We start from the raw sequence: 144179 nt of genomic DNA, 5'->3' as shown, positions 1-144179 counted from the left end.
TAAATTAAACTTAAGATAAAATTACCTGGTTAGTTGTTCTTGTCTTTGAGGAGGAGACGTCTACAGATAATTCAGCCTACATTATAAACCCTGTGAAGTCTGAACACTGAAGAAATCCTATCCTAGCATTTTAACATTTGTGATTCATTTTTTAAGGCAGTGTATTTATTTAAAAAAAGTAATTTCTTATGGCAAGTCTTTTTTTCAACTGAAACTCTTCTTCCACTCACTTAGGTGATAACTGGTAGAGTTGAGTCTGTCTCAGTTCATGTTTGGGTCTTATATAGGTGGTTATGATACCTGAAGACTGTGAGACAGCTTTACCAAGAGGGGCAGCCTACACTTTAGAGGAGTACCTATAGGGTACCATACAGTCTAAGACCAGTTATTCAAAGAGATCTACATGGGAAATCTTTATTTTATGTGTGTATGTGTGTATCTGTTTGTACTGACATGTGATGTTTCTGTTCTTGTTTTTCCCTCTTCCTGTGTTTTCCCATTTCCTCCATTTCTCTCCCTGCCTCCTCTCTCACTCTCACAGTCTTCCTCTGCTGCTATCTCTCCACAGCTCACCAAGCTTCACCAGCTGGCTATGCAGCAGAGCCCCTTCCCCATCGCACCCAGCAACCAGGGATTCACCGGTATGAAATGAAATGGGGGAGAAAAAAAAAGACCAAATTGTCAGAAAGTCTGAAATTGATGGTCACCATAAAGTTGTTTAAGAATTTTCTTCAAACAGGTTTAAAGGCCCAAAAAAGGAAAACCGGAGCATGGTGTTGTTTTTATAAAGGAAAAGAAAATATTAATGACTGAGCACCTTTTTAGATCTTCTTAATGAATCACAGATTGTTTACCAAAGCAGTAGAAGTCTATTTTACTTAAGACAACATCTACAGCAAAATTACAATTCTCTAAACTTCTACTTGATACAGTCTCTGAGATGCTGTGGATTAACAAGGCAATAACTTGTACTGTTGTCTGGGACTGCTTTGTGTTGACAGTTATTCCTAATTATATGAACACATCCTTCACATGCAATACATCATAATAATATGAAGTTGAAGTACCTTCATCCAAAGTTCTGTCACAGTGCCGGCCTTTGCTGAAATATAACTCTCAGGAGTTTAACAACTTGTTGAAATGTGGGTCTGTTTTCAAACCTTTGAGTAGTTTCTGTATTGGTTACTAAAAACACTTTATCCTTTATTGGTTATCATGTCTCAATTGTTTTTCAGGAATAGATGCTTCTGCTCAAACCAGTTCCCATGAAATGACCATTCCAAATGATGTAAGTGATTAAAAAGTCATATGTCCCTCTGTTTAAATTTAGGCATGCTTTCTAATTAACAATAAATGTACCTAAGAAAGTTGAGATTGGGATTAAAACCAAACAAACAAAAGTATTAACAGAATTTTAACCAACCACATATATGTATTCCTATTTTCTAACTTTGCTGCCTTTTGTCACACTACAGCTCATTGGTTGCATCATTGGCCGCCAGGGAGCCAAGATCAACGAGATCAGGCAAATGTCAGGCGCCCAGATCAAGATTGCAAATCCAGTGGATGGATCTACTGACCGCCAGGTCACCATCACAGGGTCGCCTGCCAGCATCAGTCTGGCAGAGTACCTCATCAACGCCAGGTGAGATCATCACTTATACCCTACCTTAGCCTTTGACAGTCCCAGGCTTAAAAAAAGAGCTTATCCCATTAGCTATGATGTGTTTGATCTCACTTTGTGTCTGTTCAATTTCATTTCATTGTTATCATTAGAAAAGGGAAAAACATGCGTTACTTGGGTCCACCTGCTCAGATTTCTCTGGATGTAACCACACTTTATTAAAGGAATAAATAGATTACAGATATAAAGCAAATACATAACCAGACAACTTGCTGCTCTGATTTGTGTTTAAGTTCCACTGATTGGGTAAATAGTATTTTTGTGGCTACTGCTAATCATCACTGTGGTGTTGCTAGTTCTCTGTCAGTCTGCATGTGTGTTCTTTCCCTTAAACTTAACATTGGTCTCTCACTCGAGATGTTTTTCCCTCTATCCTTTTTATTATGGTTTGACAAGTTATTTTCTAATAAAGCTTTTTGTCTTTGTGTATAATCACACCCCTGAGTGATTCCTCCTCACCCCTCCTCCTCCTCCTCCTCTCCCGTACCCCTCCCCCACCCATTGCTCACCAGCCTGCCCTGTGACCCATCCCGACTGTGTTGTCCCTCTCTCCTTGTCTCTCTTTCTACAGTGTAGAGTCCTCTAAACCTCCTCCCTCCTCCTCCTCCTTGAACCCTGAACAGACCAGCCTGTGCCCTCCCTCCACCTCTACTACTACTACTACTACTACCACAAATACTGCTACTACTACTACCACCACCTCCTCTGCCGCTACCTCCTCCTTCTCCTCTTCCTCATCCTCCTCTTCCTCCTCCTCCTGTGTGGTGCCCCCCTCAGCCTCCATCCCTCTGTCCTTGTTGGCTCCAGGGCCGTCTCCTCCCTCCTCCTCTTCCTCCTCCTCCTCCTCTTGCTCCACCACTGACTCCCTGCTCCCCAGCTCTCCTGCCTGTGTGTCGAGTCTCCTCAGTCTCAAGCCCCTCCCTCTCCTGGCCCTCCATGTTGTCAGCGGGGCCAGTAATCCCGCCCACCCAATGCCCACTGAGCCCAAAATCGCCCCTGAGTTGAGCTCCAAGTCTAAAAGGCGGAGGCTCTCCCCTTACTAACCAAGGAAACATAAGTCATCTCCTTCTAAAGTGCAGACAATTTTGTTGTCTGTACCTGCACTCGCTTTTGTATTTGGCTGAGCCATGCCACGCTTAACTTATTACACAAAACAAACGCACACAAACAAGTGTTACTCAGCCAGACACATGGTTGCTGCCATATTTATAAAGTAGATCTGTAGCTTGATTTGGCCTGTCTCTTTAAGAAATAACCTGTCGAGTGCATTATATTTTTAATGACTTTGAACTTAGCATGGACACTGAAGCATTTCTCTTTGTGTGTAAGCTCTGCTCAGGTAGCGGCTCTCTTTAAGATGTCACATTGTATTTATGGGGATAGTTCTCTTGTAGTAAATTTTAAGTGACTATTGTTAGTGCTCATACTGTAAACTATATGTCTAATTGTTATTTTATTTATCTGCATTTTGCCTGTGTAAGAAGCAATCAAATGTCACTAAAAAGTAAATCTGTCCTCAGGTATCAAAGGCCACCAAACCACCCTTTATTAAGAATTGTGTTGATAGAAGGAATTAAAATAAACAGTTGATTATCCAGGATAAGAAATATTCTGACAATTTGGAAGGCATTTTCACTTTCTCTTTGCAAGTTGAATGAAGAAATTGCAGTTTAGCACAATCTGGATGTGCAGTAAATATTTAGCAAGACCCTTCAGGTGGTTTGTTTGTTGTTGGAAACGCTCTTTTAATGTTAGTTACATTTCCTCGCCGTTCTTCCTCTACGTTGTTAGGTAATGACACTGCAGGAGCAGAATTATTCTACAGAGCAGTCAATCATGACGTCACAACGGCTCATTTTTCAGATTAAATAAATTGAAACTTAACTTCTCCAAAAAAAGAGAACACTTGGACATGAATCAACACGATAAGAACTATATTTGGTTGTTCCATCCGTAAAAAAGGAGTAGTCGGGGCCTATACTGCAGCCAGTCAGCAGGGAGAGGACTAAATCTTTTGGCCTCACTTCTCTCCCGCTCTTGTGCTGTCCATTCATTATACTATCTATGGGCTCTATTCTTTGTGCTAAGCTAACAAGGTGCAATGAGCAATCACCTGTTAAATCTTTGTTAAAGAAGTGTTTCCCAAAATGTCAAATTAATCATTTTTTAAAATATTAGAGCAAGCATTTAGTGTTGAATGAATCCAGATTGTCTCTTTTATCTAGCATTTTATTATGACAATGTAATGTGCATTAAATGACATTTATCCTGTCTGTCTGATTGCATGCCTCATTCTCTTTCTCCCTGGTCTACGGGTGTCTGTCTCTGTCTCTCCAGGCTTTCCTCTGAGGCCACAGGACTGGCAGCCAACTGATAGGACACTGCATCTGCACTAAATCTCACTTTTATGTCACCGGCTACCATAAAACGGTCAATGCAACTATCCAACTCAAGAGTTTATAAATTATACTGCCTCTTCCTCATTTGAAATCATGTTAATCCGCCTCTGATTTGATCATTATTTATTTCATTTGTTTTGGTTTTAGTCAAAAGAAGCAAAAAATAAGGTTTTAAATTCCCGTTTTGAGATGAGTTGGAGGTTTTAATGATTTGTTATTAGACTTTTTTTCTTTTCTTTCTTTTTGGACGGATTCCTCACTCCCTTCCCTTTGTTTTTTCATTTTCGCCATTTTTCCTCCTCACAGAGAAGAGTTTGAACACTCTGAATAGGCATATAGATTTAGTTCTGTACAGTCAGTTTTTTTTTCTTTAAAAAGGAAACTACAAAAAAGGAAAAAAAAAAAAGAGTCAAAAATAAGACTAGAGTGACTGTTTTATTCTGTGTTTATATACATGCCCACCCCACCCCCACCCTTTAACTCACCCAGTTCCACACGTCGGTCTGTCCATTTTATGTCCATACTCACGATTTAAATATTCACAGTATGCGCCCCCTTTTGTCACCCTTTTCAATTGAAGTGCTTGTAACATGGATTGCACTCGTGGCACTGCAGAGAACACGTAGCTGTACATGCACTGTCACTTGTTATATTTGGTTATGACAACGACAAAATATTCTAACACTCACAATTGAATTAGCCAGATAATTTTGAAATGTGTTTTACAACACGTGTCACTTTTCCACCCTCTACATGTCATTCCTGGTTTTCCCCCTCTCCTGATCCTGAAATCATGTGTTGATATTTTGCTGGGATTGGGAGGTTTTATGGGGGGGTCGGACTTGGCTCTAGGGATTGAAGCAGAGGATTCTCCTCGCTTTTTTTTGTAAAGATTGATATATACTAAAAAAAATGTTGGAATATTTGTTGAAAATGGAGGAAATATTTTTTTTTAATACCAAAGGGGGATGAACTCCTGGACACTGACTGATCTATCTCTTAAATGTGATGAGGCTGAAATTATGGAAGCTCTGGAAATATACAAAGAAAGGGTTGTGATTTAACACTAGTTTCCTGCTCTTTGCTTTGCTCGAGACAGAATTTATTTTATTATTTGTTTGCAGGAAAGAGAGAACTTTTGTGCACGTTTTTGAGACTGTAGACCTGGGTGCCACAACATTGTTTAAAAAAATACAGGAATAAAAGATGTGAAATGCTCAAACCACAACTTGTTTGGTGGAAATTTGTCATCGTGTCAAGTATTTTGTCTGTGCAAGGTGATATTTCACAGGTTGTATTTTATTTAAACTGTTTCTTAAATATATTTACTGTACAGTTACAATAATGCAGTATAAAAAGCAAACGTGAGTCTATACAGGGTTTTTCAATCGGCATCATCATCAGGGGGAAACACATGTACCTCAATGTAGACACTAGAGGGCAGTAGTTTTGCTTTTTGGCAACATCTCATCCTTCGGGAGGATGTTTCAGCTTTACATCTTGGGGCCACAATCAGTTTGAAATGATTTACATATTCAACGTTTAACACCAGATAAAAAAAATAGAAGCTGCCATTTTTAGCTTATTGAGTAGGACCTGATTGGTCAAGGAGTAGAACACAAACTAATTAGCTGCAGTACAGTCAAGAAACCTTGGAACATGTGCATAATAGAAGTCTTATAAAGTGACACAAGAACATTAAAACAGCTTTGTAAGAGCCCTTACACACTGCTGGAAAATGACCGTCAGTTTTGCTGTAGTTCCAGCTGGTAACATCATGACAGACTGACCTTACTGTGAAGTGATCACACAGGCTTTGTGTGTAGGTGTACACAGATTTTAGGAGTTGGTAATAATTGAATAATCAAATTCAAATTGGGGGTCCCAAATGTTAGTCATTTAAACCCACACTGATTAAAAGTAATTTCTGTCCTCTTGAAGGACCTCATCCACAGAAACGCTTGTTTGCTTAGTGTTTTACTTAGTAAGAGATACTTAAAACAGAGGATATGTGCCACACTTTTAAAGTTTCCCAAAATGTCCTAAACATTTCTAAGTTGTGGTTTAGCACATGGCAAACATCATATGGCCACCAGTTTGACTCAGTGGACTTAGTGAGAGCAGAAAACCATTTACGTTTTCTTATCCTAATGTTTATGCTGCTGTTTTGTGTCTCCGTCGTTCACTTTTCTAAACCAGAATCTTAAAATATCTAGCAGAACTGTAAAGTGTTTCTGCTTCTTTTTATTCTATGGATGATTCTATAGTTGATTTTGATGAGTCTAATACTCTGATGAGCTGTAAACCCCCATATCTTCAGAAAGGGGCTTTCAAACTGATAAACACTGCAATACTGTTTTGTTGTTTTTACAAGCCTGTCTGTCCCAACAGAACCCAGCTGTTGTTCTCTTGCTTTGTTTACAGGACACCACATTCTCTACCAGAGCAGACGTATTGCTTTTTTTTTTTTTTTTTTTCTTTGTTCGTCTTTTATCTGTGTTTCGATGCTTGGACATGAACAGCAGCTAGAGTACATTCTATCATCAATAAGCTATTTGAGGTTTAAAACAGAGTAGCGCCACCTAATTAGAAACGTCAGCACCTTTAAATTATACAATCTCACATTTTAAAAATTTGTTCATTTTACAACATCACATATTTACATTTGAACACAAGAGTAGAAAGTGGGAACATAATCCATGTTACAAATATAAATAAAAAATGTAAACATCACAAATTAAGAATGTAAACAATATCATTGATTTCACTGTAAAAAAAAACCAACTAGATTAATCAGTGCATAATCTTTTAAAAGTAAATTTAGTATGACAATGATCAGGAGAAAATCAGTACGTTTCATAAATTAAGTGCAAGCAGCAACATCACAGGCTATGTCAGTAATGTCGACAAAACAACAAGAATAAATAAATGCCCTGAAAAGATTTTAGAATCACATCTGATGCATTGCTGAGAATGAAAATGACACATTTTGATAACGGAGATAAAAACACAAACGGACACAGAAGACGGTTAGAGACGGCCTCTGTCACTGAGGAGTCATTTGAAGAGTTCTTGCAAAATGATCTCAGGCCAGTTGCTATCAAGATCCATCAACTGAGCTTGTTCCCCAATTCAGTTTGCCATTATCGTGATGCAACTATCCTAAAGGGAATAGGATATTCTTTTGTTGCTTTTTTTTATTTATTTCTGAGGATATCATGAATTTGACAAGATGTATTTTTGTTCTTCCCTGTGGTGAAGGAAGCAGGCTTTCATTTCCTGCCTCTGTGCAATGTCCTTGATCATGACTCCATGGATTATACGGTCCAAAAAAGAAAGCAAAAGAGGCATTCACAGGCTGGATCTGCCCTCGTTTGAAGGGGCTGAGGTGCCTGGTTTTCACCAGTTGGTTGGAGGTTGGCTTGGTTCTGCGCTGCCTGAATGGTCCAGCTCTGCACTGTCACAGTCTGAGTCGTCATAGAGGCCCTGGTATGAAGGAACCACAAGAAGGATCTAGATTAAAGCAGAATCTTTAATTTTAAGTACAAAAACATATTCAGGCCTTTTCTCTGCATCTAATTATCCATTACGTATATTCTAGCACGTGTTAGCTGAACATGACATGCCTCTTTTAAAAAAGTCTATATCAAGTTCAATCTTTTTATTCACGCCCTGCAGCCTACCTCGTAATTATGGTCGTTAATAGCGAGCTGGGTTTTGACTTGACGCAGAATGGCCTCCTTCTCAGACATCCCGTCAGATCCCAGCTGGGTCGGGTCAGACGGGTCGGCGGGAATCTCGGAGCCCTGAGACAATAGGTCATCGCTTTTGTCGTCCAGTCGCTCGTCGGTGTTGGTGCTGACTACGTCTGGTGTGCCGCTGTGGGAGTGGTCTGTGGTGTTTCCCTCCTCGCCATCAGACACGGACAAGTTCTCTGAGCTGAAGGTGGACAGGGACTGACATTTGGACATGCTCACAGGACGTCTGAGTGAGAAAACAAGAGGATACGATGACATTAAGTAGTGTGGGTTAAAAGATTACACTGACCCACATGTAAACCAAACACACAGCAGTACTGTGGGACGACCTTCAGGACGACAGTAGAGCTGAACAGAAAGATAATACTTGCAAAATTGTTAAATGCACATTTTTACTGACAAAGTCTAGGTTAAATAGAACACCTCTGTGTGTGTGTGTGTGTGTGTGTGTGTATATACACCATGGGTTCTAGGATTATCTTTTGTTTGGCGTGAGATACATTTATAAGTAATACATTTATGCATAGCAACATACAAACAGTAGATCTAATAATAACTTTGTTTTTCTTACCGTCTCCTTGGCAATTCAACTTCACTGTCCACCTCTCCTTCTTCCTCCTCTGAGGACAGTCCACGTCTCTGTGGGTAAAATAAACAGTTTTCATTAAAACCTCAGAGTTTGCTTGTTTTAGTAAACATGAATGATCCCAACCCCTATTTCTGATGAGATCCCTGAATCATCTCATAAGAAATTCCCATGATGAAATCATTAGTATAAACTTGGTACCACAAGGTGATTTTGAAAACAATGAATCATCAATGTCTTTTCCTAAATATACAAATTGATGACTTATATCAAACTCCTGTAACACATTTATACCCCAAACTGACACTGACAGTTGAAGCCAAACTACTGATATGATTAAGCAACTGTACATAAGTGGCAGAAATGGAATTGAAAATTTGGAAAACCAAAAGTTCTCAGTTTGAAGATCTTTCCCTTTTTTTATTCCATAAGTACATGTTTTGTCCTGCAGCTGTATGCATTTTGCCTGGATGTGCGCACACTGTACACCATAATGTACAAGACATTTTTTTTTATTGTTCTTATTTGTTTTTTGTTTCACTGCCTGTTTTGGCCAAGACACTCAACAAAATGTTTTATTTTAATGTAAATGGGGCTCTAGTGCTGGTTAATAAAAGGTTAAAAAAAAAAAGATGTTGCTTAACCAGGCCGAAGTTTGAGTCTCACCTGACTGCGTGTGACTGCTGCCCTGTAGAGCAGCGCTGCAGGAGTGAGGCGTTGACTTCTGGGTGAACGTGTGATCACTGTCCCCTCCTCCTTCTCTTCCCCATCGTGGGACACACGGGGGTTCCCGTGCGTGGGTGCCCTCCCCGCAGCTGCCCCCCTGCCGCATGGAGAATCAGGGCTGCTGGAGAACGGGATAGAAGCCGCATCTTCGCTGGGCGTGTCACTGCGTGGAGGTGTATCTGCGAGGTCATCAGTCCCTGCACCCACATCCGGCCCTTCCTCTGCACCTTCAGTCCTACTTTCCCCCAACCCGGCTGAGGCGCTCTGACTGCCCGCTCTGTCCAGCCCCGGCCTGAGCTGCCCCTTCCTCCGGCCTTCAGCCTCCAAAGTGGTTGAAATGAGATCCGGGCTCGAGGAGTACATCTTTTTGAGCAACAGGTCATGCTGCAGGCCTCTGAGAGCTGCACTGGGGTCTAAGTGCTGTTTGCTGCTGGGAACGGAGGTGGTGGCGTTGACCATTGCCAATGAAGAAGAGAGAGTGGCCTTCAGCTGAGCCAAGTCCCCGCTGCTGCCTTTTCCAGCCTTCCTGTAGCGGGGTTTTCCTCTGCGTGACCGGCCAGGGGAGGTAGAGCCTTTGTTAGGAATTGTGACCTGGGTCATGGAAGAGTCCAGTTTGGGGAGGATGACCTCAGACTTTAATAGGTCTGGCCTGGAATAGACAGTGAAAATATACAACAATACTTTTTAATACTTTAATACTACTTCTTTAATACTTTTTATGACTACGTACCTTAATGTAAGCTATACATTCATAAATATATGCATTTAGTAAAATGTGTCATTATAAAGAAGAAACATTGTAGTTTAAGGCTAGCTTGAATTTAGCTTCACTGTTTCATCAGCTGGAAAGTTGAATTTGGCTTAACTGTTTTTGTGTATTTAAGCTATCTATCAAAACTATATCAAAACTGTTGTAATACCATATTATAAGATATCAAGCTAAACTTCAGCAAAATTATAATTCTGTTAAAGTATAAGCTAGATGACTGAAGATTTTGATAAACTGTTGTAATGTTGTATAAATTAGCAAGCTAGTTTAGTGTAAAGCTTAACAGAGACAGCAAACAACTCAAACAGAAGTAAATCCAGTATTTATAGAGACTTAACGATGTGGAGTTTGTGATATTATTTTTGTGTGCGCATTTACAGCAGAACACTGGTGTTTATAGGATGGATTCATAATAAATTACAAGGCTCATATTCACAATAGGAGGAACATGCAACCAAGTTCAGGGATGTATCTTTTATAACTAACACACTTAAAGATAAAACTGGAGGTCCATACTGTTTTAGACAATGTGATACTTAGACGTATTGATTGATAGTTTTGGTCTTTTCATTGGATTTAAAAAAAAAAAAAAAAAGTATGTTTAACATACTCTTCAGGCTTAAACAATATTGAGCTGTCTCACCTCTTGCTGTGTGAGGGCAGTTTCTGAGGTACGTTGCGTTTCTTCATGAGTTTCTCCATGGAGTTAGTGGAGGCGGACTGTCTGGAGCTGGGGTGCTTGAAGCAGCCCGGGTACTTCTTGTCCAGTGAATGCTCCCTCCTGATGATTAAACACAGAGCCAATACTGGATTAATGGATGTCAAGGAGTACTCAGCATGGCATAAGAGAGCTCTTTTACACTGCAATGGCCCCGTGTGGCTGGACGTAATGACCATCCACTGCTGATGAGCGGCATTGATGATGAACGTTTCCCCCGCTCTTCATTACAAAAGCACTACTTAACCAGTGTTGATGGGTAAAGCTGTTAGAACAAAACATTTAAGCAACTACAACTCTATTGTAACAGTGTGACAAAAAAACAAAAACGTACTAACTGTGCCTTCTTGATAGAACATTGCTGTATCATGTTACTCTGATTGGGCTTTAGAAAGGCCTTTTCACTCCCAGCCCCCATACAATCTGACAGCAGTTCAGCATTTTAAAAGAATAAATGTTCAGATATGAGAAAAAGACTTTGCATTTTTATTTTGAGTCAATCAAGATCACTTTATGGAGAACGGTTTTCAGATGAAAAGGTATTTTTAGTTCCTCAGCCACATTGAATTCCCTTTGATTACATGATCAAACAACAAAACAGAGAATATTTTTTGAACTGGGCAAAAAATTGTAAGCGTTCATACTTGAGCAGTTCTTTCTCTTTGTTCTCAAGCTGCAGCATGATGGCGTTGAGCTCCATGTAGAGGTTGTTGGCTCTCTCCAGTTTCCTCTCGTAGTGCTCCCGGATGTCGAGTGCATGTCTGTGTGGAGAAGGAAATGATATTTAAATACAAACACTTAAACTACTCTACTTCTACTCTAATGAGAATAAAGTGTTTCTGAACTGTACGCCTATCCTCATCTCTTAGTTAGCTGTGTAGCTATTTTCTAACTCTTCTAACTAAGTGTTTAAAAGGTGTTCATCTCCTTTTTGTGTTTTTTGTGTTCCAGTTTCTTTGCCAACCTTAGTTCTTCTCGGCGTCGTTTGATCAGCTCCTCATCCAGCCTGTGAATACACGTCCCCTCAGACTTGATTTGCTCAAAGTGATGCCTCACCTCATCTCTCCACTCCACCTGAGAAAAATATATAAAAAAAAAAAAACATCAGAGCAGGTTCTAATGACTTACTGATTACAGTCTGTAGTAAAATGGGCTCAGATTGTTTTAAATTACAAAATTTCCTGCCATTACTGTGTATGGAGTATGACTGTACTTAATTTGAGGCGTAATATAAAAACAAATCACATTAATAGCTAGAATAAACTTCACTGCCCCTTCAGGGTGACTGAGTTTCGGGTGTATCATTGGGACCAAAACCCATTAAGCTGTCAGATGATAATCAATACACAAGCAGAGAAACTGAACATGAACCGGCTTGACATGAACACACACAAAAAAAGGCAGCGCGAGCATTTTCTTGTACACAGTGGAGCATGACAGCTGTTATCTGATACCCGTCATATTAAAGGACAAAGGAAGTCCAGATTTACGAGAGCGTGCATGCACATACGTGTGCATAGACTGCATGTGTGTGTATTTCAGCCTTCGCATGAGTGATGCTCTTCTTATTAAGCTAATGGACTCTGTGCGTACTCTCCTACATCTCCCATCCCCTCTTTTCTCCTCTCTCTCTCTCTCTCTCTCTCTCTCTCTCTCTTTCTCTGCTCTCTGCGCCCTGCCATTAAAGCAATCAATACACTCCAGCAGCAAATACTTCTTTCTAACGTCACAAGAAAAATCCATTATGGGGCAGACAGGGGGAGGAAAGGAGAAAAAGGGAGAAATAAAGGATCAATGATAAGTGGACAGAGTGAAAGAGGTTTGTATTTTGCATTATAAGAAATAAAGGGAGGAGACAGAGAGGAAGTGAATTTCATGTTAGTGTTTGTGTGCACTTGTGTGTCCTGATTATACATGCTTGAGTTATAAATGGATCGGTGGTTGTGCATGGATGAGTAAACACATCTCTTCCACACAATTATACTTCTTCTTTAAGTCTACCGCCCTTCATCTGTTTGGGTTTGCAGTTATCCAAGACATTTTTCATTTTTCCTTCCCATCCCCCCACATTGTCACAGGCAGACACACACACCATCCTCCTCCTCCTTCTTCTCCTCCTCCATCACACTGACCTTCTCAATTAGGCTGTGATATGATGGAGGTTGCAAAAGGCCCTCACATGTGTGACAGGGAACAAAGACCGAGGAAGCACAAGTAATACGTTGTGATTGAAAGCACAGGTATTATTAGTGGGCCCCGGAGAGGCCAGGGGCCCCAGTGCAGCTGCACTGCCTGTAATATCTGCAGCAGACTGGAAACCAATGGTGGTGGTCTGACAGAAAATGCCTGCTGTTAACAGAAGATAATTTAAGACGCACACAGAGCTCTTGAGCGCCTGATGCTTGTTGATGTATTTATTAGCTGAGAAGTTGTAGCTTCAATTTTTTCCGACCATTCATCAAACAGTGAGTGAACAGCAATGTCAGCTGTTTTTCTGTCCACCTTCTCTTCGGTCTAAACAAGCTTTGAGAAGCAACATATAATGTTAATCTGAATTAAAGAGATGCCCACATGGTTTAATGGATAGTTCAAGTCAAACTTTAAACAACAAAGATATCTCATTAAGTTTTGGCAAACATGTACATTATAACTATTTCACTGCCATTGTATGCTGACAAACATTGTGGTTAAAATAACACAACTCTGACATGAGTAAATGAAACTGAAAAGGCAAGTAGTCACTGTAGTTTTTTATCCTCTTAATCTCTCTAACTCAGTCTAAATAAATAGCTTAAAAACTCTTATCTAATTGAACCCATCCTGTACATGTCAATGAGCTGTTGTGTTTGTGCTGTGGACAGAGATAAATGCAGCTTACCTGAGACTGGAAGTACGTTTCTTGTGGCGTGCACAGGATATCTGCTGAGGCGATGTCCAGGTGCAGGAGAATCTGTCGGAAGGAAGGCCTGTTTCTTGGCTTGCAGTTCCTGTGAACAAATTAAACCAATTTTTTATCAGTCACGAAGAAACACGGACCTGAACGACCTTTCCTCTCATATAATCCTTCTCTTGTCCTTCTCTGGACAACTTTTCCTCTCTCTCAGCTTAATTAAAGCTTTCAACTTCATTACATTCTCTTTGTGCTGATGCTTCAACTTTCTTTTTTCCGTATCCCAACTCAACCCTCTCTGCCCCCCCCCCCCCCTCCCGCCTGCTCACCAGCATTGCCTGAGAAGCAGTTTGAAGCTGTCTGGACAGCTGTCAGGTACAGGCAGCTGCAGACTGTTGTTGCCCACTCCCCAGATGATAGCCGAGGAGTCCACATCCTTATAGGGCACCTCTCCTGTCAGCATCTCCCACAGGACGACACCGAACGACCTGCGGAAGAGATTTAGCATCCTTACTTTTCTGACAGTGGGATGAAGATGTAACATGACAGTATAAGAGGAAACATGACTAAAATATCACATTTTTGACTGTGCAGAAATTATTCTTTATATTTAGATTACCACTGTTTTCTAAGAACTGTAAAAAGCCTTTGATGCTTATACCTTATATGCAGCTGAAGTTTTATCAAGACTTAATATGTTACATAAATTGGGAACATGTGACTCTGATTTGATTCTTCATGTCTCTACAGCTCTCTGTTTCATTGATGACTTTCATCTCTTCCTCTGTTTGTTTGGGGTTCGACAGTGTTGGCCCCAAGGGGAAGGTAACTAAGGAAAGTCTGTTGATGGTGACTCCTGTGTTGCCATGGGGACCATGAACCGTAACCAAGGTACCAATAGCATCCATGCAGGGTCGAGTGGGGGAAGAGGGATGTTGTGTTTTGATGAGTATTTTTAGATTCCTTCCATGTCCTTGTTTATGATTCATGATATTAACGCACAAGCAGAGAAGACTGTGATGTTATGAATCAAATATACGCTTCGAATACCATGATGGATAACAGCAATGTGACTTGAATATTTTAATATACTGTAGTTAGTAAGTTCAGAAAGGTAAAGAACGATTCATGTGTCATTCCTGCGTGACTAACTGCAGTTCAACTTCAAGTATTTGCCAAAGGAACTGGACTGGTTGACGTTTCACCTTCAAGATTGAAGGTGAAACGATTTTCAACCAGTCCAGTTACTTTGGATCAAGCTTCGAATTTACCATGACCTGGATGACTAAAAACCCACACAGACAACTTCAAGTATTATCATTTTCACCCTAGGACAGAAAAATGTGTTTATGTTCGTTGTGACATAATTTGAGATTGATAATTTTTTCCACAGAACTGGAGGCTGTATAACCAAATAAAGCCACTTCTTGCTCTGCTCCATGATGACATGAAGCATTACAATGGAGTTAGTCATGTAGGTGCTGTTCTGTTAACAAATGCCCTGATGTAATAATAGCATTCATGTGTTGTTATGTTGTGCACCTTTTGATTTAGATATCGATATGTATGTTTTTAATTCTAATTCTGCGTTAAGGATTAAGCTCATAGCCTTTCATTTTTTTTGGTCTAGTAATTGAGGGTATCGTTTCTTTTGTCGCCTTTTTTTCTTGTATAAAAATATGATATAATGAATAAACTGCAAGAATATATATTGTTGAATTGTATTTAATTCTGTTAAAGTTAAGTTCTACCCCTTCAATTTTAGTATTAATCCTTGTATACAAGATAATACTTGACAACAGCTTCTCCTCCTCTGAGTCATTCTTTGTTGTGTGGACTAGTACAGCATTTACATAAGTTTAAAGAAAACTCTGAAGTATACAGCCATGTTTTTTTTTTCCTTTTCTTTCTGCATCAAAAGCTTTTTAATCCTGTTTTCACTTCTCTGCTAATGCACTGCTGGCTCTGGGCCAAACCCTCCGCAGGCTTGGAAGGTTATTCCAGCCTCTCCTGAGCACTGCAGCATCTGGCAAATCAATTATTAAATTAGCCTGCGTTCCTTTCAGGACGGAGAGGAAGAGTGATGGAGGGATGCAGGGAGGGAGAGACAGGAGGAGGATGTATTGAGGAGGGGGAGGTCGGGGCTTAACACAGGGCAACCCATCAGATATGGCAGAGGCCCTATAGAGTTTCATGTAATGAGATATTGGACATATTACTGAATAGATTTTCTGGAAATAAGATCCTGAGCTCCATACTGTAGTAGACTGTAACTAATGAGATGTTATGACGGATAAGACAGACCATAATAATAACTGTAGTGGTCTCACAGTGCAGAGTGGACAGGACAAAGGGGTTACAACACCTACCATATATCCACCTTCTCTGAGACAGGTTCGTTGCGTATGACCTCAGGAGCCATCCAGGCCACCGTACCGGCAAAGGACATTTTTGTGCTCTTGTCACTGAGCTCTTTGGACGTGCCGAAATCAGAAATCTTCACTGAGTCGTCATACGTGATTAGCATGCTGAAATGAAAAATTGAACATAAGGTTTAGCAATATGTCTTGTAACAAATGGATCAGAAGTGTGCAGTATATTTCAGAGTTGACATTTGAAACTTAATTAAAGCATCTAAATATCGGCCCATTTCATTATATCTATGTAACGCTAGGGTTCCCAACCTCTGGGTGGGGATTATGGAAATGATTAAATGAATAATAAGAAAGAAAAAAATATGCATCTGCTACACAAAATTATGTTAGTTTTTTTATGGACTCCATGTCTTAAACTGGATAATTTGATCACTTTCTGGTGGTATAAGTGCCCAAATGAATGGATGGACAAAAAGATTCAATCTATAAAGTGGGTTTGGGAACATAAATGGTCAGACATTGAGGTTTCATGCTTGACAAATAAAGAAGAAAGAGCACAATAAGGCCTGTTATTTCTGAACGTGAGACTTCTCACTGCTTAAAATTTAAATCTCCTGCAAAATGTTGACGCTATTGACTTTGACGAGTCAAATGGTATATGTTTTGAACTACACCAAGCAGCTTCATTAGCTATTAAGCAACCTGTTTGCGTGAACATTATGATTTACACTTGAATGACACAGCTGTATATAAAACTCACTTTGGTGACTTGAGGTCTCTGTGGATGATCTTGTGGAGGTGAAGGTAGTTCATCCCCCCTGCGATGCCCATGGCCCAGTCCATGAGCAGGGACGGGTGGATCTTCCTGCCCGCTCTCAGCACCTCATACAGCTGACCCTGAGCACAGTACTCCATGAGGATGCAGTAACATGGAGCCTGGGTGCAAATACCCCTGAGAGTGTACAGAAGTAATCACAGTGTGTAATGAATGGACAGTGTCACATATACATCTTTGGGTATATAATTCACTTCACAATATAGAAAGACATTAGATAAAAAAAAAACTCTTAAGACATTTTTTTTACTGTAAAATATAAAATCATTGAAAGATCATTTCCACTAACTTGAAGGTGATGATGTTTGGGTGTTTGAGCTTGCGCAGGTGTTTGATATCCGTCTCTTTGATGTTTCGTACTTTCTTTACGGCCACTTCCTGTCCGTGCAGTTTGCCCAGAAAGACGGCACCCTGAGCTCCACTACCCACCCACTGAAGGTCAGATATCTCCTCAAAGGGGACCTCCCACGCCTCTGAGATTGGGAAAAGAGAAAGGGGGAAAGTAGATAAGTATTTTAATAAATACAACAACCTCAGCTGCAAACTCATATGTTTAGCTCGATATGTTAACTAAACACCAGACCATGTTTAAGAACATAATAACAATAATAACATATATTCTTTATGTTGTTAATATCATAGTATATAATTTATCTCAGTAAACTTACACTATTTATTGTTATGGTTAGTTTTGCTATATCCTTGCCTAGTAACTTTATGGAGTATGTAGTGGACTTTTACGCCACTCTTTTTATACTTCAAAGGAATACATTATTTTGAAAAATTAATTTTCTGCTTTTTTTTTTTAGTAGAGTTTGAGATAAAAACATTGATAACACTCGTGTGTCAATTTACTATTCAGCTATAGCTAGCATCTTGTTAGCCTAGCTCGGCATGAAGACTGGAGACAGAGGGAAACAGAATATTTGCCATAAAGACATGAAAGTGATATAAACCTTTTCATATATCTCCCAAAATGAAATTGATTGAAGATTTGTCCTAAAATTAAAGACTGAAATTATATTCATGGTTCAATCTGGATGTGAAACTTAAGCTAGAGGCAGCTCCACAGCAGGCTTAGCTTTTTGGCAAAAGTTAGCTGTACCCTGGCTCTAACAGTCATCACAGAGTCCAGGTTGATATCTTGTTCTGTAGTTGAACCTCACCTTAACCTAAGACTCAGGCTGTGCAGGGAGACAGACAGGGAGCTCTAATCTCCAGTGAGTAATTCTCCCTCAGCCTCCTAAATCCTGCTTAGTGCCATTGTGGGGCTGATGCGAAACAGGGGTCCAACACTCAGGAGAGGGCTGGAAGAGGGAAGGGATTTGGGAGCCTAATGTGAATGTACGCTGAATAGGGAGGTGGAGGGCTACTAGTGACGTTAGTTGTGGTTGAAGCTGTGTGTAAAGAAAAACAAAAAGGAAGGGGGATTCCCAGTGGGTCAGCAGGGGTCCATGTGGCCAAAGACAGACTATTAATACAGAGAAAATGTACAGCCTGCTCTGCTGCTGTTCCTCACAATGGCAGATTTAGACCCATTTATCATATTAATAAGGATGAAATGAAATATTTATGTTCTCCAATAACAGATTGAAGACCCAATCTCTAATGAGCCCCTTAAATGTCCCCCAGTACAGACATAAGGACACATCTTACACACCAGAATAATGCCAGGTCTGCTTTGTTTGATCTTGTAAAATAAAATGAAGAAATTGAGAGCATCGCCAGGCCCCCCGCTGTCCTTGAAAATCAATACAGGATTGACATTTTTTCTTGCTTTCTATTGTGCTGCATTGTGCCTTCAAATCAAAGCTTAAGAATAGAACATTTTGATATGGCAGACAGCTTTTCAGTGGCAATACCCCTATTTATTTCACTTTTATAATATCTGTTTTGCTCTTGTCATGCTGCACAGAGGAGGATAGCAGCAAGGTGCAGATGGATGGGAGTGATAAGGGCACCGGATGAAAAGGAAAGGAAAGGAGACAATGAGAGATGGAAAGAAGGAGGAGGAGGAGGGGAGCGGAGAGAGGAGATGTGGAAGTCAAATTGGTGATAAAAAATCAGAAGGCTATAAAGACAAGAGACGTATAAATCTGCCACCTTCAAGTCTGATTCATGGTACGGTATTTATTTTATCCAGTTTATTTTTGGCATCTTATCTGACTTTATATGTTTTTTTTGTCAGAGCAAAAAGATATTAACTGCTCCTATTTGTTGGTGTGTTTATGTGTGCATCCTTGTACACATACGTGTGTGTGTGTGCGTGTGTCAGGTTTGCGTTAATAGAGATGAGAGGAGCAGGGTCAGAGCGTGGCCATACATAATTCATGAGGCAGATTTGGCAGAGGAGTCCCAGGGGAGATCTGCGCTATTGTAGTGGCTGCAGACATAAACAACACAGCGTCACAGGGAGCTAGTTTCATTAAGGGGGTAGGTGGGAGTGGGAGGAAGGTGGGAGTGTGAGGAAGGTGGGGGAAAAAAAAAAAAATCAGGGTACAATAAGCCCCTTACAGCTTTGATAGAGTCTCTCTATGGCTGCAGCTCCTTCACGTCAAGGGAAGTGTTTGTTTACAAGATGGCCTTTGTGGGAGTCAATCTTTACAAGCCGTTTAATATAATTAAACTGGGTAATATAATACAATTCATTATTTTTTAATCTTAAACCATTCACACTGTCCTCTTATCCCTTAGATTCTTCGTTCATTGTTGTACCCCATAGTCTACTGATTTAAATTCCTGTCTTTAATACTCTATCTTGGCCCATTCTTGCTTCACTTTTTCTTCATTTGGATTTATCTACTTTTATTCATTTCTAAGGAAACTAAGGTACACACTCAAACACGCTCACACATACACACACTAGTCTCGAATTCACTGTAATCATCTTTTGTTTGTTTGTTTGCTGGCTGGCTATTAGTCTGATGAATTATGTACTAATAATGTGTTCTTTGTCTGTTATTTATTCACATCCGACATGTTGCTCGTGATTAAGTATAGTATGCTATCAGTTTTTTTCCCCCTTGCTATCTGCTCACTGTATGTTTCTACATCTGTCCCATTTTATGGACTTAGCAATAAAAAAGGGATTCCTTCATTAAGTTTATCAAAACATTCCTGACTAAGATCAAATGGAAGCGAAATGGTTCCTGTTATAGGAAAACTAAAAGAAAACATTCATTGTGATGAGAGTGTTTTTTTTGCCTTTAAGTTGAGATGTATTTGACTAATACACTTACCATCCAGGTTGTGCTTGTGCTCTGTGGAGTAAGCTTTCCCAATCATAGTCCAGACAGGCCGCAGACACCCAAACAGCCCTTCCAGAAACCCTCCTCCCCCTCCTGACTGGCACTGTAACCTGGCGTCATCCGCATGGCTCCGTACTACACTGCCGTCCACATCCTGTCCCTGTCCCTCCGTCATCCCAGGACTCCCATCGTGCTCATGAAGCTTCAGTACGCTGTTGGCAAAGTGCTCCTGTTGTTCCTCGCCTGGCGTCTGGTTGTGTCCGGGAGTCTGACCCTCTCCTCCACCTCCTCCTCCTCCACCCCCAGACTCGACGGCCCCTCCAGTGTCTATCGATAGGACATTGCGAAGAACGCACTGGGTCGGGGTCAAGTCCATTTCAGGGGTGCAGGGTGTCACGGCATCGAGGGCGCGGAAGGATGGGGGATCAGAGAGAGGTGAGTTGAAGCCGGAAAGAGACGGAGAGGGGGCACGAGGTTCGTGAATAAGCGCCATGGGGGCTTGTGGGCATCAGCTGAATGAGAGAACTGGGAATCTTGATGGAGAAAGATAAACAGAAATGAGGAAGAAACTATTATAAATCAAATCAAGCACTCAATCAAATCATTCTTATTTATAAAGCAACAAATCACAACAAATGGTATCCCTTGAAAATGTACATGGAGCAGGTCTTGGCGATACTGGCCAAAAATGCTAGTTTGGCTCAATATGGGCTTTGTAGGAGAGTATCACTTTGTGAAGATGATTCTTTAGGCCTCCTTTAGGTTGAAGTTTTGGCTGAACCGAGCTATAATAAAAGGCAGAGGAACATGCATCAATCGACGACTAACAAATCGAGGTAGGCAACAAGGTCCTCGAGGTGTGATCAATAAATACACTTTCATGCTCCTCGCTATGCTCCTCTGGATCCAATCCAATTTTTGTTGTCTAGTGTCAATTAAAATGAGATTTGTAGCTTTCAATAAAAATGTACATGAAGGATTGGGTATGGGGTGTGTTGTGAAGGACACATTTCTAGGAGTCAATTAAAACATCATCAGCATAGAAGCGAAAAAATCACATGCAAATTTCCCTCAGTTTCAAACAACTCTGAAATAAAAATGTACTGCTTTCTGGTTATTTTTGTCAAATGAAATACAGATAAAGATATGAGTAAAGTGGTTTTAACCGTACATGTGGCTAGTGATCAGGATGAGTCATCGGTTATGATCACTGAAGATATCAAATCAATACTACAAAGTGAAACATGAGACAGGATGTGTGGATGAAGGATAACAGGGTAGCCTGTGTGTACCATAAATTATTGAAAGCCTCAGATAGGCACCAGCTTTGATAAAGTGAGCAAACCCCCTTTCCTGTTTAAACTTGACAACCATATGTAGGTGCCGCAGCATCTCAATGATGAGGAAAACCAATGTTGTGTAGGGAGAATGGTGCCACAGCTGGTTATTTACGTCCTCCACTAGAAGCATCACTGGTATGTTAAAATGGCTGAGATCAGATGATCGAGAGAAATCTGCAAGGCCTCTTCAAAGCTTATCATTTCTCCAAGGACGCCAGCATACATGCTCGGCTGAGAGTGAAAATGCATTATCTCTTGTCAGAGCCTTTTCAAGTGATCCACTCTCCCTTAGCTTTCTCTGACAGAAACAAGTAATGGGCTTTACCTGCTGTGCAAAAATAATGATACAACTCAAAACCCTGACCAGTACTATGATGTTCTCTTGTATGGCATCTGAGACAAAACAAACACGTTTTCTTTCCTGGTGTTCATTTAGTCGTTGTGCGTGGTAATTCAGGTGTCTTACATTTAATTGAAGGTCATTTAAAAAAAATAAAAAAATAAATGTACTTATTGAGATTATTATAATGATACTGTGCCTATTACTCTCACTTTCATAAATGTGCACGCATCTGGTATGATCAGCTGACTGCATCTTGATACCACTACCTAGAGCAGTATAGCCTATAACATCAAGCCTGTAATTCATAACATGGGAAGAGGAAAATCACATGGATGCTCCGCAACAAGACAAACACAGCCTAGAGGATTCATTAACCGAACCCACCCCCTTGCAAGGCTCAAAGTGTGGAAAAAACATTCTCATTATAATTTTCAGCGCAGAGACAAAACTAACCACTGAGACACATCTGGTGTCTGAAACCTGGAATAATCACAAATCATTCACATCCCACTGCCTCCTGTCTGTTAATAGCCCTGCACTGGCTCTTCTTTCTGGGTATCAGCTGCGGAAGAAGCAGCAGCATGAGCAGGAGGAGGCTACGGTCTGATGCAGGCCGGTGCATTGTGGATGTGTCGGAGGGGTTTCATGTGCGCATCATCGCTTCTCCTCGCACCTCCTGCGGTTAAGATGCACCTTGAAGCATCACTGACACACAAGTCACAGCTAGGCTATACTTTTGAAATCTACAGTCCAATAACCAATACGTTCAAGGAGATTAGATTAGCTGCCATTTCTCGCTGCTGATGACGCGAAAACGGTGCCAATATAAAAAATAAATCCTACCTTAGTGCTGACAGCTGACCTCCATCGTTCGTGACTGCAAAATCGTATTCCACGGTGTATTTCTAGTAAGATTTAAATTCTAATGAGCGTAACCTTAAAACTGTCCTTGTCTGCGTTTTAACGTGAAATCAGCATCCACGCTCTTTCCTCGTCGTTCTCCTCTCTGCATCCAGTGAGCTTCCTCCACCCTGAAGATTTGCGTTTCTCCACCTGCGCGCAGTAAACACGGACACAGCTCGGTTCGCTTGTTTTTCCTACACCTCCTCCACCTTCTTTACCACTCTCCTCTTGAGGATGCGATGTGCGCACACTCAGGAATCCATATACGGGCTATCTCACCTATAGTAAACACGACTGAAGCAGTGAGAGAGAGAGAGGATAGAGGTGTGGGAGGGATGGAGGATGGGAGGGTGGGGGCAGTGTTGTGGTCCTCCTATCAGAGCAGAAATGCGCCGTGACGAGCTCAGCCCGGTGAGACACGGGACAACAACCGCAGGTAAACGGGCTTCTGTGAGCGTGAGGCTACTCTCGAGAAGGGGGGGGGGGGGGGGGGGGGGGTCGACCGGTCGGCCTGTGAGGTGATCAAAATGATGTCATTCCAAAAGCATGCAGCATTTGAGTGGACAGCACCGTGTTAATACTTTCAAACCCTGTTAATGCCCTCTGTGTCGAGTGTAATTGGTGCATAATCTGTGAGCACGGTCTGCCACAGAGGGGACGCGAAGGAAGGGCGGTTTTTTTTTTTCTCCTGTTTTATAATCGTCTCCAATCTCTGCTGACCCATTTCTCTCTGAGAGGACGAGTGGGACAGCTCAGGACCTAAATGGGACTTTCCCCAGGCGTGATTTCTCTCCCTTGGTGACTTCAATTAACCTGAATGAAATAAAATATCACTCTTAATATGAAAAGCTTTCAACACAATCTTATTTTATGCGTAAATATATATTCATTCATTCATTCAGAAAATGTATACCATTGTGTCAAGTATAAAAATCATGCAAAAAAAAAATTGGCACCATGAAGACAAACATTCAGAATGCTGCATTTTCAAGCAATACAAGTGGTTTTCCCATGTCATTACCAGTAGGCCTACCTTATAGCTTCTGATAAAATGCGGTATTGGGCATATGCCAGCCATTGCACCTATTCAATATCATAGTTTGTTCGCACCTTGAAACCTTTTATTGTTTCAATTACAGTGGCCCAGAACTACTACCACTGTTTTTGTTTCAGAGCTTCAAAAGAACAGCTAACAAAGTGCCTAATGCCAGTTTTAGATAACTAGCCTGCAAAGAATTTTCCTATGAAAAATCTACATTTAATGGCCATCTTTTGAATTCAAGTTTACAAAGGTTAAAACTCAAAATAAAGAAGTTTCATGTAAAAAAAAACAGCCGACAGTATCTGCTGCTTCTGTTTATATCCACTACGCTGCTTGTTTCTAGTCACCCAGGATTCCACAGTAAAGCATAAAGCAATCATGAAATCCATACAGGGTTACTAATATAGTTAATATAGATAATGTCTATCAGCTAATACTCATCAGATCGGTATCAAAAAGAACAACATATTCCAAGACTACACAGCCTGATTCAGACATTTACAAGCTTACCAAGCACAATCAGGTTCATATCCTCAACAAAATGCAAAACATCACATACATTTTTTTTCATAATAACAAGGTTTGAACAAGGTATCGAACATAAAATAAGTTAAATCATCCTATAGCACAGCATTACAAAATAAATTGTGACTTACTTCTTCCAAATTGTACATCTGAAAGATTAATGTCAAGGAAAACCTGCTTGATTAATGGATGTAGGTCAGTGTAACTCTGCAGGCCAACCAACAAGAGTCAAACTATTTATCTTTTTGAAGATGTGTGTTTGTGTAACAGCTGGGCATCCCATGTCTGAGCTGCATACTTACTGACAGTCTCACTGCTTGTAGCTATGTGACCCTTTTTGAGAGCTAAATCCAAATCCAGCACTTATCTCCCAGATTAAGCTCGTGTTGGGTTTAAACCCCAACGATGACCTCATCGTGCTGTTTGCAGACAGCGGGGAAACCCCAACTAATGCTCAAACAGAACATGTGAGACTGAAAAATCCTGAACACTAACTATGAACTCAAAGCATCCTTTTCTTCTTATCCTTGAAGGGCTTTATTAAAAAGTATGAAAAATTGACAGTGTTTTTGCCCAGGTGTGTTAGCTCCAGTGAAATAACAGCAAATACGGATGGTTTCTGTTTTCATTTATTTATCTTGTGAGTCATTGCCTGCCTTCTGCTGCTTCCACATGAAGGCTGTCCTAATGAAAAGAGTATTTTCAGAATCAGAATCAGAATCAGAATCAGAATCAGGTTTCATTGCCAAATACATTTACACATACAAGGAATTTGACTTGGTGTATTGGTGCTAAACAATTAACAAGGAAGATCGCAGAACTAGCAACAACTTAAATAATACAGTATAGGAATCTATTACAACATATAAAACAGAATTTAAAAATGTAAAATATAAAAAATAAAAAATAAAAAAAACAAAATGTACAAAAGGTGCAATGTAGGAGCTGTGTAGTGGACTATGAGTAAAAAATAATCTTACAGTGTATGTAACCTACTCACAGAGTGCATCTAAAGAAAATACATTTAAAGTCCAGTGGGCGTTAATGTAACGCATAAAGCACAGTTTCAGCATTCACATTACTTTCCTTTCTGTCTATAGTAGAGTTATGAGAAGCATTGTAAAAAGCAGAATTTTGTAAGTTATTCCCTTTCCGCCTACCTGAAAGAAAATAGAGAGCAACAAAAGCAAGTAATTAAATGTTTAACTCATTTTCAGCAGCTTACTCTAACAATGTAACAGTGGGACGCCATTAGAGTCACTGCATTCATGAAAATGATTTTTTTTGTCAACAACTGACTTAATGATTTTGTTTCAATTTTACAATTTAATGGACCATTATCTTGGAGCTCTTTAATAAATATTCAAGGAGCTCTAGCCAAAAATTGGATTATGAATGTTTAATGCTGGTTTTAATATCACATGAAATAGAGACAGTGTGCAGAAATCAGCAGCTTTAATCATTCTTGCTGTTTTATGCCATCCACATCTATGAGTCCCTTCCCTACACTGACTTGAGGCAGTCCAAATGGAGCTGAGCTTCGTCTGTTCTATTTCAAACTTTGTTCATGATTTATTTATTGGTGCTTGTAGATGGAGGAAGGCTCATCGTCAGGGATGTTCAGTCCTCTGAGGGTCCATGCTGCTGCCTCTTGATGTCCAAAAACACAGCTTCTGCATCTGTTGTGGTTACTACAGCAGAAGGAACGCCGCTGGGTATCACTCTTTAACAGTTAAAAAACTTCAACTATAAAGCAACTGTCTTCTAAGAATACGTTTATTAGGAATTACAGTAATTTAGAAAGAAAGACTGAACTGGATGACTTTGGATTCAAGATGGTTACATGCATTTAACATTAAAAAAAGAAAAGAGAGATGGAACTAAGATTTATTATCACTGGTTCATCTGCTTATTTCTTTCAGTTAATAAGAGAAATGGGAGTTAATCTTTTAGACTAAAAAAAAAAAAAAAAAAAGGTAATACAATCTCATTACAATGTCCAAGAGCCTCAAATTCCTCTTACTCCGCTCTTACTTTTTACATTGAAAAGTAATGGAAACGATAACTGGTAATTAATTATCCAAATAACTGCTGATAAATTAGACTTTTGAGTGATACATTATTTGTTGCGTCTCTAAGGGACTCCTTTAAATTCGAGTTGATAACATTAGTGGAATTAGCCTCCATCACTGCTCTAAATGCAGCAACAGGTACCTGCAAGTTAGCTAGTCAAGGCACTGATCCAATACCATGACAATTTGGCCCTAAAAAACATCACTGGATTAAAGTGACTTGCTAGCAGGGAGTGAAATGTTAGAGCTAGAAAAATAATCAGGATTTTCCGGCCATATTATGTGTCATGTTTACTTGTATGCAAGGGTACTTGTTATGGGATGGTGGCTGATGTAAAATGCTGCATTGTTTGGCATTATGCCTCATAATCTGTAGGAGGGAATTAACAGAATCCTGTGCAAGATGTCGAGAGGAATGCAGTGTGTGTGTGTGCATGTGTGTATACATGCATGCTGTATGAGTGTACGGCACGTTGTGAAAGGCGCAGTGCCAAGTGGACACAGATTGTCCGGTTTAGGGAGAAGGGGGTAGAGTAGAGGTGTGTGTTTGTGTGTATGTGTGTGTTGGTATAGGGAATGAGGGGGAGGGTAGCTTCTGGCTTTTTGGAGAGTCTATTTATGGATCCTCGTCAAGAGCCCTTATGTTAGTCATTGTCACTTTCACTTGCACATTGCTGAATAGACGGCCAATCATCAAATCCACTCAACTCTCTTCCTAAAGGGAACATGCACAAAAGAAGCAAATATAATTGGCTCTCTGCTTCAACATTATATTGACTGCAGACCAACAGCAAAACATTTGAGGCATCATTTTAGATTATGCAAGAAGATGGGTAATCAGTGAATTTATTTTTGTTTGCTGTTCGATGGAGAAAACCCCTTACCGTCTGTTTTGGGAAGCTGACATTCAAAATCAATCAAGCTGCCACTCCTTTGCATTTGATCTACATCGTCCACTGATGGGATTCATTAAAATTGGCGCCAACCATTATTGGAGGAAGCATAAGAGGGTTGAAGGGTAGAGGATTCTCCATTTCAGCAAGATGATCTCACCTCCTGTCTGCAGCTCAGGAAGAAGACTTTTCATTCATAAATTTATCAATTCACACACACATACATATAACCACACACTCACACTGCCAACATACCCCCCCCCCCCCCCCCCCCCCCCCCCCGGGATGCCTAGAAGACAGTTGGGCCAATGAGGCAATATTCAAGTGAGATCACTACCCAACACTAAGTTTCCTCTTTCCGCTTTTATAAAAAGGATGTTTGCTTGATGCACATTATCACTCAACCTTCCTGAATAACAGCACCCATAAACTCAGGAGTATAAAGATGACATCATGTTAGAAAACTGTCCAAATACTTTTTGGATTAAACAAAAACAAATTAATGTACAATTCATCAACAAACAAGTCATTTTCTTGGCACTTGGAGGCCATGTAAACAAGTTGCTAACAAAACACTGTCATCGAGTTTAAAATTGACTGCCATTATAAACATTGATTTCTTTAAAGCAGTAATCTGGCCAAATGAGAAATCAGAATCAGACTCTTGGAATGCATTGGATAACATCTGCCATGGAGTGATGGGGAATATTTGGAGACTCCAGCAGTTAGTTATAAAGAACTTCCAGCCAAGACTTCGTTTTTAGAGCGTTGAAATTCGGGAAAGTCGGGCTTCAAACTTGAAAAAGGAGAATAGAATTGGAGCTGAGAGGGGATGTTTTAGAGCAGATTATTGACTGATCATGCATGCAATATCTTTTTTTTAGTGTATAGTGATTTTTACAAGTTTTTTACAACTTTTTAATAGTGGGTGGCACCACCATCCACTATTAAGAAAAGTTGTAAAAATAAAGATGGTGCCACCCATTATTGAGGCTGGTGGCAGTGCTCTGCTTCAACCCAGACTCAAGTTATTGATTCTACTGTAGAGGCAGCTGAATATGAGCAGCACTTGAGTCCAGGACAAATGTCCCGGTGACAAGAGTCCAGGGGACAAAAAAGAAGTGTATCGCATCGTATGATATCCTAACCTAAAAAGAAGCCGACCACGAAAAGAAGGGCAGAGTTAATGTTAGCGACGGCTTGGCTTGCAGCCCCTCCTAACGTTCTGTGTCCAATGGAGAGAGTTGGAGAAACTCAGATTTTAAAAATGAAGATGCTTTGTTTGGTGTTTTCAACAGTTTTAATGATCTTTACTTTTAATTAGAAAAATTCTACTTTGGAATGTGCGATAACAAAACACTGATTTCTGACATTTTGCTTTAGCTAATGCTAACAGGCAAAACACATGGGGGACTGATAAATCATTAGATCTGTTTTGTGCATTGATAGCTAACTCACTTAAACATGATAAATGATTAGAGTCTATATTAAAACATTTTCAATACTGGTGTTGGTGGACGTGCGCGATTAGTTGACTTAAGAATTTAAAATCTTCACCCTCGCTAGTATGCACCAAAATTATTATCTCTGTCTAATTATCAATAATCTTATCAATGTAGGCCCATAATTCTGGTAAAATGTTGTGTCTACGTTGTAACACAGCCACGGTTAATGAGTCTGCTGTCCAAGCTCTACTGCCTGGATGTGAACAAACAAGATGGACGGATCTCATAGGGGCAGCCGTGTCAAATAATACTGGCATATAAGTGCTTGACTGGAGCAATATAACCACATTCAGCACAAGCATGTGGATGTTAACCTGGAAGAATGACTGAAGGCTGTTAGTGCAATTAGAATTTTTTCAACTGCAGGGTAATAAATGTTGCCACACATTTCAATGTCAATGACATAACTGTAGAATCTTATGAACTGTTTTAAATAGCAATTATCAGGGACAAAGATAGAAAGATAGCAGTGTGCAAAACCCTCCAACATACAAGTAGTCCATGTGATCCATTATTAATATAAAAATATTGACTAGGCCTTCTTTCTAGGCCCCTGTCTTGTTGAAAGCTAAAAAAGTCTCCCAGACAAGTGAAGTAACATATTGACTCATTTTGGCGTGCTATAAAATATGCTAATCCAACATTTAGATCAAGTATGTCTTTGATCTTCCCAGGCGATTAGCGATGCGTCTGATTTCCCTTTGAAACCTCGGAGGGGCGAAAAGGCAGCCTGGCAGCCTGGCAGCCTGCTGTGAAAAGCCCCTGGCAGGGCTCTGGCCAGGAGAGGGTTAATAACAAGAAAGGGGAGGTTGGAGAAGCCTTCCTGAAAGTCACGTGGTCTGTGTCCGGGAAGGGGGGGGGGGGGGTAGCCGAGAGGAGGGGAGGGATGGGAGGAGTCTGGAGCGTGTTGCCATAGAAACAGAATCCTCAGTCGGCTGTGTGAAGTCAGAGGCGTAATATTAGGCGGTGACTGCAGTTAGATGATGCTGGTGGTGGTGTGAGGTGGGTGGATGGGAGGGGAAGGTGGGAGGAGTGGGGGGTGGGTGAGTCACAGTGGAGGACGCACTGTGCATTCTAATGAATGGACACACATGTAGACACACACATACACATACACACACACACACAGTACTCTCTACACGTTTATTGGCTACATACAGTCCCTTCCTTATTCTACAATCTCCTATTTCTCTCCACTTTAACTACAACTGTACAATGTCATCATGCACCACTCTGCTTCAGAACATATCATTAATTCATTAAGCCAATAGAAGATCCATTAGCGTCCTGGTGCCTTCACATGCATTCTATGAGAAAGGGCATCTATTAGAGGAAACCAACTGCTTAGACAGGCAAGTAAACTATAGCCGTGTAATTGGTGACAGCATAATAGTACAGCACACGTAGCAATTAAAGCGATAATATGTGTAAACTATGCTCAGGATTATCATTGGATTAACTACACTTCCCAAATGCCCCAGAGTGTAGGGGGCTCACCAGCTGTTACATGGGAAGTGTTTATAATTATGCGGATGATTTTTAGGGGCTGTTGTTGTGAGGGGTCTTTTCTTTTGACTGCAGGGGGATCGGTTTGTATCTCATTAGATCAACTATGGGGGGAACAGTTCATGTTAATGAACATTTTCTGTAAGGCTGCGGGGACAAGAAAACACAAGCAGCAAAACATTAAACAGATATTTTGAAATGGGAATCCTAACAATTAAATAATTATGAGATTCAAGATGCCTTTAGGGTCCAAGAAGGTCACTACAACTGCCAAAACACTTGGAGGTGGAAGGACTCAACCTAATTGAGTAAAACCACTAATGATGTCTATGGATGAATGCATATATATCTTACTATAAACCCATAATACTTCAATGTTACATTTCCAAAATGACAGTAAATCAAACATATAACTAAGACTGGAATAATGTGTCTTATTTTATTGTAGTGAATTATTAATGAAAAAATGTAAAGGTCATATGGGTTAGGGTAAGTAAATTTAAATTATTCAATGTTTTACTCCAAGTGAGACTTGTTATGACAACTGATTCTACTTTTTTTTTTTTTTTTATGACTTTCAATTTTTATTTTACAAAAAACCTAATCAGCGATAACACACACATCTGTTTGTTACAAATACCCTCTACCCCACCCCCACCCACACACAAAACTGTAACACAAAACCAATGCTAATTTTCACACTTGATCTTCATTCTGGCCTGTTAATCACAGCAAGATACACGCCCCACTTCAGAAGATATTTTTCTGTTCTGTCCTGCATCCTATATGACATTCTTTCGTATGCAGCTACTGTGCCCAGTTCAGTCAACCAGTTCGGAACAGGAGGTTCTCCTGATGTCTTCCAATTCCTGAGGATAATCTGTCGTCCAGTCATAATAGCAGTTTGTATCCATTGGATCAGTGGTTTTGTAAAAGCAGATAACGCCGTACAATCTCCTAAAATGTAGAGCTTAGGACACAGCACAAATTGCCTTTTTACAACATTGATAATGTAAGAATGAATCTTCCTCCAATACTGATGAATCATGGGGCATGACCAAAGTGCCAGTGTACCTTCATCTACACCACACTTCCAGCAAGCAGTCGAATCCTTTAAGCCAAGTCTGAAGAGCCTACTTGGGGTCCAATAAAATCGGTGCAGAATTTTAAATTGAATAAGCCTCACCCTCAGATCCCTTGACATTGTTTGAAAGTTACCAACAATCTTGACCCCCTCCTGCTCATCATATGATACCCCCAAATCTCTTTCCCAGGAAACTCTAAGGGCTGTGACAATGCTACCTCCTCCATATTCCATGAGCATCCCTATAATATTTAGCGGCTTCATGACCTTCCCCCAATACCTGTATAATTTTATTTAACTTATCCGCTGACTTTGGAGATTGCATACTTGACCCAAAGAGCTTTTGCAACAAATGGCGTAGTTGAAGATATCTCCAGAATTGGGTTTGGGGTAAATCATATTGTTGTTTTAGGTCATTATATGATTTAAGTGTATCAGCACTATATATATTTTCTAATATGAGGATGCCCCTTTCTACCCACTTCTTCCAAATAAATGCCTTCTTATCAATATTTAGCTTGGGATTGAGCCAATTGCTAGAGGCCTTATTTAGGTAAGGGTCAAACCCTATCAGCCCTGAGACCTTCCTCCATATGTGTTGAAGGTGAGATATAATTGGGTGAATCTTAGTTTGTTTATTTGATTTGGTGGACAAGCAGTGAAGCAGAGGGAGAGGAGCTGATACAGATTACGCAGATGCCTCAGACTAAATGCATAGTAATAATATAACAAATTAGGGAACCCTAAACCACCACCGTCAACTGGCCTTTGTAATTTCCTCATATTCATTCTTGGTCGCTTCCCAGTCCAGATAAATGCTTTAAATACACTATCAAACATCTCTTAAAATAACTGTCTGGGATTTCTAGTGGGAGAGATTGAAGTAAGTAATTAATCCTCGGGACGCAATTCATTTTGACAACGTTAACTTTACCCCATAAAGACATATACAGAGACGACCAACGTTTTAAGTCAATATCTAGTAATACCAACATTTTTAAAGATTTCATAAATATCATATAATCTTTGTATATTTCTTGAATATATATACTTGGCCTTTTATCATTGTTTTTCCTCACAAAACCATAGGCAACTATTATTGACATCAACAGCAACAACAGACTATACTCTCTGCTGGTGAAAGCACCCACCGCAGTGTTGTAGCACAGGGGAACATGACGTACACTCGCCCTATAGCAAATAATTGACTTTTAGATTGAGCGCTGCTCCGCTCTTCCTTTTAAGGAGAGCTGGGGCAGGATCATTTCCCATCATTGCAGTGTGTAAAACTGGAAGCAGCAGGAAACATCACAGTCAGGCATTGTGACGTTTTCTTGGTCACCACCCACAACTGTATCTTGCGCTTTGGGACGAGCCAATGGACAGAGGGAGAGGCTGTCTGATAAAGTGTTAGCTGGTCAGCGATGTAGGAGGTTCGCTGATGAATAGTACCTTCAGGCTTGTTTATTTCTGTCTGTCTGTGACCATGACTCATTTGATTTTTGGGGAAAATGAGGCAGCTACAGTATCCCATGGAGACAAAATCAAATACTAGTTGTTTTGTTTTGTTTTGGACTTAATTCAGTTCCAGCCAGTTGATCTTTGGCTATTTATACTAATTATACTTAAGACTTATTGAACATATAAAGCTGTTAATATTTGATTGTGACCCATAAACCTTTGTTTACTTAAGTTTGAACATAAATTATGAGCAGTTAAACAAAGAGAAACATTTTTCCCTCCAAGATTTCCGATATGTTTACGTGTTCAGAAGCAAAAGGAGAACTATACTTCACAAACTAAAACGAACAACATAAAGATAAAAGAAGAATAGAGAAAAGATGGAAACATCAGACTAATTCTTTCAATGGAACAAACATGTACTCCCCAAGTGTTCCAGGTACAGTCACATTTTTGTAATACATTAAAACCAGGGGGGCAAAGATGTTAGCTACATTTTACCTCATGTAAACATATCAGGCTACTGTCACTGTAATTAAGGTTCTAATAAAGACAAATTAAATAAATGTTAATTTTTTACAACACCCTATCACTTTTTTTTTTTTTTTTTTACATGTGGGTCATGGGGGGCTCAACTTTTAGACTTTCTTAGATACAAGTAGGCAAGGCGCCAAGGAAAAAGTTTGGGAACCACTGTTGTAATTTATGTTGTGATGTATTCCTGTTAAATAGCATTTCTGTTATGATTGAATTGTATATTGTTGTGGTACTCCATAATCCACAATCATGAGCTTGAGTCTGTGTTTTTTGTTCCTAGTTTCCTTTTATTTATCTTGCTTGTTAAATCTGTCCCACTTTTCTTCTCCTGTCTTTGTACCTGTCTGTTCTTAGTCCGTTCTTAGGCAGCTGTGGATGTCCAGAAATATTCTGTCAGCTAGATAACCATTGAGAGATGACATGATTTTCCCTTTAACACATTCAGAATAATGAGAAGAAGAGGCATTGTTTCCCAAATTTGTATTCAGAAGGAATACCGGTCACCAATTATACAGAGTTATGCAAATTACCCACTTGACTGGATCACATATTACCTCTATTAAGGGCCAATAGTTCAGCTGTAAAGAAGCCAATTATCATTGAGGCTGTTACAAAGCTGTGATGGAAGTAATTGAAGACTTGATTGCGGGGATATTAATGACATTCGGGGAAAAAATACTAGTGTTACTTCAAGAAGAAGCAACATAGTAGAACTATTGTAGCTTCACTGTGTGAGTTCAGCCTGACGTCACTTGTGCAGTAGCTGTCCATGGTGCTGATCAGGGGCTATGAGGCTCTTATGATAACAGCGTGTCAACGATGCTATGTGTATGTGATCAAGAAGGTGCAGGATGTGGTGGAATAAATGGTTTTACTTTAGATAGATTCATTATTTTAAACTTAACTCACAATCTGACTTTTATCAGTCATTGAACATAAACTGTATTTTCTTTAAACAAAACATTTGGAACACACTACACAACACTACTACAATCAAGAGCCAGCATCTCGAAAAACTTTTATTAATATATAACAAAAGTATTCAATTCTGGTTTTGAGGGTTTTTTTTTTAAGCAACTTACTGTTTTGATCAAGTAAGAAATGAAGCTCAGTACTGGACTTACAGTAAATGTTTGGCCTCTTCTGTTTTAGCCTCCACAGTGGCTCTAGATGAAAGTTCCTCCAATAGGCTAACAACAAAAAGAGGAGGATTATCCCTAACCACATTGCCTATCTGAGAGACAAGTTATTGCAAGATGGAGGGTGGAGCTTATTTGTCAAGTGTAACCCTACACCGGACCATCTTTTTTTTTTTAAAAAAAGGGAAAAAAAGAAAAGGAAGTCCCCCTTAAATCAATGTTTATCGATTTCATTAGGCTAAAATAAAGAGCTGTCAAAGTGCCCGGAGAGCTGGTGATATGCGACCAGGACCGAGCAGCTCAGCGGAGTGATCGACCTACATCGCCACCTGGTGGTTACAAATAAAACATGCATCTCAGCAAATGTAGGCTACTCGAAATTAAAATCAGGGTTTTTAATTGCTAGTACGATACGAGCTCACAGAATCAGGCTAATGCATTCACAGTGGACAGTCTAGCATCAGAATGAATCATGCTCTGTAAGAAAACAGATTCTGCATCCACAATAATAAAAGGAACAAACCTACCTGTGGCAGTAGCCCTAACACGAAGGAGTTTCCACCGCAGGGCAGGGTCGGTGTTTTAAGAAAGCACAGTTATAATCCGAGAGAAGCTTGAAAGAATGTGTTGCCTCTGCTCAGCCTGAATACTACAGAGGTCCCATCTGGCTCATCAGCTTGTCAATAAGCGGTGACTATAATATCGCGAGAACGAGAGTTTTTTTTTCCCGGAGGGGGGGGGGGGGGGGGGGGGGGGGTCTTACTCTGACCCAATTCATTACTCCTACTCCAATTCTTACTTTGCACCTCATATTTTAGAAAATCATTTTACTGATGAGGCTCTATCAAGAGAGGAGAACATAACGTTAGCTATGAGTATATACAGAATGTTCTAGGTTACAATAATTAGGCCTACTTAATAATATTATTATTATTATTATTATTATTATTATTATTATTATTAATAATAATAATAATAATAATAATACTTGATCTATGAATAAGGCAACTTTTTACAAACTCTAAACAGTCTCATACATGAACTCAATCACTGTCCAGGCACAATCTGGTCAATTCAGGTAAACCTTAAACCAGAAGACACGCCTCTAAAATAGGGTTCAAGGACCATGCTTGATATATTTACTAACTGTTTGCTCTGTCTTGGGTGTATTTAGGTTGACAGATCAAAGACCATACCCATACCTGTCACTGTATGTACTGCCTGATTGACCTGCCAGTGGTCCAGCTGTTCACAAGTGGAAGCTTTGTATTACTTTGCAGAGGATCATATAACCTAACCAATTAGTTTTATCCTGTCTCCCTGTTCCGCCCATTGTTTGATGTTTGTGGAAATCTGATTTGACATAAATCTACTTGTAAATGGTAAATGGACTTGAGCTTATATAGCGCTTTTCTAGTCTTCCGACTACTCAAGGCGCTTTTACACTGCAGGTCACACCTACCCATTCACACACTGATGGTAGTGATCGCTAGGTAGTATCATCCATCAGAAGTAACTAATTAACTAACCATTCATACACCACCACTGAAGCAGCGGGAGCAATTCAGGGATAAGTGTCTTGCCCAAGGACACATCAGACATGTTGCCCAGCTGGGGACCCTCAACCTTCCGGTTGAGAGGCGACGACTCTACCAACTGAGCCGCAGCCGCCCGTATACCTGTACCGTATAAGCACAATAAACTCAATAAGCCAAGAATGCTTGACCTTCCTTATAGTGCCTTTATTATTACAGTTTATATTCTAGTAGAGCAAAGTTTCAAACAGAACTGCTTTTATGAAATTAAATAAACATTAGGTTGCCTGAATGTCTTTGTCCTTGGTCAGTTTCCAAGTGTGTCCAGTTTGTTGGAGATTTTCTTAAAGATGGTTTCAATGATTGAATGATGACTAGTAGGCACTATTCTGCCTAAATATATGACATAACGAGACTAAACATTACTTTTAAAAAAAAATTGCGAAAAGGATCACAAAAATAGAGAAAAATAAGTATTGTAGAGGAACCACCATTTTTCATCTAAGAGTTGGAGTCCAGTTTCAAAGCCCACAGCGCCCTCTGCTGTCAACAACTTAAAACATATCAATGCATGATCTCTAAATTATCTTTCACAGAAAATATTTCTAGCTTAGTTTTGTTTCAACTGTATAAGAGCAAGTCAAGGAAATATTTTTAAGATGCAAAACAAATAAAGAGCAGTACAAAAAGAAACAAACAAACTCAGCAGGCGCTCCATTTCCGGTCCGTCTATCAAATCTTTCCGCCAGCAGCGCGTCTCGTGTGCAGTCTTTGAATGTGGCGGGTCGCACTTAATATAACAATAAATACCACACAAGTATATTCAAGCAAACCAGCGAGTGTTTTCCCACTGTTCAATCCAAGAGGTAGCTGCTGCTGCTGTTTGCTCGTCCTCACTCGCACAGACCTACGTTACATGTCAAGTCAAGCTAAGAGACCCTGCACTGGAAACATGACCGTAAAAAAGATCGGAACCCACAATGGATCCTTCCACTGTGATGAGGTTCTGGCCTGCTTCTTCCTCCGCCAGCTACCGGAGTACAAGGTAGGTCCAGCAGTCTGCCATTATAAGAGATTAATTAAGGTTACTTGTATTGTTTCCTATAAGCATGTGTTGCTGCTTCTTGAAAATAAAACCTTGCTCACTACCTCGCACTTTAGGGACTTTTATTTAGTGTGTATTGATTGGTTGTTGATGCCTTTGTACTGTTTTGTTAATTGTTTGACACGTTTTCATTTTATATCTTCATCGTTGAGCCAATGTAATATTATGACACTCCACACGGGGGTGCTGCTGTACAAAAAAATGATGTTGCCAGAAGTACTATATGATACAGCATCTCCATCTCTAGTTTACTAAATGGATTTTGGCTACTAGACTGAACATCTTGTTTTTTTTTTTAACTGTAATAATTTAGTCTAAAGCAGTGAATTTAAATATAGCGTCAGACAGGTGTTCATGTTCATTTAAGAAAAGATTTCAAGCTTATTTTTGTGTGTGAGTTTTTGCACTACATTTGTGAATTTACTTGCAAGATTGTGCCTACTAGAGCTCGAACCATGCTTGATGATTGATTGACAAAATCCGTTCTTTGCACAGGATGCTGAGATCATCCGGACCAGGGACCCGACAAAGCTGTCAGAGTGTGACGTTGTCGTGGACGTGGGAGGAGAGTTTGACCCAAAGAGGCATCGATATGACCATCATCAGAGGTACGCCTGTGGGAAAAGGCTGCTGCTAAGAGATGCCTTTTAAACTTTAAAACAGCACAAGAGGCCTCGTTCATGAGGGACACGGTGACATGCCACAGCTGCATGTCGTAGGTGTGATGAATATTACTCCCAAATGGCTCAATCGTTTAGATGTGCTGTTAAGCCATGTAATTGAGCCAGCCACCATAATTAATCTAGTAAATTACACTTAGGCGTTTCCTGCTGTCACATTGTATGGTGCCTGCTGTGAGAAAGACCAGTGTATTATTGGCAGATATAAGTGTGGTTCAGATTTAATAGGCATCGGCTGGAACTGACACATTCTTAAATCGATTAGCGGATCCCCACAAAATTAATTGGTTAGTATTTTGATAGTTGATTCATGATTTGAAACACTTGGTAGAGGAGCAAAATAAGACATATGCTACAATTGTAGACCTGAAGTGATTCAGTAGTTGTCAGTAGATTTATTAAAGTTACAAGAAATTCAAGTATTTTTCAAGCCAAAAATGCAAAGAAGCCACTTGTACCAGCCCAGCCGCCTTAGTGTAAACTGACTCACTTTAGGTTTTGGACTACTTATTAGACAAAAAAAACAAAGACATTGAAGAAGTCTTCTCAGACATTAAGAAACTGGATGTTTTCACCAATTTCAAACATATAATAGATCAAACATTTAATCACAAATCCTTTTCCTGAATAATTTCCACGTTAAGACTATTTTGTGTAAACAGCCAACAACATATTTGAAGACCAAAACAATTAGCAGATCAATTGAGAAAATAATGATGAAGTGATTATTAATTTCCTAATTTGTCGTGGCCTTGTTATCCACGCATGTGAAAGAGATTTTGTACAGAATATTAATCAATTCTCTATCTGCGAAGGAGAAAATGTTTGTTGTGAGGCCTGTGTTTGCTCTAAGTCAAATCACTTCATATTGGATATTCACATTATCTCGGGTCTAAACGGGACAACGTTCATGTGTCTGTACTGACATCGTTGAAGTGCATAATGAACCAGGAAGGAAAGGGCTCCTTTTTTTTTTCTCTCACGCTCCACTTCCTGCCAAAGTCCCTTCCACATGATTACGTTCCCTTCAAGTCTCATCACATTGAGTAATCATCCTTTTGCAGATGTCTTGTCTGCTCAGTGTCCTGATGATAATCAGAGATAGCTTTTATGACCACGGTGATAAAGATACGCCAGGGCTCTCTTCCTGGCAGGTGGTTAGTGATAATTAGCGCTCCTTCAATTGAGCATGCTCCCCCCCCTGCTGCTGGTTCACGAGGCACTAAGGCTGCCATGGCACTGTCAGGGGCCGCAGGAGAGTGTGGCTGTCACTCACAGGCTGATGGGGGCACGATGGATGTGATGGCAGGGACAGATGTACAAGGGCCGGGTGCTGCAGGATCTAAGAGAGAAGCTGACAGGAATAATTAGTCCTCATTTCAATAGCACTTCTTCAAACTGTGACAGTATACAGATGAGGCTGACAACAACACAAAAACATCACAGTGAGTGTTGTAAATTAAGAGCTTGAAATGAAGACATTAAAGGAGTAGTTCAACACTTTGGGAGATACTCTGATGAGTGTTTTGATTCAGAGTTGGAGGAGAAGAGTTACATCAAGCTCTGCTCTGTTTAATGTAAAGCCAGCCGCTCAGGGTTTCCCCCCCCCCCGTGTTTAAAGTCCAGTGCCTCACCAGACCTAAGCTGCCCTGCATCTGGCCTGCCGCTTGAGCTTTTTTTAATGTTTGGAAAGGTCACCAGCCAAACAGTCACTAATACAGATAAGATAAAAGCCGTACGCAGGTTTTTCAGATGATCAAGTACTGGCGCTAAATTTTACAAAGACAAAAAAAATCACGGCTCCACTGAGTCAGCAAAGACAGCCACACCTCATGTTCTTTTATTAGAACATCTTTGCAAATTTTTTTATCTGGACTTTCTATTTGACGATAAAAGTCTTAAGCATTGAAGAAAATGGCAGAGGACATCAAGTGGCTAAGTAGATTTTAGAAATACTCTCTGAACTCTGAATAACGGTTTATTCATTGATTTATTTAAGGAGGGACATCGTACATAAATCAACATTCAGACAGATACTAATATACCCGAGTCCTTTGCCAGATGTTCTTTGGCGTCACAAAGTTAAATAAAATCCATTTGCATAGATTCAACAGTTTATAAAAATACAGATACAATACAATCTGGGTAATGAGAACAAATAATATCCAAGATAGGACTCGATACAATTAAAGTTACCATGGTGACAGCATCAGTGTTGACGTTGTTGGTTCTCAATCAACCTTTTTTTAACCTAATATTTAAATGAATGATAGGATGTTGACTCTCTAAGTGTTTGTGGTATTAAATTCCACTGATGTGATGCTCTGAAGGAAAAAAAAACACCCTGGCTTATTAATGTGGTTTTGAGTGGGATTGTGCAGTCCCCCCCCTACTGTAGCTGCACCTCTAGTGGCCCTGTTTGTTTATTAAGTTAATAAAGCCAGACAGTAGAGCGGGAGCTAAACCATGAAGAATCCTATAAACTAGGCAGTAATAAAAGCACAACAGCCAGCACGGACCCAGAGACTATAATGAGTTTAGTCTCATACAGTCCAGAAGGTCACATTGAGATCTTTATGGATTAAAAAAAAAAACATCCCTCCTATTTGACTTTTAAAGGACAGCATGATTACCTTGAGTGATCTCAGTGCAGTTTGAATTTGATTTCCAATGTTAGATTTTTAATTTGACCGAAGTACAGAGAATACAGAAAGCCAAAGACTAAAATGAATAATAAATGTAGTACATGTGCTAAAAGGTTCGAACTGAAAGAATTAATTACCAACCAGGGTCAGGATGACAGGAGGAGTTAGAGAGCTGTATGCCGCTATTTTTGCCTCATTCTTCAGATAATGTGGAGTATTATTAATTCTTCTTCATGAAGTGTAGGGGGTTTCTGCTAAATCATTAAGTTCACTGTAAAGATTCATCAAGCATCATTTCACATGTACATACTGTAGTATCGAGCCGCTCAGGATGTAGAGAGATCAGCAGACGTTAGTGGTGGTTTCTTGGGGAGGGGGGGCTTATATGCTACATATGTTAAGAAATGTGCTACATTATAATACTATTACAGCCAAAATATGGCCAACTTTTGTTTTAGATTCTACTTCCCTTTACGTAGTTGTGTACAGTTAATGAGCTGTTACCCATCGTTGGTTTCACACAAACACTTTGATGACTTTTTCCTTTTGTAAGCGTATCTTTTCCACGCATTCTCTGTCATGTCCCTCCCCCCCGCTCTTTCACTCCAACCTCCTGATAATCAGCATAGAAATGCCTCAGCTTGGCCAATTAGCCCTCTAATGGCTGTGATCATCACCCCTCCTGCCTCCCTTTGCATGTCACTCATTCATGTGACGGTCGGTTTTCCGCTGTGCTGCAGCCCAAGCATCCTAATTAAGCCTGTATTAAATGACCAGCGGTGGCCTGGGTGCTGGAGCCCACCCATCTCAGCACGTGGCTGAGGAGAGAGACCTCCGGTGGCTTTTAGTCATGTGCCAGCACGCTCACAAACACAGCAGAGCATGATTTCTCCCTCCAGCACATGCCAACTCTCTCTCTCTCGCTCTCTCTGTATCTGAGGGCGAGATTGATGGAGTAAAGTGTGTTTTATTGGTTTCTGGTACAGTGTATGTGCGGTGTACAGCTGACATTTTATTGAAAGGTCCAGTTATTGGAAAATGTGTGAATTGTCTGTTTATGAGCAGCACAGTCAGGTTTTAGCTCACAAGTCCTGACCCGAGTATCGAGTGCTGGATGCCGCAGTGTTTCTCAGCTTTGGTGTGAGATGATATAATTTTATTTTAGATGTAACATGACTCTTGGAGCAGAACTAGACGACTGAAATATTGCTATCAGACCGACAAGCTGACCTGACACATCAGCTCATCATCTGATTTCATTAGATCATTTTATTATAGCAGTAATTTATATCGACTGCTCAGTTTGTTATGAAGCTGGATATTAGAGGTTTAATGAGTATCTAAATGAAACAGTGCAACATTTAAGTAATGAACGATTCAATAAAATCAATACGAATGGGAACATCAACTATCATCGTAATCTTTAAGATACATCTTTCTAAGGACATTTACACGGCCCCCGGTCCGTCTGTCCCTTTTTAGACCAATAATTAACAGTTAACCGGTTATTTCTCTGTTTATGGACTCGTTTGCCTAATCCTTGCAGTCCTACATTTTAATATGCATTGTTCTGCTGTAGATGTTGGATGTTTAAATGAAGATGATAATAATGATGTCCGCTAAAGGTTTGAGGATGATCAGCTAATTAGTAACCAGCAACACATTCAAATATTTTCTTAGTATAGAGTGGACACTTGAAGTTATCTGATTTATAATATTGAATAAAAATCAGCTGGCATCATTTCATAAACCTGAATTCATCGATTGAGCAAAACCTCTTCATTAAAGTCACTCTTTAAGGCTTACACAGTTGAGCGATTTAAATAATAAAGTGAAACTAAGTAGTCTTTAAATCTGCTTCTGCAGTGAGCAGTTTCTTACATTCTGGGTCCAGGGTTAGAGGTTAGGGTTAGGGTTAGAGGTTAGAGGTTAGAGGTTAGAGGTTAGAGGTTAGGGTTAGGATGAATGACATTGAAGTTATCTCACACAACAATGTACATACAAGAAATAAAAAGATTTGACATGATAACCCTTTTCACTCCCTGTATATATAGAATACTGGCTGGGTGTTGAAAGGTATTTTTTTTCCTGTTTCTTCATCGCTCCGCTGACAGAAAGTCTTCCTCTCGTTTCAGGACCTTTTCAGAGACCTTCAACAGCTTGTGTCCAGAGAAGCCATGGGTGACCAAGCTCAGCTCAGCAGGCCTGGTCTACCTCCACTTCGGTCGTCAGCTGCTGGCCCAGCTGACGAAGCTGAAGGAGGACGACAGGCAGCTGGAGGTGCTCTTTGACAAGGTGAGAGGGGGAGGAGGACGACGAAGACAACATATTTATTGCAGGCAGGGAATCAGCAACCATTGTGTCCTTTTCACAACACCAACACTTCAGATGATTTCCCCTTGCTGAAATGTATCAAAACCGTAGGAGCTGAACCTTGCGTCATATTCATCATGACGTTGGACAACAGAAAGTTCTACAAGGATTCAAAGGGGAAAGCTTATATATCCGTAAGATGAATAATGATGGAATTCAAAGATCCTTATCTTTTTGCACTTGGTCCATGATGGTTTGCAGTATCCATGCAGTCACTGTCTATAGATAATCCTCAACACTTTTGCTGAAGTCTAGTTCATTGAGTTCGAGAATAAATAAAGGTTTGAAATGAAATTGCATGTTCCCTTTTATCAGACAGTTGGCAGTAAAATGTGATAAGAAATAAAATAATAAAGACACAGATGTCGCAAAGTTTCCCTGCTATGTCTAAACCGAGGACGCTACAGTTATATCTAAAGTGTTTCAGACAGCCGGACCAGCGGGAGACGTCAGCACACGCACAACATTCTCATGTCCAGGCACATAAGCCCTCTAAATCTTATGTCACTTTTAATATAAGCACTATTAGCTGATGCTATCCTTGGCTTTTTTTGGTGTGTCGGTTTGTTTAAAGCCTCAAGTAATCCCTTTACTCGCGGCCGAGGATTTATTAATTTGTTGGATGTCTCGTGCCCTCCTGGAGTTCAGACATGCTGATCCTCTTTTTCATAGCCCCAAAAACTTAGTTCCACTTGTAAGCCACTTGTTAAAATGTCAACTCTTTGGTGATTGACCTTCAGCTCTTCTTAGGAGTTTTCGGCACCAGAAAGGGCTCTACTTCTCCGCTCCTCTACTTCTTCTTTTTAGAGTTTTTCCTTGTGAACTGTAGAAGTAGAGGCCGTTTGTCTTGTCTGTTTTTCGTTCGTCTGAATTAGCCGTGCACTTAAGCCTGTGACCAATCAGCATATCAATCAGCATAATGTAATTAAAGTAAAGTATTTTTAACTTCCCTGGCTTGAGAGATGTAGGCTTTACTGCCTATTTGTCCTTTTCGAAAATGAGCATAAAGCGGCTGTGTCTCGTGTCGTTACAGGTTCTTAACCTCTCCCGTCACATGTTTCTGTCTCTTCCTTGCAGCTGTATGACAACTTTGTGGAGGAGGTGGATGCTGTAGACAACGGCATCTCGCAATACGACGGGGAGGCCCGCTACTCCGTCTCCACCACGGTGAGCGCACGTGTCGGCCACCTGAACCCACGCTGGAACAGCAAGAGTCAGGACACCGAGGTGAGGGGTGTGTGAGTGTGCATGAATGCCCTCACTTAGCACGCAGGCTGGTCTGCTGCAGCACGCTTCTTTTACAAGTGGGAGATGAAAGCAGAATGTTCGGGCTTTAGCTTAAATGTCTGATTACGCATAATGTGTAAATGTACAGAGGGACTGAAACTTGAGAGCAATGGTTGAAATAATTTCCAGGGTTGATTTCTGACAAAAGGATTGAAGAGTAAGGGATAAAATAGATTTAGATTGAAGAATTATTGTGTTTGAAAAAAAATGATGATTGACATTGTTCACCATTTTCTGACAGATTATGGACCAACAACAAATCAATTAATGAAGAACATTTTTGACACATTTATTGACAGTAAAGCAGCAATATGTAAGATATTTACTGTGTTAAATCATAAAATGGCCTTACTATTTCATCTGACATTAAGAAAACATGCTATGTTGAAGTGCTGCCGTCTCTGTTAACAGTGCAGCAGCCAGTATGTCCTCCTTCTGAGTTTAGATTCCAGTCCAGAATGGTCTGTATTTGTTTTGACCAGAGCAGTAGGAGGTTTTAAGGCACCCCCACACGGCCATTTTTACCCTTCGCAGGTGTTGCAGTAATGGAAGCAGGAAAGCTAACGGGTTCTGGTTCAGATATAACTGATTCTACCCGACCTAAAAAGCCTCTGCATTTGTCTAATAAGCTCCTCGGCCGATGCAGAGCTGGCTAAACACTGAAGCTTCAGTGTCTGTGACATGGCAACCTGCGTGCACATCACCTCTAGGGGTGAGAGTTACATATTGCTCCTTTAAAACTAATCCTAACCACAAGGACACATCAGGTTTTTCTGCAGTAAAGGATGAGTCTAAAAAGGCAGGATTAGAGCACAGTAAATAATGAACCTGTTTGTCTAATGATAGGTTGTACGTTAGTGTTTCATGAAGCTCTGTGGATACAGTAAATACAGTTGCAAGAAAAAGTATGTGAACCCTTTGGAATTTCTTAGTTTTCTGATGAAATTGGTCATAAAATGTGTTCTGATCTTCATCTAAGTCTCAACAATAGACAAACACAGTCTGCTTAAACTAATACCACACAAACAATTATATGTTTCCATGTTTTTGTTGAACACAACATGTAAACATTCACAGTGCAGGGTGGAAAAAGCATGTGAACCCCTCGGCTAATGACTTCTCCAAGAGCTAATTGGAGTCAGGAGTCAGCCAACCTGGAGTCCCAATCAATGAGACGAGATTGGAGGTTTTGGTTAATGCTGCCCTGCTCTATAAAAAAACACACTCCAGTTTTGAGTTTGCTACTCTCAAGAAGCATTGCCTGATGTGAACCATGCCTCGCACAAAAGAGCTCTCAGAAGACCTACGATTAAGAATTGTTGACTTGCATAAAGCTGGAAAGGGTTACAAAAGAATCTCTAAAAGCCTCGATGTTCATCAGTCCACGGTAAGACAAATTGTCTATAAATGGAGAAAGTTCAGCACTGTTGCTACTCTCCCTAGAAGTGGCCGTTCTGTAAAGATGACTGCAAGAGCACAGCGCAGAATGCTCAATGAGGTGAAGAAGAATCCTAGAGTGTCAGCTAAAGACTTAGACAAATCTCTGGCACATTCTAACATCTACGATACGTAAAACACTAAACCAGAATGGAGTTCATGGTGAGGACACCACGGAGAAAGCCACTGCTGTCCAAAAAAAACATTGCTGCACGTTTGAAGTTTGCAAAAGAGCACCTGGATGTTCCACAGCACTACTGGCAAAACGTCCTGTGGACAGATGAAACCAAAGGTGAGTTGTTTGGAAGGAACACACAAACAATATGTGGAGAAAAAAATGCACAGCACACCAACGTCAAAACCTCATCCCAACTGTGAAGTATGGTGGAGGGGGCATCATGGTTTGGGGCTGCTTTGCTGCATCAGGGCCTGGACAGATTGCTATCATCGACGGAGAAATGAATTCCCAAGTTTATCAAGACCTTTTGCAGGAAAACTTAAGGCCATCTGTCCACCAATTGAAGCTCAACAGAAGATGGGTGATGCAACAGGACAACGACCCAAAGCACAGAAGTAAATCAACAACAGAACGGCTTCAACAGAAGAAAATACGCCTTCTGGAGTGGCCCAGTCAGAGTCCTGACCTCAACCCGATAGAGATGCTGTGGCATGACCTCAAGAGAGCAATTCACACCAGACATCCCAAGAATATTGCTGAGCTGAAAAAGTTTTGTAAAGAGGAATGGTCCAAAATTCCTCCTGACCGTTACTACAGGAAACGTTTGGTCGAGGTTATTGCTGCCAAAGGAGGGTCAACCAGTTATTAAATCCAAGGGTTCACATACTTTTTCCACCCTGCACTGTGAATGTTTACATGTTGTGTTCAACAACAACATGGAAACATATAATTGTTTGTGTGGTATTAGTTTAAGCAGACTGTGTCTGTCTATTGTTGTGACTTAGATGAAGATCAGAACACATTTTATGACCAATTCATGCAGAAAACTAGGAAATTCCAAAGGGTTCACATACTTTTTCTTGCAACTGTATGTGTGTAATCACTGCTTGCATTTCTACAGTGTAATTCAAAAGCACTCTCGGTTTTACTGCCTTTACATGATTATGTCTGTAGAAGGGAAAGAAAAACTACAATTCAGCCCCATTCAGCCGAGTTTCAAAACACTGATGTTAATATTTGTATCCTCTTCTTCTCTCGTAGCTCTGTATCAAAGCTGTAGCTGAGGCGAGCTACAGATTTGCCTCAGAGCTACAAGGTGCATGTAATCCATCTTTCTGAAGATGCAACAGAACAGCCATCCTCAATGTTGTTGAATGAAATGTTTGGACAATGAAGTGTCTGACGACGAATAACGCTCACAACATTTCCTGAAGGCCAAACTGACGTCTTCAAATTGTTTTCAAATGTCGATTTATCCGTCCTTCCAACAGTCAAAACACGCAAACATACTGTCCTGACAAGTGCTCACAACCAGAGAGGCTGGTTCTGCTTATGTGATGCTTGAAAAATGGACATAGTTGCTGATTAATTCTCTCATTAAGGGATTTTCTCAGCCAATCTTAAATCCAACATGGTCCAAACACCAAGAAGGCTACAAACCAAATTATCCACAGCACAAGCTTATTCACATAAATATCATTATAGAAACGCTCTAAGACAACAAACGAAACAATGACTGAATGATGACTCACTTAACCTTTTGGTTGATGACTCAGTGAGCTGATGCCCTTGTGTCCCTTTTTATTTTTAAAACCTTGATATTTAACAATAGATCCTTCCACAGTATGGAGCCAAATTTAAATAAAGGGCTTTTTTTTAACACACCCATATTAAAAAAAAAAAAACATTCAGAAAAATCCTGCAGTGAAACACCTCCAGTTTTCTGCAAACTCTATTGAGATACCTGAAGCCCATATTTGATTTTCCTTTGCTGAGTTTCTCCTTGATGTGTACGTAGGCTGTTTGTTTTCTCACATTTCACTTCACATGATTATGATTCTTGTCCCAGAACTTTCCTCCAATTTCCCCACCATCTCACTCTGCACAGTGAGAAGGCTTTGAGAGATCGGAGAGACATTTATTGGAAACGGTTTGGCAGAGAACTTGATGGTAGAGTGACCTGGAGATCTCTCAGCAGGGTCTGTTTGTGATCCAAGTAGATTTTTCATCTCCTCCATCCACCAGTGAGAAAATCAGAGGCACTGCACCTGCCTCGATCAGATGCTGAGGATCAGACTTGTGCCTGACAAACTTTGAGTCTGTGTGTGTGCAGGTGATCATGAGAGATTGTGTTTACGACCCTCAGACTTTCTCACGCGCATTTCCATTTCCATTAACTAGACTGTGATAGAAAGGTCAGTTTAGGGTCTTTAGGAAGCTGATGAAGCAGCGCTGCATGGATTAGTGTGGAGATGGTTGGCCAGACTCTATCACCTTCATAAAATCCAGGACTCAGTCTCACTTCATGTTTTTGACATTAAACTGAATTTGAGTTCACAGATGGTGTTGAAGTGAGAAAAGAGTTTTTTCCCCATCACATCTAAAGTCTTGTCAGCTGTAAAAAGTGGGCGTGTCAAAGCTTATGAATGGAGAGGCCCAACTGGGGCACTGACTTATGTAGGGGTGGTCGTAAGTGTGACGTCCACACGCGCATACACAAGAATCTCATCCATTACCCTTTCTAACGCCACTAATTTAATCTCCTTTTATGTAACCCAGGAGTGGCAGCATAATTTATATCTTCTTGGCCTACTTTTTAAGGAATCTAAAACAAAGATGTGAGTTCAAAGTCACACTATAAACTAATGAAAAACTGCATTTAAAACTCCTGCATACTGATTGGCATGTTTCATTACTGAACAAATTGCTTCATTACAATCCAGTGGTATGCACCTGGCTTATAAAATTGATGTGCAGGGTATATTTACAATTTAAAGAACATCAAATAAAATTTTACATTAACGCATAAAGAAACTACTTGAATCATGTTGCAAAAAAAAAGTCAGAATTAATTGACAAGGCAAATAGCCAATCTTAGTTTAGGAATTTAGGGGTGCTCCCTGCGGTGGCAAATCAGATTTCAAGGGGGTCAATGCCACCCCCTGGCAAAGCCCCCTGACCACGCCCCCTGGCTGTAAAAAAGCGGCACCTCTATACCTTACCCTATAATATGATGTTGTTTGTGTTGTGTTGGTTATTTTGAGATTGAGATTGTTTTCTCTTGTTTGACATGTGTTATATACATTTTTATTATTTTATTATTGACATTACATTCTGACACTGTATTTAATAACTGCATGCCTGTGTGCCTTGTTTTTACCAGGAGGGTTTCAGACAGGCCATGAAGATGGTCGGAGAGGAGTTCCTGGACCGTCTGGAGTTCTATCAGTCTTCCTGGTTGCCGGCTCGTGAGGTGGTGGAGAAAGCCATCAAAGAGCGACATCAGGTAATATCTCACCTGGACATTTTCATTTCAACTTAGCAATGTTACACCGACTTCAGTCATCAAAAGGAAAATTCTAAATCAGTCAGAAGCAATCATTCATCAGTGACTGTTCAAGTTATAAGTTATGAATATTCAGTATTAGAATTAATCAATCGCGAATCAGCACTCTGTGATCTATGCAGAAATAATAATAGTCTGTATGAGGAGCCAAAAGCAGGTGGTATGAAATCTGTTGTGGTCACATCCGGCCTCCCATCTGCTGTTTTCTGACGCCTTTAAAATAAAAAAAAACTCCATTCTAGATTAAAAAAATCAACTAGAGCGGAACATCTGCTTCAGACTGTGTCACAAAAACAATCAGCTTCAGGTTTCATCACTTCTGAAATGCATCAAAGTGGTAGATACCACCTCCATTCATTGCTTGCATTTGAATTTTTTTTACAAATCTTTATCATGATGCTGTTAATCCATTTTTTTCTTTCTCTTGGTACTGGTAAGCAGGAGTGCTAGAGGTTCCAAGTTTGCCAAGTAATTTAATTTACATACTTTATTGATCCCTGAGGGAAATTCTGATTCACTGTTATTTTAGAGACATGCTTCTCACACACATGGACAAACAGGACCTGTGGACATGCATTAGTAGATAGATCAGAGTGGGGCTGCTACACACTGCTACCCAGGGAGTTTACCAGAGTTGTTGGGGGTTCGGTGCCTTGCTCAAGTACCTCTGCAGTACTCAGTCAGTGCCCTTGCACCTCTACAGCTACCAGACCAATGTCCATATTATGGTCTGCATCGGGACTTGAACCGGCGACCCCCCCTGTTCTCAACCCAAGTCCCTACAGACTGGAGAGGTACCAGTTGCCAAGGTACCCTTGAGCAAGGCACAGAAACCCCAACTGCTCGGGCACTCTTTCATGCAGCCCCTCACTCTGACATCTTTCCTTTAATCCATGTCCATAGGATGTGTATGTACCATGTCTCAACAACAGAGTGTAAAATAGAATTTACCCACGAGGGCTCAATAAAGGATATCTTTTCTTTCATAGCTTAAAGATTCATCAATTAATTATTCTCTTCTGTTTGTCCCCATTTTCTACAGAAAACTGCAACCGCTCTATTCTCATTGAAGTTGTGGGCCTACACTCATTGTTTCTAACCTTTCATCTTGCCAATTAGTAACTCACATTTGTTTCTTCCTGTTTCCAGGTGGATCCCAGTGGGGAGGTGGTGTTGTTCTCCCAGGGTGGATGTCCTTGGAAGGAGCATCTTTTCTCTCTGGAGAAGGAGCTCCAGGTGGAGACAACAATCAAGTTTGTCCTTTACGCCGACCAGAACGGACAGTGGAGGGTCCAGTGTGTCCCCGCTGGACTCAACACTTTCCAGAACAGGTAGAGCTTCATTCAGTCTGTTTTCAGTTAATTCAGTGATACTTAAAAATAAGATGTACCTCATGAAAAATAAGTCCATTTTAAGGGTAGAGGGAGCACTTTGCACTAGTTACTCTTCAAACATGCAGAACTCACAGAGATGTTGTGACACTTACTCACACACAAGAGGTTCTCCCAGACTGGATTTTATTTAAAGTTTGGTAAAAAAAAACAAACAAAAAAAAAAACACAGCAGCAGTCTCCCAGACGTGTTGTATTGAGTTTAGCTCTGGTGACGGAGAAGAACTGTGGTGTATGATTTAACTTTCATGCTTATCGGACCGTTTGACAACTACTCACGGAGGGCTGACGTTTCATCCAGTGAGAGAGTAACTCCTGCATGGGCTGACGACTTGTTTTGATGATTTTGTTAAAGCAGTGGTTTTGTCTCAAACCGACCTATAGGGAGTTGAGAGAATGTAAACAGACCCAACTCTTTAAAGGCACCTGAGGCCTTTATCCGTGCTCACACCTCTCACTCTGATGTTTCTTTTGTGTCCTTTATGTAAATACAGCTCTCGGCAGAGACACTGTTCAGGCTGTCTTTGTCATTTTAAGCTTCTTACAATCAGGATTTGTATGAACGTGAAAGTCATGCCCCATGGAAAATCTCTAATTGAAAGCCTGTTTTATGATTATGATGTTTTCCAGTCAGAAGTTAGAAATTTGTTTACTGGTTTTACAGTCCCAATTAATCTTTTATATATAATCACAAAAACATCAATGGTTTTTAGGTGCTTAGGGTACAAAATTAAGGCAGGCTCCCAAAGCCAACTAAACCCCATTAAATCCAATATAAAAATAGCCATTTTGACAGCAGGACAAACATCCATCCATCCATTTTCTTCCGCTTATCCGAGGTCGGGTCGCAGTGGCAGCAAGCACATTAAGTCAACCCAGACTTCCCTCGCCCCAGCAATGTTTTCCAGCTCCTCCTGGGGGATTCCGAGGTGTTCCCAGGCCAAACGGGATACATAATCCCTCCAGCAAACACTGGGTCTATCTCTGGGTTTCCTCCCAGTAGGGCGTGCCAGGAGTCGAACATGTTTACAGCCTGGTACAAAAACAGGTATAGTCTCTTTATCTAATTTATTCAACTCTGAGTTTAAAAAAACAAATTCTTGTTTGATTACATAAAGGCTAAAAGTAATGCATAATTAAGCATATTGAGGGGCGTGGCGGATTTGACTGACAGGTGGGCATGTTGTCGCTGTTTGCCAGGAGGCTTAAGGACCATCTCAGGTCCACCTCTTTGCCTGTTTCTTGACTGTTTAAAATTTTGGTTGAGATAGCATTTCCAATAATGCGACCACCATCATTGGGTTTCTTAAGGCCTCTTCAAAAACAAATGGGTGACGTCATCGACACTACGTTCATGTTTTATACAATCAATGAGTAAGACAAAACCAATTAGCCAAACCAAGACAGTTAGAAACTCCATAAATGTAAGAAGCCATCAGTCTTGCTGCTCTGTAAGACTGTATTATGTGCTTAATGCTAGAACCAGCTTGCTAAAATGTACACAAAGACAATGGAAACAGGCTCATGTTTGGCAGATATATTCACTGCTTTAATCAAGCATCTAAGCTAAGCTAAAGCTGGAACAGTAACTAAAAACAGAACGCACAGCTGATTCTGATTGGATTGGCATGAGTTTTGCAGGTATGTGGTCATAAATCAAATTATTTGACAGAACTTAAAAATCACCAAATATATTTCAATCAATCCAGAGGGAAGCATAAATGTGGATACCATATTTAAACAGAAAGCCGTTTTACTTCAAGCACCAAATTCAACATCATGGAGGGGCTTACGGAGAAGTCCTGGCATTACCAAAGTCTGAAGGATAAATCGCCATCCATGAACCATGACTTCACTAAGTTTCATAGCCATCCATCAATCATTTGTTGAGATATTTAACTCTGGACAGTTTGAAGGTTTATCCTCGGGACTTCTGCACTGTATTTAACATCTGCTGCTCATTAATTCAGAAGCTGCTACTTCTGTGTCACACTTGCCTACAAAAAGTCTCAGTAAATTTGTTATGAATGCTCTCATATGAAAAACCTCCAGAGTATCTGAGTTCTGCTGAAGCTCCTATGCTTCTAAATGAATGCAACAAACCTTTGTGTTGGCTGATACTTTTATGAAGATTCAAGGTTTTTTTTTCTCCAACTTTTATGCTATCATATTATCTTTGACCCTTTTTATCTGCCATTGATATACTTATTTAGTTTCTACTTCTCATGGCTTTAATACTGAATCACTTTGAATTGTCTCCCTTTACCCTTTCGTGTGCACAGCTCCCTGTTGTTGTTGTTTTGAAGCCTTTCTGCATCTTTTAGCATAATAAGGTCCCTCAAACTCACGAGCCCAGCACTTACGCCAAAGTTACCTCATCGGTGCTCTAGTTTTTTCACTCTGTAATGATGAGAAGAAGGCGCTCTTTGTGAATTTGTCACTTGATTAACTTCTTTAAAGTCTGTGTTCGAGTCGTTACCTCTGGAAGGGAATTGTTTACCTGAGGAGCCTCTCAAGCTGGGACTCACAACGCGTCTCTAAATACGTCATCAGCATCCTCTCTGGAGCTGGTTTGTTGCTTGACTGCGACATGAATTCCCAACTTGCAGCACATGTGGTTGTTGTATGGCCAGGTTATCTTCAGTAGAGGGCTTTGTCTTTCTAGTTGATTGGGTTTTTGGGGGGTTGTTGTTGGTTAAAACCATTTTATGGCTTAATAATGTACCAGATACTGACTGGTCATTAGCTGCTGGCTAGGATTCTTTATCTGTATGTTTGATTACATGTGCTATTAATACTGACCACCTTTCTGCAAAGTGGTAGCAGTGAGTCTTAAGTACAAGTGATTAGGAGTAATTAGTGCTTTCAGGCTGAAAACACGAACAGCTTGGCTTAGGGATTGGTTCCAATAGCTGGTTCCATTTTGAATCCAGTTTCTTTGTTTGAAAATAACACATTCATAAAGCTCCTACTCTTATTAGACTCTCATCAACCGTGTCCTCTCTATCCTTTATCAGCAGAGCAATGTTCAGCATATCTATATTGTTATAATCGTTTCTCTAATTTTATGAAATACAAATCAAAATTCAAAAACTCACGGTGACAAAATGCTGTACGACCAAGGCAGGAAGTAAGATTCAAATAAAACCACAACGAAGGACAAAGATACACAACACAATACATACACAAATACTGACCGTAATGAAATGTAAGAATGAAAACAAACAAACAACAGAAAATTAAAAACACCAAACAGAATCATAATAAACACATTTCTATAATTTAATTATAGAACAATAGGAAGAGTCAAGCTCAGCTTGGATTGAACGCCACTGAGAAGACGATCATTTGACTGAAACTTTAATGCTGCCGTCTTGGCCAGGACTCTCTTTAAAAAGAGATCTTGTATCTGAGTGAGAATATTTTCCTGGTTAAAATAAAGGTTAAAGAAGAAAGGAAAAAAAGAAAGAGATGGGTCTCAGTTAAGACGAGAAAATGTCAAGACACTGAGCAGTTCTTATATTACTGAAGAGGATTAGGGCCACTAGAAAAAATGTTTTTGGGGTTCTGACTTTTCTCTCAGAATTCTAAAGACTAAAGTAAGAATAAAAAAGTCAGAAACCACATTTTTATTTCCAGTGGCCCTAATCCTCTTCAGTATAGATATTTAGACTGTTCAATATCTCAGGAGTTGCCTCCTCAAAGGCTCGATCCCCTCTATTTCTAAGTCTCAATATCTAAACAGCTGAGATGAAGCGGTCGGTCAACCTTCGTGCTCTAACTGGAGTATGATACTCTAAGAGGTCGAGATAAGAGGGTGGCATTCCGTTTAAATCAATAAAATCTTAAAACCAATCTTGAAACAAAAACAGGTTTTGATCCCGGTATTGTTACTCTGATTCTCCCCTTGGTTTCTCTTCTTCTACTGCTACTTCTGCTCGTTTTGTGCTTCTGGTACAGACAAAACATTTCTCTGTAACTCCAACGCTGCTCTTTCGGGGTTTCTGCCTTTTTTTTAGACCAAGCATGAGACATCACAATCACAGCAGATGGTCTCTTTGCCACTAACCTCCCTGACCACCGTGTTCTTTCAAACGTCTTGTTACCTCTGACTCAATGTGGCGTCACGCTGTTACCCTGCATTTTACGTGGCTCATTATTGACACAGAAGGATGTTGAAATATCTTTTTGATCCAGTCCTGATCTGACCAGCAGCTTCTCTTTTTCCACCTCTCTCTTTGAGATCTGCTTGCTCTCTTAGTGTTTCTTCTCTCTCTCTCTCTCTCTCTCTCTTTCTTTCGTGTCCGTTCTATCATCACCCTCCCCCGTTTCATCACCTTTTTCCAATCTGTCCTGCTCTCTTCCCATTAATCCTCTTTCTCCCTCCTTATCCTCCGTCTGACCATATCTCGCCTTCTCACCTTTCACACCCTCCCTCCCTCTCCTCATCCCTCTGCCCTCTGTTAGATTTGTCTTTTTTCCACTCCACTGCAGGATCTCATCAGGCGGAAGCACTTTCAACTAAAAAAGGCCGGCACCGGTTTGGTGTGGCTGCTCACTTCAAAGATTTAATGTAATGCAAACATGGCGGTTGGTGAGGAGCTACATGAGAACAATGTGGTGTAAAAAAAAAAAAAAAAAAAAACATTGCTCCAGATGGCTCTTTCTCTGGACGGCCTGCTTCCTCTCAGTGGGCATGTGCCGACTCTGGGAAAGGGGTGTTGTTATCACCTGTGTCCCTGCTAGTGCACCTGAGGAGGGGGAGGGGCGGTGTGGAGGTCTATTTTTATCTGCATCACATTGCTAAGGAAAATGTGAGTGGGGAAAGAGGAAGTAAGAGAAACAACAGTCATTCCTCAGGGTGAGCTGTGTAGAATAAACTGTAGAATGACAGCAATATGTGCTGAAACAGGAAATGTCTCTATTTCTGAAAAAGCACATGAGCTGATTTCACAGGGAGCTGCTGGGCCTGAAGGTTAGGATCAATAATAAGGATTCAATCTTTTTCTGGGTTTACTTATCATTTGGCCAAATAAATGTCAGAAAATCGCAAAACCAGAATTTAGACTTGAACTGAAGAATTCAAATTGCCCTCAAAAAGTAAAAGTGCAGTGTTAATGTATTTATTCACTTCAATCTGGTGTCAGTTTCACCTCTGATCACGCTTTATCTCTTAACTGCTTTTCTACCTCTATCTGAAATGATCTCTTTGTCTTCTTCTTTTTTCCTGCTGTCAACTTCTTCTTCTGCCAATGACTTCTGTTCACGGTACCCTCATTCATGTCAGAGGTGCCAACGTGATGAGTCATGAAGTAGTGACGCGACGATTCAGATCGGCAGGGAAATCTGTTTAGAGAGCCGTGTTGTTTTAAAATCAAGATATTGTGCTTTGGCACCAGTGATCCAATAATTGCGTTACACTAGTCAAGAAGACGATACATTGTCATCATGAGTGAAAGAAAACAGCACACCTTCACATAGAACAAAGATGTTTGACCTTAAAAACATTTAATATTGCTGGTTATTTGTTGTAAATTGATACATTTGTAAAAACTAAAGAATTAAAGGCAATACTGGTTACTTGATATTTTCTATTTTTAATAATAACACACCAACAAGTCCAGCTTCCATCTATAAGGATTCACATCAATTCCTCTCATACGGTATCTAAACCTGTCCTCGTAATAATAATAATAATAATAAAAATATATTTCATTTAAAGGTGACTCTGAAAACACTCAAGGTCACCCTATAAAGCAGAGATAAAAATGAACAAAGAGACAACAAATTGATCAAATTAAAAAGACACATTTACAGTATCAATCATTGTGAAGAGGATTCATGAGGCAGGATGGATGATGGTCAGTTTAAAAAGATGTGTTTTGGGATTTAAAAATGGAGAGAGTCAATATTAGGGATGTCTGGTGGGAGGGAGTTCCAGAAGCGGGGGGCTGAGTGGCAGAAGGCTCTGGACCCCATGGTGGGCAGGCGGGCGGGTGGTGTAGTGAGTTAAATGGAAGAAGACCTGAGAGTGCGGCTGGGTGTGTTGATGTGCAGGAGTTCAGAGAGGTGCAGAGGAGTAAGGTTATGAATGACCACATATCCAAACCTGTTCTCACATAACATAAGCCACAAATAGCTTACTTATTATTTTTAATAATCCTAATAATTTATATATTTTTTCTCTATTTTATTTGTAGATATTTAATCTCAACCCTTATTCACATTGAGTTTGTGCTGTACAAATAAAATTGAACTGAATTATTCCAGACTCTTCTAAATCATAACAATCATTACTTTTACTTGCCTGTGTGTCCGTCCATGTGTCAGCTTTTTTGTCTTAATATGCCATTTTCTGTGCCTCATTATCTCATCATTGGGGATAAAAAGCCAGTTATGAGGAGCGGAACATTTTAATTGCAGTAGGGAAGTGATGAATCCAAAAGGACTCCAAGTCATTTCCCTCTGAAAGGAGAAAATTACATTTTTTTTTTCTTTCCCCCCTTCTTGGCAATTCAGTGATTTTTTTTTTTTGGGGCCAAATCTCCAGTTTGGGCAAAAAAAAAAAAAAATGTCTGAAGGGTGTAAAATCTCTGTGCCGCCCAAGAATTATGAGCTCCAGGAGGATTCAAAATGTTTGCATGTTTACAAGCGTCTCTTATTGTCCTCTCAAAGAAGACAATTCTACAAAAGCTCCATATGATCCGTCTGAACACATGCAACACATTTAATGACCTTTTATCAGCAGTAAATCTCATCATGACTATTTTTTTTTCCGTCTAATTATGTAGTCATACCCAGTGTGTGCCTTGTTATGGTATAGAAAAGGTCTTGTGGAGTTAATTTTCTAATTGTGGGCTTATTTTTAGAGCGGTCATCTTGAGAACCGGAGCTTCCTGGCGCTGTCATAACAGCAGTCACCCCTCTCCCACTCTCTCCCTCATTACCAGCCCTGTTGACCTTTCCTCTTGAGCTCGTTTTCCAGCCATACTGTGGAGCAATCGATAGGTTGATTCATTTAACAGGGATTAGGGGTTCGGCCTGCTGTTCCTCCCCAGGTTCTTAGGGGGGGGGGGGGGGGGGGGGGGGTGAATGTACACGTTTCAGCGCACATGTCCCATCATTCGACATTCTGGTTCACTTTTGCACTTGTGACTTTCCTCACTTTCAGATTTACTACAGCTTCAGAGGATGATACGGGATGATGTTATCAAAGATTGAAGGGGAAGCAGAGCATCAGGGAAATAAACCCTTCAAAATATGAAACAGGAGAAAACACTTTACTCAGATGTTCAACAGACATGTCACTTTCTGTCTGACAAGCCAGGCTGCGCAGTTCCATATTTCATCCAGCATGTGACGCAGAGAGGAGCCGTCCAACCCAGGAAGACTATAGCCTCAATATATGGGGCGCAACCTAACCATTAGGCCAACCCGCTCCCTTTTTATCTAGTTTGAAGGCGTTAAAAACCCTTTCAGCAGTAGTGGAGGTGCTGAGGGTGAGCAATGAAGTGAAAAATCTGAATTAGATCAAATTATCATAAACTTAAAAGTGTCAATACTCTGAGAAGAAAAATTGTCGGAGAGAATGGAGATAACACCCTAAAGCGATGAGGTAATGTGTTTTAAACGATGTGCCAGGCTGTAGGCAGAGGTGCACCTTGAATGCAGCAGGTGGTAAATGAGCTACTCTACATTCATATGAATTTTTCAGCCCCCGGACGCCTCGTCCGACTCGACTCTCTGTCTCTAGGGCAGCTCGTAAACCCTCATAGACGCAATCTCTTTCCCACTTTGTACGATTGTCTGTTGACTCCATCGTATGGCGGTCCAACTGCCGTGACAATCTGTGATTTTCCACATGACTGGAGAAGAAGAAAGCCGGAGGCAGTTATTGGTCTATTTGCGGGGGCTTATTATGGTGCTTCTTCGCCTGTGAGGGTTCCTGCAGTTTACCTTTGAGGCCAGGAGTGTGCCTAGGACCCTTTTTAAGTCAGGTAGAGCAAGAGTAATTCAGGTCTTTGTGCAAGGCCATGAAAGGGAATCATGTTTTTTTTTAAATAATTTACTGTAGAATACAATAGAATAGAATGCCTCTATTTCTTTGTTGATGCACACATACAATATAAAAACAGCATCAGCAAGCAGACAGAAATAAAGACAAATAAAACAGGTAGGTCAGGTCTGCAGGTCAGTGAATAAATGTCAGTTTGTATTCATATGAAAAGATATTGCACAGTCTCAGTCTCAGTGTTAGTTATTGCCCATTCTTCATTCCTTTGTTTTTTTTTGGGGGGTATTTTTCTTAAAGCCCATTGCAGTAGTGCTGCAGGTAAGACTTTCCCATCAAAGATTACTTCTCTGTTTACTCTACAATAATTAGTGTCAGAAAAAAAATCACAAATTACCAAATTTGAACACTCTTTGAAAGCCTGATTTTGTCCGACTTACAGTCCAAAAACACAAACGATTTTTACGATGAGCAAGCAAACTGTTGGTACTCTTTGTTCAAAAATGACTGACGATGGAGTGATGACCAAACGTTGTCTACCTGCCTCTTGGATTTCTGTCCTATGTTAACCTGATATTGTTCTTTTCTTGATTTTTAGTTGACATTCTTCATCGGTCTTCAACTGGTTTAGTAGTTTGAATGTTCTGGTTGTGCAGACATGCAGAGCAGATTGTGTTTCAGAAAAGGCGTTGTGTCAGCATAAAGCGAGCCGATGACCACGTAGCCTCCATCTGTAACCCTTCTGTCTTCCTGTCCAAGGCTGTCCCTGCTCGAGGAGTGGCGCGGCGTTCGTGACGAGGCGCTATCGGAGCTCAGTGGGATTAAATCCTGCATCTTCGTCCACGCCTCGGGCTTTATTGGCGGGAACAAGACGCAGGAAGGAGCCCTGGAGATGGCCCGCAGGACCCTGCAGGCCGCCGCCCAGTCCCCTGCTAACGGGAGCAGCTGAATACACAGAGAGTAAAGGGGAGAGGCCGGCCAACGGCACATTTTATTCTCTGGCTGATCTTAAGAGAAGGGAGCTAGGATTATTGTGTTAGTTTTTTCTAGCTTGCAGCTTGTTGATCCCAGCCAGGGCTAATGTTGTTTTGTTCGTCTGTGCCAGGTTTGGGATGCTAATGGCAGCCAAATAACCTTGGACCGGTTCCCTAAATACCCATATTCCAACACACGCTCTCTCTGAATCCTAATGTCGACTCTCTTATCATGTCTGCTTGTTCATGTTAACGTGTTTTTGTTTTGGTCCTTTTGCAATAAAAGACTATTTAGAATACATGTTTGTCCTTTGTAAACATTGAAGTTTTAGTTTAAGTCTGTTGTAGAACCTTTATATCTCCTCTTTCACTCTCAGGCGAATGTGATGCAGACAGTATTACCTCCTTTACCTTTCAAGGGGTCGACTCATACAGACACCTTCATTTCCAGCATGCTGACATTAACTGTTGCACTCAAAAGAGACACACGCGCTACTTCCTCTGGCTCTGACATCAAAGCACCAATAATAAGGCCTGATTAATTCGGAGGAATTAAATTTCCACAAAGAGCTGCTCCTTTTGGCAGCCGCAGTCATGACGAGGTTACCAGCAGTGTGACGAGACTTGCACTCTATTTCCCCATTACAAAAGACTTGGGGGGTGGAGTGGGGTGGGGTGGGGGGGTGTTCGCCTTGAATTTTCTCATGAATATTCCAGATTTTCTTCTCTACGTGTTACTCCTCCCTCATTGCATTCTCCACACAAGGCTAACCTTTCTGCTAACCAGTGTAGCACATTGCTCTCTAATCTCACTGCCGTGTATTTGATTTCCATCAAGTGTTACTGTGCAAACGCCACAGCAGCAAGCAAATACTTCATGTGTTGTTACTTACAGTTAATGTTGCTCAACCTACTTTCTTCTGTCTTAATTTGTCATGACTTTAGTTTGGTTGTGGGCACTGTTAATTGTTTCATGACAAGATCATTTCACCTCCTTCCTCTCCGCTCGTTCTGTCTTTTGTTTCACTTTTAATTGAATTGGAGAAGCATTTTGTTCTCTAAATGGCTTCTTTCCAGAAATACGGGTCATTGAATTCCTTTTGAGTCGAGGAATTTAACATGCATAATACATGTCTGTTAGAAAAAAAGGCTCAAAATCTATTCAATAATCTGTGTTGGAAGCTCAAGATTTCAGCTGCTGAGTCATTGCTTCCCTTTCAGCTGAGTGTACACCAGCTATTTTTAATGGCTACTGAATGATCCTCTTCTTGCATCTTATTTTCCAACACTTTCTTAGTCACTCACACACACTCACACACAGGCACAAACACACACATTTTGTAGTGTTATTAGCCTGCTCTCTCTTGTGCTGGAGCTGAGCCAAGGTCTCAATCCAATCCATACACATTTGTGACAGCCTTTTACAGTCACATGTTCCAGCGTCTAATCACTGCCAAACACTGCTGGGTTGTTTTGTGAGCTGCAGAAGATTTTCCAACATTACACCTCGCTGACAGAAGCGGGAGAAAGCATAGGTGTTGTAGCACAGCGCCGTAATTGCACACACTTTTAGAGCAACTTCAAAGAAGCGGAAAGAAAAGTGACTTGTAGCCTAATATGTATTGATTTGAGTTTTACAGCCTCCACTTTACTCTTGCATGCGCAATCTCAGGCTTATTCGCCATCAAGTGCACTTGGCTGATTGCTGAGAACAGGAAATGACAAGATGTTCTGAGTGTGTTTAAAAATTCAGTGTCCTCAGAAGACTTTTCCTTCTCTTTTTTTTGTTTATTTTTTATTTATTTTAGCCCCTTTTTATGCTGTGGTTTTCACCCCCTCACAGAACCAGACAAACCTTCCAGCGCTGACTCCTTTCCTGTCACATAAATTACCCACAAAGCAACATTTCTTAAATACTTTTGTTTTGTCAGCAGGGATGGTTTCCTAACAACACAGCAACAAACCCAAACCGTTGTGCTGGTCCTCAGTCGTAAGCATTTTTCTTTTTTTTTTTGAGCGCTGGCAGGTCCCTGTTGGCTTTGCTTTTGAAAAAAAAAAAAAAAGGCTACTGAGAGCCTCAGCAGAACACCTGCCCCCATCCTGACCTGTTGTTAGCAGATTCAATCCCAAGAGAACAACAGGCTGGTTACAAGAAATGCGCTGCTGGTTTTATATCACCCTCTCTGTCCCACTCCGTCAGACAAACTCGACATGCAGTCAGAACGTGTAATTTGTGTTTTCTGTCCTTCTCCTTTCTCGTCACGGCACAGAAAATAGACCAAATCATTTCTTTGTGCACTCAGTGTCGTCCAGGAGTAGATTTCTGCCACTGGCTGTCAGGTGTTTTCTACTGCCTCTATCAGTTTACAAATCTGTGCACGGTTCATTCAGTTTTCCCCACTCGGTATACAGCATCCAAACCAAAACTGCCCGAACTGCAGGTTTTCCACAAGAGTTCACATTGTCAACATCTTCAACCTGCTAACAGGCCTGTGCATGTTTTAGAAATGCTTCCTCTGAGAACATCCCAAATAGACTTTATATAACTTTCTCTCTCTCTCGCTCTTTCTTCCCCCTGCATCATATTTATCCTGCTGAAATTGAACTTCCCATCTGTCATCAATCGCTCACTCCTGGCTCAGGGACCTGAAAAACCAATGTGACAGACATTTCTTTTAAAATATTTTTCATTCTCATTATGCAGCTCTTTTGTTCCTTGTTTTGCATGTGAGGAAAAAACCGCAAACTCAGCTTATCTACAGTTCTATCTTCTGCAACAATAGAGACAATCAATCGTCAAGGGCAAAACATTTACAAAAATTCTGCTGTAAAACTGGAAAGCTACATCCTACTTGGAGGACTTTGTATTTCATGTGTCGGACGTGTAGATGTCATTGTCATATGGCGGGTTGATAGAAGCAGGACAGGCTGGGGAGGCAGAGGGAGGGAGACAATGTGCCATCCCAGCTGTCAGATCGTCCCCCCCTAGGGCTCCTCTGAAGATCGACACATACAGTATCCTCGGTGCTTATAGAGAAGAGCAAAGACACAGCAGGACACTTTTCCTGAGAGTGAACTTCTGTAAATAATATTTATCTACATTCAGAGATATTTGTTTGAGTTTTTACTATTCATCTTTTGAAAAATGTGACCTCAGATATCTGAAGGTTGCCTTATGTCAATGAAGTGCTGTTTGTAAATGAATGTTGAGGCTCAAATCCGTCTAAGTTTATATCTCAACATAAAGTGTAGTTGTGTAGATAAAGGACTTTATACAGATATAGATGATGTCTCTTTCAAAATTTTAAGCTTGAAAAAAAAAGACACAACCGACTAAAGGAGGTGTACGGAAGCCCTGAGTGGACATGAACCAATAAGTTTTGTTTACCAATTTTTTCCCATGACAACGAGTAATTCAGGTTGTTTTCTCATGATCTTGACTTGTTTATCTGTTGCCCCAGGAGTAGCAAAAGCACACACAAAAAACACAGATATAGGCTTAACTTACCTGGTTAGTGTTGGCAATGACAGCATGGCATGTTGTACTCAGGCCTCTCTCTCACAATGGGAGCCTATTGTTTTGTTTTCTAGATTTTCTTCTCTTTTGCTTATTGTGTCATCCTTACATGAAAAGTGTTATTTTTCTAAACAATCTGACATGCATATAAAGTACATGTCTTTGAAGGAGACCTTTTTTTTTACAGGTATAAAATCTGTTAGTTTGTTTTCAGGCTACAGTGTGTCCCTTTTCTCTTTACCTGCCTGCATCATACTATTTTGCAGGAAGAGATGGCCGTAAGAATCACATTACACATACAGGTAATTCACTTATTATCTCATGTGGGTAACCAATGGGTGCACATAAATCTGATACTGATGCGATTTAAGGTGGGTATGAACAAAAAAAAAAGATGTGCAGACACACCTCCTCCCATGTTACACACGAGAGAGAGAGAGAGAGAGAGAGGGAGAGAGAGAGAGAGGGAGGGAGAGAGAGAGAGGGATAGTTTGCCCCACATCTTTGTTGCTATAACTACCCTCTGCTACGACAGTCAGAGATGAAGCTGTCTGCCGGCGACAGACCAACCACAGGTCCACTACTGATGCTCCTCACACAGAAGGGTCTCTCAAATGTTTTTACATCGAAGAAGATGAAGATAATCCGTCTGCCGTGGTGAAACAAAAAAAGAAGAACTTAAAACGCAATTTGAAAAATATTTCCCACTTTCTGGATCTAAAACTTAACAAGATTTAACTGGTAAGTTGATTTATTTTTTTTTAGCAAATAGTTTAGGCTACTTTTAAACAAGTGTAAAAAAAAAAAATAACTAGGCTATTACCATGATGCGTGTTTAATAGGCTGTCGAGTCTGAGAGACTTTCAAATGTTGTAGGCTATTCGGTTATTCGTCGATTTTCTTTTCTTTTAACTCGCAATCATTTTTAACTTTTAGATAGTTGTCTTTCCTTTTCTTTTTTTATTGAATTTCTAAGTGTTAAAAGTCGGGGGGGAAAAAAGGACGCATTGAACTGCCATGCTCGTTTGTACTTTCTCTTACCTGGAGATTTGAAATCTGTCATTCCGGGTTCGTTTCCTTACCACAGTCCAGTTGAACCTGCTTCACCAAGAATAACGCAATTTAAGGTCTAAATCAATTTTCTTCGGACATGTTTTGTCTTCAGTGCAAGTTAATCTCATAAAATGAAGATACGATACTTCAGGTGACCTCAGCCGCAGGGAGCAAGCAACTCTTTGTCTTTATTTAGCCTATCATAATTTATTTACTTTTAGTAGACTAATGTGTGGAAAATATTAGAAATTCATATTTGGAAACGGCAACCATAAGCTGAAAGAACAGAGCCATCTATGTGTTTGTCTTTCCCATTCATAAATATACAGCAGCTGATCATTTTTTGTTAATTGGGGATTTGCATGCATCTCCATTTTTACTAACAGGAGGTTTAGTAAATCCCTATCTAAGCTTTTTGACAGACACCTCAGGGCTGTCACTCACACACCTTTTAAACGTATTAATCAAATCCAGGCCACTGTGAGACTGTACTGTCTGTGCAGGAGAATATAGAGGTGCATGGCAGCTTTGATTGTATTATAAAGATGAGGAGAATGTGGTTCAATACTGAAGAGGATTTCATCAAATTCAAGCATTGTGTCAGAGTTACTTTACCAGAACAAAAACGCAATACAGCACTGGCTGGAAAAACCCCTGAGAGATTGTCATGAAAAGTGAAAATACACAATTTGGAGACTCAAATAGATTAAAAAAAAAATTAAGACAGGTGAGACTTAGGAGATCTAAAATATCTTAAAAATGTGATGTGTCCCTTTTTTATATTTTATAAAATATCCGCTATTTCCTCCTTGAGCACACAACCAGACAAAGGTTGTCTTCTCCAGCTCTGTCACTTATTGACACGCTGGAACACGGGCAGGATTGATGCTCTGGCTCTTAATAGTGTAGCAGGCAATACTGGGACCATCGATCCCACCCCTCTTTCTACCCCCCTCCCCCCACCGTGGATTATGATTAAGGGGCTACGGCATCATGGGAAAATAAATAGAGGGATGAATGAGATGAACATGTATCGATGAGTGTAATGTGATGTTTTTGTTCTGCTCTGGTAGAAGACACAGCAGGGAAAGGAAATGGGAGGACTTCAGATAATCATGTGTAAGGATTTAGGGCCTTTTAATTCGGAAACTAATGATTTTCTATATGAAATTACACAACTTGAACTATAATTACTGCTTTCAAAATAAGGGGGTCTTTCTTGCACTGCAATTTTTTGTCTTATAAATATTTATTTTTTTACATCAGACAAGCCAGCTTAAGCTAATTTCATTGTCTATCTCTTTTACCCACTGACCTTTTTCTCTTCCTCTCCACCACCTCTCATTTCTGCATTCATTTTGATTGCATGTGTTTGAAGAAGAAACAGACTCATCTTTTCCACACTGACCCTTCATTCTGTCCGTCAGGTTCTCCTGGAGTGCCCGTGTGTGAGTCTGGTTGGGACCCTGTGTGTGCTGGGGGGCTATGGTGAGGCCATGTTCACAGGCTGGTGTGAGGAGAGATGTTCCAGCAGCAGTGGAGGTAAAAGAGTGGATCTTCCTTCATGGCTGTGCATCTCACTCTTCTTCTCTGCCCTGTGGGGCCAAGCGTACACTCAGTGCCCGGACAGCTGCCACTGTGCCTGGGACACGGCCACGGTGGTGTGTTCGGACGCAGGGCTGCGAGAGATCCCAGAGGGGATCCCACCGGACACCGTCTCCCTCTACCTGGAACGTAATTACATACGGAGTATCCCTGAGAGTGCCTTCAGCGACCTGGTCCACTTGCGGGATCTGTACCTGTCCAACAACCGCATCGACTCGCTGGCCTCAGGGGCCCTGCGGCATCTTGGGTCCGAGCTGCGCCTGCTTGATCTCTCTCACAATCAGCTGAGACAGGCCAGCAGGGAGGAGTTCGGCTCCACCCGTGCAAAGACTCGCCTGTACCACAACCCCTGGCACTGTGACTGTGCCCTCCAGGAGCTGATGGAGACTCTGAACCTGGAGCCAGAGACAGTGAATGGGATCATTTGTGAGAGCTCGGTGCGGGGGGTGGGTGAGGGGAGCAGGTGGGAGGACCCAGGGTCTCAGGGGGAGCACGCAGGTCAACCTCTGGTCAAACTGTTGGATTCTGGGGTGAATTTCTGCAGCCTGCAGAGGAAGACCACTGACATAGCCATGCTGGTTACAATGTTTGTGTGGTTCTTTATGGTCATTGTGTACGTGGTGTACTACGTGAGGCAGAACCAAGCTGAGGCCCGCAGGCATTTGGAGTACCTGAAGAGTTTACCCAGCCCACGCAAGACCCCCACAGAGACAGACACTCTGAGCACTGGTTTCTGAACACCTGCCCAGATTCAATTTAAAATTATTTAGAATCCAACAAGGTTTTAATGTAGAACGACTACTTAACTTCAGAAATACCATGTGGATTTACTGTAAGCCGTCTGTGGAAGATCCTGATAAAAAGAAGACTTTTTACAGCTGTGTTTTAGTGATTACAACCTTTCTTTACATGTTTTACTACTGAGGCCCCTCTGTGTCTTTCTTGATATTTCTTTACCCATGTGTTTCTTGAAATAATTGAACATAAAAAGGTGAGAATTGGTTGATGGATTTTGCCATGTTCACAGAGAGGAGTAAAAACTGAAAAGTGCAGCAGAAGATAAGGATGAAATAAGAAAAAGAAAACTCTTTGAACTCTACAGCCTTGTTATTCCCTCTGTAGCCCGTCTTTATTCTTCTTTTCTTCTCCCGTCAGTCCTTCTGCGGTGGTCTGTTTTATCTTTTATTAAGCTCTAATTAGAAGTCTTGGACCAACTGACCCTTAATGAACACTTAAAAGGCTCCAATCAGCTGGAGTGTGTTTATCGGGTTTAAAAGGAGAGCATGCACAATCAGTACGTGTCCCCGTCTAATTGCTAATTGTTTTGTACATGTGTGTGCATTTGCTGTTTTTGTGAATTGTTAGTCATTTTTACATTGAATACATCAATTTGATGTGGATTCTTTGCAGTCTTTCCCTAATTCATGCTCATTAATCCAGCTTTTGTAAGTGCCAATAAGGAACCACAGATCTAAATTTACTCTCAGGAAGCCAAACTAGAGGTGGTCCTTTTTATTGAGTGTCCAAGCTGTAGCAATCATGAACATATTCAGACAGCTTAGTGTACAAAAAGCAGCGACTAACTGGTAAAGAGAAATTCAGCTAGATTTAGAACTCAAATCACTGTTCCAATTTCAATTAATACAAATATTTATCCTGACAAAGCTGTTATTTTAGATTTAATTAATCTATTGAGTCGTTCTGTCTCCTATTTTCCACATCACACACACCACATTTTGCATCATAATTGTTTTTTTTAAGCCTATTTGAGAATAAGCCAAACACTTAGTAGATACATTTAATAATTTGTTTCCCATGGTTAGCACTTTATTGTAATGCAATAAAGTGCTAACCATGTAATGCAAAGATTAATTTCACTTTTGATGTGATGTGTGAACTATAGGTTACTGAATATCAAGCCCAGTGTTCCACATAATCTGAAACAAGATTAACAGCCCATTTTTAGTTTACCTGAAATCATGATTGTCATATTTACTATGGCAGTAGCTGATATTGCTATTTGAAAAAAGCCCAATATTATTCTTCAATGTAAAAAAAATATGAACAGTAAAAACCCTCTTGTAAACAAATTACTTTTATCCACAGCCTAACTGAATGGGGACTAACCAGGGTTTTAAAACCACAACAACAGGGGTCAAAATGTTACAGAATATTAAAGCAGCGCACACTTCATAGATTTGGGCACTTAAAGCTTTTTAACCCCTCAATTTCACAATAAATGTTTGGTCTGTCTACTGTGTTCAGACGGGGATATCAGGCTTTTTAGTTTTTTTAGGGCAGGCTACAGTTAGCTACATTATGATAGCCAGCTACCAATTGATAAAAGCTAACGTTTGCATTAGAGGCATAAATTCCCAGCATTGTGTAACAATCAAATGCCAGTGCTTGCTAGGAAGTGGCTGAAAGACTACAAACATGAGCTATTACACAACATAATAACAAAGTCATAAATTCATAGCAAACGGTAATGCTAGCTAGGACATTTTTGCCATGAATGTACACATGGTAAAACTTAACAACAGAAGCATTAGGCCTATCCAATATGCTGTAATACTTTGAAACAGGAATTTCCCTCAGGATTATACCACCCACTGTGTTTTTAGTTAGGGACCAGTCTTAAAGCTGCATTTATAATTAATTGTCAGATTCCCTACGTTTGTATGACTAGCAAACCAGAACACAGTACAAAACGACATCAAGCAAATTGAAAAAGCTTTGGCTAACCCTTCATTTTTCAGATTGCTCATCTGATCAAATTTTCCGTTTCTTTAATACTCTGCGTTTTGTCTTAATATCTACAAAAATATCAAAAGTCACATTAGTACCAGTTATTAGTTGGGAATGTTAATCAACAAATAAAAGCATGCTAGTACTCTAAACTCAGATGTTTATAGTCGCATTACAGCTGCTAAACATCAGCATGCTAGCCATATCATTGTTAGCATGTTAACATTCTGGCTTTAGCATCATGTCCCTCTTGTCCAGAGCCGCTAGCTGTGAACTTTGTGTTATTCATGTATCTTTGTTCAGTGACTCATTAAGAGTATCCCACATAAAACCCTCTATGTGGTCATGGATATGAACATTATTTTATCTATCAATTTGAGAAAATAGTAAAAGCTGAAGGAAACCCTAGAATAGGATAACTTTTTGTGTTCTGTAACGTGCTAAATGTTTGCTCGAGAAAGAAGAGTTTGTGTCCTTCAGGTTAAAGAAATACTGTGAATTAGAAATAGAATCAGTTATAGAGTAAAATGATGTTGTTATGATAAGTTGTCCATGTGTGACAGGTCGTGGTTTGAAGACTACAGGCTGAAAGATTAGGGGAAAAATAGAAAATGTTTCTTCTATGACTGTCAAAAGAAAATAAGTCCATTAACCTGTGTAGAAATGTTGATGTATCTTTACATGCTTCGAAGATCTCCTGAATATTCTTGTTCATTCTTGTTCACAAATCATCCTGCTGGTGTCGGTGTCCTCGCTAGACTTCAGTTTGTTTAACTGCCTCCCTACCGTGCAATCTTTAAACCGCTTTGAGACCAAAATGATTTGTTTTCTCTTCTGTTTGCCATTACTTACTTGAACAAAGGAAGTTATTGAACAAAAATAATAGTTTCATATTGATCCATCAATAGGTTATTATTTTTTTTTGGGGGGGGGAAACAAAATAAATGAATAAAAGAAACATTGCTCTATGTTGTTCATAGAAATGCTTCTACATTTTATTGCCACTGCAGGTTGAAAAAGGTAAAAGATGAAGAAGAGTAAAAGAAGTACAGGAAGACATTAGCAGTTTACAGACGTAGCTGAGCGTGGTTGGCATTGTTTCCCATTTCTACTCTACCATGCTATAAAAAACCATGTTACATTTTAGTAAAAGGCACATGACATGAGTTTGGCCACATCCTCCTTCGTTTTTTTTTTGTTTTCTCCTCAAATTACCATCTTCAAAAAATCAAAACACCCCTCTGCATTCATCCATCTCTCCACTGTTTTCTTAAAATCTGAGGTGTTTCTCACCCCGAGGAATATATTACCACAAAACGACATGTTGGAAGCAAGGCAAAGTAAAATGTTCTGTTGTGTCTTTTTTAATGGATAGATTTTTTTTCTTGGAGAAGAGTCAAACCATTGCCCCAAAATATTTGAACGTGGTGGAGAACAAAACAGGGTATAAATAAAAAGCAACTTCAGCCTATTACTTTGTTTTGTCTTTTATTTCCAATTTACATTAATTAAAACGTAACAAAAACAAGTCATGATCATAATAATAATATAATAATGCTATTATTATTAATAATAATACTATTATTAATAATAAAAAATATACACAACCTCACACAAATGCACCCTCTGCGCAGGCTCTACAACTGGAAAAACAAAGTAAAACACCCTGTATGTCTTCATATAGAAGATTGTGTGTGTGTGTGTGTGTGTGTGTGTGTGTGTGTGTGTGAGAGTGAGTGAGAGAGTGTATGCCTAGGCAGAGGGCATGCGCTGTGTGAGGGGAGGGGACTGATGGGAGGAAGTAGGGAGGGAAAGGGACAAACGGGGCAGCAGACTGGGCTTCATTGACCAAGATACTGGTCATATTGATAATCAACTAAAATACAGGGACAATTCAGGGGAAAAGGCCTTACATTGATTTGTGACTTTTGGTGAGGTAGCTCTATAATATCAAAAAATATTGAATTATTTCCAAATAGGACATGCCTTAATTAATTATGGGCATGACTGTTAACATTGTGGGGTCAAGGCAAGAGGGTAAGGTGAGGCAGGGACATTTCTCAACCCAGAAATTCAAAATCACAGGTTGAAATGCTCTCTCCAACAAACTGTGTATATATGTATACACATATATACATATATATACTACATATGAGTATCTGGTTGTTAAAAAATACAGACTGTTTTACAACAATAGCACCATTGACTTTTATTATAATACACAGTAACTTTTCGATACACACTGTGGTGGTAGAAATAGGAACACCTGCACTTTCTATGTAAGCTAGATTTTTGGTTTCAGAGACATGTTGGCTTTAGTGGAAACAGGATGGATGGGGTGATGAGAAAAAAGGAGGAAGTAAGAGAAGAATTTGGTGGATAAGGTCTTTCTTTAAATATGTGTAAGTGGGCTTTTATTACTTAGCAACAAACTCAGTCCTAACACACCTGGGACCCAAATCTAAACAATAAATAAATAACACCAACACATTTTTCTCTCTCAAGTTCCCTGGTATGTATGTTCCCGTACTCTCCTCCTACTTCCTCCTTTTTGTTCATAGGGTAAGCAGGTGGAGAAAATGGGGCTTTTGGGGTATGTTGGGTGTCCATGAAGAAGGTTAAGGGGATTAGGGGGGGGGGGGGGGTGTTGACTAGAGGCAACGCTGGATGAATCACAGATGACAGTTGCTGGTGCCATTCAGTGCAGAGATCCTACGGAGTTCGACTTGGAAAAAAAGCACTTTTTACTTAGAAAAAAAGTCCCATTTTAAAAAAGTGTCTTGATTTTTTTTCGTTTTCACTCTTTCTTTCCTCTTTTATCGGAAGTGTGCTCCTTTCTTATTCTATTTTCTTTTTAATTTCCACTTCTTTCTCTTCTTTTGGATCCCTCGTTCTTTACAAGAAACAGACTGCTCCGACCTCGACTCCGAACTCCTGGTCTGCTCCACCAATATCCATGGGGGCAATGTCCACAATGGGCAGACGAGAGGTCTTCTGCGATCTGTATTCAATCACTGTCTTGCCCCACTGTCCCGTGTGTTTCTGTAGAGAGGGAAAAAAATGTAACTGCTGTTAAATGAACTACTACTTTCTCCAAAATGGCAGAGGATAAGAGTGCCTTAGGGAGTAAGAGATGGTGCTTAACATCTGTCAAGGAAGGAAAGAGAATCCTCGACCAATGCAATATCGTTTTTGATTATCTTGTGACGTGAACCTGATTCGGTGTGTGCATGTATAGCTGCATGAACTGTTGCATATCTTACCGTGCAGCCATCCTCCATCACGCTGTAGGTGAAGCGGCTGTTGCCCTCGGCTCTGATCTCCACGTCGTTGGAGCCCTGCAGCAGCACGGCCTTCTTTAGGTTGCCTGTAGAGGCGTCCATGTAGGCCACACTGTTCTTACAGTGGTAGGTGAGGTTCTGAGATGCCTCGGTGGACAGCAGTCTCAGGAATGTCATCTGGATGGAGGCAGTGTTGGCTGCCAGGCTGTCATCACCATAGCTGAACTGTATATGGCCGCAGGGAAGGAGGAGGAAGTGAGAACAACATTTAACTTTGTCTTGGTTTTTGTAAGATTATTTACAGATAACAAGAAATACTTTTTTTGTGTTATGTCAGGGTGGTCCTTTTTGCAATGCAGAAACAATATTTTGTCTAATTTTAATTAAATGTAGGAATAAATCCTAAATTAGCTGCTGATAAGAGTCCCTATGATCTAAGTGTAAGTCAATAACAATTTGAAAACTAAATGTTTCTTCTGCTGTCAAGGTCTGAAATCAGACCACTCACAATCAGCAAAACAAGACTTCCAGGAGTGAGTAAAGCTGCTCTTATGATACCTAAAAAATGTTTTCATCCGTGCAGAAAAGCTCGGAAATCCAAACCTACATCATTGCATTCCTTGATAAAATTTTTCAACATTTGGGCCTTGATCTGAGCCAAAAATCAGACAAAACACGGTGTCAAGAGCGGGTTGTCGTTACAATATAATAAGAAAAGAAGAGGCGGTGTCTTTGTTTCAGCTAAACCGATTGCTAACAAATATGAAAAACCTTGTGGTACTTACATGATATCCTCCATTCATCGTCTCTCCGAACCAGACGTGTTTGCGGTCCTTGCTCTTGCTTGACCACCAGTTCTTACGAGGGATGTTGGAAGGCTTGGGGAGGACGCAGGACTCTCCGGTCTCCATGTTGCAGAAGACTTTGATTGCATCGATGGTGCAGCCCTGGTTGGGGTCAATCCAGTACTCTCCTGCAGGAAAGCAGCAAACACATCAGAGGTTCATAATCATGTCTTTTTGGCTTTAAAAAATGTTGTATACATTAAAAATTAATATCATTATGTTATAGAATTCTGTAAAATTCTAATACCTAAAAAACCCACTATGAATCAGCCACATTCACACACTCCCAGACAGAATACACTACACTTAACCCAAATTTGAACTGCAAACATCAATTGTCATCCTATTTCTACTCCATCCAGTCAACTCAATTTATCCAATTCCCCTCGGTGTCACTCACCGCTCTTCCAGTCAGGGTGACAGAGCTTCAGGTCTCTGCAGGTGCGAGCTGGGTTCTTCTTGGATCCCTCGGGGCTGCGGATGTTCTCAATCTGGTTGTTGAGAGATTTGAGTGTGGCATCGACCTCAGCGTCGTGCTGACGGAGGTTTCCAGAAGCCTGGTCGGCTCTCATGTACCTGAGAGGATCATGAGACTTCTCAGTCTGACCCAGACCAGCGAAGGCGGACATGTCGATGCCAGGGCCAGGGGGACCAGGAGGACCTGGGGGTCCGGAGTTTCCAGGGGGACCCTGAGAGGAACAGAACAATGATAAAGGGTTATATTTAGCATTTAATAACTTTTAGACATTTCTCTTTTTGTCCAGTCATCACTTCACTTGTGTAGTCTCTTTGATTTCATTTAGACTCGATAGATCCCCCTCATGTCAGGTAATGATTGAGAGCTGTTTTGAAATCTGTTCTCTGGTCTTATTTCAATCTTCGTGTGAAGGACTTAAAGATGCAACAATGAATGCAACAACAATGAGCTAAAATTATGTCAACCTGTGTCCTCGCTACATTTTATTTAGTTGTCCATCTTTTCTGGTTTTGATCAAGTTTTTGTCTTCATTCTGTTAGTAGTAAGTACCCCCCTCCCTTCTGACAGGGAAAGTCCCCCGCTGTGAGGAGCATATGTGAACGGCTAGTTCGGGAGAATCTCTGGAGAACTCCCCCTGTAAATATCTAGGTATTATCCGGAGTGCATATGTGAAAACGGCTCATTTTATCCAAAATTTAACATTTTTGACTTTATCCACACCTAGCTAGAATAGACTATCTTTGCTTTTCAACACGAGCAAAAAGGGAAGTCCGAAGAGGTTTTCACTGAAAATAAAGAGGCCTTAGTAATACATATCAGCAGGTCATATCATACAGTATGAGAGTATATGAGCTCTGTGCGTCATTCACACCCAGTAACAGCATGACTTACACCTGCTGCACATGATTTTTTTTATGGGGTGTGAATTTTGCACTCTGAGGCTCTTTGACTTATTCTGGATCTTTTCCACATCAGAGGGCGTTATGTATTTATGAATATGTTATTAATCATGTTCACCTACCTATGTGTCAGATATGAAGTCACATTTACAGTCTAGGTTGTACTTAGTCTGTTATCGTCCTAATTAGTGTTTCGGACAAAGATCTTTTCTTGGGTACTCACAGAGGGACCAGTCTCTCCACTACGACCACGGGGTCCGGGGGGTCCAATGGGTCCTGGCATACCGTTTGAACCGTCCTTTCCTCCGGGACCAACAGGTCCAGGTGGTCCCTACAGACATAGATGGAGGAAAAATCATGTTGTTAAAGACCTGCAAAAAAAACAAACCTAATGTCTTTGTCCTTTTTCTTTTTATCTTGTCAGCACTAGCACTCACTCTTTGTCCGGAAGGTCCAGCAGGTCCAGTAGCACCCTGGTCTCCAGCTTGACCCTAAACAGATAATGTTTACACTCATACATCAGCGTTTTTGCAGGGTTAAATGTTAAGTTAAATATCTTTTTTTTTCTCAAGTTTAATTGTTTTAAATACCATGTAGAAAACAAGGATAATTTCAACTCATTTGACAAGTGTTACAGAAAGATCCAGAATCTGAATACTTACTGGAGGTCCTGGCAGACCCTGAAGACCTGTGAAGCCTCGGTGTCCCTTCTGTCCTCTCTCTCCACCCTCTCCAGCCTCACCCTTGTCTCCACGGGGTCCTTGGGGTCCCTATGAACAAGTGGACAACAACCCTTTTAGGAAAACTTTTTTTTTTCTATTTCACAATTTTTTGTTTCTTTCTTCATTTGAAATATATACAGAACCTCCACAAACTGTTTTTAGGCATGTATATTTAATTTAACCTGAATAGTTAAAAACTGTTTGTGCAAGTGTGTGTATTAATGTTCAGAAAGATACATACAGGCATTCCTCTGGCTCCAGCAGGTCCTGATGGTCCGGAAGGTCCTTGTGCACCCTGTGAAGAAATCATAAGAGATCTGAATGAAGCTGCAGCAGAAACGAACCATACTGGTGCACCGATTTAAGAAGTCATTATATCTCTAACTTTTCTTAAAGGTGCAAAGGGACTCTGTAGATCAAATGGAGTTTGGTAGTTCATTTCACCACAGGGGTATGACAGAGGAGAAGAGTCTAGCTAGAGACTTAGGGCCTGTTGTGAAGGTTGGATCAGACGCCTTTGGGGCGGGAGGCAGTCTAGACCTGGATAAGAGAGTTTTTTTGAGCAGTGGGGTGGCTCGAGCTTGCTTGATTGCAGTGAGGAACACACCCGTTGACAGAGAAGAGTTGATGATATTCATAATTGAAGCATTAAGTGTAGAGGAAATGTTTTGTAGTAGGCTTGATGGTATTGGGTCTAGAGGACAGGTTGTGGGACAAGGTTTTGTCCTTAGCCAACACATATCTGTGTTATTACATACTGTCCAATATTAAAAGCCTCCATAATCTACATCTACTACTCCATCAGTGCCACTAGAACTCCCCAAAAGCATTCTTGTCAAATTTACAAGTGAGAAAATACTAATTTTACATTACAGTACCAAAGAATGTTGAAATAGTAAAACAAACTTGAATAGACAGAGTGAATTCCATGTCATTAACAAAATGTGATAGGTTGTTTTTCACTCTGTCCACAGGTCATTTATTCAAGGACAAAGCCCTTTAGATGTCCCTGTCTGTTCCTGAGAGCTCATTTTTAGCAGTTGAAAAATCCACCTTTTCTGAATGATGTCTGCTTTCTTTCTGGATAGAGAGACATCACCACATTTTTCACTTGAGTTTTTGGAGTCACTACTCACAGACTCTCCTCGGTCTCCCTGTTTGCCGGTGGGACCGACTGGGCCAGAAGCACCAGGAGCGCCTGGAGCGCCAGGGGCACCAGCGGGACCAGTGTTTCCAATATCACCCTGCGGCACAGAGAGCAGAACATGTCAGAAAAACTCTTCAATGATAGTACAGTGGAATGGATGATATATGTGATGGGTGATGTATATTCGTCTGCTCTGATAAATAAAAAATAAAAAATCCCATGTTAAAGAAAATGTACTAAGAGCGTATTTTACTTGGTATGGATTTAGATGCATATAAATCATGAAATAAAGATAAACTTAAGGTTATTGCTATAATTGAACGATTTGATTGCAGTTTCAGATAAAGAAATGCATTAGTGTTGGAGTCTGGATTGGTTTTGCAAATAAAATAGCTCCTAAGATCCATCTCATTGATGACCATCCATAGATTGTGATTACTATTAGATTCTGATTTAAGCCAATCAGGGTTCAGCAGGTTATTCAATTCAATTCAATTCTATTCAAAATGTATTACAGACAACCCAATGATTACATCGATTTCTTTCAGAAATTAAAAAACAATTTGGAAATATAAGCAACATCTGTAACATAATAGAAGACCAGCAACATAATTCCTATAATGAGAAACAGCATATCAAAAATTGACTGTCAAAGAACCTTCAGCACAAAGACACAGAGCCGGTACATCAATATGTTAATAAGGCAGTGTCCTACAACACAAAGGTTTCAACCACGTGTATTTTAATGTAGCATCATTGTGTCCTTCTCACCTTGATTCCAGTTGCTCCATCTCTACCAGGAGGTCCATCAGATCCAGCGTTACCCTATCAGAAGAAAGAACGATAGTGTAAAGGGTTTCCACCTCCACCAAGCCAGCTGTCCTATTGAATACTGATCAGCTGCATAATGAGCTGGCTCCAACAAAACACATCACTAATACGGTGTAAACACAATGCAAATGTATACATGATGTACATAACAGTGTATTTCAATAGACTTGGCCTACATTGCACAATTCTGAAATTCCAGTCATGTAACATCGGTTTGAAAGATGTGATTCTAAACTTATGCTGTGTGTCGATGATGCCCTATTACTGACCTCTCTGCCAGGCTCTCCCGCAGGTCCAGTGAGTCCAGGGGGTCCAACAGGTCCAGGGGGTCCACGGTCTCCGCCGCCCCCAGCAGCTCCCTGCTTTCCAGGCTCACCCTGAGAGGAAAGAAGAAACAAAGTCGGAAATTATTAAACATAATTAAAAATAATCCAATAATTTATCAACTGATAAAGTACAGAGTTTTGTTATATTGTATTCAGTCTGACATCTTGTGAATACATGTTTTGGACACAAAGTGAATGGTTGGTTTTGACTCACTTTAAATCTAATTATATGCATGTAAATAAATGAGGCTTGTACTGGCCAGCTCAGAGGTTTTCACTGTAACAACATTGAAATTAATATTATATCATTTTATCAAATCTGACTTTCCCTGCTAAATTCAACATTAAGATATGGTATTAGACCACTTAGATACGGCTGGTACTATTACTGTAAATAACTTAATAAGTGGGCAACATGATTTGGAAATGACTGCTGCCTCCTGAGACTCTCAAGCCTTGTTAAAAACTTTTGAAACCAGGTACTACAAGCTTCAGCTTTGTCTTTATCTCATCAAGTTTCTTTACAAACGCTTGGTCACTAAATTTGGATAAGTTCCCACCAATGTTTACACTGCTCACTGAATCCTAACCACATATCTATAGATTAAAAAGTAAGTAAAGTGAAAGGCCTTATGATGATGACACTGTGCTGTATAAAATGAAGCATCATTTTGCACCAGCCTGGTCAATGAATCTCCTCATTTAAAAAAACCCAAATGGTTTTGGAGAAGTACCCAGTTTGTTAAGTCAGGTAGAAGAAGTTTCTGTTGGCGTTTAGTTGAGGATAACTAAGTTTAGTTTAACTTCATAAGAACTGGTAGATCAGCGAATACTGGTCTGTTTTTACATGACTTCTGTCACTTTAATACCACTTTAACTGCACTACATTATGAACCCTGTTTTATTATAGACCACCTCTTCTGTAGCATCACAGTCTTCTAGACACAACATTTATTTCTCTGGGAACTTTTATATCATTAAAATTACAATAGAGAAAACTGTAGCCACTTAGATTCAGATCTTTAAAGCATGTTCTCTGCTTCAATCCACCCCTAGCAGAGTTTGGCATCAAAACCTCTGTCTTGGCATCACTTTCATGCTTGCTGATGAATAATGGATGATGAGGACATGCCCACTGAGAGGCTGAAAGCAGGGAACATGGCCCATGTCAGATATCAAATAGTGTGGGCTGTAAGCAGAGGAGCCGTCGTGTCACACATCACACTGTACATCAAATAAAAATCAGTTCAACATGAGGAAAGTCTGTGCTCATGTGAGACAAGGTTTGAGTTTGATCTAATTAGGACACAGCAGAATGATGGTCCACAGAGTTCCTTCTTCTGCTTCTGAGGGACAGAACAGTTGCTATTGTGCTATTGCAGCTTTGACTCATGGATAGTCATTAAGTTAACTTCCCCTTTTGTTTTTAACAGACTGTATGTCACGTGTCACATGCAGCTCAGAAATGGAAAATGGAAAGTTTTAAATAACACTGGAGTGACCATCAAATCCTTAATAATCCTCCTTTGAGCCAATAAATAATACAGTAAGAGTCACAGTTCTGATTTTCATACTTTTTTTAGAAATACAGTTAGTGGACATTTAGGTTGCTCGACGATCATTTGATTTGAAAAAATCAAAACAGAGATCGAGCCCAGAACCCCTGCCAATGTAATAACCTCCAACAAACGCAATAAACCACAAACCTGAAACAGATCTGCAGCTTTTAATGTAATATTATCACAAACGTAATCATTCCCAGAAACATAATAGCAGTAGCCTACTACAAACTTTATACATAATTCCCTGCAAACCTAAATGTCTGGGCTCTCTGTCCAGACTCTTGATATTTTCTAATGAACTGACTTGAACTCGTTGGCAGCAATGACCACAAAGATCATTTTCATATTACTTTTGTGGGAAGTTATTACAATTTTAAAAGCTGAAGATTTTCACCTTCCCACAAACACAACAAATCCATGCAGATGTAATAGCTATAACATTTGCAGTAAATTACGTATCACCTTTGTAGAAGGCAACTGCTATTACGTTTGTGGGAAAAGTGTGACGAATGTGGGATTATTACATTAAAAGCTGCAGATCTGTATTACGTTTGGGGTTTATTACTTTAATAGACTGTTGGCGGGTGTTACATAGCCTCTAAGATGTGAGATGTTCTTTTTCTAGTTTTAATGTATTTTACCACTTTTTATGGGCTGCAAGGAAGACATGTTAGTATTGCCTGAATTATAATTTAAAATCCTTTTTCTTTTTGTATTTCTTAATTTTTGCTTTTGCTTATGACCTGCAAAAAAGAAGCAATACAAATGCTGAAATAGCAGATTGTTCTGTACTTACAGAGGGTCCGGGCAGACCAGGGAAACCTCTCTCACCACGCTGTCCAGGCAGACCAACGATACCGCGTGAACCAGCCAGACCCTGAGGGCCTGAAGGACCGAGGGGACCCTGAGGAGGTGGAAAGAGGTGGAAAACACAATTAATAACTACGTCATGTATCAGCAGAACATCGTTTTGCTTTTTCAACTATTTTTTTACAGAGAGGGGAAATCATCTATACACTTAAAATATCTGTATACCTGTGAACAAAAAACAAAAGTCCCTGAAAACAAAGTTTGCTGTGTTTAAAGCTGTAAGAGAGTTTGATTTGTGTTGTGTTCTTCCTCTTTGTGTCTCTCTATGTCAGTCATTCTGTCTCCTTATTTGATTTATGTCACATGTCATTTGCTCCGCCTGGGATTTTTGGAAACCAATTGCAGCAACACAAACTAACATCGATCCCTCCATCAACTCTCAGGTCTACTTAACCTTCTCCAGCACGGTCCTCTCTGCCCAACACTGAAAGCTCCCTTACACCAAACTCACAACAAACCCCTGACTATCAAACACAGCAACAAGCCCACAAAGACTGTGAAGTGTTGATCAATGGCTCAAGCCTTCATACATGTAATCAATAGGTAGAAAGGAACTTGACACAGTGGATATATTCATGTTTAAGTATGCAATCTTCCCAGATGTGTTATTATCACGACAGGACTCGTCATGTGTTGTGGCAGGGGCGAGAGTGGAGACAAAGTAAAAGCCTGGGGTCCTGTCATCAGTCTGTCACTGGGCCTGTGCTGCCCTGTACTGTCATATGTCTTGGTCTGCTATTACAGTCAGTGATGACAGCTCGCTGTATTAATGGAGAGTGTGCTCAGCTGCTGTAGATTACTGCCAAAATTGGCTCTTTGGGCTGACAGAGCTACCTAAAAGTCGACGGAAAACAAACACATTTAATCATTTTCTTCTCTCTATAATGGACACCTGTGTTCACCTTGGCGCTGGCTCAAGGAGATGTGCTGTCTGGAGAGAAGGAGGGGAGGGCTAAATATGTGGGAGCTGTAGGTAACTCGAGTGGTATTTCAAGCGTCACAAGGTCAGTGTTATGTAAAAGCCCAGAAGTGCTCAGAGTGTTATAAGGAGGAATATGATTAAAGACAGAGAAACTCACAGCGGGGCCATCCTCTCCAGCATCTCCCTTCTCTCCCGGAGTCCCAGCAGGACCGCGGAGACCAGCATCACCCTGTCTGCCCGGGGGTCCACCGTCTCCCCTCACACCTTTGGGTCCATCTTTACCAGGGGGGCCAGCGGGACCAGCAGGTCCAGGATTACCCTAGAGGAAGATGACAAAATGTACATTAAACAATTTGAATGCACAAAAAGACATTAAGTATAAGTTGTTAAGTTTGTGGTAAACACGCTCCCACAAGCAGGCACACAGTTTGTTTACAAAGCATGTGGTATGAAGGTGTGATCCCCTGAGCGGCTTTGCTTCTTTAAATAACCTATAACAACACGTCTCTCATATTCACAGTCTTACGAGATCTCTTGTTTTTCAACAATATGTTGCACTTTCTTTTCACAGGTCTGTAAAAAATATTCCAACAAACTACAACAGCTCCCGCTGTGACAGACAAACCGTTTCATCAGTGGAGACAGGTGCTAATTAAAAAAGGCTTCTTAGGTGACAGTAACTGAGGTGACATTTAGTAATCATTTTTGTATCTCCTCTGCTGCACCTATAACTTTTCTTTTTCTTTTTTTCAATTTAACATTTGTTGGAATTGTCCAATACTATTCTATTCCTTCCAGATTCAAATTCTAATGCCTCAACTTAAATATGAAGTCTCAACTGATACTTATGATACCAGCGGGAGTAAGAAAATAAACACACTGTTGGTGCCAATACACTGACTGCTGACATTTTGCTAACTTCGACTAAAGTCACAAACTCTGCATGCTCAAACTCTCTGTTATTGTTTGTTATTTTCATATGAACATTTTCCAGTTATCCATTCTTATTTGCAACTCAATAGCAGCCATTACAAATATTATTGCTGTTTAGGCTACTAGTTTGGAGAAAAAATAAACAAGTTGATTTTTGGGAAGCTAATGAATTATCAGAGCCGTGCTTTAACCGGCGTTGGTACCAGTACTGGATAAACTGTAACATTTGGTGATCAATACTATCTCGGCTCTACATAATGAAGGATGAATTTACTTTGTGTATTTTGGCAGGCAATGATAAAATATGCTTGAATGCAAAATCGAAAGTACTTAACATCATGAATGTCTCATATGTATGTATTTGCTGTATGGTTAGTGATAAGGCTGTTCGGATAAAGAAAGATGCGTTCTGTTGTCAACTTACATTGGGACCAGGGGGTCCGACTCTACCAGCAGCTCCAGGGAAACCAGTGGCACCCTAAAAAAGAAAGGTGAAATGAATCATGAGAAGAGTATTCAAACACAAGAAATGTTTCTAAATGTGACCGAGAGACACGATGAGATTAAAATGTCTTCAAAAGGTCACTTACAGGAGGTCCCTGTGCACCACGAGCACCTTTAGGTCCACCAACACCCGTGGGACCCTGAAACAAAAAACATACTGCACATTACTGCCTGGACTTTATTTCATGTTGTATACGTGAAAAAAAAAACAAAAAAAACAATCAGTAGCTTTGAAATTTAGTTTGAAACTGACTGGTGGAGTAGTTAGCTTTTGTTCTGCCAGGTGTGTCACAATCATGGACAAGGACTGCTTTCATTGTGATTTAATCCTAACTTTAGAGCAAATATTTAATCCTAACCTTGGAGAAAACATTCAAAAAAGACAATACGTTTCTTAAAATGGGCTGTCAATCACTGTCTTTCTGTTGTTTTTATCACAGAAAAACAACTTCCCGAAATAATAAGCATCCGAGTCTTTGTTAGAACTCTTCATTATTCAGGAGTGAGGCAAAGCCAGAATTCTAATTTTTTCATTGTGTTGTACAAAACAAGGGAAACAAAAAAGATACGCACAGCAGGTCCTGGGGCACCAGAGGGTCCTTGGGGTCCGGGGGCACCAGCGTCACCCTTCTGTCCAGACTCTCCCTGCTCTCCTTTTGTTCCAGGCTGACCATCAGAACCCTGAAAGAAGAGACATAATCAGTTAGATTGAAGAAATATGTCACCTCTCGCGGTTTCTAATCCCTAAGCACCAGTTTGTAAACAGTGCTATTTGTAATGCTAATCTATGCGCACAATTTGCAAAACTGTCAGCACAGTTCAGAAACTGTGTCCCCAGATTGGAAGTCCATGCGCAGGGATTTGTAAACCATGAAAAAGGGCGTTCTCATTTTTGCTTACCACGACCCTTAGGGGGGCTCAGTACATTCAGAACGCATTTAAAATGAACAAAATGCGTCACAGACTTCAGGATATTCAACAAGAGCAGCTGATATTTATGGAGTATCAATACTTATTCCCAGACTGTGTGGTGACAAGCTGTGATGTTACAGTCTGTGAGCTGTGAGACAAAAATGATTTAGACACCTTGTTGTGTTCTTCATCCTGACACAAACTCAATAATGAATCATAGAAGAACCCGGAGTGGAACAAAATGTATGACATGTGTTGTTGTCACAGAAACATTGATGAGAATCCTTTTGTAAGGATGCAGCTTATTAAAAACTTTTATTTGATGGCTGCTTGGAGTCTGTGGGAGGAACTAAATGGATGACTGATACACACACTTTGGACTGATGACATGCTAATTTCTCTCCTAAGGATAATACACAAAGAAGACAGGAGGCATGTCAAGAAAATGACAAATCAGAGGCCACAAACAGGTTAAGACAGTAAGAGAAGATTTTTTTTGATAATTATCCAGGTGTTGATAAGATTTTATAGCTTTTTTAAAAGTCTATAACTGTGTGTATTAGGGTCCATTCTTTGATGTAGTTTTGGTTTACACATCATTAACTGACTATTTTTTACCATATTTATCTAATTTTCCATCTTTTTCCTTTTTCAACATTATTGCAGTAACTTTCATAACTCTCATGTTTAGACATAAAACATGTCTCCAGGCCCGTAGAGGACTTGGCCTGACATTCAGTGTTGTGGCTCTAAAAGCTGGTCAGTGTTGTTTTGGCACTTACAGGAGGTCCAGCAAATCCAGCAGGCCCAGGAGGACCAGTCTCACCCCTGTCACCCTGAAAGAGGAAACAGGAGAAGGTACCAAAAATTAGACTTTTAGTCTGGGCTGCAACATGAGTGAAAGTGAGAGAAACCTTAGCTTTAACACGGACAGATACTATAAAATACCTTTAATCTCTATTTCATCAAATATATGATTTGAAATCTGGAATGATGCTTATTAATGTTGAGTTATTGTACATCAAATAAAATACTCTCCACCAATCTAAAAAATCATGATGGAGGTTTTTTCTTTTGGAGTTTTTTAAAAGAATCCATGCTTGTTAAAATCTGACACTTACAGGAGCGCCGCGGGTACCAGGAGCTCCAGAAGGACCAGCAGGACCAGATTCACCCTGAAACACAACACAGTAAAAATCAGCAACACTTGCAGAACTCTGGACAGTTTGTTCGGATCAATGCAAGCAGAAACACAATAAGTTATACTCTAATATTTAAATGATGAAAAAAGGTCACCTTCTCTCCGTTGGGACCACCAGGCCCAGGAGGACCGATTGGACCAGTGAGACCCTGTGTCAGGAAAAAGAAAAGAGTTTGAGACATATTTTTCAAAATAAGGGCTGACTGAAATGAAAACCCACAATAGCAAGAATTAAGTATGTAGAATGTGAGATGTATTACATGATTTTGACATACTCAAACTGGTAATTATTGTTAATGAAAAAGCACAATGGATAACAATCACTCACTCTTCCACCGTCTTTGCCAGGAGCACCCTCAGGTCCTTTCTCTCCAAGGTCACCCTGTGTGGAATAAGAAAAAGGTCAGTCACCTGCCAGGGCTACAGGCAAGTAGAGAATATTCTCAATATGAATGTCTATAAATATTCATTGAGACTTTGTTCCTGTCATGGCTTACTCTATCTCCTTTGGGTCCTGGAATGCCTGAAGCTCCTCTCTCTCCGGGCATGCCCTGCAAGCCTGGGGGTCCCTGAGCGCCGCCGGCACCAGCAGGTCCGATGGCTCCCTGTTGTGGAGCAGAAATGAATGAAGATGAGGGTTACGCAGAGAGACAGAGATGTGGCTGAGAAACTGATACAGAGAAAATAGGTTCATGAGGGTCATTGCATACTGTAATAGTTGTGTTTAAGCAGTGCTTTAACACCTTTAATGAGCATCAGTTATCATACCTCAGACTGATTTATATTAGCGGGTGTTGTTGTTTATTTATGTATGTGTCAGACATAATAAGTGCTGCCGTCTTTAAGCATGAATGCAACCATTTATTTAACAAAAAAGATCCAAGCTACTCTTGTTCTGTGCACGCACTGTTCAAGATGACCAGAGGATTGAAAGAATACAAGTCCATGTGTTCTTTTCGATTTATGGTTCCCCTTTAAGTAGAGTTTTATCACCTCTAGTCCTCATATGAAAGTCAAGATGATGGAGGGAAATACAGTCTTTGATTTTTCTTTAAGTGGCTCCACTGGGCCAACTCCTGGTCACAAGTTTTGAGGCTTATCAGCAGCCCTGTCTGCCAGCGCCTCAGACTAGAGATCAGACATAGCCGCACCAAACTCAGCCGTCTATCTCCAGTCATTAAACTGTAACCATGGGGCAAAGGCAGGCTTCGTGTAGGCGTGAAAACAGTCAATCTGTATTCTACTGAAGGTGGCGGATGTGTTATTTGTTTCTTGCAAAAATATTTCCAAGAAACAAGCTTCAACTTCCTGAAGACTGTCAGCTCATCCTTCCTCCATCAGACTCACACTCATGACAGCTCAATAATCCTCACCCTCTTCATCAGCTCCTGTCTGACCTTAAGGGTGGAAAAACTCTGAACTAGGATTGAAATCTGACCAGATAAAAAACAGCCATGAGAGCTGCAGGTGCTTTAAGCTCTACTTCTGGTGCAGCTGTCACAAATAACTGTAGAGGCTGGAAGTTGTTGATGGTTGTTAATCAAGTGACTGTGTTGATTGTTTGTCTTGTTTCTGTTTAGATACTGAACAATTTTCAGAGTAATAATGCATTCTTCTATCCAAACAATAACGTTAAATAAAAAAGGTGCCTTATTGTACTTGAAATTTTGACAAATATTATAAACACATAAATGATAAGCTTATATACACAGAAATCTTCTACTTTCTCCTTCCGAATGGATCAGAGTCCTGTTTGTCTTGTCTTTAAAGTATCCAGCATATATTCTTATTATTATCATCATTTCTGTAAGATTATTTTTTTTGGCTTTTGGGTATTTATTCAACAGGATAGATGTAGAGAGACAGGAATGGTGTGGAGAGAGAGAGTTGGTGATGTTATACATAAAACCACGTCAGGATCGGGGGTCAAACCTGCGACCAGTGTGACGAGGACTGTAGCTTCTGTAAAGGGCCACCTGCTCTACCAACAGAGCTAAGCTAGCATATATGCATATAATTGTGTTATAATAATCTAGATTTATGTGTTTATGTACTATAATTATGACCATTCAGGTTTAACTAACTTATATAAACGTATGTTGATTAAAGCTCCTGTGAGGAACTTTCAGTGTAAGTTGATTTTGTTGACCCCTGTGGACAAAGCTTTGCCTCTTATCTCTTTGATGATTTTGATGATCCTGTACATGTCTAAGTCATTTTTTGTTTTGTAGCAAAAGTTTCAAGCTTTAGAAATAACTATACAGAAATAATCAATCTTACAGTATGCTTATTGTCCTGTTTGCTCATAAAAGGCATTAGTGTACATTTCAGTCTGTTTCATAACTAGCTAAAAACTCCTTAAAGCAGTTTTAATTAACACAAGGATATTATAAAAACAACCACCCTTCCTGTATTTCTCTGTTCTATTTTGTTTCTCTTTCCCTGTTTGACTAGTAAAGAGTTGGCGTGAAATGAAGGTCCAGTATCTGGGGTTAAATATGCAGAAAAGTCCCTTAGCTATTACTGACTTAGCTAGTTCTTACTGTGGGGTATGTTTCATTTCATGGTTGTCAGCCGAACCAAAAGGTCAGTTTTTTAAGCTTGAGACCCTTTTAACAGAAAAATGTGCAGTTCTTCAGGTGTTTCCAGTTCAATACAAGTCTTATGCGTTGCATTACTGTAATATTTTGTAGCTCCTATTTCACAAGGGTTTTAGGTAATTAAGTAAAACTCTAATAGCAAAAAGGAAAAACTACTGCTTCCCACAACTAGTAACCCGAGAACCTCTGTTAGGGACCCAAAGTCTGAACCACTGTCTCAGGGCCCATAAGCGCACCAACTTTGATAAAATACATCATCAACTTTCAGGGAAACTACGCAGAGATTCATTAAACACAAACAAATCTGACAGTTTTTAGACTCTCATCTTCAAATTAAATTGTTAAAAATAGGAGATATGTCAGGATCTGGTGGGTCACATCTCCAGTAAACACTTCACGGTGATAAACACTGTGTGATGACTGTTGAGTACTGTGTGTGTGTATATTGAGTGTAGTGAACTCAACTCACAACTGCCTGAGGTCACTATTCTGTATTCATATGCTCACATGAATGTGTTGCTGCTGCTAGATGTGATAAGAACATATCAGAAAACAGAAGCTGTTTGCCAGTGATAGGAATAGACCCCGGGCCATAAAAAACCTTTAATAATTAAAAAAATCGGTCTCTCTGTAGTTTCGGACTAAATGTTCGCCTCACCTTGGGTCCGTCAGTTCCAGGAGTTCCAGGCAGACCGCGGGGTCCCTGCAGACCCTGAGGGCCGGCAGCTCCTCTCTCTCCTGGGAAACCACGCTCTCCCTGGTGTAAGAAACACAACGACAATCAGCAATATGTCTAGTAATAAGTCTAAACAATGGTAGCAAAGACAAATACAAACTGTAAACGTACTCTGGGTCCAGTAGCACCAGCAGCTCCACCCTCTCCAGGAACACCCTGTGAGAAAAAGAGACACATTCACTATGCATGTCTGAGAGGAGGACCTACTAAAAATAGTAAGACTACTTCTACTCCTGATTCAGCCTTTGATTTGAATCAAAATGATCGTTAAGAGCCTGATCTTCACAGGACATATTAAATATATATATATATATATATATATATATATATTATAGAGGATATAGATCTTGTTGACTCAGCTCAGTGCCACACTGGATACGAAATAAACAACAGTGGCATAGAAATGACAAATGCTGTTTAGGTCAGGTTTAATAAGGATAACAGCATTAATCTAATAACTTAAGCACAGATTCTTTAAGGGTCTCTTCTATCGAAGCCCATGACAGAACAAAAAAAAATGCACTCGCCTGGTCTCCAGGCTTGCCTCCCTCACCAGGGGGGCCAGGAGGTCCAGGAAGACCCTGGGCACAGGAGAGGGACAAAAAGGATGTTAATAAAACCCACACTGAGTCAGAAATGATAACAGATTAAAGGGATATTACACAGATCTTCAACCTCAACTTTATCTATGATAGTTTGGTATATAGAATGGAAAACATCTCCAGTGGTTTCACATGCTAACTTAAAGGTGTCTGCAGGGGGGAACTCTGTCAAATGAAAAAATCTGTTTTTCTCCCTGAACCAGCTCTGTCTGTATTTCTCATCTCCACCTCTTCTTGTATTACTAACTTGATTTATACTTAAACTAACGACAGCTAAGATAGCCTTATAAAATATGAGTTTAGAGGACTTTATTGATAAGGATACATTGATTGTTGTTTTGGTTGACTCAGATATTAAAACAGTTTAATTTCAGACATGTATTCAGCTCAAACAATGCAGCAGTGCAAAAACCAGCTTCCTTAATCAGATAGATCACATTGTGATGAGCTGAATGCTTCAACTGACTACATTCACCATCATCACTTATTGGACAGCCAAATAAAACTGGGCGAAATTACTTTTAAAAGTCAATTTCCCTTGAGAACATACTATAAGTGAGATAAGATAACCATTTTAAAAAGTACAGTAATCGTTACATTTTCAGTCAAAGGAGAAACTGCTGCATTTGTACATGAACTATAACAGGCAATTCGAGTGATATGTTTGAAGAGACAGACTCACCTGGAATCCTGAGGGACCGGGCTGACCTTGCTCTCCTCTCTCTCCAGCAGAACCCTAAAAAGATCATTCATATATAATAATCACAATCATCTCCTATCATAAGCATCATGTCAGGAAATTGATTTCAGATTTACACATTAAAATGGTAGGGAGAAATAATGCTTTTATTCTTTGATATAATTGGATATCGGTAAAAATCACGGGGATAATTCAAGTTAAACAGGCTTCATTTTGTTTAACACACTGAAACACAAACTGTAAAACAGGTTGTGAGTCAGTGATGCCTTCAACGTCCAGAAATTTGTGTCAAGGACTTTCTTGTTCTAGAGACAGAGCTCTTGTTGAGGCAGTCTGAGAAATGGAGATACAGGAGGTTGCTTCTAAGTACAGCCTGAGAAAACAATAAGATAATATCAGTGTTATAGCTATATGGAGAGAGAGGAGGGGGGAGACAGAGATATACGTACGCCTGGGCCGGGGGGTCCTGCAGGGCCAGTTTCTCCATCTTTGCCAGGTAGACCCTGAGGAAAAGAGGGACAAATAGATAGGTATCAAAAGTTAAGCCAAAGGTGATGCTATTACTGAGATAAACATCTGATGGCTAACTGAGCTTTTCAACATGTTTCTGATGTGGAAGCTGAACCGCAGGAATAACAGTAGATCAATTCTGAGTCACGGTCACAACACAGCACAAAAAAAAAGGTTGAATTTAACCTGTTTTATAATTTGATCACCAATGTAATTATGAACATTCAGAGTCTGAATGCACAGGCATTGCTACTTTCAAAGATCCTTGTTCTGCCCTTTAAAAACAAATATATACTGTACGTATTTTTTCCTAAATCAAATATCAATTTTAGAACGATATCTAAGAATAGTTAAAGCTCCTGTATTGTATTTATTTTAGTGACCCCAGTGGACAGAGGCATAGCTCTTATTTTTTTTTTACTGAAATCTCCTCCTGCTCTATTTTAACAGTCAGATGTATCACTCATCGAGAATCTTTGCCATTAAAATACTTTCAGCAGCAGCTAATCACTTCATCTGATACCTGCCCCTGGCAGCAGTTTTGGTTATGAATAATAACAATACAGAGATAATTAATCTTGCCACAGATGGCCTGGATTACAATTGTGGGTCTTAAAGTGATATCATAATCAATTACAGTCCATTTCATAGCAAGCTAAAAACTCCTCACAGTATCTGTTTCTATTAAATGTGTAAATTTGTAGATAAGTTAGTCAGTTAGATTGTCTGGACTAGCCTCTGAATTGAAACATGATGATATCAACTGACCAATGTTTTGGCACTTGAGCATTTATAATACACACAGGAACCAGTTGTAAGACTCAGATAATATTTTAAAAGCAGACAAGGGTCATAACTTACTCTCAGACCAGGAGCTCCACCCAGTCCTTTCTCACCAGACTTGCCAGGCTCGCCCTAAAAAGAAGAAGAAGAGACAAAATGCAGAGGTTAGTGACAGGGCCAGGATCCATCTGCCTTCTATGTCTCGTTTGAGGGATGACAGGATGTGTGTAAAAAGGTAAAATCGCTACGCAGAAGTCCAGGTTTTATTTGTATAGTTTCTATTCTTGATTTAGAGCTTATTGTAAGAACAGACAGACTGAACAACAAAGTGCAAAGCGTCCTTGGGTCCCTTGAAAGGCTCTTCATGAATTCAATTTTTTTTATTAAGTTCTACTGGCACAAATGTATAACACTGAAACAGTTGGACTCTTCACTCACAGTTGCTCCCTTGGGTCCAGGGAATCCCATGACTCCAGGCTGTCCACGGGCTCCTTGAGGGCCGGGGGGTCCTGGACGACCGTCTTCACCAGAACCTCCCTAGTCAAGTATATCGAGGAAAAAGCACATTTAAAAAACAACACATTTCTACAGCAAAGCATAGCCAATCATGTAGACATAATAATAATAGAAAACAAAGAAGCTTTGGTATGCAAATGAGGGATGAGTTGATCCTACATTTAGGGATAGCTAAAGAACGAAGCTGAATTAAAGCTCAGAGGATCTGCTCAAAGATGGATCTGCAGGTTTGGAGTGTGGTGTAGCAGAGGAATGTCAAATACGGCCAAAGGATGTGCAACAACAACAACCACTCAAATAATTCATACATGTTCTTTTAATCCACTGCTCTTTTGTAAGTAAATACATCACAAAAATGAAGCCCTCAGGGGTAAACTAGGAAAGCCAGGAAGCAAACAAGTAAAAGATCAAATAATACATTTATCATTATCAGTCTGACCATATGCTAATCCTTCAGCCAATCAGTCCAAAAAAAGGTAAGAACTACTTCATATGTCCAGAAATAAACAATGCTTACATGCTTTCAAGAAACAAGGTGTTTTAGAGCTTGATTTATAAAGTGAAACAGATAAAAGGACAACTTTGGAACAGCCTTCAAAAGAAGCAAATCCACTAAAGTTCAGGGGAGGAGTTGTTTTCAAGAAAGATAGGAGCCTGTCCAACAAAATCAGGTTTAAGTGAAACTGAGAAACAGCCAGTTCTCTTAATTGAACATTAATTCAGAGTGTGGGGCACAAACACCACTGAGGAAGAGCCTAGTGTATAATGGCTGGATGAATCTCCTGCAATTCAATTTGATGAAACCACTTATGAGTCATTACATGACGGGGACACATTTGGTAAAATTACACCACCAATTACAGCCTTGTGCTGTGTGATTTTTTTTTATTGATTTACAAAAGACACAGCAAGCACATAACAAGATGAAAAGTTGCACTTACAGAAGGACCGACTTTGCCTTGAGGACCGGCGTCACCAGGGCGTCCAGTCAGACCCTGTGGGAGAAGAAGAGGTGAAAACAGAGGAAACCCAGATGAGTCATAAGACGTCTCTATGACATTGATGATTAAAACAAACACAGGAACTTAAAGCACTCTGGGAAATTGAATGTACACCTGAGATTGTCCTTGTGTGCAGCAAGCAACAGTTCAACACCTACTGATGAAAATGACACCTCAGGCTGCTGATGTCAACAGGTTCACGACACACACATGAGCAGCTACTTGTGTTCATGTTGGGAAATGAAGTCAATTCTGGGGGAAGGGGGGTGGGGGGGTGTTGTCTGGGGAACTTCATATGTCTCCAAAATTGTTTTTTGAGATAAAGAGTGAACTAAAAGGGTAACTCATCAGATTGAACACAAAGGTCATCTCATTCCTCATGGGGAGGCTGCACATCTTGTTTTCTGTTGTTCCGGAGAAGCTTTCTGAAGTCTGCGGGGTTATCTCAGCTTGGATTTAAAGATTTCAAATTGAGAAAGGAAGCTATTTACACACATCAAAGTCTGTTTACAGGTCCTGGGGAGAACTATTTTATATTTTAAAGAGTGAACGCTTCAAAGAAGCTCCACAACAATCATCACAGGCTGATAGATAGACTCAAGCATGTCTTGGATTGGCATTGGTTGGGGCTAAAGACTACAGGTTTGCAAGTGAAAGATATTTGAACGTGTGGAAACAAAGAAGCTAATCAGACATACTTCACCATAAACCTATATGAGGCAAGGAGCTACATCACTGTGATTGTATCCATTGGTTTGTAAACTGTGCAACCGTTGGGCATATTGCTCAGTTAAAAACTTAATCAGTCTATAAACCCTTTAAGTCTTTTTTTTAATTTATTATTTAAGCTAAACTGGCCCTCTGAAAGCCATTTTAATTATCTAGATATTGTACAGTTTCAAAGCACATTATTGGAATACAAAAATGTGGTCAGCTGAGAAAAAAAAGTCATCCAAAAGCTCAGGAAAAATCCTTATTTTAACCTAGATAATATTTTGTCAAAATGTCTTATCTTCACTTACGTTGTGCAACTTGAAAGAATTTATTATATCTGATGTTGTATGCATGGTATTGACGATAACCAGTAATGACACAAAGTATAAAAGTCAAAAAGCATTTATCTTAAATGGAAGCCATCTCTTATTCATTGATTATTTCTGTTTCATGTTTGTGCAAGTTACAAACATCCAGATTTCTGGTTTTAAAGCAAAGGACATTTCTTACTCTGGCACCAGGCAGACCAGACTCTCCAGGGCGTCCAGGGTCACCGTTTGCACCCTTGGGACCACTGGCACCAGCAGGTCCACGCTCACCAGGGGCTCCCTGTGAGAGGAGAGAGAGAGAGAGAGAGAGAGAGAGAGAGATTAATACAGTTTGATCACTAAATCCATAGGTAAAAGGAGACTTCAATTCTTGAAGCTCAGAGGAAATAAGTTTCTCTTGAAATAGTGTGGGGGAGTTTCATTGACCTGGTGCAGATGGAAGATTAAAGTCTGACAGATTCATTTTGGTATAAATGAGATTGTGTGAGGGGAGATAATGTTAAATGAGATGCTGGCTTTTTCAATAAAGGACATGTAGGTCACTGAGGTTTCTGAGCTCTGCTGCCATCTTGTGGTCATTTGGTAGACATGGTAGATCATGAAGAAACAGGAATGCTTCTGAACTTCACTCTCTGCTGTTTGTTAGAAATATGATAAAAGTATTTTATTATTTCACCTTGAAGACACACTTCACTTTCTACACAACTGATTCAACAAATACAAGGCAAAAAAAAAAAATATATTCCTGAGATTTCATGAGGGACACAGATACAGTAAGATGCTCACAGATCCAATAGGATACTCAGTGTGATATTTAAAATGATATCAGCGCTTTATTTTTCTTGTATATGCCCCATTCACTTAAGAGAAGTTGTGACTAATCATTTTAGTTATTTAACTTTCACAGAACTATATTTCTTTATTTAATTTTGCCAGATCTATATTGTCTGAAAGCAAGCTTGCTTATGTTCTATATCAGGGCAGATTTTCTGTTCCTACAGCTTTATAACACTGATCTTGGTTTTGATTGCGACTGTGATGTTACTCACCTTGGGACCAGCTAGACCATCTTGACCAGGGAAACCACGGTTACCAGGTGATCCCTACACAGACAACACAAAGATGATTTCAATAGATGAGTCAGTGAATCTCTGAGTACTCCTCAAACAGGTTCTGATCTGATGCCAAACAATAGAAGGAACAGTGAACTTTTCAAGTTTTTGTTTTTATTTTAAGAAATGATCCTTTAAAAAAAACATTGAAACTGTTTGACTCTTACAAAAAATATCTCCAAAAGTGTAGTTAACAATCCCATGTTATTCATCCCAGATTTAACAGTAACTAAATGTTTTTGCATACAAATGATGTGACACAAAATACTCAATCATCCCTTAGCATTATGGCTATTTCATCAATTACAGCCCTTGCTGTAAATGTACACCATAGGAATATGACAGTCGTAGATGTAGAAATATTCAGAAAACTTGTTTCAAACAAGTGACTCACTCTCTCTCCAGGAGGTCCAAGTGGTCCAGCAGCACCGGGCTCACCACGGGGTCCTCTCTTTCCTTCTTCTCCCTGTGGGCCAGTAACTCCCTGAAGACCAGCTGGTCCCTGGAGAACACACCCGTAACAAATCAAGTTATTACAGGCAGGAAGACTGACTCGAAAAAAAAAAATAATAACGAGTTAAAAAAAAAAGACTTTTGCTCATGTAAAGATGAACGTGATGAAACTGGTTTCATCAGGAAAAGTTCATTACTTTGTGTTTTGTATTTCTAACACAACATAAGTACCCTGAGAAATACTTTCTGCTAAATTCACAGTTTCGCATGAGGTATTGTTGACCTAATTGAGCTTAAACGAGATTGTTATCAAAATTCATTATTAGGTTAAGTACTATGTGGTCAGTTCACAATAATCATTGGAGTTAGGTAAAAAGGTGACAATCAGGGAATGTAGTAAAAACAAAACTTACAATTTCTCCTTTGGGTCCAGCCTCTCCCTTGAACCCTGGAATACCGGGGTCTCCCTAAAGAGCGAGGAAACAGCAGGTTGTTATCATTTTTCTGTGCCATGTTAATATTTGCAGCATGAAATAACACTGCAGTGTTGTGACACAATTGGACAAGAACCATTTCCAGGTAACTCAACTCTAATGAAAGCTTCTATCTCAGTTGATATTAATGAACTCAGTGAGTACATACAGATGTTCCTTTGGGCCCGAGGGGTCCAGTTGCTCCCTGAGGCCCGGGTGGCCCACGAGGTCCAGGGAAACCAGGAGCACCAGCAATACCAGGAGCACCCTACAGGAAAAGGAAGAGTGAGACACATGACATGTAAGACATCAACATTTTACATGCTAGATCAAGTCTTAAACTAGGTGTGTGATGAAACCAGCACTTCTACTGTGCAGTAAAAAGGGAAATTAATGGTTTGCAGTTTAATATACAGAATTGAACTTACAGCTGATCCTTTGGATCCGGGGATACCATCAGTACCAGGGTTACCCTGCAGGGAAAAAAAAGGAAAATAACAAGTGAATGTTCTGAAAAATGAGTCCTGGTTCAGTAAACATTCATGTTGCCATTTACAGTCTACAATCAAATCAGATAAACTACTGAGACATCAAATTAAACTACTTCAAAATGTTTTCCATCATGCAACTAAGCTGATAATAAGAACTGGTAATTATTTTTATGAAATGTTTTGCTTGACCAAGTATACTTACGGATGCGCCAGAAGGTCCGGATGATCCAGGAGTGCCAGACTCTCCACGGGGTCCCTGAGCACCCTCAGGTCCACGAGCACCAGTAGGACCTGCTTCTCCCTGGTTTGATACACAGGAGAAAGAAGAGGGATGATATTAAAGTAATATGTAGGCAAATACTTTTGGGGGGGAAAAAACTACAGAAAAGAGCCATTATGCTGCCAGAGGGCTTCATATAGTTTTTCGCCATCTTAAATTAAAAACATTTTAAAAGTCAAGGAAAGAGTTAAAAATCCTTGCTATGAAATGTGTTATGTCAAAGGTGCATTTATCTGATAATTTTAAATAAACTCTCAAGGATACAGATGAAAGTGGAAAAATAAAGTGAAAGAACTCCAGAGTGCAAAAGAGCAGGGGTAGTAAACTCGGACAGTGATTTAAAAAAATAAACCTGTAGGCCTAAGAAAAGTTTCAGTATTAGCAAACAAATTATTATTATTAATAATAATAATAATAATAATAATAATAATAATAATTAAAAATAATGTCTTAAGTCTGTTGCTTTGCTGGCGTCCAATGAGAGTGACAGTTACTAACAAAAACACGCGTCACACACGCCCCCTCCTGACCGTAGGCGGGATATTTAATTTTGCAGTCTATGGTTCAATGTTACTGTGTTTATCATATAGCTAAAAACACACGTAGACGTTTTAGCCATCTCCATGACGACTGATCAGAAGCTGAACTGTGTTAAAACAATCAATACTTAACGCTACGACCACAACTCCGTGCACCATTCTCGCATTTCCACCCCCCTCAAGTGCCACTTTCAGCAGATTAAGGTAAGGTTAAACACATATCAACCACCGCAGTATGTTTCTGAACCTGAAACTGGGTTGTCTTGAAAGTGTAGAGAGCTTTGGGACGCTACAGACTAAAGTTGGACTGTTTGCTCTTTGATTCAACTAACATACAGATATGAGTGCAAGTTCTGCTTTGACTGAGTTTGTGTGCTTTTTAATGCAAATGGTATCCTTTTCTCACTCAGCCTCTGCTATTGGCTGCTAATTTCTGATCTCCTGGGCTACCAACATAAAGTGTTTGGTATTAATGTGTCATATTCATTTGGTTGCTGAATTCATTTGTTTCTGGTTGCTGGTGGATATGCGCTGTGATGTCTTGATGTGATGAAATATGTTAGTTTATGCCATGTTTCCTCTTTTCTAGTGATGTTTTTGCGGCTTCAAAATGTTATCACAGTAGTATAACCTCATAGAACTTGTGTTTGTGAATATGATGACACACTATTTGAATTTAAATGGCTCTGAAACTCATGTGAAAAGGGGGGAATAAAGGAGGAAGATCTGGCAGATTTTCTTTTCTTAGTTATGGTAACAATTCCCAGCAGTTTAGTGGCCATAGCGACGCTGTTATTAATAATTGGGTAAAAGTTGTTTCAGTTTGACCCTTTCAGGAGCACAGTTTATTGAGCAGAGGTTCAGATAATTGTGTTGTTTTAGTCTTGCTAGCTTTTTATTTTGTGAGTCCTCAGTTCTTTTTAAAGCTTTTGTTATTAGGCTCTGAGAGGGAAAACGAAGAGAACCAGGCTGCATTTAATGAGCTCTCAGGCGGGCTCATGAAGGTACATTGGCAAAAAAAAAAAATGTAATATGAGAGTTCTGACATTCCTCCTCTCCGTGGGGAACTTCGAAGAATATCTTAAAGTCGCACAAAAAAACACATTAATGCAAAAAGGTTCACAGACTCTCCTGCAGACTGGCTTTAAGTGTAAATGGATGTAAGACGATATGATACATAAATACACACATGGACGCACATTGTCACATCTGAAGCCTAGTCTGCTTTGATTCCTTGAAGGGAAACTCCTGGATTTAGTAAAATGATACACCGAACTATCACGGGGGCTGGGAGAAGAAAGCAAACCTCCACCGGTGCTGGGCCCTCAAGCACAGAGCTAGGCCTGTCTGCCATGCACAAGGAATAAATCAGACGCAAAGCAGAGGGAGAAAATAAGAAAAAGGCAGTCAGAGAGAGGGGGAGAAAAAGCTTCAAAACGCCCTCCTCCCTAATTTTCCACACAGATGGAGTCTTAAAGCTCTTTCAATGCAGAGCTGCCTGCTCTGATTTCACTTAAGCATTTCAACTTGTCTCCACAACACCCTCCCTAAGCTGTGTGTGTGTCGCTATTTTCTGGGATATTTGCTTTTTTATTTCAAGGAGAATGAGTCCAAAGTTAGGGTGGAGGTTTAATCATACTGGTCTACATTCTCTCAGAGAGAAATAAGAAGACAACGTTTTCTATGTTCACTTTGCGATGGGAAAGAACAGAGATGAAAGAAAAAACAGAGTTGAGGGTATTTGTAAGGTAACGTGTGACTTACCTTTGAACCAGGTGAGCCAGGGAAGCCTGGAGCTCCAGAGGGTCCGACAGGGCCCTACAGAGAGGAAAGACAGCCTGTCAGCTCAGCTATTAATCACTGACACGTCCATGTTCAGACTTAAAGATAGTGCAGGGAGTTGTGAGTGGAGAAGTGGGAATGCATTTTGGCTACAGTATGGTCTGACTTAAACTAAATGATGACAATAAAACAATTCAAATGAATTAAATGAGACTTAAATGAAACTTACTGGGGGACCAGCAGGACCAGGCAGGCCATCATTTCCACGTGCTCCCTGAATAAACAACATCATTATCAGCACATGGCAACACAGTCTTTGCCCCTAATCCCTCATTAAAACCAGGATAGAAGTACTTTACAAAAACAAGTGAAATCTGACAAAAAGCACAGAGGATTAAGAGATTACACCCGACACATTGAGGTTAACGCCTCTGAGTGATAGTTATCAACAAGTGCCTTTGTTTGAAAGATTTGAAACTTGGAATTTGAACACGACACATTGATGTTGCCAACATTTTTCGATACTTGAATACTTTTCAACACAACATGTTTGAAATCTGTTATTTCAATGATCAGTCTTGAAAATGACCAAAGCTTTAAAACTACAGATCTTCAGACATATTTAAACCCAAAATGTCTCTTGTATTTTATAATTTGACTGTCATGCACTACCACCTTGAGGCCAACTTTTGGGCAATAAGCCTGTTTCTTGTACTGACTCTGATAACAATGTAATCTGTCCACAGTAACTCTGAAGTAGACACTGATAAGAAAGGTAAAGCATCGAATCCATCTGTTGTGAATCAGATACTAAGCTTGCAAAAGAAAGGTGAAACTCACAGCGACTCCACTGGGTCCAGGACGGCCTCTCTCACCAGGCAGACCGCGAGGTCCCTGAGAAGGATCATTGGTTTATTATTACAAAATTGACTTGATTTGTGCATCTTTTTTTCTGTTGTAATGTCGAGAGATACACACCATTGGTCCTGGGGCTCCATTCTCTCCAGAAGCACCAGCCTCACCCTAAAAAGAAGAAAAATTTACAATTTTTAGATATTCATGTTTTTTAGATGTTAGCATGGCGATACAACCTTAAACAAAACACTGAGTTCCTTTAAATCAAAGTTAACTTTATTCTTCTTGGGGCTGAAATTGTTTGTTGAAGTGATTAATTATCGATCAATGAATAATCTCCTCATACCAAGGCTTACTGTTGTGTTTTGCTTTGATGTATCTGCTTTACTTGGGCTACCATGTAGAGGCACATAAACAAATAGTGCTGTGGTGTCTTTGTTCAATAGATAATAAGGTCTAAACTCCCACCTTAGATCCAACAGCTCCAGTCTCTCCCTTAGCTCCATCAAGACCTGAATAACCCTAAAACAAAGGCCAGAGAGAGATGGTGCAATGTTAGTGAAACAATAACAACACCATCAGAAAAACAAAACACTTACGTTTCCTGAAAATCCTGATTAATCAACAAACACTCACTCTGTGTCCCTTGATGCCGGGCAGGCCAGGAGTTCCTGGGAATCCACGAGCTCCCTGTGATGCAGCAGGAAACATAACGCATGAAGGACATAAATATATAATGGGGTGAGAACAGAATAATAAGAGTATAATAAATGCTGCAGTGAATACTTTTTTTTTTACCTCGGTGTAAATCCAGAGGCTTAGATTACACTCAGACAGATGTGAGCCACACATCAAAAGACTCCAAACCTTTTAAATCTGTTTTTCTATGATGCTGCTGGATTTATCTTTTGAACTCAAGAGTTAAGTCCAACCTCATACTAATATTAGACAGCTCTTCTGCATTCTTCAAGCATACGAATGACACCATTTGAAATTATATTGTTATTATTAAAGTAATCAACCAATTTAAACTCTGATAAAAATCTATGTTTATACAATAATCCATCAATACCATCAGTTATGGTAAACACTGATTTATTTGTATCCTCAATATAAAGTGAAAGGTAAAGATACCCTGTCAAATTGAGTTAAATACATGAATCTGAAGTGAAAGCACTGCTATAAATGCAATAGAAGTTCATAAAAAAAAATCAGTTAAAGAATTTGTGGCTCCAACAAATCAGTTTATGTACAGCCAAAGAAACCACTTTAATCTATGATATGACACAAAAAAAACATGAATATTAGAAAAGAACAGCCTATCAAAAGAGAGTGTCATTAAGCTAACTGTTTAGCACATTAAAAAAAGAGCGAATCAATGAAAAGCCTGAGGTATCTCACCTGAGGTCCAGATGGTCCACGATCGCCTCCTTTGCCAGGTTTGCCAGCCTCACCCTAAAACAGAAATGGAGCAAAAATATTTCAAAAAATGTGTTGAATCATGAATTTCATGTTGACACTCCTTTTTATGTAAAAGTATTGTACTGTATCCTAATATTTACAGTCTATGACTGTATCTGAATGAGTGTATGTGAGTGTGAGCACCCCCTAGTGGGCACATTGTGATATGTAATATCTGCTGCCATCATGTGGCTAAAAGTGGGAATTACATGTGTATACGAGCTGTGTGTCATGTACAGACATTTGTCTTTATCATTTAATGATCAGGTGTTTAGCCTTGATTAATTGAGTATTATTTTTCAAGTAAAGTAAGCTCCAATAAATGATGTCAAAGTTATAATCCTTTACTACTCCTGTGATTGCTCAAAATAACCAACTACAAAACACAAAAGTTGTATTTATGTCTGATATGTTTAGTAAATATGGGGTCATTATGGTGTTGAAAGACAAACAAGATTTTGAAGATAACTGAGAAAAAAAATGGCGGAGCAGCAAGCAAAAATAATTTCACTGAGTTAATTTACATGAAGAGCTAACAGAGACCAGTAATAAATGTATGTCTTGTTACAATGATAAAATGTATATACCTTTTTTTAGCATCCTTGAAATCAATAGCAAATGACAAAAAAGTGATGCCGAGTCAGAAGAAGCCACATGAGAATGTATTTCTCTTTTTTTGTTGTTGTTCTCTGGCTGAACTCAGACAACCTTCAGCAGAGATGTTTACAGCATACACCCAGAGTAGGCATATTGGTGTAATATGAGGACAGTAGCTAAACTGCAATGTGTATCACACCTGATTTGTTGTTTTTTACAGTTTTATGAAGTTGTGATGGAGACACTTACGTCATCTCCAGGTTTTCCAGAAGGTCCGGAGGGGCCACGAGGACCCATGGACCCCTATTAACAAAGACAAACAAACAAAGGTGAGACAGAGTTTCCATTCATGACCAACAGAGGGAAGCAACACCCTAACCCTAACCCAGTTTTGACTCTGGTTCCAAACATCTCCTGCTTTACATCAGGTTCACAACAACTCTGACAACCCATGAGTGAAATAATCATTTGAAGTGCATATGACACATTGATAATGCTTTTAACATGAACCAGCCTGATATTCTCTTGCTGATATGATACAAATTAACTCTGACTATTTTATAAATGACCATGTCTTTGTATAAAAGCCCTTAAAGTATTTACTAACTGGAAACAATAATGACAATATATTACATCTTTTTGACGTAATATTTCAATATGAAGAGATCAGAATCAGGAAAAGATGGAACAAATAATTAGATGTCATTATATATAATCTTTAGCATGATGTGTGGATGTTTCCATCTTTTTTCTATATCTGTAAGGACATTTCTTTTTCAGCTCTGCGTACATGCGTCATGTTCTCTAATTTCTTTCCCATTTAAATGAGCTTTAATCTTTCTCTGTTAGTCGTACATCTCGATTCAACAGGAGAGATGATGTAAGTGTTAGTTTATTTAAACACAGACTTGCAATACCAAGGGTGCCATATCAAGATGCATTTCCTATCTGAAATAACTACTGAAAAAAGCATCTAGTTTTTAATTGCCTACCCTGATTGAGGACATGGACTGACAATATCAGGAGTTTCACAGTAATGAAAATGTTTTCAATGAGAAGAGATCATAATTAGCAGGTTTTATAGGTACGATTAGGCCAAAAAGATGGAACTAATACTTCAATATCCTTTTCCAGAACCCTAAGTACAGAGAGCAGATGTTTCCGTCTTAGTCTCTTTCTGTCTGCCAGGTTCTGTCTCACTTTATGTGGACTTAAATGTCTGGTTTTGTCCCTATTTTCCATCTAAATGACCTTTCTGTCACCTTTTCTCTGTTATAACCACAGACACGACAAACAACAACTTTGTAGACCTGATTCTAAATGAAACAATTCACAAAGAATGGATGCTTTTAGACATATACATTCCTCCTCTGATCAAGCTTACTAAAAGCATCTTGTTGGTCATTTTCTACTCTGATGGAGGACTCGAACTTAAGTACCTCTTACTCACTGAGCTTTCTAAGGCTATACAATCTCTGGCCTTCACAAACACTTTGCCGACATGGTGACCCCTCCAAGCTGTCGACTTATCTTCTGGAAGGTAACTTGATTTTAATCGCACATAATGATGTGCTGGAACGCTACTAAAAGAGAAGAGGCATGCATATCTGAGCTCCACAGGAGCAGATTAACACAGTGGTGTGGAGACCCTGCATGCTCTACCTGCTGAGGATCGGGAAGGACAGGGGAGGGTGAGGGGTCTCATTTCTAGAAGCTTTGTAAGAGGTTAGTCAGGGGGTAAACTACAGGAAGGGTAAGAGAGGGGGATCATTAAAAGAAGGGGTATTGAAAACAGAAAGTTTGGAAAAGAGAGGGAGATAAAGTAGCAGGAGAGGTTTTGCAAACATGAGAGGTAGTAAGAAAGAAGATGGTTGAATAAAGGAGAAGAAAATCATAAGAAAATGCTGCAAAACTGCTTCACAAGAAGTACAGTACAAAAGTGGAAGGCCATTTCAGTACCATGCTTTGTTTCACACAGACTTGTGTTTGAGACACTAGTGTTTAACATTGACCAGAGTGGGTTGTTTATGTTGAAATTAAAGGAGCTGGCTGGTCAAACAAAGAAGAATAAAGAAGTTAGCAGTGAATGGAAATGTCATATAGCTACAGTGAGAAATATCAGCTGAGGTCTCCACAAGCTGACGTGAGGAACACATACAGTGTGAATGACTTGTTATTCAGTTTTAATTTGCCTTAATATTGTTGAAACTTTTAGAAGTCCAGAAGACATGAGAGAGCAGTCAGTTAATACAGAGATAAATAAAGGAAAGGAGTTTATTAGGATACAGTGGAAATACTTTCATGCAGTGTGGACTTTGGAGTAGGACTGCTACTCTGTGGGGTACTTACAGCTTGTCCAGGCTCTCCAGCCTCTCCTGGGTTGCCTTGGAAACCTTGTGGGCCCTGGGATGTAGGAAGAAGAGAGATAAAGTTTAATGATACTCCCATTTTAAAGACTCAGCTAAATCTGAAGAGAAAATATTCCCAAAAATAATTCAATCAATCAAAAAAAAAAGCAAAATGGCGGCCTTTCTTTATTTCCTTTGATCACAATTGTAATATTTTGGGTTCTGTGGTGCTGTTTGGACAAAATAATCTGTTTTTTTATGTAAGTTTTTTTTAACATCATTGCCATTTCTTGTTTTGCTATTTTCTTATATTTAACAGAGCAAAAAATCTGGATTAATAATCTATTAATTAACAAAATAAACCATCAGATCAAGTGATTATAAGAATCTGCAGTTGCAACCACTCTTCTATGCCAGCTGTTATGTAACAATCGACCTTTGTTATACTGTACAGGTTTATTATGGTATACAACGTTTTAGGTTTTTTTGCTTGTGAAATGCTTTTCTTTATTATTTACTGTTTAGAATAAAACTGTTTATATTGCAGTACAGGGTGAATACTGTCTGTATACACATTTAGTTAAATCTGTTGCATATGCACCTGCTGAGCAAATCTACACCAACACTCTAGTAAAATACTTTTGTGCATTATGCAGCGTTGTGTTTATCTGTGTAACATACTGCACCTTTTAATAACGACACTACTTCCACACAAATGTCATGCCCTCTCTTTTGACAGAGTTTTCTCTGTTTGAGTGCTATTTAAAAGCACTTAAAGGTGTTTAAGGAGAACATAGGTTGCTCCAAAAGGGCTTGAGGTGATTAAACCATCATGTTGAAGCATGTTAGCTGGCATTAGCTGCATCTTAAAAGCTTCTTTTTTTTCAGTCTGGGAGGGCTTCATGTCAGTTAAGCTTGGTTGCAGTTAAGAGCAGGAAAAGGTGGGGTCTGAGTGTGTGTGTTCACGAGTGTAAGACAGGTAGTAAGTGTGGAAGCTAAATTGTCAGGTGTTCTGCAGCATGTTCTTGTTAGCAAAAAGCCCTGGAGCCTGCAGTTGAGGGACGTAAGCCACAGACTTTTCCCGGACACTGGTAATTCAAAGAAGGCTGTGTGTAAACATTAATCTCTGTCAGCTGTTGTACGCTCGCCCTGTTTGTGTTTGTAAAGTGTGGGGTCAATTCAGGGCCCTTGTTTTTTTTTTATGAAAGAAACACAGGGGAAGCATCAGTGTGGCATCATGCACATCACAATTATGAGATTTAGCCTGACAGGATCCTGTCTGTGACTGAACACAGGATATAAAGTGTGCGGGTGCACCCGGCTTATGTGCTGTCTGTGGTGTGCAGGAGGTACTTACAGGTGATCCGGAGGGGCCAGGTGGTCCTCTGGGACCCATGGGGCCCTTAGGGGAAGAGGAAACATAACATCAGGAGAAGGACACATAATCATATCTTCGATCAACAAAGATAAAAACACATAAAAAAGACAAGCGCATGATCATTTTCAATTATTTCTCGTTCGATAAGTGGATTTTGAGGGAAGAGGATTCTTTTTTTGTTCACTTGAATTCTATCTGAACCTGTAGAAGAAGAAGAAAAACACCTGCTTTGCCCTAAAGCTTCACAAAACTCAACAGCTCTACTTGTCAAATCCATAAATCGTTTGAAATTCCTCAGTGGCATTCAGAACTTCTTCTCCTCTCCATTCAGCTGGGTTTCCCTCGCCCTGCCGAAGTGATGTACTCCTGTAGGATGAGTGCCTGAACTCAACATGACTTCTGACACCACTTCTGACGTGGAAAGAAATCAACAATGCTATACTGAAGTGTTGGGCTTTAGTGGAATGTTTCATCGTTTAAATGTCCGATTTAAGGCGTCGAAACAGGAGGTGAGGCTTTGTCAGCTTAATTCTCTCTGACTGAACGTTAATCTGCTCTGCGAGAGCTTCGGCCTGGAGTCACACATGGCATAGTGACTTCAGTTTGAACGTCATGCATCCCTGCTCTAAAGGAGAAAATCACATTCAGAGGAAGTTTAAGACCAAATCCCATTTTCCTTTTTTCCCCTCTGTCTGCCTCTCTATCACACACAGAAACGCACATACTCAAAGAAAAACAGCTGTTGGACGGACAAAAGGAGGTGGTTTCAATAATCCACAAAACTCAGAGTTCTTACGTGGAAAAAAGGCTTGATTTGGACTGCCTGTGACTGCTTTCCTATTGGATAGAAACATATTCCTTTCAATAAGCTTCCTTCTATAAAACCAACAGTTAAGCATGATGGCTGAAAAAATGAGTGTCGGCAGCCAGAGAAAACGTCACAGGGCAGCACAGAAGAGCCTTAGCAGCGAATGAAAGTCACCTTTCAGTGGTTGTGGGGCCCTCTGCCACAGCTGATAGAAACTAGCATCAATGAGGCTCTATACCTGCATGAATCGTGTGGTTTTTGCCCAATGTGAATATGTGTGTATTCATGAATGTGTGTGCATACATTTCAGTGTTTAAATTACAGGGGGTATGATAGGGGTCAGGGATGCTCTGAGGAAGTATATGAAGGGTTAAAAGCTTGACTTTGCTTTAATATTTCAGTCCAGTCTGTTCTTTCACTGCTGGAAAAGGCCAAAATAAACATGACCGACTTCAGAAAGGATCCAGTATTAAGGCGAGACAGACATATGGAGGGACAGCTAGAAGGAGAGAAGCCGCAAATATTGCTGCTGGCTGTGAGGATCTGATCAACTTCAGCTCACTCCTGTCTCCCCCCCCCCCTCCCTGTGTCTCAAACCTCAGCTGGGCTGAGATGCTGCCAAGCCTCTCTTTGGCTCTCAAAAAACCAAAATAGCTCCCAGTGCGCTCCTCGCTCAGACCTTGGCAGGCCGCCATGCCAGCTAACTCACTGCAGCAGTGGTTTTTCACCAGCTGACAATCAATGGCTGTTGTCTCAATTCATAGAATGCCCCCTCTGTACTCCGTATGAGTTGTTTATTTTCCATCAGGACCAAGAACTTTTTTGTCAGCACTGGGTGGGCCGACCTTTTATCTTCTCTTCATTTGTTTCTTCCAAAAACCATTCAGAAAGGAGGGAAAACAGCAAGTTTCTCCCATCCTTGAGTCATTTAAATCCTCCAAGGGCACGTCCTCGCTGGGTGAAAAATGATGTTGAGGCATCCATGTCATAGTTTTGATATTTAATAACCAAGCGATGATTCTTTGGTTCATGTAGGGGAACTGATTGTGCCCCTCCAGAAGGTAAAAAGAAGAGCCACAAAAATATTGCAGGAACTAGTTTTAGTTTTGGAGATTCAGTGGTCAGCACCTGACCCCTCCTACATTGTTGCTTCTGAGTGGCTTAATATGTAGCAGACTATTAAATTTTTTTTAAATTGGAGGTAGCAGCAGGTCCTATCATCACTCGCTCACCATTGGTCCTTGCATCACACCCATCTGTGCACCGCCAGACTTCTCGTCAAAACCACCGGCCATCTGAGCAGCAAAGTTCTGAAAAAGACCATAAGAAAAAAAAAAGTATTAAAAATATAATCAAGAAACACAAAGATTATTATACACAGAGAACTTTTTCTGATTCATCTACATTGCCTTTACAGATTTACCTGGCCATGAATATTTGCATATACCCACAAGATAATAGGGCGATAAAATAATATACCTAGCTGTTATTAATTTTGTTTAAAATGTATACTAACCCTGTATGGCTATGAGATAATGCTATACTTGTTGTGTAGCATGACTCAATAGGCTACACAGAGGAATCCTTGAAACAAACTAATCTAGTGTTAGCAGCGGGTTGGCTAGCAGCTTTTTCTGCTGTCCTGAGTATATGGTAAAAATCGATTTTCAACAGGACACTGCATTACTCTTCTTTAAGTAAGTACTCTTTAAATGATCTGACCTTCAAACAGAAACAGCATTCAGCCTTAAAATATGTGATTTGAAAAAAGTTTCGGTCACATCTTGCTAGCTTTGGCTAACGTTAGATAAGAAGCTAGCAGTGCACTGGTTATCTTTGCTGCTCTTGAACTGTATTTTCTAGTTGCAACAATAATATGTATTTTTTGGGTCAAAACTTCAATTGAGGTGTTTGATCTCTGTATGCACTAGTGTGTTTGCTAGTACTGTATTTTAAGGCATTTTTATTACAGGCATATTATAGCCAGTATGGAAGGCATTTCCAATACAGGTGTTGGCGTCTGTTAAACTCTGCATGGAATGTATCAGTTTTCATAATACAAAATTCAAGTATTTATGTCAAAGCCAAGTCTTTTGTCATAAATGTATAGAGTTTGGAGGACGCTGTGTCCTTTTGTCAGGAGACTTAAAGAGAAGCAGGATCAGATTTTAATAGATTGTCACTTCAGAGCTCATTATTTGACTCCTGATGCAGACAGAGGAGAGACAGAGGGCATGAGAACACTTTTCATCTCTAGCCAACACAAAGAGTGGCCTTGTCCCCCCTTCCCTCTCCTCCCAAGTCTATCACACTACCTCCTGCCCTCTCACCCACCTCCTCCCTTCAGTCTACCTCCTCCCTCCTTTTCTCCTTAAAGAATGAGAGGCATTCGACCTATTCTTTCTCCCTGCATCTACTCGCTGTTGTCCCTCTGCCTCCTCCAAAGATTTCCCCACATCTTTTGTGCTCCTGGATTCTCTCCTCGCTCCATTTTCACCATTCTCTCTACTTATTCCACCCAGTCAGACTGAACCCATTCTTGGCCCTGCATCAGCCTGTCAGCTCCTGTGTCTGCAGTGAATGCTAAAGCCCTGCTTGTTGTGAAATACTCACTCCGCCAAGGCCAGGGGGTCCATTAGGTCCTGGAGGTCCGGGGGGGCCGGGGTTTCCAGGGGTGCCAGGCTCACCATCTCTGCCACGGGGACCAGAGCCTCCCTGAAAAAGAACAAGGAATAAAGATAAATAAAACTGATGATGAAGAATGATAATTTGGGAAGTAAGGTCATTTTGAGAACTTGACTTTATAAAAAGTCTAGACTCTGGATTTGAATGATCAGTATATGTTTTATAAAGAAAATGAAATGACCTAATAAATGATGCAGCCTTTAAAAATAAAAGTTGTATAATCCAAAACCAACAACTCTGTCAAATTTATCACACAAAAAACAGCATATTTTCCAATTTGAGAAGCTAGAACCATTCAAGTGTAAGAACCCATTGGTCCTTTGTGATTTATAAAATATCGAACTGACCTAATAAATATTCTGGCTTTAATTCCTATTTTCCTCCACTCAAATACAGGCTTATATTTATATCTGGTCCAAAAATTCTCCTATTTGTTCAAAGCTTGTTATCAAATTAACTTTGAACACACCAGGCCAAATACTGTGGGCTTTCAAGCTGTGTATGAATACATTTAAGTATTACAAAAAAATAATCATTACAAGCCACAATTGATTAATTTCAGGCTTGTGTGCCAGTGTTTCAGCTCAGTAATACTTTGGATAAATCATTACACACTTGCTGGCAGATGATCCACAAATGGACCACATTTATCAGATACAGCTGACAGACATTTAACGCTCAGTTGAACCTTCTCCAAACTGCACTGAAGGGAACTGGACTACACCTGATATTGATCATTCAGGTCTGACATTTGTCTTTCAGTTCTGGATGTTTAAAGTTTACCAAACTCCTAAAAAAAATACCTCAAACACTAACACCATCTCCAAGTACACAATTGAAAACAAAATGCAGATTTAAGAGCACGGTGATGATTTATCAGAATCAGACTAGCTGGCATTCCTCTGTGCATGTAGTGACAAATTACCCTGCAAGGGGATCCTGAGCAAAGAATGTGCTGAACACTTGAATATCTGCTTCACTTCTTTACCTCTGCTAGCCAAAACGCTGTGCATATTGTGTTTTAATCTGCATAAACAAGACGACTACAAGGCGTAAACTCCTCGCCTACAGTCTTTATCACATCTAAGAGATGTTACATTAATGCAGTGATCAAAGCCTGATGAAAGCATCATCACTCCCTCCCTCTGTGGCCGTGCTCAGTCAGTGTGGGAAATCAGACGTTTACATTATGAGTCTCCCACAGTCCCACATCTGTTAAAGCATCCAGACTTAAGCCCTAATGGAAACGACACATGACAAGTTAGACTGAGCCGCTCCATGAAAGGTGGCCATTCTGCAAACTTGCAAGCTATAACAGATACCCCATCCACTCATCCACCCACCTCTGCCTGCAGAGACCCAGAGCTATCGGGTTCAGTAGGACAGACTGTACCTCTTTAAAAAAAGTTTGTGGCTAGTTTTCAGTGGTAAAATGACAAGATCGGAGAGCTTAGGGATTTTTTAAAAATCATACTGACCTTCTCTCCCTTATCTCCTCTCGCTCCTCGGTTTCCTTGCTCTCCTGGTGGGCCCTGGTGAACGGGAGACAGTGAAGCAGTCAGTGACCTCAGGTGTTTTCTCAGGGCATGTGAGTTTAAGAAGCAGCTGGAGCTTGTGAACTCTGCTACTGTTATGTCATATCAATTTCGCTCTCCTGTCACAGCAGATGGCAATAAATTTAACTCTTTTCACGGCTAAATACAGGTTCTTTCTACGTGGAATTCTCCACACATAAAGACAGATTTTAAAAGCTGAAATTAAGGAAATACTAAATAAATGAAGTAATTTATGCATACCATTGGGCCAGCTGGTCCTCTTGGTCCTACAACCTGAGCAAAGGAAGCAAAGGAAATAGTGAAAAGATGTCAGTTATCGTCTGTTGAATGTTAATTTCAACCTTTTGTAGTCGTCTCTTTACATATAGGACCTGTACTAAAGCATCACCAGATGTATTCCCACACGTGATCTTTAGGCCGCACTACACTGGAGGCAGGGGAAACATTATCTTCCCCCATCAGAGCGGGATGTTAATTGCTAATCTCTTCGGGCGAAGCATTATAAGAAGCATACAGTAAACAATGCCTTCTAATTTCCTGTCATGGACTTGTATTCCCTTTAGAGGGGTAAAGCATTTCCATGTGTAGCAGCAGGGTGTTCTTTCTTTCTCTCTCTCTCTCTCTCTCTCTCTGCTGGCCTGTGAGGGTCTTTATGGAGGAGCGTATTGAGGCTTTATTGTGCTTGGCTGTCTCCCTGATGAGTGGGCTACTAGACCTGCTGCCTGCTCTCGCTCAGACTGCCTCCTTCAGCCTCTGTCTGCATTTTTTTGGCCTGCTGGCAGTGAGGTTGTTTAGTCCATCATTGATTTCATTACAAGAAGTTATTCTTCCAGATATATCTCTGAGTACCTTCAGTAGTTTTCATGCGCACACCCACATCCAGGGAGAAGATAGAGTAACTCTAGCAGCTTCCATTAATTGTTACTTTGCAGATCAAGATTGTATATGATGAGTTGATTGAATGTAATGCACTTTTGCACATTAAAGTGCTCAACATTTATGGCTCTAACACAAGTATGCAACAGCAATACCTATACAATAAAATATCTTAAAGAAATGCTGTCGCAGGTTCCACTTCTCAGAGTACAAATGTCCACTTAAATAACATTTTCGGTTGAGATGGTGTATGTTTCTGTTGTAGTTTTGATACTTTTAACTTAATAAAAATAAATGTTGTGAATTCACCTTCAAGTGCTAATGGAGATTTTCTAAGTTAGAAATCAACTATTGCAAAGAGAAACAACAAGAAGTTATATCGTTTGTTCTGTGTGGTGTCAACTTACATCGGTAATGTCTCCGGGTTCACCTTTCTGACCCTGATGTTGTAGGGACAGAGATTAAAAACAAAAATATGTTAAAATTACAACAACAACAAAAAAATTCAAACAGTTTTTCAAATATCTGATAAGTTAATACCCAAGTCCCTGAGAGACCATCTACATACAGTATCACAACTTATGGGAAATGAGCAATTATAAGGTAGATGGGAAACGACAAAATAATAAGTAGCCCTTCAGTATTATTAGTCACATAAATATAGCATACAGTGTCTAGAGTGGAATAACCGTCATCCATACAGCATCAAAGGGTGATCTAAATCCATAAACAACAGGCCGTGCATCACTATCTGTCTTGGATTTAACTGCAGGTGCTTGAGATCTACACACAAACACACACTCAGCGAAATCCTGATCACACACACACACACACACACACACACACACACAAACACAGACACATCCTCACAGACAGAGCATCTTAGTGTCATGCAGTGTCTCACCTTGGCTCCGGGTGCTCCTGTTTTGTGGTCAGGTGGATTAGAGGGGAGAAACACATCACAGTTAGTGAATGCATTGCACACAAACAATCCAATCAGAGTTAAACTGGATATTTCACAGACACCCAGAGAATCAATGTGTGCTGATAGACAATTACCCTTCCCTAAACTAAACTAGTGTGTGAATACCACCACCAAATTACTATATGTAGTTCCCAAAGAGCCCATCAGGATTAAAACGTGTTGGTTGAATCACCATCTTAAGAGCTCCAAGCAGAAGCAAAGCAGCTTGAGGTAAAAGAAAGCAACAGCATTGGAATAACCTTAAATCTTGTTAAAGGCCATGGTTTGATATCTTAAAGTTGCAAAGCTGTCTTAAAAGCACAGGTCAGTAGCATTACTGATACAGTATAAGTTTGCATATTATTATTAAGGTTGAGCTGGGTATCATTCAGATTAAATGTGATGTTTTCTAATAGTGCCTGAATGATACACACTTGTCAGTGCTAATGCCAAACCTGTATATTTCTTCTAGTTTTTCTGCATCATTTCACACCAATTTCCATACTTATCTAGTGTCAGGTATTGTCTCAATTAAGGTAGCCAAAAGCTTGGTCTAAAACCAGCAAGATTGTGTTTGAAATCTAGAACTTGCCAACCAAAATAAAATGTTAACAAGATTATGAATCTGAAATACATTTACTGGCAACTTTCAGTACCTAATACTCTGTGATCATGACACATTTTGGTCAATTTGAGATAGATTTGAGGTTTGTTAGCTAGCCCTGCAAAGGTGGTACAACTACAAATGTTGGTTTGAATGTAACATTCTGCTTTCAAAGCACTAGACTTTGTCTTGAATGGAAGAAGAAGAGCATTTTTTCTTACAAAGCATTTAAATCAAAAAGCATGCATTGCAGCAAACAGTGACACTTCTGATTTCATCAATGCTCCTCAGCCAACTCTGTTTATGTTTCCAAGATCTGACCCACTAAGCTCCTTATATATCAGGAGACCATTTGGTGAAAAGAAAAAAAAAAGACACAGTGGAGTGTCGCAGTTTTTCTAGCCATCAGATCTGCAGAAATCCACAGAGAGGATATCAAGTAGAAATGTGAGGCTGTGTCTGCCTGACTGAGGTATTTCCTTAATGACTCCCACATGTTTTCATCATACTCAGCAAAGGAGAGATGATTCAAACAAGATGGGGCCAAGGTGAGCCAGCCATAGAAAAATGGCAGATTGGTAGCATATCACTGAAATCTGCTCAGATGTGTCACTGTTGGCTTTTTATTTCTGATCATTTGTTTGTTTTGAGGATGGAGAATTGTATTAAAATCAAAGGTTGGCACATAAACAGCCTGATTTAAAGCATTAAAGAGGTTGCATCTGCACCTGACACCAACCTTTGATTTATACCAAACTCTCATTTTTTCCCCAAAATAAACAACACAATCATGCAGAGTAATTTATTTATGAGAGGTGGGAGATAAATAAATTACGACCGATGGGTGGAGATGGGTCAGCAGCACAGATGGGGCAACACTCTCCAAATGGGATTTCAGGTTTGGGGCAGTCTTTTAGCTCCTCGCAGAGGATTTCATCACACAGGACCATTCCAGTGTCACACACACAGATGCGACAAGGCTCTGGTTTCCAGACATCCTTGTCGCTATAACGCTGTCCGTCCTGTACACAGCTAGTCCCATCCTCCTCTGTGTGTGCGGCCATTGTTAGGGACACGCACAGAGGCCAGGGCAGGTGGATCGTGGGAGGAAAAAGAAGATTATGCATCAGGTATGAATAGCAGTCACTGCAATGTGTTACTTATAAACAACAACTATCGTATATATTGTCAATCTTTACACGTCTTTGAGATTCAGAGCAACCTTCATAATGTTTTGTTGTTGTTGTGGGAAACACATCTGCAGTGCAATAACAGGTGCTCCAAAGGGTTAACACAATGTCAGTGCTGCAAATCTTTCAGCTAAATTAAAAATAAACCATATGTTTTTACATATGTACAAATTTTATTTGATATCTATATAAATAAATATTACTGGGCAGGTTAGAATTTACAGTTGTGTGCAGTGGCAGATATACAAACACAAAATAAACTGTGGTCTTCTACTTCTCAATAGTGGGTCAGAAAGATATTGATGACTAGATTTACACATCTAGATGTTAACGTGTGAATACCATCCCTGTAAATAATGAACAAAGAAGTATGGGCTGCTACTAAACTTTATTTTCAGTCAGGTTTTTTTTCTGTTATTTTCTTCAAAAATGGTGACTCAAAATAGTCCTAGCAAATGCAAAGTGTCTATGTTGGTATCTCAAAGGGATGTGTGCAAATAGCTTGCTGCAGTAGATACAGTTACATTTCAATCTCAAATACTTCTGTTTTCAAAGAATAATTTTTTCCAGAATGTAAAGAGCAGCAAGGTTTTACATTTTTTGCTTTAAGAAATAGTGAAATGAAGGTCTGACCAAATTATTTTTTGTCACAAATACCTTTTTCAACTTATCATTGTCACACTATAGCTTACATAAACCCCAACTTCTCTTTCCAAAGCCAGCATTTCTATCCTGGGCCCTAGCTCTATCCCCTGATTGAAGTCTACATCTCGACTGAAACGCAGGCCACAATATCCTTAATTGCCAGTTAAAAAACAAACAAACAAACAAACAAACATAAATTCATGTGAAATCATTCACCTTACATAAACAACACTGAGTCTACTTAATGAAAACAAAAGCATGCAACCTTCCAACTAGCCACTGGGTGGCAGTGTAACACCACAGTGAGGGAGGCTGAGCAACACCTGCAGGAAATGTCCACTAACTTCACAGGAGCTGCAGCAAATGTGCCTGAATTCCTCGACAAGTTAAATATAGGGCGAGTTTACATTGCGGGAGACACCCTCATTTACTGCAACAGAGACAGACTTTGCATTCAGTACTTTTTCAGACCACAACTTGGCAAAGAGAGCAGAACGTGATGGAGGTGAGGCATGTTTCAATACAGGTACTGTACCTGGTTTCAACAATCAACTCAGTAATTAGCCATATCCCTGATCATTTTCCAGTCTGGCAGCTCACTACAAAGTCAACAGCTGCTGAAAGAAAGGCTCTGATTGAAGCTGCTGAACCTGCACCTTATGGGTGAAAGTGTTTAACACACCAAAAGAAAAGGCCTGAGGGTCCAGAGTGCAGAGTGTGAGTAAGTACAGTAGCTATATTTACCTTTGAGCACTGCTTAAGTCTAGGTAACCTAACGGACCCCCGCAGCAATGAATGAGCTCTTTCTGGAGAGGGGACAGAGCGGGCAATTCACAAACTACTGCCTTGTTTAAACACAGGGCACATTTTAAACCCCCCATCTGGAAGCCATAGCTGCATCAGATGCCAATTCAAACACACGGTGAAAAAAGAAAATGGTCAGCTTTCACGCACACACCTCGCAGGTTTGACATTTACTGTTTCAGGCCCGTCAAAAGACTGCACCTGTCTTTTCACTGGCTCTGATATGAAAGATTCTCCACTGATACTCTGGGACAAGAGCTCCTCTGTGTATGACTGATAGAAAGCTGGCTTTTCATCACTGAGGATAATTTGTTAGTCCCCTCTCTCTCGAGTGTTGGCAGCCATACTGCTTTTCAAGGGAGTCAAATGAACAATGAAAATAGTAAAGTGAACCCAGGTGTACTTGGAGGATAGTAGACTAAACTCTTTGACTGCTTTTTGTTACTTTTGTGTATCTTATTTCTGACTGATGAGCTTCATGGCCTTCCTCTGTCAATCAACGGTCACTCACTTGGGCTCCAAACCAACCCTGGTCCCCTCTGAGTGACTAAGGATCGTTGAGCTTTCTTTACTGGGGTCACAATCAGACCTCTTTGCCACTTCAGCATCTCACAGCGAAAACGCTAGGGAAAGAAGGGCTCACATTATAACCAGGGACCTATTTCTCTGAAAGGGTAACCTGAGACTTGCAATTGCTTTGGCACAAGTTTACCCCTCTTTTTCTCTTTCTTCCTAGAAAATACACATTTTCTTTGCTTCCAAAGCTTGGTTGGCTTGACTTTTTGTGCCCTGAAAAGACTGCACATCTCAGAATAACAATAACTAAGTCCCCTCAGTTTTATATTTTTCCAATCACCTCTCTCTTGCACCTTGGCTCTGTCTCTCTCCGGGCTGACTGTCACAGCTTATGGCTAATCTTTTAAGCAGATGGAAATGCTGAAATCATATGGAACATTATTTCTGGCCTCTGCTACTGGCGTACCTTCCATCTCAATTGTCTCTGGTGAATACTAAAATCAATAACTATGATGAATTCTCCAATTTTTTTCAAGAAAGCTGCAGAGAGAGCGGGAGAGAGAGAGAGAGAGAGAGAGAGAGCACAGAGTCTGCAGGTATGGAGAATAACACAAGGGCCATTTCATTCTTGATGGGGCTAATATTAAAAGATCTCTCAAAAAAAAGTAACATAATTCTTGGTTATTAGTACACCTTTCTGCCTCAACAAGCCAGGATTTGTCTGGATGCCCTCTGACAGCAAAGGAATGTGAACACTTTTCACCACAGGCCCTTGAGCCTGGCCACCTTACACTTATCGCCCATCCCCTCCCCCTCTCCCCCCTCTATTAAGTGAATCTGCAGCTAAAAGAAGAGCCTGTCAGGGCTCCTAAAGCACCCACAGGTGTCCAGCATCTTGACCTGAGAAAGGAGGGGGAGGTAGAGGATAAGACATTAGGATCCACGGTAGTGGATCAAATTCGGTGTCTAGGTGATTTTAAAACTATATCTTAGAATGAGAACCCTCAACGAGAATGAATACATTTGTTAAATTAGAAAAAACAAAAAAACTCCATACAGGTAAGAAATCACACGGCTCATTCTCTGTGTGCGTTATTTTGCGTAAACACTGTCCCACTTTTACGCACGTCCACAACTCTAATAAATTAAGTTTTATCAAACTCCAAAGACACAGAAAGATCCAACTCTTGGTAGAAAGAAGATCCATAACCATAAGATAACTTTTCATGCAACAGGTAATACAAAATTTCATGAACTTTTTTGCGCGTAAAAGGTGCGAGGGGAAAAACCAAATCGCTCCAAGCTCCAAAACAATCGCTCAACCGTTCAAAGTCCAGGTGCTTATATCTTAACGATAATCCTATTTCAGAGTAATCTGACGTGGAATAGCATCCGCTCTCTATATGCACCTTATTACAGCTTTTATTCATTGTAGTAAAGTGTAATAAAAGTGTCACTTACGGTCCTCCTCCCCCTGACATCTCACCACGGCTAATAGACAAACTTGGGCTGCTACAAGTAGCAGTAGAGTCCTGGAATCCATAAAGCTGAACATGTCTAAATATTAGACATGCAGGGCCCTTTAGGGAGAATTAATGTAGCGTTGGCTTCTCTCAGTATTTAGTGTGTGGTTCCAAAAGTTACAAAAGCCGAATCGTTCGAAATTACCCTTCCCAAAAAGAAAAAACGATGGAGGAATCCAGCGGCAGGACCCAGACCTGCAGCACAAACTCAGCACCGACCACTTCGGGCCTGACGCTGTAGTTTTATGTCCCGGCTGCCTTCAATGAATCTTCGTATATTCCCAAATATCAGGCCGGCCCCTTACCCCCTGTCAGGCTGAAATCTGAGCCCCGCTTCCCTCCCATTCTGTCTCCCAGGTTTCCATCATTGCCGTCCCAGACCACTCCTCTCCACACGTGCTGCTACTGAACCCAAAAAAACCCCCTGAAAACTTGCTTCCCCCTAACTTCGGTGCCCTCCCCCTTTCTCGCCTTCCTCCTCCCGCCCTGTTCATAGAAAGCATAGCGATGTCAGAAGCACTTCGTTACGCTAATTGAAGGCGCTTCATTATTTTCTCTGAGAAGTCTGCACAGACCGAACATGCATACCCTGACAGAAAGGAAAGTTTTATAGCTGTTGTAGCTTGTCCCAAAAATGTATCTATAATTAGACGTTATTATTTTACCTCAAAAGTGGTGAATGCACATCAGACAGTGGTCTCAGATGTGAGTGCACCAGACATAATTATACTGTTAGGCACAACAGAAAAGACACAAACCTGTCAGTTTAAATTAAGAGTATAGCTGAAACAACTTTATAATAAAAGAAAACGTCACTTATAAGCACTTTAATATGCAGGGCTTACATCACTCTAATAGTTTAATGTAAAAAGTGTTTTGAAGAACCAAAACTCTTGATGCTTCACACATCTATGAACAGTGTTAGCAGGTAGTTCATTTCCTCTGCCTGCTCATTCAGTAATCCTGAGCCATGAGCTTCAAGAGTACTTGTTTATTGTTTTATTTTGATAGTCATTTTAACTCTGAAGTCACTTTCTCTGAAACAATTTGCCAGCCTCAACTTCTTAAACGTGATCTTTTGTTTGCTTTGCTTTTGTGAAGTATGTTGTAAAGCTGTTGGGATATCTTTTAGGTTTGGACTTTTAGTTGGACTAAATAAACACGAGTAATTGGACATTGTCAAATCTCTTTGCTGACTAAATAAATAGTCTCTTAATCAGGAAAATAATCAAAAGATACACCTGTGTGTTAGTATGTTGCAGCTCTCATATAGTTCTTTTAAATAAATCTGTTTAATTAGCGTGTTTTGCGATTGTCCTATCAACAACATAGCGTTCGGTAAAGAAGTGAGACTTCACTTTTATTACATCTATATCCAATATCTCTCTCTACATTTCTTGTGTGACTTGCTTTCTAGCTTTAGCTTTATACGTGTATCTGCTTATGTACAGGTATATACAGACAAAGTCTTTTTAATCATTTAATTGAGGCCCAACTGAATAATTGAAATGGCTTGTAACATGTCTTAGACAGCATTGATACCAGATGTTTGTTTCTTTTCAATTTTGTCAGCATTGATTTATTTATTAGCTGTAACGAGAACTTAGGTAAAGGTATTCAGGTTCACTTCCGTGACCTGTTCAACTGAACCCTGCTAAAAAGTAGAGCAGAGATTAAGGTGAATAAATGTATAGCTTTGGTGTTATGTTCAGTCAAGTGGTAGAGACATACTGTTAATTCAGGTTAAACTCTAACTGTAAACTCTTTGTACAGGATTACAACAGTACAAAGAGTGCTTAGAATAATTGTGCCATGTTCTAATACTTATTAAATAGGTTCCTACATAAACATACAGTCGGTGGTTTATTGTTTATTTACACGATTTGTTTGTTGTTTCTGCAGCCAATAAGACGGTTCTAATGGAGACATCATCTTTTTCTTCTTCTTGGAATTATTATGTTTGTTAAAACTGAATGACTGTGAAATGATCCTGCAGTCTGGGCCTCTTGCTGTCTGAATTTCATCTGTTACCATGGCAGTTTTCTTCTGCTATGACACTAGTGTCAGATTAGATATGCCTCTGAGAATTTAAAGTTTCCTAAACGGTGTGCAGCTCGCTTGCTTACTCACTGCTATCAATAACGTAAATAATTCCAACAGTGATGTTTAACCAGATTCTGGTAGCTGCTTCTTCATTTCTATCTCAATGACTGACAGCAAGAGGGAACGCGTGGGTTCAAAGACTTAGATAAAAAATATATATAAAAATATATATATTGATGTTGCTGAATTGTTTATTTCTTTTGAATTTAAGTGAAGTTATCTTTCCCATTGCACAATACAAGTCCTTCATCTAAAGTCAAACAAGCACAAAAGAAGTTACAGATTCTTGCTGTTGTGTGTGCTTTAATCCAGAGTGATATATACGATAGGAAAATAGAAAAAGGGAAGTATTTTCAATGAGAAAGGCTTCATTTTATGAAGTTCAGTTTCACACTCATTACCATTTCTGCTCTATTCTCTTTGAAATACTTAGGCTGAACATCAGGAGCCCTTACTATATTCTCTATAATATAATATGAACTCCAGACTCACTCCTGCTCACAGAGGAAACAAACAGCCCACAAAGACAGCCTTGATCTTCCCATCAGACCTCTTTGAACAGCCTATAGTTTGTGCAGGAATGACACTCTTGTCCCAGCTTTAACCTGATCACATGACCTGAGGTTATAAATCACAGCAGCTAACTGTGTGCTCATAGTAATACCATGAAGATCCACTTTACACTTCCGCTGCAACTTTAGCTATATTTAAGTGGCAGAGGGGCAGTGTAGTGGCATCATAAATGCAGGGACATCACCCCTGTGCAGGTTGTGACCTGTGACCTGTGATCTTTAACCCCTCACACTTTATAGGAATCAGTAGCAGCTGGTGTTTCCTTAGTGTGCAGCATTAGTGCTATTCTGCACAGCTCGGCCGTGTCAGGGGAACTGTGGTCGTCTGATGGGTCATATAATCATACTGCATGTTTGTTTGTTTTTAAGGGTCATTTATTGAGTCCAGGTTCAAGTGGAGTTGTGACTTATTGTAGATCAGTGGAATACTTTGCTGTTAACACTTGCAGACCAAGCTGCAACCTCTGGTGTTGAAAAATGAAGCAATGCAGAAGTGCAAAATAATGCAGTAACTCCACAGGAGACTGGATTCAAATTTTAACAGCAGGAATAAACATGTTTACAGCCTGGTACAAAAAACAGTTATGGTCTCAATAGCTCTGGTATTTGTTTGTTTATTTCAATTTCTTTCTTTTTTATGAAGCCTAAGCGTTATTCATAGATTTGCATTTCATGCAAGACCAGCAACAACTCCAACTCTTTGCCCGATTCTATCTTAGCTTGAAGTTAGTTTGAAAAAGCATTTTCAACATGGTGACAGGCTATATTGAGCTTCATAATAGCTCTTTAGAAACTACTGGGTAACCTAAATGAGAATATGCCCATGTTTTATGCAGTCTATGCTGCATGTTAGAAATTGAGGAACCACAATTCTTTCTGCCAAAAACAATTTGACTTACTATTTGAACCCTCTGAGTCAAATGTGGTGAAAAAGTTAAGTTGAGTCACGTTTAATTTAGGTCCTCTGCTTGCCAAAAATGTCCCTCAAAGTCATGTTTCCATGTATTCCCTACTCTACAAGCGTACATGGAAGTTGTACGTGTAACATGTAATTTTGTCTGATTTCTGACATTTTCTGCACATAAAGTGAAGATCTGTTTATGAATAGCAAAGTTCCAAGCAAATTATAACTGTTTCCCTTTTGTGATCCTGTAGCGCGCCTCTAAACCCTTCACAACACAGGGATCAAAGACTCTGGATCACTAAACTATCAATTATCTATTTATAGACTGCAGGCCTAAAATCAGCTGCAGTTTCTTGTTTCTTATTGCGGGTTGTAAATTCGGTAATGGGTCACTGCTTTGTGGACTGAAAATGTGTCAACAGTTGTGAGAGCAATAAGCTGTTGCTCGACATGACTCCATACGCTGCTTTATGGTACAGGGAGTTATTGTGCAGTGTGTGCTCAGCAGAGGTCCGTGCCTCTCATCTTCATGTCTGTAGGAGAGCCTGGTTCGAGTGTTAAAGTTCACTTTCGATGAGAAGAGACAAGACTTTGCTTTGTTTCAGACCTGCAAACCTTAATTTTGCCTGAAAAAGAGATGTACTGCAGCGTCCTGCTGCTGGATTTTGATTACTTGTTCAAAGCGTCTCTTGTGCTGAACTGACGAACGTGTTCCCCTTCTGACAGGGTGAAGGGTTAAAGGTGACAAAGCCCCTGATGATTCAGGAGGTATGAGAAAATAAACTCTGGCACTTGAGGTATCAAATGAGTGTCACACAAGCCCCTGAGTGCCAGAGATTATTCCTACAAGGATGAGGACAGGGGAAATCTTTGTTTGGTTCTTTTCATAACTTCCACATATGTTAATGGTACCTAGTAAAGGAATGTATGTTATTGCTTTGTATTTGAAATGGGCAAGCTGATGGTTGTATGACTTTAAAATGAGACCTTCAATTTTTTTTTCTTGGTTGCCAAAAATCAGGGTTTAGACAGAGCTGGGTACATGTCCGTTAATCACAAATTATCTGGGTTTATTTTTTATTTATTTTTAACTTGGATGTTTATTTAAAAAACGATTGTCGAAACCTTAAACTTCCAGTAAATTTGGTTTCCATTAACATCCAAACCAAGCTCTTACATGGATCGCAGACAACCTGAACAAGTGTAAACCTCCGTATGTTGGCTACTTCTTTTTTAAATTTTAAGATCTTTCACCAAGCCCACTTAAGCCTCGATTTACCATGACCTGGAGGACTGAGAAAGTACACAGACATTATTAAGTTTCCTTTTTGGGCATTTTTGCATTTATTGGATAGGACAGCTGACAAGAGACAGGAACTGTTGGGAGGAGAGAGCGGAGGATGACATGCAGCAATGGGCTGAAGTTGGATTCGAACCCTTCAACGAGGACTAGAGCCTCTGTACATGGGTCATGCAACATGCTCACCATTATACAGGGTCGAATACAGTGCACTAAGTTTTATACAGTGAAGCTTCTCTGGAAAACCAGAAATGTGACCATTGCTTGGAGTCAATGACTGTGTGAACCGTCATTTGGTTTTGTTGATGGTTTTTGTAGCTCGTCGGTGTCCTGCTCACTCTCCTCTACTGTACTGTCTTTACTAGATGATGACCTCAGATTGTTCTGTCAGACTCACAGCTATCTTGTGAATTAGCTATCATATTGTTTGTCAGCTACTCTATAATCTAATGTCATGAAAGAAACAACCCTGGATTTATACAATTCAGCATAGTTATGGCCAGCTCCATTAAGTTCTTACTAACAAAATGATCTCTTAAAGGATCTCTTAACTTCCTTTAGTTTGCCAAAAAACTAAATCATCTAACATGATCCAAGATGCTTATATGTAATAAGACATGCGCTAATTGTAGCCAACTAAACTATTACAAAAAAGTGTTTGAATCACGTGACGCTCATTATCAGGCTAAGTCTCAGCTCAGGGAGTTATTAAGAATGATATTTTCCCAAAAGAAAATCAATATTGTACCCTCAAAGTTTACATTTTAGGATTTTAATTAAGTGTGATTTTCTTTCCATACTGCAAGTAATAAGTTAAATTGTAATTTGTAGGTATTTATGATGTGTTGACAAGTTACAGCTACAGGTTCATCCTGCAGATTCAAACGGAAGAACTGTTTTTCAAAGTGGCTGAAAATGATTGGAAGAGTGTTGGAATATAGGTCTGTAGTTGTTTAGGAATGAAGTCTGTCTGGAAAGATAATCAGAGACTATGGGAGAAAAAGACAGGAAGAGAGAGAGAAAGAGAGAAAGAGGGGAAGAAGAGAGAGAGAGAGAGAGAGAGGGATTTCAGAAGAAATAGAATAGTAGACAGAGTAAGAGTTGAGGAAGGTGGGAAAGATGGAATGCAGGAGTGAGGGAGGGGTCAGCTGTAAGAGGAGGAGGTGGTTGGACACTGAGAGTGGGAAGGAGATGGATGATGAAAAAAGAGAGAGAGAGAGAGAGAGAGGGTGCACATAGCAGAGAGCGCTTTAACTGAGGCCATGTGGGACCACCACTGAAATAACAAAAGCCATGACATCACCAGCTGGGCTGGATGTGAATGAAGGCGCTGTCAGACTACCTATAGCCACAATAACATTACTTCCAATAGCCTGGTTTATACTACAGGGCCATATGAGGATAGCCAGAATTACCAGCGCACAATGCTCACACAGTTTCCCAAATGTCACAAAATCCAGTGGTGGAAAATTCCTGCTTGTTGAATGTAAAGGATTCTTTACTTTATACTTTTTTGTTGTCAGAGAATAGCAAAAGAGCAAATCCAAGGTCTCTGAATACTTTGAGACTTCCGTAACCTGAGTATTAAACTCAGTCACAGACTCTTACTTTAATGTTTAAAACAGGTCAATTGATATTCAAAACATTTCACACTGAATTTGGTCAATTTGTCATTTTCTTTTTTAAGAACTAATCGTCATTTTTCTTAAGCGAAATGAGAATAAAATCTGTGGCTGTTTCAAATTTAAGAGGTTTTTGTATACCTGACTTCATATATTTATTGTTATATTGAACATATTAAGATGTCAACTTGACACCAACTTGAACACTTGGACACCTGATTCATGGTCACAGACATTTAAAAAAAATCCAATCTTTAAAGGCAAACAATGAATAGATTCATTTTGTATACATGATTTGCAAAATCATCAATACGTACTCTGTAGGTGCATTGTTTTTATTTTTTTTAAAGAGCAGACCGTCATAATCATTCAATGCAAACAACTCAAACATGAGTGAATATTGCATTTTCCTCCTCTACTATTTTCAGCTGCAGATTTGTGCACTATGTATTTACATCAGCTGACTGCTGCCTGGGATCAAAGCAAATCAAACTACAGTCTCCTTGTTAGTTGGAACAGTTAGTGCAACAGAGTGGTTTAATGGTCCGTTCTTTGAGGAGCTGAATGGCAGAAATAAATCAAGGATATTTTACTTTATAGCTAGAGATAATACGAAATTCCAAACTACTACTAATAAAAAAGATCCTCTTATTTGTTCCCTTTAAATCATTCTAAGCTTAAAATATCTTCTGATGACCTTTTTGGTTTAGCACTGTAAATTACATGATGTTTGAATCAGCAAACATCCTTTAATTAGAGGGAGTGAAATGTGCAGTCTTGTCATATGAACTCAGATGTTTATTGATGGAGCTTGAAAAAAAAAGGCTGGGAACTAGCAATCTTTTGGTTTTCCAGCTTGGCTAAATAAACTGCATCCGCGAAACAAACTGTGGTTTATTGATTTCAAACTTCGGCATGAGCGTTATGGGCTCAAAGCAAATGGCTTCATCATGGTTGTCAGCAGCAGTGTTTGCAGTTCTAAGTGTTTTGTTTCTTCTTCTGTTTTGCAATTAGGTTGTTAAAATCATTGTTCTGCTTTTATAAACCTGGAGCTGAAAATATGATATCTTAAAAAAAGACACTTTGCTTTCACATGGATCAAGTGTTCGTACTACAACCGTTTTTCTTCTATCATAAAGCTCAGTGAGTTTAAAATGTGAAGATATGATCTGTTCTTCGAGAGCCACTTTTGAGTTAAATAGAGAGAGACACACGACATATTGCCCAGTGGAAACATGAAGGGCCACAAGTTAAACTTTAGTTTCATCATGATAATCGTGTGTCTGTGTGATTGAGTGTGAATACAGACCCCTGTGTGTAGTTTAAGAGTCCACCTCTATGTACCTGATGGTTTAGACCCAGAGACAGCCTCTCTGTCTGGCTCGAGGCTCATCAGTCAACAACATGGCTCAATTTATGTTTGTGTAACTCAATGAGCGTCTCGCACAAAGAGCTCACTGTTTGAATTAGCAGCAGTTTACACCGAAGTGTGAGGCCGAGTTAAAAGAACAAAGAGTTATTCACGGCTATTTAAAACCTGCTTCTTTTACTTCTTGAGGTAGAAGCTTTCATGGGAAACAAACTTGAAACTTGAGCATAAAAATATCTTGAAGAAAAGAGACAAATATCAGATATTGACCACATGATCAGTGCAGATGAGTTATAAAAACAGAGTCAGAATTTAAAAGGGAAATAGTGGAAAGCAGCAGAATGTGGCAGCATCTGTGGAAATCTCTTCAAGGAGTCAGGGGGCGGGGAGCGCTCTCAAATAGTCCAAATCTCTGGAAGAGCTCTGTTTCGTTGGTCCCAGCATGTGTTTTTGAGAAGGAGAGAGAGTCAAAGAGAGGGAAAGGACTGATGATGATGATGATGATGATGATGAGGGAGAAGGGTGGGGGGAATCAAGTGGAAACTTCAGGAGCATTTGTGAATGCTGACGTACACATTACTGAACTGCTTCACATATTTTTAACTGAAAATATTTTTTAGAAGAGTGACTGTGAAGACTCAGATTATGACCCCAATGATAAGCATTCTCATAAAGAAACCTTGCAGAGTAACTTATGCTCTTATATGTAAACAGACTCTGCAGGTAAAAGGAAAATATAGTTTTAAAAGACAGAGAAATCAGAATCTTTGATAAAACATAAATTAGCCGAGTCTATTTCTCTTGAACTCCACATTTTCTATTTCTTTTCCTATTTTCTCGCTCCCTTTCTGCCTTCTCTGAATGTGTCTGGTTTGTCTATCAGTGTGATCAGTTATCCCAACTCTCTAACGGCCCCAGCTTTGGAATATTTGAAAGTCTTCTTTCTGCAAGGCTGTCAGGTTTCCTGCTCGCTGTTTGAAACTTCATCACACGTCCAGAAGTCCTTCATTATTATTATATTCAAATTCTGCAAGTTTCTCATCATTTTATCATCCTGTAGCAAAAAGACATGTATTTGTAGTAGGGCTGGACTGATATGGCATTTTTGGGGCCGATACCGATACTGGAGAGAGAAAAAAATCACATACCGGTATATAGGCCGATATCTTTCTTATATATATACATATATATATATATATTAGATCTCTAGAGAAAGATAGATATAGCTACAGATAAACACATTTATTGTATTGATTCCTCAAATGCAATTATCAAACAGATGTGGAAAAGAAATATAATGAAGACAAGATGGTCACTCAACTGGAAGGTAACTGTGCATGCACGTAATCCATATAGCACACTCTGCTGGTGACGGCAAGAAAAAGAATCCAATCCAATCCAATCCAATGATACTCAAATTAAATGATTTATGGCTGGTGAATAAATGGCCGATTAATCGGTCAGGCTCTAATTTTCAGATGTAGATGGACACTTTTTTCTAATGTTAAAAGTGACCTATTTTTCTGTTTGATGCTGTGGGTAGGAACTATTGTGTTTAAAGGTGTTTAAGTTCTTTGCTGAAAGTGTCCAGGAAGACCCGGTCGTGGTCACACAAGTTCGCCAGCCCCTCACATCTGTGCTCTCCATGGCCTCTTCTATCCAGAATAAATTGCATGTAAAACAAAATCTGATTACAATTATGCGGAAATCTTTGTCTAATGTTCCTGTGTGTGTCCCCTCTCAGTGAAAGTGCCTTCAACATATGCATGTTTAGAGACTAATCAATGACAGCTGTGCACAGATGTGTAATTCTCTTTATAAAAGGCCAAACAAACAATCCGAGTTAAAGGAGGAGCGAGTGACAAACTGCCTTGTTGTGAACGATGAAGATCCATCTGGGAGTGATTCGCCCACTTTGATTAAAAGAGAAGCTGGCCGCCTATTTATCGTCCTCATGGATGATTTTTTTTCCTGGGGGAACTAATACTAAAGTTACTGCCGTTAGTTTTGACTCAGAGATGCAAACTTTCCCTGTGATTGTTTCCTGGGAATGTCAACTCGACACGGAGTTCGTCATACCAAAATATACAACCATTAGTGACTTATTTATTTAAAGGGAAAAGCTTAAGGATAATACATTTAAAACTTACATGTAGAGGGCTTTTAATTCATGTTTTTTACAAATTCTCTTGACAAAATAATCAAAATCAATTCCCAAAGAGAATGTCACACTATCCTTGAAAAATCCACCGACTGCACAATGAACAACACAAACTGCCCCGACTCAAATCTCTCCTCTCACCACCTTCAACATTTCACCACCTGGTTTCATCCACAAAACTACTCCACTGCAGTAAATGGAGCCATTCATGTGCCTAACCTCGACTGATCCTACGCAGGAAATTAGCTCCATACGTACAGAGCACAGAGACCCCACCATACAGTACCCCTTCACAAATTCAACCCCCAGTGTTTTCACTGTGTTAGAACCATCAGGGCGAGATGCATATCAGCCAGGACATGTTTTTAATGTGTGCTGTTGTGTTTCTTGTTAGACTAGGGTGACCATCCGTCCCAGTTTGACTGGTATCGTCCCATTCTTAAGCTCTGTGTCAACAAATATCTATAAAACACTAATATGTCACGGTTTTCAACAGTCCCTTTCCCAGTTTTAAGCAATTGAAATACCAAAACAATACACCATACTTGCAGCACTGATTTATCTGTATATGTCAATCAGTGTCTTTGCCAAAGCTGTTGCTGTCTTGTCCAAAAAACATCACTAATGCACCACAAGTCAAAGTTAAATACTGATTTGTCAGTACATGTCGATCTGCTGTCACTGTGAGTTTTGCAGGTTTGTGAGATATGGATGCTACTTGGTGGATTATTGTGCTCTACTACCTTTGAATCAAGCTGAACTAACCTTTTTTTTTTTTTACCTTTGAGGGCTGTGCCAAAGATTCTTCTCATTAAACTCTGCAAACTAGCTCTTTATTCTCTAAATTCTGAAGCCTTTGATGTGGCTTTTTATGCAATTAATCGAATGATTTAAAGTCATTTTTGGAAATGCTTTCTTTCACTGGACCTTGTTTTTTTTTTTCATTCAGAATTCGCAGGTTCATGATTGCACCACTATCAAAGACTGTCTGCACAGGGATGTAACAGGGAACCCCCTCACATGTAGCCTCAAGGATAAAAAATAGGCCATCTTTGGCTTAATGGCATGTGCTTGGTCAAATGTCTGTCATCTGTGAGGCGCTGCCGTGCTTTAACCCCACTATTACCAATCCAAAAACCGTGACTCTGTGATTGGTGGATTATGTCCTACTGCAGACTGTGACGCAAGACTCTATTATCAAAATAAACAAGGATACTGTCCTTATTCAAGGGCTGGTGTACCAGTGGTCGGGGAGCTTTTTATAGGCTCTTGTTCAAATAAAGGTTGGTGAACACTAAGAAGAGAGTAGCCGTTTATATGCACTGCAGTATATGTGTGTGTGGGTGAGGTTGATTCTGGGGAAGACTATATGAGCCAGAAAGGACGACGTATGAAGAAGGAGGTTGGAGTGTATATGCTTGTGTACTGGATTTTTTCTACAACTCAACACTAATTATAATTATTACCAAATGTAGGTGTGGTTAGTTAAAGCTCGGGTTGCTGCGACTTCCTGTCGTTTGGTGGATAATTTTCTGGTGGCAGAGGTGGTGGTCTTGCTTTGATATTTTTTCTATTTCATCACCATAATTTATAGTCTCTGAAGGATCAACAGCTGTGAGATTTATCTAAAGTTTAGTGTTAAAATAGGATGCAGGAACAGGGTCAATACAATGGAAAAAGAGAACAGAGAGGAATCTTCTTTGGCACTTGTCCAGCGTTATTTGGCAGACATGTTTAACAGATCTGAAGCTTCTTTAAAAGTGACCTTGTCAAAAGTTAAACACTGCAGCCTGTCAGAGGTGTGGAGATCCACCATCGGTCAGGACAGCCCTGCTTGCTCAGATCTGTTAAAGCAGCTGTTGCTGTAAAAAGAAGGGAAGGGAGCCGGCCTGGTTCCTCTGAGGGTTCCTGAGGGCAAGAATGTGAACAGGAGAAAGGGAGAACGATCATTGTGCTGAGTTCAGCGCAAGACTGCAGCTGCTGTCTTTCTCTTCCTACCTGGACACTACACTTTGGGCTCTTCTGAACTTCTTCTTTTTTTTTTTCCGAAGAGTTAGTGTAGTCTTGGTTTGAAGTTATTTGTCTCTGTTTGTACAACCAATAGCAACACCATGGACAAAAGACTAGGAAAGTCCTCATTTGTGCTGAGAATATACAGATGTGTGAAAGACACGAAGTAGGACCAAACTGAACCTTTAAAATCACAGTGAAACATCATTTAAAATGCCCTTATTTGTAAAAATGTGGTATATCTGAGTGATTACATTCAGATGGAGCAAACAAATCTATCTGTTTCCAAAACTAAATGATGTTATATCATGAAAAAATGTCTTCAGTCTGCATCTTAGGTATTATTTGACATTGTATGTTTAATGTTAGTCACTGACTTGTAGAGATTTAGATGAGAAGATATTTGGCACTCAAATGTTTATGCAACAAACTCAACACAATCATCTTTTAGCTCAGCCTGGATTAAGAACATGAAAAAAGAGGTAGAAAGAAAGTCTGGTAAGAAAAGAAAAAAACACAATCTGCTGACCAGCTTCTATAAAGCTCACAAATTAACACGTCAAGTGTAGTTTGTAAAAAACCTTGCACTAAGTGGAGTCTTACTGGGAGTTAGACGCAGGTTACAAATGAGGAGTTGTGTTTTCCCTCTGGTCAGAAACTTTGGGCTTAAGATGTGCAGCATTTTGGATTGTATTAGACGTACTGTTGCATGGAGGCAGGCTATCCGTTTTTGGCCTTTATGATGACTTAAGTGATTTTGGCTATAGCTTTATAATATTCTACAGACATGACATAGATAATATCACTCTTATCATCTAACTGTCAGCGAAAAATCAAAGATGTCCTATGAGGCCCTGTTCGAATTTGGTGAAGGCCTATGTCAGTAAATACACATATTTAAAAAAAGTTATATAACTGATTTCTCAGATGACTATTTGGATAACCTTTCAAGGGTTTTAATTCTCCAAAAATTGTGATGAATATCAAGAATTGTGATCATTTTAGCCCACAGCTGTGTTGTGGGGTATAATAGGGTTGCATAATCACAGGGCAAATACTGTCTGCTGCTGTCAGAGGAATGTTCCACATAAAACTGCACGGCTGCAGCTCCTGGCCAAAAACCATGAATGACTGGATCGACATACATCCAGGAGGAAGAGAGGGAGAGAAAAATATGAGAAAGGGAAGGAGAGAGAAAGAGAGAGAGTGAAAGAGAGAGAGAGAGAAATGAAAGAAGTTGGAAGAAAAAGATAGATAGAGGGGGGTAAAAAGTAGTTAGTTCTCTTCTCTGATGAAGGTGTAGTCTCCTGGCAGACGTACACAAACAATTGATTTCAATTTGAGGTGGATTTAAAAGGGATTTTTTCCAAAAGAAATAAAGCCCTACTTTCAAGAAGAGGGGGACAGTTCTCATCTGGAAAACAAAGACACATTGAGCATTGCGCCTGTGTGCTGGAAAGATGAACTGAATCCCAGCGCCTCAAGCTGGACTGTATTAGAGAGAAAAAAGGTAACCTCGAGTGTTAATGAAAAACAGAAGAGTTGTGGGTTTCTTTCTGTCCTTTTGTGGGACATCCTCTGTGTCGCTGCTCTGGATTGGCTGGGAGGGTTTTGTGATCAGTAAATAAACTGTAGTTTACTCCAGAGGGAATCTTTTCTTTCAGTCTATGTCTCAGCTTGCTTTTTTGTTTCTCTGTTTCTTTTCTTTTTGCACACTGTGTGCAGACACACACACACACACACACACACACACACACACACACTGACACTGGCCAGGCAGCAGAGTTTCATAGCTCTCCAAGTCTGAGCTGTCATGCCCCTGAAAATCTGTGAAGGATCTCCCAACCTCGTCTCATCCTGGCGCTCATCTGGAATCACTCTCTGTAAAAATTTGAGCACTCAACAGTCGGATGCTGTGGGCTTTGCTGCTGTGCCCCTGCAGGAGATATAACATCAATAGTTATGACAAAAACTGTTAATCATAGTAAGCCAGTAGTATGACTACTATTTTTATTCACAATACCTTTGCAGCAAACTTGTGGGTAGATTTACTGGGTAGTTATTCTTACTGCTGTTGGAAAGAAGAAGCATTTGATGCTAACAGAAGAAAACAAGTCTGAATAAAAATGTATCTGGTTTTAAGGTAGTTCAGCATTTTTGCCATTGATATGTTTTTTTTTACAAGAGCCAGTAATTACCCTATTTTTACAGAGGGAGGAGCTGAAGATGAACAAGGGGTTGGAAAAAAGCCAAATCTTAAAACTGATACTGTCTGCAGCTGTATACTGGGTAACTTGAAGGAACTAGTTGTCTGCTTGTTGCCAACAACAATCCTGACCCCCATGCACTGTCCCTCATACATAACTCAGTGAAAAAGACAGAACAAGCTAACAAGCTAGGTATGGTGGGTGTGTAAAAATAGCTAATTAATCCTAACGTAAAATTACAAAATAATTTCACTCCCAAGAAAATAGACCACATACTTCTTGGTCCATCTGGTATTACATTAAACTGAACAAGATGCTGTATTATCTAATGACTTGTATAAGCCGAGCAGACAGCTTGCAGCCACCCCCTTATCTGCCCCGCCCCTAAGTCTGCAAGTCTATATGGCTTAATTCTACAATTCTACAATTCACTTAGCAGACGCTTTTATCCAAAGCGACGTACATAAGAGAGTAAGTACAACACAAGCAAGGATCTAGAAAAAAGGGAACAATGTCAGTAAGAGCAAACGATCAGCTTTGAGTCTGATTGGACACACAGGTGCTGACAGGAAGTGACCAGAGGCAAAGCACAACATTGACGGCCGTTCTTGAGAGCTCTAATAAGTATAGAAACCATCTTAAAAGTTGCCGTAATCAAACAAAACCATCGTCCTTACCATCATCATCATCAATAATATTGAGACCATCGTCATCATCATCACTAAGGTCGTAGGTTTTCATGAAAGTGCTGGGTCTTTAGCTTTTTCTTAAAGGTGCAAAAGGAACTTTGCAGATGGAATGGAGTTTGGTAGTTCGTTCCACCACCGGGGGGCGACAGAGAAGAGAAGAGTCTAGTTAGCCTGTTGTGAAGCCCCGTAGTGGGCGGGAGGGAGTGTAGACCTGGATTAACAAAATCGAAAGAGTCGAGTTAAGATCAAAATACTCACCTGTACAGTTGTCATGTAAAAATCCTCTACAAACAAACAAACATGTTTTCACAGCTGTAAACACATTTAAACTTGGGCCTTTTTTAATATTGAGCAAAATGAGTATTGACTCACTTTTGGAGCCAGCCTCAAGTGGCCGCTCAAGAAATAGAAGTTTTTTACACTTGTCTTCTTATTTTATTTTAGTAGCTTGAACTCCTGAGAAATTTTTAGAAAATTATCATACATCATGCCATATATGGCTTTTTTCGTACTTATTGTTTTTTTGTATAGTAAAGCTGCATCCATTTAAAAATCTTGGTTTGTTTGTCCGTTCATCTGTGTCTTAATTGTGTATGCTTTTGTCATCATGTATACTTTAGCAGCTTTAATGCCTCAATTTCTCATTAGAAATATTTAAGTATCGCATCTATCTAATAGATACCAGACAGCATGGAAATACAACCTCTGGGAAATTCAAACGTTGATTATGCTCATCATGCTGTGGGACACACTTGGACACAATGTTGTACATATTTATAAATATGTCATTCAAATCACGAGTTTTGCCACAGGTAGAATGTATTCAGGATGGAGTCTTGCAGTAAATCTTGTGTTGGACGTTCTTGGGACACTGGCCTGTTGCAGTCCTGACATTTGCAACTCCCCAACCCCAGCTGAATCAATAAGCTAAAGCACTGTCACAATGGTGCACTACTGACCCCCTACCCACTCACACGCATCCACACACACAAACATATGCTTAGTCATACAGGAAGGCAGTGGCACACAGACAAAGACACACTCACACTTACAAGACACCAGACATTCCCAAATATGTACATTCCTCACACTCGGCTGAGATCCTGGGCTCTTTCCTCGGCTTCATGCCCTCTTGGACAAGCAGTGTTACGTTTGTCCAGCCGTGCAGATTTCTTATGCACTTTATGTTTCTGCAGAGAAGTGCTGACATCATGTTGTCAACCCCATTGATGGATGTTTTGCTCTAACACACAGCCTCTAACAGGTTGTACCGCTACACATTATTTTTTACTCTGATACCCATACAGATATATTTTATTATTATTGGTTAAAGGTCAGGTCATCAGTGTTTTTGTTTGATGACCTGACCTTTAAACAATAAAGACCTCTCATTCAAGCGTCAGTTGATTCAGCATGTTGTGTCTGTCATTACAGGACATCGTCATGGTAACTAATTGCCCGCAGTGACAGATTACAAACAGTCGTCAGTCAGACCTGCAGAGGACAAGGTTGTAAAAATAGAGTTACCACGGGGTCACATGTAATGTCTCGATACAGTGACACTGACAAAAACGTACATTTAAAAGCAAAGAACCTAAAAAAAACACTATTTCATAATCAGGTTATTCCCGCACTAATTTGGTTTTTAAATCTTTCTTCTTTTAATTCAAGACTTGTAAAGCAAAAAGAAAGCAAAACAAAACAAGGAAGCAGTATTTCTTTTTTTTCTGTTGCAAGTTGCAAAGTTGCAATATCAAGCTATAAAGATACTTTGTGCATTATCTGTAATCTAGATTGTATCCAAATGTGAATTACATTTTTATGCCAGTTCTTGCATGAAATATTTCAAAATCATATTTTTAGTTTTGACACATTTATGCAACATTACATTTATGGAAATTCAAAAAATGAATTGAAAAAACGAATTATTAGAATTAGAATAGCATTTATATTTTCGATACAATGTAATATATTCTGCAGATTCAGCTTCCTAGAATGTTATTTAGTGACAAAGTTCAAAAGTTAAGGTATGTGAGGTAATGTGGCAGCCAGTGAAGCTGAGAGCTGAAGTCACTAAAGTAATCTTCTAGAACTTCTTTCTGTAGCTTCTGAGATATTTTTAACTCTACTAATTTGTGTTTTGAAGGCCATTTTTTTTGTCTTGGCAAAAGTTATGTTACTCTAAGAATGACTCAAAGGAAAAATGTTTTTCTTTCCTTTTCCTTTAAAGTGTTTAAAATATATTTATCATAGACACAGCTTGTTCAATTCACCCTCGTTCCCCTATATCCCCTATATTCAAATGGTACTATAGTATGAAAAAAAATAAAGTTCATCCAATGATTCTCTTTGCTTTTCCTCAGTATTTTCAAAAAAATAAAAAAGTCTTAAAATTAAAGGTTTTATCTTCAGACCCAAGAAAGATCATTTCAAAAAAGTGAGTATGTGAGTATCTAACAGGTACTGTTTTTTTTTTTTTTAGAAATAATAATAATTGTTTTGGACATGAAGATACACAGTGGGGTCATCAGCCGCAAGGATAGAAGTTATTGAACAAGTAATTAACCATGTAAAAATGTGTGATACATTGTTTAGATTTTAGCTTATTCTGAGACCTTTAATGAATTTAAGCTTAGATAAATACAGTGGCGATCCTAGAGTCTGTTGGGGCCTTAGGCAAAAATCAATTGGGGGCCCTCCAACCAATATCAGCAGGGCAAAGAGAATGAGTTCTGTCAGATGGGAATCCCTTAGGGAGTTTTCCTACCGTCATTGCAAAAGTTTGCACATTTCTCCCCGCTGCTTTGGGGCCCCCTAATGATCTGGGGCCCCAAGCAGTTGCCCCTTGCCTCTTGAGAAGCAGTGCCTCTGTGTGTATATATATATATATATATATATTTCCAGTACATCAAGACATTTCTGCCTGTTTCTCAAACAGTAAGAATAGTAAGTATTTGGGCGCTGGTAGCCGTGTGGTTATGTTGCATGCCCCATGTACAGAGGCTATGGTCCTCGTCGCAGCAGCCATGGGTTCAAATCTGACCTCGTCCACTTCTGCAAGTCATTGCCTCACTTTCACCTCCTAACATTTCCCGTCTCTCTTCAGCTGTCCTATCCAATAAAGACAAAAATGCCCCCCTTTCAAAAAAGAAAGGTAAGCTCACATTTTATTGAGATAAATGGCATAACAACAACAACAGCACATACATGTACTAATCTGTATGTTTTGAAAAGTGAAACTTCTGTATCTCTCTCCTCTGGTCACGGTGAGTGCTCTGGGCCACTCTGTAATCAGGCTGAAAGCGGCCACATGGCTCTCTATCTCGTGAGGAGATCCCTCTGTGTGGCTGCTCAGTCTTTTCAGCCACCATCTAAGCCTCTGAGGAATGCTGCACTCTCAGACTTGGACTGCAGAGTGTGCACAGCGTGCATGTGTGTGTACTTAGACATTCAGCCTCAACTTGTGTGCCCGTGGCGTCTGTCTCTGTCTTTGTGATGTCCAAGAGCAATTCATTTTGATACTGTAGTTTACAGCTCTTTTCATGGAACTATGGAGAAAATCCAAAATAGTCTTGTCTCTTTTCTTTTTCTAATTAGCACAGAAACATGTGGTTCACAGTAGACAACATATCTAGTTTACTCTTTAGCAACAAGAAAACAACACTGTTGTTCAGACTGCTGGCCCTTGTGGACCCTCAGAGTCTTACAGTATTATGTTTCTCACACGTGGTAATCTCTCAAATGGGTCCAATTGAACTCATTAACCCTCGCGCTTGTGAAATAGGTCAATTCTTACACCACACAAAGTTTGAACAGACTTTCCACTGTAGTAAACCAAAAGGGGGGTTGAAATTGTATGGATACTCGAGTCATAAACATATAAACAGTGTAGAAATTAATGAATGAAAAAACTTGTGTTGCACATTTAATTGCAATTAACCTTTTTGATTTTCTTGTCCTTTCGTATTTCTCCAGATCTCCGACTTACGTACATAACGACAAGCAATCTTATCCCCCTGCTGGTGGCAGGCAGTATGTTTTCACACTCTAACAACAGAATCTGAGCAGCAGGTGTATTAGACGAACACATGAACAATGTGTTAATAGTTATGTAATTGTTGAGAATTTGATTAGTTTAGGCCCAGTGGACTTGGTTAGGTTGAAAATAAGATCATAGTTTGGGATTAGATAATGAAGTCAGTTGCTTTTGTTCAATAACTAACATATATGACATGATTTGAGAAAAAGTCATCGCAGACTTTGGGTTCCTCCCTGTGCCTCACATAGTGACTTTCTTCCCCTTCAGCCACTAGAGGCTGCTGTCTAACAACTAACGTCAATAAAAAGGCCAACAAAAATGTTAACGGCGTCCCGTTGGCGTTAGGTTTTCTCAATTGATTTTCAAGTTTCTGTTTTTGTTTTATGGCAAGCCATATTACTTGTTGGTTTAAAGTCAGATCCACTATCGTATTGTTCTCATAGTCACAGCAATCATCTGCATTCAGACAAAAGAAACTGCATACAGACCAAGCTGGCGGCTCTCAGGTGTTAAAGATTTTTTGCAGGATATGGTGGAGACCAAAACAGAGCCAGAAGGAGAGTCAATATCTGATGTTTTTTTTTATCAGGTTTAAAATTGTGTGCTGTTTTCTGATGAATATGCAGATTGGTATTTTGTCGCTGTCAGGTTCACTTTATCAACATTATTAGGTGATAACCATAGACTGTATAAAACAAGTAGAAAGTCTCAGTGACATCACCCATTGATTTTGGAAGAGGCCTTTGAAGCTTAACAATGGCGGTCACAAAATCTGAAATGCAGGAGAGAGGTGACGCTTAGGCAGGCCTTTAGCCTTCTGGCAAACGACTACATAGTGCCCACCTGTCAGTCACCTCATTCAACAAATGTTTGAAATGTTTTCATTAAATCAAAATGGATGAGCTATAATAAATTCAACCCCCTATAGTTTTTACCTATGAACAGAAAAAAGCCAGAGGGACCAAAACCGTTTCTTGAACCTGTCTGTTAATATGTTTATTAATACTGTAAATTAGGGCATGGAAATCCCTATAGCGTTTCCAGCCAGCCTCAAGTGGATACTAGAGGAACTGCAGTTTTTTATACTGTTGCAATGTGCATCATTTTCCAGCACTGGTGGTTGCCTCTTGGTGATAATGTGACAGTGGTGTGTTTACAGTTTTTTTCTGTGAATGCAGGTTTGTAGTTTCTGTATAAGGAATGTGGCATCCATGAGCAGGCAATTCTCCAAAGAGCCATGTTTTACCATAATACTTTGAAACCATGTCCAAGACCTCTTCTAAAGTTAGATGTTTTATTTTTTCAGAAGTATATTAATAACAATAGGGCCTTTTTTTTTATTTGCACAACATTTGCATAAAATCCTTAATCCTTGGTGTAAAAAAACGGACCTGTGTGGTCCTCCACAAAGCAGCCTTTTACTGGATCATCCTCCTCTATAGATATTTTCTCCTCTGTGTATTTTAGAGAACTGCCGGCAGACTGAGTGGCAGGTCACGGTGGAGGTCTTCACTCTGGTACCTCAGGTATTTTATGCAGGAGAACATGGCCCCTCAAATTATACCTCTCCCTTCATCCCCCCTTCCTACCATCCCTCCTCCTTTTGCAGGGTCTGCTTGCTCTCTTGCTTTGAAACCCCATACTCTCATCAATGGTCTTTTTGAGCTGGGCTGTTTGGTTATAAACACTGGTTTGGAAAAAAAAAAAAAAGAAGGGTGAAGTCTGTTGATGGTGGCAGATTTCCAAAAAAGCAGTGGAAGTGTGAGCGGAAGAAAAGGGAACGAATGTTGGAATTAAAGCTCAGGAGATGGGGGGAAGAGAGATGGAGGAGGGTGATGGAGCGAAGGAGGAAATGGAGACAGAGAGAGTAAAGGTGTGTGTGTGAAAAGGCTGTACAGTAGTTCATGGTCTCCTAAGGTGAGGCCAGCAGCAGCAGCACATGGGGAGAGGTTGGACTGCGTGCACCCTCCCTGTAACCCACTGACACAATGGGACTCTGTATGGCAGACCTGAGGAATGCTGGGAGATGGCAGCGCTCTGAGGAGGAGACAGGAAGAGGGGTTTTTGGGGAGAAAAGAGGGGGGAGAGAAGAGGGAAGGAAAGTGGTCGTGAGTATAATGTAGAGACGTGCCAAAATTGGGGCACTAATATACATTTTTTATCTTTTTCCCATTACTTTATCAAGGTTTTGCAGTTTTGATGTGTTTTTTAAATAACCAAAAATGAAACAAAAAGTGCAAGGGGGGTGGGGGTGGGGGGGAGGGGTAGGATGAAGAAACAGAAAGGCTTACCTGTTCCTAACAGGAAGGCTCTTTCTCGTAGCTAAGAAAAAGAAAATAGATTAAAAATATCTCCTTTTTCACATGAGTATATCTGATATAGGGTTATCTACAACCAGGGTTATCTTATCAATACAGAGATCTTTAGAATCTCTTTAAACATCTAAAAAAATACTAGTCGTTTGATATTAAGATTTATTTTGGACTTTTAAGCCCCCATCTACAGGACAGTGGATGGATAAAGAAACCGTTGAGAGAGAGAGAATGACAAGAGGGGAAGGAGCCGACGGCTCATGAACCACCTGCTAGGCCAACCAGCACCCCGTAATAACCCTTTCCAAAGTAAATGTGTGTTTTGTATAGGCCATCTACATTTAGATAGTGAACAAAAACGATCAACTCTGTGAACGTTAAACCATTAAGCAAAACCAATGCAGCACTGTATATATAATTATTGGACTTGTTGCTGTTCCAGACACCACTGCACAATTCTAAATCAGTTTGAGAGCTTAATGAAAATATTTGACAATAATGTTCGTATTAAGTTTTTATTTATTTAAGACTCTTTGTACACAAAAGCTTTATCCAGATTCACTCTTTTAAGCTGACTGTCCTGTTCAGGTCGTGTCATAGAAAAGATATTGCTGTGTCCTGCTCTGGTTCGTTCACCAGACGTACATTTGACAAACCCACCAGTTAGTCTTAATCCTGGATGTGTTTTTTGATGTCAAACAGAAATATTAAGTTTGACATTTTTTTCAAGAAATCACAAGTCTTACCATGTGGTATAAGTTCATTGTTGCCACTTGAGGCCATTGACGGGAGAATACATCCACTACAACTGCAGCTCTTGCAAACCTTTAAGTACCTGTGAGTGTTTATTTACCTCTAGCCTCAGGGGGCAGTAATGAGCCCATTATCAAGAGCAATGAGAGGAATACAATGTCCCACAAGAAAAAAATATGTTAGAAACAATTGTGAGGTTTCATTTTTTTATTGAAAGCATTTTAAACATTATTTTTAGGTTTTACAAAAGTAAACGCTAGAGTTGGGTACAGTTGTGTTGTTGCTGCATAAATTGATTTAAATATAAGGCACAGATGGAGGTTGGTATTTGTTCAGGCGGGGATCTAATTCAGGCAGACATGTGACCTGAGCTCTAAAGTAAAGAGAAAAAGTATAAAGAGGGACAAGAAGCGGTCGAGAGTGAGATATGAGATCTTGGGAGGATAAGGAGAGGAGGGGGGAGAAGTATAAAAAAAGAAAAGAAAAAAAAAGTTAAGTTACAATCTAATTAAACTCAAGATGGGATAAAAAATGAAGATAAAAACAATATAGCGTCTATAACAGAAGGAAACTGTTTTCAGACATTTGTTAAAACAAAGAGTAAAAGTAACAATGTTGTGTTATTATTTAGATAATTAAAATACATTCATTGAAACATTTTAATAAAGGCTTCTGTAAACAGGTGAGTCTTCAGCTTTGATTTAAAAGAACAGAGTTTAAGCAGTCCAGTTTGTTCCTGTGAGCTTGTCTGAGATAGACGGAGCTTAATAACAGAACTCTGCTTCTCCGTGTTGGGTTCTGACTCTGGGGACAGAAATCAGACCTGTCCCAGACCAGCTGAGGGGTCTGGAACAAATGCTGAGGCCCTTAACCATACAGTGCTTTATAAACTAACAGAAGTATATTGAAATATATTCTCTGAGAGACAGCGAGCTATAATGTAAAAACCTGAGTACTGGAGTGAAATTATCTATTGTCTTGGTCTTAGTGAGTTTAGTAATTCCTTTTTACATTTGACGTTTTTTTACGTTTTTTACTCAAGTAACATTCTGGGGCGTTGGCTTGTCATGTAGTGTTTTTATTGTGATATATACTTTTACCTTATGTCAGAAATTACCTGAATGATTCCTCACTGAATGCAAAAAATGACTCAAACTGGAGGGCATGTTAGAAGAGGAAGAGTCCAGACAGGGGGATGATAGGTCAGAGCCGGATACAAAGGGCAGAAATAGAGAATTAGAGGACTGAAAGTAAAGAGCACAGACAGACTGAAGGTGTAAGACGGATAGATGAATGAGGGACAAAGATGCAGGAGTTGTAGCGTGTGATGTCCAGTGTGACATTAACGAAGGTGGAGCTGGATTATTACAGCACAACAAAGGGGAAAAGCAGGGGAACCACTTTTGTAATCAGGGGCAAGTAATTAGTAAAATGAGGAAGAGGAAAAGGGAGGAGAAAAGTGGTCAGGTAAGAGATGGGAGAGAGAGAGAGAGAGAGAGAGAGAGGTGATGGCAGATTTGTTTACAGACTCCCCCACACTGAGCAGGCTCCAGGGGTCTAAAAGGAGACCAGGACTCTGCATTCTGCAGTTGGCTGAGGGCAGGTTAGAGGTGTTTTGTTCGTTCCTCAGTGATGTAAGTCTAGATCTTGTAAAAATAACTTGCAAGCCAAAAATGTAAATTACCACAACTGGAATCAGTGGCAAGTCTGAAAACAAATGCAGTTACAGCTCATATAATTTGAGTAGTTTAAAGCTAATTTTCCTGCACAAGGAAATATTTGATTACTCTATGAATATGGATTGCGGCATAATATCCATATACATCATCATATTAAAGTTATTTAAAAGTCCCTCATAAATGAGCTTGATAACTAGCCTTTTGGTCCCTCCACTATGTAAAGCGTCCCTTGAAAGGCCCTATACAAATTAAATCTAATATTATAATTATTGGAAAGAGACAAAACAGCAAGCTCATGTTTAATGTGCTTTTTCAACCATAACTGGTTTCCCCCCATTCATTTAACTTATTTTATTTTTTGATTTTTGGGGGCTTTTGGGCCTTATTATCATAATTATTATTTTTAAACATCAAACGGATATAGAAAGACAGCAAATTAGGGGGGAGAGGGAGGGATGACATGCACCAACAGCCGCAGGATCGGTAGTCAAATGGCGAGGACAGTAGCCTGCTCTATACCAACTTAGCTAAACCAGCACCCATTCAATCCCATTCAGACAGGCTTTCCAGCTAATTTATCAGAGCAGCTTATCTATTATAGAATGGGTTGATTAAGATGGCGGCTCCTCCTTACCGAAACTCTCTCATTCAGGTCTACACTCCCTCCCTCCCACTACGATCTGCTAATGAAAGGCGTCTGATCCAATGTTTACAACAGGGCTCGACGTCTCTAACTAGACTCTTCTCCTCTGTTGCCCCTGGGTGGTGGAACGAACTACCAAACTCCATTCGATCTGCAGAGTCCCATTAAGAAAAAGCTAAAGACCCAGCTTTCCTGAACTCCTATGCACTTAATGACTTTGATGATGATGATGATGATGATGATGATGATGATGATGATATTTAGGACTAGAACTCTCAAGAACAGCTTTCCATGTAGTCGATGAAGATTCAACCCTTTTTACAGTGTATGCTAACCTGATTCGTAATAACACTTGTGATTTTTATGGTTAGATCTAATCTTCATCTTCATATGTTCGCAGCATTATCTTTACTTTGAAAGTGGCTTTATAGTCCATCCGACATTTAACAACATCTGAGATTAGAGGCTTCAGTTTCACCACATGTTCACCAGACTTCACTTCTGTAAGAGCTGCGCAGTTCTTTTGTTTCTTTGCATACTATGTGACACATGTGTAAATGGACTCATGGTTTCGTTTATTGATCAAGTTTAAAGTTTTTGGGGAGGGTAAACTCAACACTCAAACCAACGTGTGAGTGGATCTGATTTCAGTCTGTAGCCTTCATTTGGATTTCATCATGAATATATTCATCTCTGCATGTAAGCCAATATGTTTTGAATCATGTATCAAAGAGTAATGCTTTCATTAGATAGTTCCTTCTCACTTTATTTGGTGAAAAAGCAAACAATAGAGAGAAATCACAACAATTGAGTAAACATGTGCAAAACCAAACATCAAGTCATTTGGATTTGTATATTGAATAGACACCCAACTCTGGCTCTTTGCACTTTTTTTTTTTACTATTTAATTTAGTTTTCTAGCACATCTGCTGTGTTTAGTCTGACTGCTCCCTCCAAAGTGCTGCGTCTGTAGCTGTTCCTTAGTGGTTGATAAACCAAAAGGAGAGATTTAAGGTAATAATGATAATAACAATAATAATGCATTCGATTTTCATAGCGCTTTTCTAAGTACTCAAAGACACTAAACAAAACAGTGAAAACAAATTAATAAAGTATTTCTGATTCTGATTCTGAAAAAGCAGAGTCAGAACATAGTTTGTGTTCAGCATCTAGGCTCTGACATCACTCCTCACAGTTTTATTACACATGCAGACCTTTGAGGGGGGCTGGGATGATATCTTAAACCCTCAGTCAGGGCCTACAGGTGGATGCTGGGGTGGTGCAGGTGGGGCTGAGAAAGAGTGCAGTACTGGTGCAGGTCAGAGCATGCAATGAAATAGCAAAGGGAAAGACTGGAAATCTTGCAGCTTAAATAGACCGCCTGCACCAATTGGAAGGAGGTATAGTCAGGTGATGGTGGATAATGACGCGTTTAAAATCAGTGCAGCTCTTGTTGTCTCCCTGGGGTAGCGTGCAGGCGTCGCCTCATTTAAATAAGGAAGCATGACACTAGTGTGATGCTTTCTTTGCTTTCTTTGTGCTGCTAAGTGTTCCATATTGTGTTTACAGAAGTCACAAGAGACTTTACTGCAACTTTAGTTTGTTGTCTTTCTGCTCTTCAGAGTCAGCTTTCTTTTTTCTTATTAAATATTCCTTTTTTAATCTTAATTTTGCATCCTGTACATTCATGTTTGCTAGCTAGAAGTTTATACTGTCCTTATTTTTTTAAGTTTATTACTCAGCTTCTTTGCTCAATCAACCGAACAGGGAAAACTTTGCAGCAGAAATGTCATGTGGCACTTGTGCAAAAAACAAGCGAAAAATGTAATTCTGTTAATTTGCACATAAAATAAATGCTGGTCTTAAACCCACCTCTTTCATAGTTCATCTCAACAAACTGATTAAGATCATATTGCAAGTGTGTAAATTATGTGTACTCCAGCCACCCGAAGGTGTCTGAGTGCCTCCTCAATAAAGCCCTGCAGGTATCTGTAATCCAGTCCATCTCCAGCTGAGGGGAGAAACTCTTTAGATCCGGGCTGCAGGAAGGCAGGAAGCAGGTCACTGGGCCAACAGAGAGAGCTACCTGCCTGTTCAACAAAAAGGACAGTGTCCTGAGCGAGACAGAGTTCATTTTCTCTGCATATGCTGGTGATAGCTCTTAAAAAGATAAAAGAAAACACATTGGCATGTTTGTTTTTTGGTTGTAGCTATTCTCGATGTGTCCAGGAATAGGATATTTTTACACAGAGAAGCATGTGTCTGAGGGAAGGAAATAGTCTTATTTCTGCTTAACTGCTTAAATATTTTAGTCCACTATATTGAATATGCTGTGTGTGCAAGTGTAGCTGTGCAATTTGCAGCCCCCTAAAGGCGGTCTATGTGCATCATGGTGAACACTGTGTGAGCGTGTGTCTGTTTTTCACCAGGGAACATGCTTTATGCACACAGGACAGATATTCACTGTACTGTACAATGTTTCATTGCAAAGGCTCTGATTGAAAAGGCCCCCTTGTGGAAGAAATGCAAGTCAAACCATTCCAGGGCAAGAGCAGCAATCCTTTAAGCTGATTATAGTGCACCATTAAACAAAATGAATCAGGTATCTAGAAGAGGTGGGCTGGCATTATTATCTGTCTATAAAGGGCTTATTCCAGAATAATGGATTTAGTCACACAAAAGGGGGGGTTTAGTCTTGCTGGAGAGATCTGCTTTTTAGAATTTGTTCTTTTTCCTTTATAAAGGAGACAGTGCTATTGTATGAGAGTACTGCTGTGGGCAAAATGTAACACAACAAGAGTGTGTGTGTGGGGGGGGGGGATTAAAAAAAGAAAAAGGATAAAAAGCATCTTACACAGACAGAGGAATACTTCATTGTTGTTCTATTCCATCTAACTACATTAGCATCTTACTGGACATTATGGTATAAAAGCTTCTGCATGTACCCCCTTAGTGGATTAGTTTGGTAGACCAGTGAGCTCTAATCGGCCTGTGGCAGGAGTCCAGGAAATAACTCAGGAAATCAGCTGAATGGATACTCTGTTCACCTGTGGTGAGTCAGATGAGGCCTTTTCCAGCAACTCACATGTAAACAGGCAGAAGAGATCAGAGAAATAACCATCCAGTGATCAATGGCAACAGGAACAAATTCACAGCTTTTAATCCACTGCACTGGTGAGATTGAACACTAAGAATATGATAAATAACTGGGGTTGCATCTCTGGTAGGACTAAAAGGCCAAAAGGCCTTTCTGTCCTGGATGTGTTGGTCTTCATGCTTTCTTTACTTCCTGCCTTGAAGAACTGACAATGAGTGAAGCCTGGTCAATGTTTTTTTTTTCAGTTTGGTTGACAGAATCACTAACTTAGTATCTGAGGTCCATTTACCTCACTAGAATCAGTCTACGATGCTGTGGATACACAAGGTCAAGGTCCCTGCCTTTGCCTACTGTCCAGCTTACATTGTACCCGACTCTGTTGCTACTCCCTATGGTTGGGGAGCCTACAGTGCGGCAACGCTATATAACTCTTTCAGGCTAAGCCTGGCTTGTTTCAATGGAGAAGTGGGCCTGAAGGAAGTTCTGGCAAGCCATTTGATGTCTCAGGAGGTGAAAGCAGTGCTTGGCTCTAGCTGTCTTTAGCAGTTTAGGATAACTGCTGAAGCCAATTGGGAACATTATGGAGAGATGGAAAGAAAACCTTGAGGAACTCTTGGACACAAATAATATTT

The 144179-nt window shown here is 40.0% G+C and overlaps 5 protein-coding genes across 9 annotated transcripts in view; 3 read left to right on the top strand and 2 right to left on the bottom strand.

Moving 5' to 3' along the window:
- The window catches only part of LOC132978144 (poly(rC)-binding protein 2), an 11518-nt gene extending 6207 nt beyond the window's left edge, over positions 1 to 5311 (top strand). Inside the window, exons 10-13 of one of the 4 annotated variants that reach the window (XM_061043214.1) lie at positions 569 to 641; positions 1236 to 1288; positions 1476 to 1645; positions 4022 to 5311. In XM_061043214.1, the coding sequence (XP_060899197.1) occupies positions 569 to 641; positions 1236 to 1288; positions 1476 to 1645; positions 4022 to 4058 (333 nt within the window). In that variant the 3' untranslated portion in view covers positions 4059 to 5311. The other 3 variants (XM_061043212.1, XM_061043211.1, XM_061043210.1) reach the window with 3 other exon arrangements.
- Positions 5312 to 5364: 53 nt separating this feature from the next.
- Positions 5365 to 22868, bottom strand: LOC132978140 (mitogen-activated protein kinase kinase kinase 12-like). The gene is made up of 14 exons (XM_061043205.1): positions 22515 to 22868; positions 19980 to 20521; positions 17030 to 17213; positions 16666 to 16857; positions 15900 to 16058; positions 13860 to 14018; positions 13519 to 13627; positions 11605 to 11714; positions 11285 to 11401; positions 10566 to 10703; positions 9094 to 9802; positions 8413 to 8480; positions 7767 to 8067; positions 5365 to 7569 (listed from the first exon to the last, which is right to left on the bottom strand). The coding sequence occupies exons 2-14, from the start codon at positions 20479 to 20481 to the stop codon at positions 7483 to 7485; spliced, it is 2835 nt and encodes a 944-aa protein (XP_060899188.1). The 5' UTR covers positions 20482 to 20521; positions 22515 to 22868; the 3' UTR covers positions 5365 to 7482.
- Positions 22869 to 36595: 13727 nt separating this feature from the next.
- myg1 (myg1 exonuclease) lies at positions 36596 to 59599 on the top strand. The gene is made up of 7 exons (XM_061043203.1): positions 36596 to 36918; positions 37474 to 37586; positions 42439 to 42598; positions 43754 to 43903; positions 48742 to 48864; positions 50074 to 50255; positions 59086 to 59599. Exons 1-7 carry the CDS (start codon positions 36649 to 36651, stop codon positions 59273 to 59275), a joined length of 1188 nt encoding a protein of 395 aa, XP_060899186.1. The 5' UTR covers positions 36596 to 36648; the 3' UTR covers positions 59276 to 59599.
- Positions 59600 to 63294: 3695 nt separating this feature from the next.
- LOC132978137 (leucine-rich repeat-containing protein 3-like) lies at positions 63295 to 67660 on the top strand. Its single transcript, XM_061043202.1, has 2 exons — positions 63295 to 63558; positions 65298 to 67660. Exon 2 carries the CDS (start codon positions 65367 to 65369, stop codon positions 66210 to 66212), a length of 846 nt encoding a protein of 281 aa, XP_060899185.1. The 5' UTR covers positions 63295 to 63558; positions 65298 to 65366; the 3' UTR covers positions 66213 to 67660.
- A 1472-nt stretch (positions 67661 to 69132) lies between these two features.
- On the bottom strand, positions 69133 to 116345 carry col2a1b (collagen, type II, alpha 1b). Of its 2 annotated transcripts, XM_061043199.1 has the most exons (54): positions 116026 to 116345; positions 112248 to 112457; positions 110746 to 110762; positions 110249 to 110281; positions 109206 to 109238; positions 108888 to 108941; positions 107338 to 107439; positions 105957 to 106034; positions 103896 to 103940; positions 102540 to 102593; positions 100440 to 100493; positions 99534 to 99587; positions 98769 to 98822; positions 98601 to 98654; positions 98256 to 98300; positions 98118 to 98171; positions 97507 to 97551; positions 97260 to 97313; positions 94879 to 94977; positions 94614 to 94658; positions 94355 to 94453; positions 94126 to 94179; positions 93654 to 93761; positions 93197 to 93250; positions 92329 to 92427; positions 91045 to 91098; positions 90026 to 90124; positions 89666 to 89719; positions 88744 to 88797; positions 88277 to 88330; positions 87520 to 87573; positions 87104 to 87148; positions 86915 to 87013; positions 84154 to 84261; positions 83985 to 84038; positions 83752 to 83805; positions 83577 to 83630; positions 83238 to 83291; positions 82117 to 82224; positions 81630 to 81683; positions 81464 to 81517; positions 80264 to 80425; positions 79111 to 79218; positions 76696 to 76803; positions 76367 to 76420; positions 75585 to 75692; positions 74690 to 74743; positions 74389 to 74496; positions 74164 to 74217; positions 73950 to 74057; positions 72750 to 73038; positions 72290 to 72477; positions 71487 to 71729; positions 69133 to 71265 (listed from the first exon to the last, which is right to left on the bottom strand). In XM_061043199.1, the coding sequence occupies exons 1-54, from the start codon at positions 116117 to 116119 to the stop codon at positions 71119 to 71121; spliced, it is 4476 nt and encodes a 1491-aa protein (XP_060899182.1). In that variant the 5' UTR covers positions 116120 to 116345; the 3' UTR covers positions 69133 to 71118. The 2 variants fall into 2 exon arrangements, with proteins under 2 accessions (XP_060899182.1, XP_060899184.1); XM_061043201.1 differs by lacking the exon at positions 112248 to 112457.
- Positions 116346 to 144179: the final 27834 nt, after the last annotated feature.

Source organism: Labrus mixtus, chromosome 7 (assembly GCF_963584025.1).
Source record: "Labrus mixtus chromosome 7, fLabMix1.1, whole genome shotgun sequence".
NCBI lineage: Eukaryota > Metazoa > Chordata > Actinopteri > Labriformes > Labridae > Labrus > Labrus mixtus.
This window is presented reverse-complemented; position numbering and strand designations above follow the sequence as displayed.

What these genes read in the sequence shown, in the direction of transcription:
- col2a1b (XM_061043199.1), bottom strand. Translation starts at nt 116,119, where the DNA reads ATGTTCAGCTTTATGGATTCCAGGACTCTACTGCTACTTGTAGCAGCC. An exon ending in CTGGCAAAGACGGTGGAAGA is followed by an intron (nt 83,806 to 83,984) that starts GTGAGTGATTGT and finishes TTCCTGACACAG; the next exon opens with GGTCTCACTGGTCCAATCGG. An exon ending in CTGGATTTGCTGGACCTCCT is followed by an intron (nt 82,225 to 83,237) that starts GTAAGTGCCAAA and finishes CTCTTCTTTCAG; the next exon opens with GGTTCTGATGGTCAGCCTGG.
- myg1 (XM_061043203.1), top strand. Translation starts at nt 36,649, where the DNA reads ATGTGGCGGGTCGCACTTAATATAACAATAAATACCACACAAGTATAT. An exon ending in CGATATGACCATCATCAGAG is followed by an intron (nt 37,587 to 42,438) that starts GTACGCCTGTGG and finishes CTCTCGTTTCAG; the next exon opens with GACCTTTTCAGAGACCTTCA. An exon ending in CCATCAAAGAGCGACATCAG is followed by an intron (nt 48,865 to 50,073) that starts GTAATATCTCAC and finishes TCCTGTTTCCAG; the next exon opens with GTGGATCCCAGTGGGGAGGT.
- LOC132978137 (XM_061043202.1), top strand. Translation starts at nt 65,367, where the DNA reads ATGTTCACAGGCTGGTGTGAGGAGAGATGTTCCAGCAGCAGTGGAGGT.
- LOC132978140 (XM_061043205.1), bottom strand. Translation starts at nt 20,481, where the DNA reads ATGGCGCTTATTCACGAACCTCGTGCCCCCTCTCCGTCTCTTTCCGGC. An exon ending in CTGCTTCTCAGGCAATGCTG is followed by an intron (nt 13,628 to 13,859) that starts GTGAGCAGGCGG and finishes ATTTGTTCACAG; the next exon opens with GAACTGCAAGCCAAGAAACA. An exon ending in TTAACGACCATAATTACGAG is followed by an intron (nt 7,570 to 7,766) that starts GTAGGCTGCAGG and finishes CCTTCATACCAG; the next exon opens with GGCCTCTATGACGACTCAGA.